Source organism: Homarus americanus, unplaced genomic scaffold (genome assembly GCF_018991925.1).
Source record: "Homarus americanus isolate GMGI-L3 unplaced genomic scaffold, GMGI_Hamer_2.0 scaffold43152, whole genome shotgun sequence".
Classification (NCBI taxonomy): domain Eukaryota; kingdom Metazoa; phylum Arthropoda; class Malacostraca; order Decapoda; family Nephropidae; genus Homarus; species Homarus americanus.
The window spans coordinates 142,471-286,649 of NW_024720226.1; the positions used below are offsets into that span (position 1 = coordinate 142,471).

At 39.1% G+C, this 144,179-nt stretch overlaps 1 protein-coding gene across 1 annotated transcript; it reads right to left on the reverse strand.

The window, feature by feature from the left end:
• Positions 1 to 8,412: 8,412 nt before the first annotated feature.
• LOC121860457 lies at positions 8,413 to 98,203 on the reverse strand. Its single transcript, XM_042357613.1, has 3 exons — positions 97,963 to 98,203; positions 87,224 to 87,384; positions 8,413 to 8,605 (listed from the first exon to the last, which is right to left on the reverse strand). The coding sequence occupies exons 1-3, from the start codon at positions 98,179 to 98,181 to the stop codon at positions 8,413 to 8,415; spliced, it is 573 nt and encodes a 190-aa protein (XP_042213547.1). The 5' UTR covers positions 98,182 to 98,203.
• Between the last annotated feature and the right edge of the window lie 45,976 nt (positions 98,204 to 144,179).

Genomic DNA, 144,179 nt, shown 5'->3' on the forward strand with positions numbered 1-144,179 from the left:
GGACGTGTCCACATGCCAGTGAGCCTATGCGCCGTCCCTCTGGGGCCCACTGCTACTCCGAGATCCTCTGCTGATCTAGCCTGGGCCCACGAGGCACCCAGTTACTGTGTGTTGCCGTCTTGATGGTGAGGAGGCTGTGTACTGGCAGGGGAAGACCTATGGAAGTTGCTTCTCTGTTCGCCACGAGAGCTAGCCAGTGGCGGCAGCTGAAAGCGAGAGGGAACATGCAGTGCTTGTACCATAACACTAATATGATGCTGCCACACTAGACGCATTTCTACCAAAGTTTAAACATCACACTAATTTTATCATCAAAACCACCAATCTCTTTCATTTAATAAAAGACATATATATTTTTTATTTCTGTACTCGCTTAAGAATAACGTCACATCTATAAGCTGAGTATTGTACAACAACAAGAGGCGCAGCTGATCAAGGAGGGAGAGAGAGACAAATAACTGTATTAAAATAAGAAACCTAGCGGCCAGTCCTACAGTCAGAGCAGATCATGGCAGGAGTTAATGGCAATGTTCAGCAGTTGCTGATAAATGGGACAACTGTGTCAAGTATATAAGTCCTTGAGATTTCCGGAGGACTGCAGTAGATCAGGTTGCTTGTGTAAGGTTCCTCCTGGCACATGGAGCAGAGCTATTTTTTCTTCTTCTCAAGGGACAGGGGGAGGGTAAGTCCATTGTATCTCTTTACTCCCAGGGGGATCTTTGCCTCAGTAGCATTCTGAGCGGCAGGTGTTTTGGGGGTATTGCCACGGGGCACAGAGATGAAAGGTCACCTTGGCAATCCAGCTGGGAGGGTCGAAGGAGACGGATTTGTTCTTGTTGGTCAAATTGGTTAAGTCTAATCTTGGTACGTAGTTGCTTGTGTAACTCGAGTAACCGGAACTCCCAGTGTTTTTCTGTGCACATAATTTCGCAAGCTTCAGCCAACTCGTTCCCCGAGATCTTCATATGGGCAGGTAGCCACATGAAAGCACTCCATAGAGAAGAATTAAGGCGCCTAGAATGGGAAAGGCGTATGTCCAAAACACCTGTTTTGATTAAATCGCATTTAAAGTTTTAAGTTTATGTACCATGAAAACTACTGCATGGATTTCAATGAAACTGTCCACAAAAGTTGGACCGTATAAGGGATGTTGTCTGTGGAAAATTGAGCCCCATATGCCACATACCAAAACCCTTAAAAATATAAAATAAAATCAATAAATATCATCAAATTTTCACGAAACTGGGTATATTAGTTACATGTTCTTCCAATGTAATTTTCGACCTTGCGGCGGCGAAAGCGACACTCAGTCAGGTTTGATCATTTAGAAGAAAGGCTAGTGAACACGCTATGGTAGAGGCATCTTTTATAGACTCAGAGATTTAATAGCAGTTTGTTTTGGTCGATACTCATAATGTAAATCTGTGGCACTCCAAGGAATAAATGACGCTGATATAATTTTAACAAGATGAGAGTAAACTATGGTGTCCACATAACAGCTCAGTGGTTCCTTCCTATTAAAATCAATCATAGTTCAGTGATAGCTTTAGTTAATTCGTCGAAGAGGCGGATAACACCACGAGTAATGATCAAATGTGGAAAACTTAATGAATGTATGTAAAATAAATCATAAAATCAAGTCAATGTCTGGTTTGTGGACACTCTCGACTCACAGTTTATTAAAAGCAATTGTAATTTTCAGTGAACGTTCTTGATTTTCTTCTTTAAGGTGAATGATCGTCTTAACGGTACCAATACAAGTGGTCCCGTCTTATTTCGTATTAATCTACCAATACCATGGACTGAACGCAACACCATTATAGTATCAATTTGTATATTTTAAAGTACAAACCTAGTGAACTATGCTAACCTAACCTAACCTAACCAGACGATGTTTTTTTGTTAATCCTTCGCTTCTTAATGTAAAGTTCTCGCCATTGAGGTAATTGTTAAGTCAAAAAAGAAATTAAGCTGGTTGTATGTTCATATTACTGTAGTCTATTGCCGTAACTCTCTCTCTCTCTCTCATCGACAGTCTCCAAAGCCTCTTACGCATTACCCTGACAATAAAGGCCGAAGGATAGGTCGCCTCCAAAGATATAGTTACTCGTAATCGACGATCAAGACAAAAAATTGTTTTTAGAAGTTGGGCGCCCTGATGTGTGTGTGTGTGTGTGTGTGTGTGTGTGTGTGTGTGTGTGTGTGTGTGTGTGTGTGTGTATGTATGTGTGTGTGTGTGTGTGTGTGTGTGTGTGTGTGTGTGTGTGTGTGTGTGTGTGTGTGTGTGTGTGTGTTTTCTCATGTACATTTCTGTCTCTTTGCACAGTACACTCGTCTTGCATTACTCTCCTAATATCACCCCACCTACTTTCGTTAAGGTTTCTGTGCCTCTTGATCCCCCCCGTACCAGAGTAAGATAGGAGTAACGTCTTCATATTCACCGTCTATGTAACACCCAGAAGGATCCGCATACGTAATAAGGGAGACGTTCTGACTTGCACCTGTACGTCTGTCAGTCCGTGTGCCCACTAGTAATGTCCTCGGTCTCATTCAAAATCATTTCGTAAGATGGCGCAAGAAAATTCTATTGAGGAGAAAAAAATAATAATTACTTTTTTGCTTAATCGGGGAGTGTCAGTATTTGATCTTTGCAAAATGTGTGTGTCAGTGTGTGTGTGTGTGTGTGTGTGTGTGTGTGTTACATAACTTCAAGAATAAGAATACAGTTTGAGGCGGAAGAGGAGTGAACGTTGCCCAATGTTAAGAGAAGAAGCTTAATGTGACCTTGTATCATTCATCCACCCCTTTGACCACAATCTGCATTTGGTTTTATTTTAAGACCTAATCCACACCTGTTCTCTCTCCTTAGTATTTCTTACAGTAAACAGAAGTAGGAAGTGTCAACCACCTGCGAAGAATGTGTTACTCCGCCGTTATAATCACGGCCTTATGTCAGACGTGAACACATATTAAAAGTTGATCAGGCAACTTGGTGCATCCCGTTATGACTTATTGTGTACCAGCGCTTAAAAGACGGCCGAAAAATTAAATGTGACAGTAGGTTCATAGGACTATTTCCAGTTGGTCCTCCTACACCTCCTCCCTCCACCACCACCAAGATGAAATTTCAGGTAAGATCTAATTAATTGGTTGATTGTTGTGACGTGTATCATCGAACACCTATAACCGTGTGAATACTGAAACTATCCTCAACAGTAACTACACAACTCAGTGATTCCAAGCCAAGATTATGGAAATTTAACGAAGGATCAAATAATTGATTGTTACCTACACCGCTAAAATCCACATTCGTTTTAAACTGAAACAGATCGGTAAGTCGTGTCTCAAATAGCACCTAAACTTACAAATCTCATAGCAAAATAATAATTTTTTCTGGAATCCTTGTATTTAACCACAAACTATTGCAATGATTTATGTGTAGATAAGAAGATTAATGTAAGGTTCATATAAGTGTTTAGTTACATAAATCATCAAGTTTACGTCACACTGTAATGTGTCATAATGGTGAACAAACACAACAACATAACAATAAACTGTCAACTTCGGATTTCCACCAAAACCAGAGAAAAATTAAGACACGATAACAAAAGAAAACCGTAAGGTATTTAGTTATTTATATCTAAGGTGATGGCAGAAGTATCTATAGGATGAGGTGATGCTGTCTCAACGTGATAGTTACTGCACCTTTATCACCATGCCATTCAGTAGCTTTAATGATATTCCTGAATAAACTTTCTGTGAGGATACAATAATCATGATACTGTGACCACGTGATAATTACAGCTCCTGAGTGATGAGTTGAGCTCATGTTTCTAAACAATTCTCTAATTATACTAAGTCGTCAAAGACTATCTACCTAAGGTAAAGTGTACAATACTCGCCTCTGTTCTTTATATATGACCAGAATGATTATGGTAAAATTCAACCACGTGTGTTTTGACCATATGATAAGACAGTGCATTACTAGCATTGAATGAATGAATCCTGACATGATTCTGGTGTCTATGGTGAGCCAAGATTGCAACAGTGTGTGTGTGGCATGTTGAGCCTAAACACTGTGATGTGTGTATTGTGTTGACAACGGTGTGGTGTGTTAAGCTCACAACAGTGGGGTATACAACACCGGCTGATGGTCGTGTCCGGTCATAAGAAGTTGCTTAACGTGTTAAGATATGAATTATTACATGAAATGAAGGAATCTTAATCGTTTTGTGTTGTGTGTGATGGCGTAAATTAAATTTCACGAGCACACACACACACACACACGAACACGTGATGCGTATACGCAGACACATGGTGCACACTCACACACACAAACACATGATGTGCACACACACAAACACAGGATGCGCTCACACACATATACATGATGTGCACGCATAAAAACACATGATACGCACACACAGAAACATGATACACACACAAAAAACACAATGATTCGCACACTCAAACGTGCACACATACAAAAACACACAAGCGGTGCTGCAATTGTTTAACGAGGATAACGTCTAACGACAACGTGATTACAACAGGTAGCACTAACTACAATGTCAACAGCACAGTTGTCTCAGAATAAAGAATACTAGACATGTGATCTAGGAGCAGTGATTAGATAAAATATAATGCAACAATTAATAACAGAAAGGTGGAATAATTATCTTCTGACCCTTCCTCACCTCTTCGTGTTTCCTACATCTTCACGACAAAAACAAAACTACACGAGTGAAATTACCGAAGAAACTTTTTTATATTTTGGGTAGGAATTTTCCTTAGAATAACTTAATCGGATAATTTTGTGAGTTATTGTTTTAGTGCTTTGTGAGATAAACTTTTGAGCGAGCATTTGATGACAGATCATTTTCAGGGCTTTTGTTGAGAAAGTTTTGGTTACATAATTTTCTGAAAGCGTTTTGAAGAGTACAACACTTTGTTAAATGATGTTTTGAGAAAATGTTTGTCTTTTTCTTGAATTTCTTATTTATTTTTTTTAGAAAGTTGTTTCTTTTAGAGGGAGAGAAAGTTTGGTTATATCATGAAATAGTTCCGAACTACTGTATATATAAACCGACTTCTATTGTTAGTAAGGAAGAGGAAAATGATGCATGTTCTATGGGTTTTTACAGTAAGAATTACTGACTGGTGGTGGTGAGTCGCAGATTTAGTTATTCTCTGAAAGGATAGAAGAAGGAACAAAGCAATATTAAAACAATTAATTTCCATCTACCTTTTTATCAATTGACATAAATGATTTAACAAGCACATCTTATTGCAGGTCCTGGCATGCGTCTTGAGCCTGGCGGGGTTGTCCATGGCTGGGGTGTTGTCTTTCGACCAGGTATCACCTCCTGGTGCTGGCTCTTTTGGTGAAAAAATAACCGCAGGAGCCACCCCCAGCGTACTACCTTCTCCTGCAGAAAGTTCAACCGCGGGCGTCGTCGGTATTATAGAAACGATCGAAAAATTCCTACCGTTCGTCAAGATGTTGGTGAAGATGCTGCCCAAGATTGACGTTCCGGTATACAATCCACAACAGCTTAACACCCCGACTTTCAACAATCCATTTATCCCCAACTACAAGAGTCCCAAAATCAATATTCAGTAGCGGGGCGAGTACAATCCGGACACACAAGATAATGACTGTGTGTTTATAAGAGAGCTTCTTGATCTGTGTGTCAACAAAGCAACAGGGATATATCATTATATAAACCTAATGAATCAAGATCCCAAACACGATTCTTCAGATATATAGGTCAGAGATGATTCCCACTATTACAGCTCCCACAGTTATCTCAACCAGGTCTGGTCTCTGGATGTGATTATGTCCGTCCGTCCGTCCGTCCTCCCGTCATTCTACCCATCCGTTTATCATTACAGATTTATTTTCTGCTCGATGACTCCCCATAAACTCACTGAGTGATTTTAATTTTAGTGTGAAAAAGTAACATGGAAGGTTTGGGTGCGCCTGTAGCTGAAGTAATTATAGTTACAGCCATTATGGGTCGGAGGGATGCGCCCCACCACCGCTCCCTCTCGTTACAGTGACGGACGTAAGCATTTGGTAAACTGTTCAGGTAATTTTGTTTAGGATGACAACAAATAACATTACAAAGTTATTAGACCATCACTGGAGACTGTATTGTATTTTTTTTTCTTTTCATATAAAAATTCTATAAAATAAAGTATAACAGTAAGTAATAGTAGCATCCTCATCCTAAATATACGGTATAGAATGACAAAGAATTATGAAAAGATTTAATCACACAAAACAACGACGTACAGTACAAAGGCTATCAGCTGCACCTCAGATCTACCCTCAGACAACAAGTACCACAAGCTAGATTTACAACAAATGTAAACTTATTGAATAACAGACTACTCGCGCTGTCTAAATATTACAAGAAAAAAATCAATGTAACTTTCTTGGACACATTCAACTCAGTGGTAGATAAAAAAAAAACATACATCAAGGTGTTACTTTCTTTACCGCACTGGACCACAACAGGCAACATATAGTTCACCGCTTCTAAAGTCAACTCAGCGAGTATGAAATGGTCTTCACCCTCCTGCACACACACACACACATTACCCTGTGGCCACGTTTAGTTCACCCGGTGTTGGTGAATAATTATATTATAATCATTTAATGAGATGTTTGTATCTTAAAGGAACCTAAAATGTTTAATGAAGTGTAACTTTAGACCCAAACAGTGGAACTATTTCTGACACAAAGAGTTAGACGGTGACGTGAGTAAGTGTACGTGTGGGCCTATATCGGCGTCACTAACACACCAACTAACTTAACATTGGCTCCTTCATTACATTTCAATACACGTTTGTTTCTTGACTGATTTATTCATTTAGTCATAATTTTCGGTTGTTATTACATAGTTGGTAGACCCTGCTGCCATATGGCATCACATATATTGTGACCAAGTCCCAGGTTGCTGATCTGAATTTCTGCCTCATTTAAACACAATTACAGGGTCTCAATTGTTTCTCTTACTTTGACAACACAACATACATATATTGTTTCTTACTCTTGATTGTTGTTATTTATGGCTTTTTATAAATGTTATTATTAATAATATTTTTTATTATACTGTAGTCATTATTATTATTATTATTATTATTATTATTGTTATTATTGTTATTATTATTATTATTATTATTATTATTATTATTATTATTATTATTATTATTATTATTATTATTATTATTTTATTACATTTTCGCCCCCTGGACCTTGATGTAGATCATCATAAAATGACCTGTGCCCGGGTGGGCTAATGCCCGTAAAAAATTTAATTTAAAAAAGTAACAGAGTGAAATTATGTATTCATATCTAACAATAAACACTTATCCGTCGATGTCTGTTAATTTAATTATTTTCCTCTACATTAGCCGTTAATACAAAGTCAGCCAATGTTTGTACGTGTAGTGTAGTGTATGTGTTTATACTGATAATTCACCTGTTATTGTATTATCTTTAGCACGAGTTACATAAGATTAAGGGTGACATGTAGTGTAGTGTGAGTGAGGATAAGACTTTCTATATCAAGTATTGACAGTATAATTTAATTTTTCCGATAATGTACGTTATAAACTATTACTGTTAACTGTGGCAGCTCTTGTGTAATACTCGGCAGATGTTAGTAATGACACCCATGAACCAGTGCGTTACCTTCACCACAAAACAACTAAAATAAAGTTATAAATTAGTACCGATCATCTTTACTGGACTAGCCTTGTCTTTTTATTGTTCTCTCGGTGTTAAAACAAGCCCATGATTACCGACAATATGCCTCTGTTGATCCCAGTAAATACAGTATATTTCAGTTACGTTAGAGATAAACTCTTTCTCTGTATTTAATCCGGTCACTGTAACATACACAACTGAATCGCTGTAGCGCTTATTATATCACTGTAACGTATGTATAGGTGAGACATTGTAACATATATTACGAACATATTATAACAAGGATAAATGCTAAAATTTGTCCAAATGAAACGCCTACACACACACACACAAACGCAGGCCTTTGTGTATTGTTTCAATAAATACCCTGAAAACTTGGCAAACGATGTGAATATTTATACAAGTCAATAACATAAAAATCACTAGATAAATAACAGACACGAAAACTCTCCAGGGATCGCAAAATTATCAATCTTAAAACGGAATCACAGACAAGACTACTAAATCATTAACTGTGGAGTTATTTTCCGAAAAACAAACACGGACGCAGTAAATCGGAACTAACCGAACTAATCTGCCTTTTGGTTCGCTAAACTCTGTTTGCTTGGCTTATATTGCCCGTATAATAAGTGGTAGATTTTCTCACCTTAACGCAATACAATAAGTGGAAAGTTCAACCAGGAGCAATAACTTAGTCACTTACCTAAGGCCCTCCACACTTCTTCCTCGTTTTCTTTGGTCCACTGGACGGCGGCGCCTCCTGGGTGGTCGTAGTGGGCACGCAGACGACGACCGGTCTTGGAGGTGGCGAGGATGATGAAGGTCCTCTGCTCCTCCAGGGGTGAGAGACAAGCCTCCCGGGGGCCAAAGTTGGTCACGTTGATGCGTCTGCAGGAGACAATGACCCAGTGTTACCAAGTTTGCTGACTATACTGCAGACATAAAGAGTTACTGAACAGTTTAGTAATTAAACCCTGGCAGCAGAAACTTCCAACACAAATCACAGCAACACGTAAATTAAAGAGGCGGGTCCAGAGAAGGGGGAGGGGGAGGCCTACCAAACTTCCAACATGAAATATCTTAAGTACACTTCTGTAAGAGGTTGGTTAAGAAATAAATTATCTTACATTATTACAATACGCGCGCGCGCGCGTGTGTGTGTGTGTGTGTGTGTGTGTGTGTGTGTGTGTGTGTGTGTGTGTGTGTGTGTGTGTGTGTCATCTGGGAACAGCGTTTGAAATCACTATAGAAAAAGGTAAGTTTAGATATTAATGTTTTTGATACATTTTGCGTTCATGTAATTTAAGCATTTTCACCTGTCACCTTACTAATATACACCAACAGACACAAAATACACGTAATTAATTATAATATGCAGGTGTAAGTGGGTTCCATAAGCATGGCTGCCCGTCACGGACAGTGATGATAACAGCACACTGTATACAGTCATCGGTACACAAGAAGGCAGCATGGTCGGTACTGCTCTACACCGTATTCACTTCCCTCAGTTGTAAACGTAGGTACCCATTTACAGCTGGGTGAACTGGGAGCACCCGGGAATCGAACCACCGCCCCCAGAACAGTCGGTGAGTGCGCCTAATATGTAGGTAACCACGTTGAGATGAAAACAAGGAAAACATATGTATACTGTAGATCTTTAGGTGTGTCTGGCTGCTAAAGTTTACCTACATACAACTTAACGGTATACTGTATGTGTCATCACAGCTTAAACTCTACGGCAGCTTAACTTATGTTTTCATGTAAGTTGGTTGTACAGAATTAACGGAAGACGAGAGCACAAGATATAAGCCTGGCTCTAACACGTACCAACAGCAGGGAGCTCACTGCGTAACCGTGAGAAAACTGCCCTAAAAAGACACATAATTTAAAACATAAAATCAAGTTGGCTGAGCAACACAGAAACACTTAAAATATAAATAAATAAATAAATAAATAAATAAAAAAATCAGGTGAGGGTTTGGTTCCCAGGTAGCATTAGTGTTTAGTCATCTGGGGAAGTAATTTCGGGTGTCTAATCTTCAGGTGATCCACAAACTCTTAAAATGAAAACGTGAAAGTAAAAAAGAGTAAAATTATAATTATAAAACAAAAATATAGATTAAACAGAATCATGAATGAATATAAACATCTGAAAAAAAAAGAACTGGAATTACTAGATGGAAAAACAAATATACAATAATAATAATAAAAAAAAACAGTATTGGACATCACTTCAATATCATACACCAAATATTTCTAGCGAGTGACAGTCTAAGAAATTCGCGGACTGACAGAAAAATAGTAAAAATGAAAGAAACTGTAATCACAACGAAGGACCGAACACTGGTAAGATTATTTAGTGTTCCTGTACAACTGACACACTCACCAAAGCCTCGCCTCCTATACTGAACATCCATTGATAAAAAAAACCCACTAAGAATGGTTTTCAAATTCCGTTTAGTTTGTGTGTTTCCTGTATTTCTTTCTCATGGTCAGGGTGTGTGTGTGTGTGTGATGCTCCTCTAACTCTTCCTCTTCCCTTCAGAGGAGAACAAATGCATAGCGTGAGAGGTAAGACTCAGGTGAAACGTGTGAGAATGAGAATCCGCTGCCTGTTACCTTGGTTCAGGTAAGGTCGTTCTCCTTATGATAATTTATCGTGTGTGTGTGTGTGTGTGTGTGTGTGTGTGTGTGTGTGTGTGTGTGTGTGTGTGTGTAAAGGAAAATACCATAAAACTCTTTAAACGAATAGCAAATGCATTAAAACAAAATTAGAGCCAATACTGAGACTCTTCCCCACCACCACCATATTACATCACAAACACCAGTCTCCCTCACACTAAGAATCAAGTACACTCACTCGCTAGGTCATGCACTCTCCAGCAGGTCTCCACTATTGTTAGCTTAATTGAGTTAATAAGATTACTTCTTTTCTTTACAATCTTAAAGTTTACTCTATCACAGCACTGCTACCTTATCCACCACTATGCACTGGTTGGCAACTTCTTGATGTCCTTGTTACGAGCAATACACAGCTCTACAAGACAACAACCACTGTTCACACCACTATATTCAATGTGTTTAGTCATATTATCAGTTCACGGTGGTTGGGTCACCTTGCTAGGTATAACATTTGATATCATCACCGTTGGCAGTGAATATCTGCCTAATTTTCACTTGATGTTGGTATATGCGACATGCACGCGTCCACTGAGATGCTATTTGGAGCACCACTCATTGGTTCCTAGTAGCAAAGTTTTACAGTTAAACACTGGAGATTTCTCACCAAGCAACAGGATCATGTCACACTACCAAACACAGCTGGGCCTCATGGTAACCATTCTTGGAGCAGCAAGGTCACAGATTAAAATACCTCTAAATTCCCCTCGTTGCTCCCATCACCAACTCTCTCCATCATTGGATAACAGCTTCACAAGATTCATACTGTTTATACCTCCAGCTATTATCCCAGTGATCTACACTTGTTTACACATAATATTCACCCTTCCCCCCGCAACTCAATCACATACCTGCTGAAATTACAGCGATAATTCCTAGGGAGTCGGATATGAACGACCGTGTGTTTACAGTAATTTTGCCGCTCTGCAGAACAGCCAGAGCTACCAACCTTTGCGATACGCACTATTTTTAGGATATTTACACACACGCCTAATTCAAATATTATTAAATCCTCCCCTATAATAATAATACTAACAACAACAACAACAATAATAATAATAATAATAATAATAATAATAATAATAATAATAATAATAATAATAATAAAGCCTTAACCTTAAACCTATCATTCATAAAGCCAATAACTTAACAAATAACAATACAACATAATCATCAGAATCTACCATTATTATATAAACAAACCCAGCCTGTGTAGCCTCACGCAGCAGCTTCTCTCACACAACTTCCAAACATCAAACTGCGTCGATAATGTGTCCCAGATTTGAGATAAATCGTCTAAGAGCTTCTGGTGATCACTGAACTCAAAAAGTGCGTAAATGCAATATAGCGTTGAAGCCTTTGATCAATCAGGTTGTAGTGAGAATCTACATAAGATCTCGCGAGTCGTAATAACAAGACTCTGAAGGAGGAGGTTTTTGATCTTCACAAATAACTGATATTAAAGTGAAAAGATTCTATCTAGTATTTAAAGATTATATATACCTTTAACAAAGACAAAATACAGGAACTTTGTGCTGAAGGACAGAGGTGTTTACCGGGCCCTGAATATATAAAAAAGAAAAATATTTAAAGAAAAACATTTACAAATCCCTAGAAAAATTTAGTGTATAGCAAAATAGTTATACTGGCACCTGAGAAATTTCGTCTAATATTAGTAAATAGAGAAAAAAAAAGTCAACTAGTAGAGAATTAAAAATAAATAAATTAATAATAAAAACAAAATATATATACCTGGATGTCAGACTAACCAAGAATATTTATGAACAAAATTAATATTACTCTCGATAAAACGTCAGGGAAATACTTAAGATTCGACGACTATAAACACATAATGATGCGACATCAAATGTGAATGTTGGCAAAATATGAACCAGTTAAAGGATGAGAGTAAAGAGTCACTACCAGCAGGGGGCAAAAATTGACATATTTAATTCAATCTATTTTTTTCTTTTAATTTACAAATATCAGTTTAGGGTAGATTTGCATATCAAGCAGAGGTTCATTTTATAAGTACATATACCAGTAGTAATACATATACAGCCTCAATACAGATACAAGTGTATGTACAAATCATGTGCAGGGATCAGGCAGATATATAACAACATTTACAGGTAGAATTTCGAGTGCGAGTTCAGGTGCACATACAAATACGAAGCAATTAACAAATACAAGCAGAGGTAAATTGACAAGTACATGTGTAGGTTACATATACAAATACTATTACAGGTACAGTACAAACATCAGTACAGACACACGTCAACTATCAGTAGGTACGAATAATTACAATGCATACACAGATACAAACTCAGGTAAAGATTCAGATACAGTAGACATACAAACAAGCACACACACACACACACACACACACACACACACACACACACACACACACACACACACACACACACACACACACACATCATTACCATAACAACAACACAAACAATAATAATAACAAATAAGAACAACAGCCAGAATAAAGCACCAACAGAGTCACAACACAGGGAGCAGAGCCAGCAGCAGCAGCAGCAGGTGGCCGCTAAATTAACAAACAAAAATGAAACATAATATCTGGTCGGAGGTAAATTAGATGAGCATAACACAAGTGTATCGGAGAGAGCCTCAAGGTCCATATTCCAAGAGCGAACTCAAACTACCCGGCGCAAATCAGGAGGCACCCAGTACGCACTCAGTCGTCATCTCGTGTCCTCAGCGATAATTATGATGATATAACATAAGTGTACTCGAGTTAATGTAGTGTGGGCTTGTCACAACTTTGTTTGTCTTTGGATTATCAAGGTTCGTTCTCAAGCTTCATCTTTCTCAAGTTACTTTACGTGAAGATTATCTTAAATTCTCAACAATAATCATATATTTTTTTTTTTTTTAATTCTGGAACTCTCTTATTTTTTACGAGGTTAAGCTTGTGCACTCTGTTGAAATCTGATTGGAAAAATCCACTTTATTTATAAACCACCTTATTTGTATCTGAATATCTCATACGTGATGATAAATTTACTGAATTAGCTTAAGTCTAGCTGGTCACCACTCGGCTTCACTGAGCCTTCAAGTATCTTAGGTCATCCCTGAAATCTCTTATTTTTTTATGATGATCAAGTTTATGTAATTATTTTTTACGCTGGCATGGAGTAATCGACGTCACGCCATTATACCAACGACATCCAATCAAAACTTTCCCTCTATTGTCTAAGTCTTTACCAACTTATTAAAACAAGGTGTTAAAGGCACCAGAATGACTATAAACGTGTTTCCTCCACACTATATCATTTACAATAAGTTAAAAACATTGTTAGTACACTTATAAGAGAGTAATAAAAGAGCTACTGTACTAATATAATAGATTTCAACACTACAAACAAACATAGGATTACATTTTCCTTTTTCATCAGCATTATTTAAAACCTTTATAAAACTCTACCAACTTCCCATAAGAAATAGTCGTGCCTTTGGGGATCTCCTCTTCTGAAAACAATATACTCTTCTCCCTCTTTTTTCTCCACCATTCAAAATACTGAACAAACATCAGTAGAGAAGTCACTTTTTTACCGAATATCTATTGTTATCATCATCTTTCCTGATCAAGTGATTTCAGCTAAAGTGACGTCAAAGTGTTGTGAATTAATGGTCAAAGTAACACAACACCAGACTCGAATTTTCAATATTTTGTAAGATAAAAGTTCCCCCAGGAGGATATATGTTGAGGCATCTACCGCCCGCCCTTAAGATGCAGTAGGACACAAATTGAACACACAATATGACGTCGATATTGCACTGAGGCAGCAAGTTTTATCTGCGTGCGTGTGTGTGTATGTGTGTATGTGTGTGTGTGTGTGTGTGTGTGTGTGTGTGTGTGTGTGTGTGTGTGTGTGCTCCGGATCAAGTGAACCCCAGTCCTATTTTGTTCCAACCTAGCCAAACCTAATCTTACTTTTGTAATAGGTGTCTATTAGGATTGAGTGCTAATCCTAACGGTGAAGATAAAATGGGGCCGATTAAGATCAGTGCCAAGTAAGACTGGAGCCCAATTAAACGAGTCTATTGTGAGTGGGACCCGGGTACGAACCTCTGAAGCAACGGCAGCTGGGTGAGAGCAGCAGGTGGGCCTTGTTATCACAGGTGGGATCTGGGGCAGTGTCTCAATGATAAAACCAGGGCCACACTTTCTACGTCAGCGAGTAACACTATCATATGTAAATACTGGGACCACACCTGATTGCAGACGCAGTTGAGATGTGGGGGTGGAGAAGGGCGAGTGAGGGAGAGAGAAGTTCTGTATGTATGTATATAAATATATATATATATATATATATATATATATATATATATATATATATATATATATATATATATATATATATATATATATATATATATATAGAGAGAGAGAGAGAGAGAGAGAGAGAGAGAGAGAGAGAGAGAGAGAGAGAGAGAGTTTTGTCACCCTCATCTACTAATGATGATAACAAATCTATAGTACTTAATAAGTGATGAAAGTCCTCACACTCACCAGACGACTACAAAGTTACCTGTCTGATGCCAACGAGAACCAAGCAGAGGTTCTAAATAATCCTGTGTATAGCCTGTAGAGAATGTGGACAACCCTGCTAGCATCTGGAGGAAAATTTTATAGAAATCCTCAAAATTACCAACACTGGATAAAAAAAATGACCAGGTAACACCAACTCGGTCCAGAAGCAGCACTAAACCCCAAGAAAAGCTTTAAAAGATTAGGGACAACCTTCGGGATATCTTTTGGGAAGAACTTTGGAAACCCCTAAAATTCGCTGCCACACCAAATACTATCACACACTCACCTCTACCTGAGAGATAACCGAATCAATCATTCCCGAAGCCAAGAAGTTTTATACCTTGGGTTTTAGAGCTGTATCACCCCCCCCCCCCCACTACTATGTATCATTGCCTACAGTACAGTATTAATTATACATGGTTTTTCCCACATATTGTATGGTCGTGTAATGTCAGGAGGATAAGGCCAGTGGAAACAACTCCAGGGTTCGTGCAGCACACGCAACATAACAGAGGGTGACTACGGTATAAATTCACTATAAGCTACACTACCTGGTTACTTCGGTGAATGAATAATTCAGGCAGCATCGGTGTTCAGAGAAATGAATGACTGACGCAGCTGCTAGATACATAACCACACAACACTCCAGGGAAAACACCACAAGAAATGGAAACTGCAACTTTGTGTAATTTTCATCAGGTGTGTAACCCACTGATACCTTCAGGAGCGTGTCAGTGTCGTATGCTGGCAAGTCTTCAGACACTGTCAACTTCACTACCCTCCACAAAACACTATAAAAACACTGCAGTTTCCCTCCCCTGCGTGAGTCACTGATCTAGACACTCAGATCACGACTCGCTCTAAACACATTAAAGTGAGATTATGGCCAGTGGTCAGGTGGGGTCAGGTGAAGACTGCCGCAGTGACGCTAAGTAAAGGATTTTATGATATACAATAAATAACTTTAGTAGACGCTAGCCACTAATAATGATTCATAGGAACATTATAAAATAATAATGAATAAAAAATAGATATTCTCTCTCTCTCTCTCTCTCTCTCTCTCTCTCTCTCTCTCTCTCTCTCTCTCTCTCATACCTAGACATATAGACATATAGATATGTTCGAATTAAAAGCTGATAATTTAGTTTCTGAAGTATACACTCGACCAGTTCTTCCTCCGTGATACAAGGTAAGGATCACAACACAGTACAGGGAGGCTCTTCATCACTCCAGTTACACCACGCCGCCCATGTTCCTGTTCACTGAATGTTACACTAGAGCCACAGGACATCTACCAGAGAGTTTAGTCAGATGTTGTGCTCTTGGTGAAGATGGCTAACTGGATTATACATTTATCAATACGTTAGAATGAGTAAATGAAATAAATATATTGAAATACGAGTAAAAAAGTTGCATAAGATATATCTAGAGTAAATGTGAATAAACAGTATATATATATAAAATAAAATAGCTAAAAACATAACTAGAATTAAAATGGATAGAAATATAAGTGTTTTCTAAGTAGCTTTGACAACATGGACGTTCATTTCCGTCGTACTGTACATTGAGTTGAGACGATGAAACTGAAACCATTACAAGCATATGACCCATTAAGGCCAATCGAATAAAACAATAATATATTTAAAGTCCGGACACAAAATACTGAAAGAGGTCCACGAAATAACTACTCAACTTCAATATCTTTATGGTTGTCGACTCTAATCCCCCCTCTTGGTTGCCCTGAGACACACCGACCTCACCAGCCGTCCGCATCAAAAAAATAGGAGAACCTTCGACCCCCGCTGGAGCCTGTCTTGTTCCGCCACCCCGACAACATTAAGTGTCGCCGCCACACACACACACACACTCACACACACACACACGCACTCACACACTCACACACACTCACACTAGCTGGAAATCGGGCAACAGTACTGAGGTGAAGAATGAAGACTACAGTACACATGGAAAAGGTGTAAATATTATATGGTGATTCAGGATGGTCTTAGTAATATACATTTTTAGTCCCTGCGTGTGTTCGTGTGATGTTTATCCGTTTATGTGGCACGAAATCTGTGAACACGAAAATTCAATTAGCAATTAATTTTAACTCTATTTGATATATATAAATATTACAATAAGGTTTCAGTGGAGAATAATATCACTTGGTGTTATAATGTATCAATCAATCAGAGTACCGTCCTCATATCTAAGGGTTGGCGACCACAGTCCTCCACTTATAAAAGTTCTCGGGCTGTATTTACTGAGTACAAAATTTCAGATTTGTGAACTCCAGCTTGTTTCCCAGACTTCCAAATAACAGGAGGAATAGTATGACAATATATTCTGGAAATCAACAAAAACACTGCACTGAATTTAAACAACATAGAACTTGCTAACGATAACAAATACTGTCAACACCAAATGATTATTAACTCAACTACAGCTATGTTCGTTGCTGACCACAGACTAACCTCCACCGATGGTACTGCCACAGAATAAGACAACACACACCATGGAAATCGACAATAACTCTGTCCTGAAACCAAGCAATGGAACTCGATGCAAATTACAAAGGTGTGCAAATCAAATGATTTTCCCCGCGTGCGTTTGTCCTGTACTGTGTGTAACATGAACAAAGGCTGAATCTGGCTTTGTTTAGGGTGTCACACGCTCATTAGATCAGTGTAGGAGTCCATCTACATAAAACCACTGTAGGTTATTGGCTTTGTTATGGACTATATATTTGAAAATATTTATACACAAAGGACATTAGATAAAAAAATACTACTACTACTACTAATAATAATGATAATAATGAATTGCTTAGAAACCCATCCCAATTTAATTTAAAAAACATAGGTGATTCATGGAAAATCCTGTAACAAGCTACTTAGTCTAAAAATTATTATATTAATGTATATAATAAAAACAATAATTGCCTTTAGAAATATAATATACCGGTATCTTTACAATCTCTCTCTCTCTCTCTCTCTCTCTCTCTCTCTCTCTCTCTCTCTCTCTCTCTGGATATATGACAAACCCTAATAAGATAAATTAAACTCATTTATCATCAAACAAACAGCTGCCACACACCTTTCATTACACAACAAACACACATCTTACCACACAACAACCAAACAAACCTGTCACTACACAACAACAACCAAACAAACCTGTCACTACACAACAATCACACACCTGTTACCACAAAACAACAACCACACACCTGCTACCAGACACCAGCTACCCCACAAAACCAACCTCACACCCTCGCACCACACCACAACAACAAGTGAACATTCCAACCTACCCATCCAATCATGGCACTCCCGCTAGCTATATATCTGAAGGGTGCCATCGTTACGTCAAACGTTTGTAAATTGTTTTGGTCAACATTTCCACATCAACAGACAGCTGGCCATCACTACTCACTCCCGCCCCCATCTCGACAGCTAGCTCATACCGGCTAACTAATTGAATGAATTGTCTGCACAGCCTCGTCAGGAGCAGCGGGAGTCGGAGGAGGAAAAGGTTGGGGGGGAGGGGTGGGGTCAGTGTACCTCCGTGTATGCCTATACAAGTATATAGGTTATATCTCCTCGAAAAATTGGAGGAGATACAATATATATAATTGGTATACAATATATGTCTTCGCTGTGACAAACTCTCCACCTCCCTCCCTCCCAGAAATGTTAATATCTGAGGTCATCAAAGTTCAAAGTTCACGGTCACAGCTTCTCAGTAAGTCTCCGGCAATATGACTGGAGAACGAATAGACCATCACTGCTCGTACTAGACATAGATACAATCACCATGACAACTGCTAAAAGTCAAAGGTCATAATTTTAACAGTGGCACTACACGGCGTGAGTTGACACTTCGCTGGAGTTCAGTTTTAGGCCTCTTTTGTCACGTTAAGATACTGGCACTGATGCTCCACGTCTGGTTAACTACATGAAGCTTTTGGTAAACTGAAGACAAACAAAACGCTTTTATTAATAGCAGAAGACTAAAAATCGCACAATCAATAATAATAATAATAATAATAATAATAATAATAATAATAATAATAATAATAATAATAATAATAATAATAATCAGTTTTCAGATTTTTGGCCACTTTTTACGGGTGACTATACTATACCTTTAGCTACCTTCTCGATTCTTTTTTAACATGTACTGTATATTAACTCCCAACCTCGTTACCCTAAACTATGGTGTCAGATTCAGTAACTTAGTAATACATTCAACTTTGGGTAGAATTTGCTCAGCGTGTCTTCCTCCATCTCCCAAAGGGTAAATAATTAGTTAGACAGAATATTGTGCCTCTGTTTGGTTAGTCTGTCAAAGTCTCATTTAATGCTATTGGAGACATGTACATACGATACTGTTGCCGTCAGGGCCGGATTTACCAATAGGTCAAGTAGGCCATTGGCATAGGGCCCACCGGTATCTGGGGGCCCACTGAAACTACTTTGTCGCGCAGTGTGCCAGCGTATAACCTTGTTTCAAGTGTACACCGAGTATTTCATTATATATATTCACAACAATAAGGGCCCCTGTACAATAAGTGTAGGGCCCACTGATGAGTTTGGCTGGGGCCCACAAGTAGGTAAATCCGGCCCTGGTTGCTGTGTATGAAGGATGGTGGTGACATCCTATACATAGGCTGGTGCTGACGAGTACTTAGTAAAGTGCTGACGTGTATGTAGGATGGTGCTGACGTGAACGTAAGATGGTGCTGACATGTACGTAGGATGGTGCTGACATGTACGTAGGATGGTGTTGACATGTACTATATATGTATCATAGTACTAAATTTGCTCCCATCTAACCACTCATTCGCAAATCTCAATCAACGTCATTTCATTAGTACTCTGTGATGAATTCTCGATAAACTCAATACCCCGTAGCAATCAACCCCAAACGCTGGCCACAACCACAGCCAACATCACCCGCAGGTATAAGACGCCCTGTACACACCTGGGATACACCAATAGGCTCTCACTTACTCTCATTAGATACCTGTACACACCTTACTCCTCATCACAGCAGTTCCCTACATCAATAATCTACGGAAACACTTACTGGTGAATGTCTTTGATGTTTGAAAATATGTACAAGTTTTTAATTAAATAAATATTGCGTTTTATTAACCAATGTATTGATTTTGGAGTTATGTTTGTATTTTCTGATGAATATTCTGTTTACAATTGTTAACAGCTTTTTTGAATTTCATATATGGTTTTATTTTTATTTGTACTGTGATAATAATAATAATAATAATAATAATAATAATAATAATTATAATAATAATAATAATAATAATAGTAATAATAATAATAATAATAATAATAATAATAATAATAATAATAATAATAATAATAATAATAATAATAATAATAATAATAATAATAATAATAATAATAATAATAATAATAATAATAATAATAATAATAATAATAATAATAATAATAATAATAATAATAATAATAATAATAATGACACATGCAAACATAGAGACAGACAGACAAAAACACACACACACACACACACACACACACACACACACACACACACACACACACACACACACACACACACACGCACCTTCCTTCAACATTTGCAGAAAAACAAACAAACAAACAGAACAACAGAAAGGTCCTAATCTACACATTTCTCGAGAACGACAAGTTTTATATAAGCAATCAAGATGTGTGAAGAAAAATGCACATGGCACATTTTTCCTGTTATGAGTGCTGTCCAGAATCTCTCTCTCTCTCTCTCTCTCTCTCTCTCTCTCTCTCTCTCTCTCTCACTTGCTTTCAACACTATACACGAACTAAAATATCATATACGAATCAAGCGCAACGGAATGACGATAGTAAAGAATTTTTTTAAACAGAGAGACAGACAGACAGACAGACAGACAGACAGAGACATACAATATAGAATGTAAAAGAGACAGAGAGAGAGAGAGTGGTAAAGACAGAATGAGGAAAACAAAAACTAGTAAATTGTGTGTGTGTGAGAGAGAGAGAGCTGGTTTGCATGACTCTGAGTAGCACCTGAGGACACTTGAGGCTACATGGTTGACTGAACTTTCGTGTGGGTGAGGAAAAACAACGTCCCTCTCCTTAGCCTGCCTGTTTGTGGTAATCCCTCCTACCACACCACAGCGCCACCAAGAGACGGGTGAATATTTTCGTCTGCTTAGAAGATAACGTCATATTCAATGCCTGCTTGCCTACCTACCTGTCTAAGCCCTTCCCTATCGCACACAGCGCAACACAAGGGAAAGTCAGTCAGATTTAGTTGATAATCAAGTACAGGTGTTGAGTGATTAAGATGACACACACACACACACACACACACACACAATAGAAAAGGATTATCTTGTGATTTTTTTTTTCGCATTATCAAACTTGCGAGTGACGGTGAATGAAGAGGAAGATTATGTGTTGATTGACTCAGGTCACCGTAGTGGGAAGTGACTTACAAATATTCGTCGATGAGTGTTAGGGAGGCGACAATAATTATAAGATGAGGTAAGTTTTATGACGCCTGATGACAAGTTAATGAATCACTGACGACTTAATGGATCAATGATAAAGGTTGACAGAAAGACAAAAGCAGACACAGAGACAGAAAGCGAGAAAGAAAAACACAGATGGAGAGAGAGAGAGAGAGAGAGAGAGAGAGAGAGAGAGAGAGAGAGAGACGAAGACAAGGAAAGCAGTCCTGGATATAATATCCCAGTGGTCATCGCCATGGTAACGCTTCATAACTCCGGTAATACATATATTCACAAATAGACCGGGAGGGTGTTTCACTCTGTGGCTGGACAAGAGCAGACTAACACACAGACACACGATATGGACTCATCAGCTGCAGGCCTTTGATGGTATTATAGCGGGGCCGTGGTGGTGGTAGGGGTATATAATGGGTATATAAGATGGACTCTTTATGAAAATACATATGTCGTGTCTTCATGTACCTGTGTGTGTACATTATGTTACTTTATATTTTAATATTTGGCAAAACCTCGAGTTCCTTATAGATTTGAAGAAATAATAAAAATATTGGTAAAACTATTGGTAAAAATATAAAAACATTGATTCTGTGAACTGCAAAAGATTTTCTGTTGACAAAAACAACATTACACCATTATGAATTTACATGAAGAGGTGTGAACACAGTCATCGTCTAAGTTAAAAAGTAAATATAAAATTTTCCCACTTTGATTCTCCCCCCCCCGAAAAAAGGCAGTGCCTAAACATTAGTCTTGTGATTTTTAAGAATAATACACTGAAATCATTAATCAACTTTCGAAATATTTATCTTGCGAGTTTATATTAGAATATAAACACATTGGTGTTCTGACTTCAACAAGGGAACAGTGTCAATACATTCCTCTTATGAAATTAAAAATACCGGGGAATAAACATGACTTATGTCACTCAACCACACGTACAGTCCACCACCTACCGCACCGTCAACTAAATACGAACAAAAACGTATAAAAATAATATAATTTTCCCCAAAGTACGTGATCGCTATTTTATTAATATTTCAACTTCCTGGTTCAGTGGGTGCACGAGACATCCCGGACAAGTAAGGAAGATGAACACAAACAAAAGGAAGAACCACTGTCCACTGAGCATCCCCCCATACGGGTTTTATACCCTCCAGGGCACCAAGCTTCGCGCACCACCTACTGTAGTGAGACTGGGGATGGGAGGCGGTGAACGATATAAACAAAGAGATAAACAAAGTCTTCTGACACGACAAACTGATCAATATAAAGATCTTGTGATATAAAATTGGTCTTCACTCATGAAAGAATCATTAAATTTACTTTTTTCTTCCTATTCAAAGCTGGTCAAGTGAATCAGCTGGTCCATTGATGTTTTTGTTTTTTGTTTGAGGTTTATTTCTTTAACCCTAAGACACGTTGTCCTCGGAGACTTTGGCATCAATAATGTTATGTTTGTGGTCGGTACTGCAGAGAGAGAGAGAGAGAGAGAGAGAGAGAGATACTCCTGACAACATCCAAACCACCAGGTGAGACTACGCGACACACACACACACACACACACACACAACCTAACCTAACCTATATGAAACTGACCAGCCACAACCTTTATCCTCGAATGTTGCGATGATAATAATTTATTGTAATTAAAGTATGTCATAAAAATTTGACTCTGTGTGTGTGTGTGTGTGTGTGTGTGTGTGTGTGTGTGTGTGTGTACAGAAGCACCACCGTAGTGTTAGCACAGCGCTCCACCCTCCTCTCGCTACCGACACCCCGCCATCAACACTCCTCCTGACCTCTCTCCTCTCACTTCCTTATTCCCTTTAAAAAAATTCTTTATACATGTACCCACCTGCCTCCTTCACCCACACTTCTTTAATATTAGATCTATTCTTTCTTTCGTATCTGTATATATATTTATCACAGGTCTTAGTTTGTTGACTGGTAACCTGGCCGATATATTAGGCACTTCTTGACCTTGGAAGCATTTGGATAGAATAGTGACCAAACACTTTGACGAAAACAGATTTAATTGTTGTTGCCATTTTTTTCATGTTATTGCTGTTGGACGTTGTACCCTGAACCACTACTTATTATCTGTAAAGTTAAGTTACATTTCGTTAGGTTATCTTAGGCGAGGTAGTTTAGGTCAAGTTACGTTAGGTTAGTACCGAAGCTTATCTAGGTTCGTATATTTATTTAACAGAAATATTGATGCAGTTTCCTTTTAGCTATTACCAAATCGTTTTCAACTTGTTATTCCACTGAACAGACATTTTTGTGTACATTCTTTGCAACTATCAATGTAACCGCTTCGCCGTGTTCGTGTGTGTGTGTGTGTGTGTGTGTGTGTGTGTGTGTGTGTGTGTGTGTGTGTGTGTGTGTGTGTGTCCTCTTAGTCCATTCCTTCGACCTTAGACCTCTCACAAAATATTAAACGACACACAACAAGATGACCTCAAAGACCTCCTTCTGACCTTTGACCTCAAAAATCAATACGTCATTTGAGGCGTGTTTGTCTCTGTTCCTCTTAATGAAAATTATTATTGTACACACACACACACACACACACACACACACACACACACACACACACACACACACACACACACACAGGTACCAAACAACAGTATCGCGCCAACCCCTAATATGACCTCATAACCAACGGATATTAAGTATTATCAATGCAATTACCAGTGAGCGATGTTTTCCAATAGAGGGAGACACGATTTGCATTACCTGTGACGCTAACAACGCAGGTGATGTAGACCTTTCGTGTACACAGGTGATGCTTAATAATTTGTAAATACGGTTCTCGCAATAACAATATCGGGATTGGAGAATTGAGTTGTGATTAAAGGAATTTATGATTAGAAATTACACAACGCTTTAGGTATATTTTATGTGTTATGCCAGAGTTTCCCGATATATTGGAACTCTGCTGTAAATGGGCAAATATGATTAAACTGTGTACTAGTGATTGTAGAACTCTGTGTGCTGTTATGGGGACGCACCAATACCAGAAGTTCACCTGCGTCCTTGACCAAACCTGACCTAACCTAACCTAACCTAACCTAACCTAACCTAACCTCCCTTATGAAATGCCAATTACTCCATATATATAAACCAAATGTTCTCTAGCAGTTCAAAATGTTCTACACAAAATCGAACAACACTTCACGCATGCTCTGAAATCCTGTATGTAAATTTAAAATGCTCATAATGATCTCTATCAGATTTAAAATGCTCCGGATCAAATAAAGAATGATCTACCTATATAAAATATCCCAAATGCTCTACAATAAATCTTAAATATTTTACACTCACTCGAAAAAATTTATATTTAATCCAAACTGTTTACTAAAAAATCCCAAAATACTCCAAATAAACCACAACATTGCTTATATATAATCCAAAGTCCCCAATAAGGGCTCCAAAACGCTATATATCAAACCCTAAATGCTCAATGCTCCACAGAAATTTATCTGTTTGAGGGTGACCATCGTCTGTTTGTAAATGCTCCGGGATGAACCAAACTGTCAAGAGTACAGTATATTCCAGCAGAGAGAGAGAGAGAGAGAGAGAGAGAGAGAGAGAGAGACATCAATCCCAATATTAGTGGCCATAATACCCAGCCGGTCTTTGTACTTTACACACAAAAATTCCCAACACGTTTTTCAATCCCTTTTTTTCCCCTTTTCTCTCATCACAATTATGAACATTTACACACTCAACAGCCCGGCATTATCATTGTGGAACACTAGTACCGGAAATTTGACAGAGGTTCGCTAATTTTGCAATCCTTTGAGTACATTTTCACTGTAAATTCTGTCGCAGCGAAAAAAAAAATTATGAACCGAGTATTTCAAATAAAAGATAAAAAAAAGAAGAAGATCGGAGGGTAATTATGGAGCGTTTGGGGATAATTTCCTTCAATGAACGAGTAATCTATTTTGTTGTTGTTGTTATCTGTGATTCTTTGAGTCGATAGCCCGGACAACAATTAATGAGAGAGGTTGGGAAAAAAATCGGCTTTGATGTCAGTACCATTCATTGCTGGGAAAATGAGAACAGCCCATGGCATTTCCTGAATAGAGCGTTGACCAGATTATATTAAACATGAGAGTTAATTCTTTTTCCATCCTAACTGTTTTATTTGAGAGATAAAGCTGTCGTGTTTATTCCATCCTTTATAAACGAGTTCTTCTTTAACTTCTATGATAATATTCTAGCATTTATATTAATAGTTATATATAATACCCTAACATATTTCAGTGGACGTCAGTATACTAGTAATTTTCATAATTAATTTAAATTGTCGCTTCGTCATGGAATATTGTATGATCAATTTTATGATTATATACTTGACAAAAAAAATAAAAAAACATTCTGGTATTTAAAGTAAGGAACGTTGTGTAATCTGCCAGTCAGTATAAAAACATCACATAAGAGACGAGGGCATCACCCAGTATCACAACCAACTACACACGACTGCAAGTTTAAGCGCTTCAGAATTACTGTGACGTGATATATTATTACTGTTTAAACAAGACTGTCACTGGGGGCTCTCTTACCATCATGCTCGCCCATTACTGCACCATGTTGGGAATGGGAAAACATATCTCTTGCAGCTATAAGAACTCGTATGTTATATATTACACGTATTCACTCGCCAACGTTCTGTGGATGGTGAGCTGTTACCTTTGACCTCCCGCATGTGACTATGACCTTTGACCTCTACTTGTGACTGTGACCTTTGACCTCCGCTTGTGACCTAAACATTCAATAACCATATCTTGCACCTGACAGCAGCAGTCCTCAACCTGTCCTGTTACGTCAAAATCCTTCTTTCTATTTATGAGAAAGTTTATTAAAGACAACAATCATGTATTTATAGCTCGACCTTTAACCTGTATCCTTCAAAACCTTAGCTGTAACATCGACCTTTAAGCTGTATCCTTCAAAACCTTAGCTGTAACCAAGGCCTTTAAGTACAGTATACCTCATGATAATCGGCCCTCTCAGACAAAAATACAAAGAAGACATACTGAACAGGTGTAATAATTATCGCTAGACAGAGGTGTATATTAACGTTAACAGTAAATGCGTAATATTTCTCCTAAGACAAAATGAATAGGGATATACTGGACAGATCATATGTATAATTTAGGTATATAGCTACTAGTAAATTACTTTGCATATGGTGAAGTATAATACCTGTTGCATTATATTACATAGGAAGAGAAATATACCAAGAACTACGTTACGCTGAAATATATCGAAAACTATGAATAACTATAAAAAAATACTTAAATATATATAAAAAACTATTAAATGCGGAAAAATATATGAAAAGTAATTATAAAAAACTACTGAAATTAAAAATACAGGGAAATTACTTAAGGTAATCACGTATGCATCCAGTAATGTTATCAAGTCTCGTCCTTTGACCTCAACAAGTCAGGGTAACCTTTGACCTTTCCTTCAAATGAAAGCAATTATACCAGAAATACCCCATCCTTTTTTCATTTATATTTCATTCACCCAAAGCGAAAGACACACACACACACACACACACACACACACACACACACAAACACACACACACACACTCACACACACACACACACACACACACACACACACACACACACACACACACACACACACACACACACACACACACACACACACACACCAATGACCCCTTTTCACCCGACGTGTTATGTTAATGCAAAGAAAATAAAAAAAGTAAATAAATATGAAAGACAAGTCAGAGGCACACAGAGAGAGAGAGAGAGAGAGAGAGAGAGAGAGAGAGAGAGAGAGAGAGAGAGAGAGAGAGAGAGAGAGAGAGAGAGATTATAATAACAATCAATAATACATTTCTCAGCTGGTCAGTCTCTCTGTCTACCTGCCAATTCTATCTAATTAAAGAATTTTCGGGGTTAGACCTGTGTGTGTGTGTGTGTGTGTGTGTGTGTGTGTGTGTGTGTGTGTGTGTGTGTGGTGCGCGATCACATACGTATTATACAAACCGAATGACAAACAATACACACAGTACTGGTGTTGGGTCAGAGGGATGGCGAGGGGCAGGGAGGAGGGTGCAAGGGGAGAGGGGTGCAGGGGGGTAGGGAGGGAGAGGCGGGTTAATGAAAACAAATGGGAAGCTTTCCATCCCTGGGCATACAAAAGTGCACCGCCGCTTTGGGAATTACACAACCTACTTTGTTCACTGGATCATAGACCATCACTGAAAATCCTCCCAATTTTTTTTCTTTTATTTTAATACAATATGATAAAATGGTGACCTATTTTATTATGACGTTTATAATTGTATGGTAATTAAGATGCATTGTTCTTCAGTAATAGGCATCTCTCTCTCTCTCTCTCTCTCTCTCTCTCTCTCTCTCTCTCTCTCTCTCTACTTGCGCACTGTATCCGCTATGCCCCTAATGGAAGCCACTTTTTTTCTTCTCATAAAACTTTCCTACTTATTTAATAATCTTTATTTGTAGAATTTTGAAGTGACTTATAAAATTATTTGCTATTCTTACTTATTACTTTCATTACTTATTGTATGACCTGTTTTAAGTATAACCAAAGAGTCAGCAGCTGTTCCTCGTTTAACCAAAGAGTCAGCAGCTGTTCCTCGTTTAATCAGAGAGTCAGCAGCTGTTCCTCGTTTAATCAGAGAGTCAGCAGCTGTTCCTCGTTTAACCAGAGAGTCAGCAGCTGTTCCTCGTTTAACTAGAAAGCCAGCAGCTGTTCCTAGTTTAACCAAAGAGTCAGCAGCTGTTCCTCGTTTAACCTGAGAGTCAGCAGCTGTTCCTCGTTTAACCAGAGAGTCAGCAGCTGTTCCTCGTTTAAGAGTCAGCAGCAGTTCCTCGTTTAATCAGAGAGTCAGCAGCTGTTCCTCGTTTAACAAAGAGTCAGCAGCTGTTTCGTTTAACCAGGAGTCAGCAGCTGTTCCTCGTTTAACCAGGGAGTCAGCAGCTGTTCCTCGTTTAATCAGAGAGTCAGCAGCTGTTCCTCGTTTAACCAGCAGCTGTTCCTCGTTTAACCAGAGGAGTCAGCAGCTGTTCCTCGTTTTAACCTGAGAGTCAGCAGCTGTTCCTCGTTTAACTAGAAAGCCAGCAGCTGTTCCTAGTTTAACCAAAGAGTCAGCAGCTGTTCCTCGTTTAACCAGAGAGTCAGCAGCTGTTCCTCGTTTAACCAGAGAGTCAGCAGCTGTTCCTCGTTTAAATTGACCTCCTATATTCAAAAGTCCGAAGGTTACCGAGGCTAGGTTATGGCAGATCTCCAAGGTAGGTAATTATTTAGCAGCCGTGACGCCAAGGTAAGAGAGGGAGAGAGGGAGAGAGGGAGAGAGGGAGAGGTGGGTAAGAGGCAAGACGGAGAGGTGAATGGAGCGAGAGTGGGAGGACGGAAAAGAGGGGAATAAGAGATGGAAAAGACGAGAGAGGGGAGAAAAGAGAGGATGGAGAAAGGAAAAGTAATGGAGGAGGATAGAGAAGAAGAGATGATAGAAGGGTAAGGAGAGATAGATAAAAAGAAAATAAAGAGATAAAAAGAGTAAAAGAGATAATGATGAAAGTGAGAGAGAGGGAAGTGAAGAGGGGAGAGGGAGGTGAGAGAGTAGAAAGGGAGAGGTGATGGAGGGAGGAAGATGGAATAAGGAGCAGGGAGAGAAAAAGAAGAGAGGAGATAATAAATGTTGATGAAGATAAGAGAGAGAAAATTAAGAGAAAATGAGAGATATCGAGAGACATACAATAAGAAACAGACATACATAGATAGAAGAATAAAGAAAGAGAGAAAAAGAGGTAAGGTAATAAAACAGACAATCAGAGGCTTGCGTTCCTCGTCACTTTGGTAACTAATGAAACTCTTTTATATGCAAATCAACATTCCGGAGACCTAACTTGCTCTTGGCTGATTAAGAGTATCAGCTGGTTCTCTGACTTACTTATACTTTATAATATTATGTGAGTTGACAAATTTCACCTCCTATATTTTTTTTTGTAATGTAATCTATAATCCTGTAGTAAATCTAACTATTTCTCGGGAATATGATAAGTTATTGTTATTATTATTAGTAGTATTATTACATATGCCGTTTAATATTCAATCATATTATAAACTCAGGATATTATGATAAAAAATGTACATTGCCATTGTCATTCACTAAGTCTGTGGACTGAAAATAAAGTAAAAGAAAATTATCAGGACATAAAATATGTCAACAGATATTGTTCACCGTCATTTGATCTCGAGAACTGATTAAAACCCCAAAGTGTTAATCATCCGTTTGTTTCCTGTAAAAAAATAAATAAAAATTCACGTTCACGTCTACTGCATTGTAAGTTTCGGGAGCTAAGTTACATTTTTTGACAGTACCACGTCTGTCTAATCACAAAATACTTCTGATTCTTTTACGACAGTTAAGAACAACTTTTTGGACCTGTCGTGTACGTGTCAACTACCAATAACAACCAGAAGTATGTTCATTCACGTTTCATTTTCCTGTCTTGTATAACACCTCATCTTGACCTATGACCTTAACTTAAATCAATGGTCCTCAGAATCCCCGCAAAATGTTTAAAGCAGCTATTTAGCCCAATAACTAAGTTTCATTGTAACTACACACGTTAAACAATGTGCCAGACACGGGACATATAAGAGCAGGAGAGACGACTACCACACTACCATAGGCTGTTAGTGATACATCCTTCAGACCCCCAAGACTGACGCAGTGGGTTAACTATCCTAACCTGCGTGAAATATGTAATGTCAGGTCCTCGTGATTGACGCTGTTGACCGAGTAGTAAACCATCTCCGAGACCAGTAGGTAAAATGCCTTCAACACGGACTAAATGTTTATTTTTTTATTTATTTTTTTATTTTTTATTATTTTTTATTTTTTTTTTTATACTATAGTCCTCACTAACCTACCATGACAACTACCTTTCTCGACCACACAAAAATAATGATAATGCATTAACGATACTACTACTACTACTATTACTACTACTACTATCAAAACTACTACTATCACTACTACTACTACTACTACTACTACTACTACCACTAATAATAATAATAATAATAAAAACAAAATGAGTTAACAAGACATTAAATAAATATTCAAATACAACAACACAACCTCCAGCTCTCGATATCCAACTCAGACGAAATATTTGTTTTTCCATATTTCTCTCTCTCTCTCTCTTTCTCTCTTTCTCTCCAGTTTCATTATGCATGCTGTCCCTCAAACTCCTCCAGGTGTTCTAAACTTCATGACCACTCAACTCGTGACCCAGAGCAACAACGGCGACAAGAATTTTAGATGAATTGAAAAAAAAAAATTGACAATGACAGAACGATGAAATATTTTGTGATACGTTTGGTTTTAATAGTTCAAGGGCAGTGAGTAGTGTCGTTGTTGTTATTGTTGTTATTAATGTTGTTGCTGTTGTTGTACCCTGTGAAATGACGGTCATAGGCATTCTTGACCTGGATTATATATAAATTTAGGATCAATTTATTAGGGATTTGGCCTTAAGTCTGCCCATTGTTTGTCCAGTTGTATCTTCGCGACTAGCCCACCTCCCTCCCTCCCTCTCAAAAGTGTGTTGAAATTGGTTACCTGAAAAACACCAATTTGAACAATTATTGTTTCTCCTATTACTGTCATTATCCTTTATGTATATTTACTCTACTTAGTTATTCATTTATTTGTCAGCATTTACATCTTTACTTATATTTTATTTTTAGAGAAGAAGCAAAATATTGAGAAAATCAGGATAGATGAAGTAAATAAAACCAGAGAAAAAATGAAAAGAGAAGAAAAGAGATAAAGATAAATGACAAAAAAAAGTAAATGAGAAAACAGGAAATGAAGAATTGAGAAAAAGAAAAGAAAACGGAAATGAAAAGAAAACGAGAAAATAGTCCCTGGAAGGCGAATATAAAAATTAAAAAAAAAACATAGAAAGAAATAAAAGAAGTGAAACTGTAAGTAAACCACAAGTGAAAAAAAAACACGATTATAAATGAGAAGAGGAAATAAGAACGAAAAAGAAAAAAAAAGAATTGAAAATAAATTATGCAAAAATGCCCCCCCCCCCCAAAAAAAAATCAGAATGAAATGCCGTAAAAGAACAAGAACAAGAACAAGAACAACAACAACAACAACAACAAAATATACACTGGGAGGTCAATGAGCCAATAGTAACAATAGCAATTAAGAGAAAACGAAAACTCTCCAACCGATCAACTCACACACAACAACAATAGCAAATAACAACAAAACACATGATATTTATTTACCAATTTTACTTCATTCTTTTATAATATTTCTCCTACCACATATATTATTCCTCTCTTTAATTTTGTTTCCATTTCAGTTTTATCAAATTTTTTATCGATGTATTTATTATTATTTATTGATATATTGAATAGGTTTAGTTAATTGTAGTCGCTTGTATTATTTTTTAAATATTTGTGAAAGTAATTGTTTCATTTTATTGACTATATAATTCATTTTTTTTAATTAGAAAATATATTAATTCGTATACACACAAAAATATACATACATACATACATACATACATACATACATACATACATACATACATACATACACACATACACACACGAAAAAACATATCTGATTCACCTAAGATATTGTTTCCTACCATAACCTACCCAACTATACCAAAATTAAGGTTAAAGAAAGTTAGGTTCACTCAGGGAGGTTAGGTTAGGTTAGGTTAGGTTAGGGAAGTTAAAGACAAAAGGTTAAAGGTCGTGCTGTTACTGCTAGATATGAGTATTAAACAGTAAAGACCACAGGTTAATTAAAAGATACGAGTTCAAAGGTGAAAGGTTAAAGCAGAAGAGAGAGAGAGAGAGAGAGAGAGAGAGAGGAGAGAGAGAGAGAGAGAGAGAGAGAGAGAGAGAGAGAGAGAGAGGGGGGGGGAAGGACAAGGTGAGGGTAGGTCATAAACACGAATAATAGAAGGTGAGAGGCGAGATCTCCTCACCCATGCTAACTAGGCTGAGGGAGGGGGAGAAATTATAACCTCAGGGGGACAAAGAGGGGGAGAGGGGGAGGGGAAGTTAAGCCAGGTAGAGTAGGGGGTTAAACCAGGTACAGTACATTAGAGGGTTAAGATGGGTACAGTAGGGGGTTGTCTGGTACAGAAGGGGGTTAAACCAGATACAACAAGGGATTAAGCCAGGTACAATAGGGGATTAAGCCAGGTAGAGTATGGGGATAAGCCAGGTATAGTAAGGGGATAAGCCAGGTATAGTAAGGGATTAACCAATACAAGAACTGAAGACATAAAAAACACAATGAAGAACATTTATTATTCACTAAAAAATCAACCCCTTCGAATTATTTGGGTGACAGGAGAAAATATATGAAATTTGTCTCTTTTCTTCTACTAAAATAACTGAACGATGTTGTTGAGTAAAAAAAATCATGAAGTATCTGTTTATTATTGCTATTTTGAAATCTCTGTACCTGTAATTTCAATATACTGTACCTGTACTTGTAATTATACCTGTGTTGTATTTTATGAATCAATAAAATCAAATGGAATGTAATGATACCTGTATATTCAACTGAAATCAAGGAGTACACTTCTCAGTTAGCACAATATGGGGCGTATCAAGGCCATTTACACTACAAGATGAAAAAACACACTTACAGTATGTATGTATGTATGTATGTATGTATGTATGTATGTATGTATGTATGTATGTATGTGTGTATGTATGTGTGTGTGTGTGTATGTATGTATGTATGTATGTATGTGTGTATGTATGTGTGTATGTATGTATGTATGTATGTATGTGTGTATGTATGTATGTATGTATGTATGTATGTCTCTTCCACAACATACTTCAGGTTTTGTCTTTGTTTAAGTTCAGGGGTTTAGTTTAGCGTGACATAATACCTTAGGCCGATAAACACCCTCTAATAGTCTTCATTTCTCACACACACGCACACACACACACACACACACACACACACACACACACGTTCCAGAAACAGTATCGCGTCCACTTTGAACCTTTGGTATATTCTCTTGAAAATACCTGTAAAGCAACTTGGGTTTAGAAATTAAGTCAAACGAACTAGAGAGGGCGAAGGAACCTTTACATCAACAAAACTCAACATTAAAAAAAAAACTATACAGTCAAATAAGTTATCAAAGTTATTAGGAAACTGATGTGGAATGAAACAAAACAAAAAAGACAATGAAAAAATCTTAAAAATGAAAACCGTGATCCAGGCAGCGTACACCCCACCCCCCCTCACTAGATGCTGATTAATCGTCTTAAGTCGGACGAAAATCTCTCTTCTTTCCTCGTTTTTTTTATCTGCGTCATGTCATTTCTTTTCTTTATGTAACGAAAATTAAAATCTTGGGCGTTATAATTATATTACCTCGCCATAGGTTAAACTTACACCTAAGGAGAATCGAGACAGACAGACAAACACATAGACAGACGAAAACGAAAAAGATTGACAAATAAATACAGACATCAATAGAAGGTCGATTCGTAATAATGTGTCAGTGGGTGATGGCGAGACGAACCACTGGCCTTCCACATGGTAACTGAGTCTGACTAACAGTGGCCGTACAGTCAGTCCATCATAACCAGGGAGAAGGAGAACAAAATATTATTGAAATAGATACAAACATCTTTAAGGGTGAAAAAATCAAAGTTAGATAAAATCGTAACTTAAATAAAAGTATCTGAAGAAATTGTTACTAAAACATGTTGAGGCGGCTGGTACCTTGAGTAGAAGTATTAATTGCAGTCGCCAGAGCTGCTTGTCACAATGTGTTTTGTATAAGTACATTAATTATGAATTTTCTGCCGTTATTCAGCAATTCTATTTCACTGGCACAATATCAGCCAACATAAATTTACTTTTTGACCCGCAACTCTGCTCCGCTCCAAAACAAAATCAGCATTCCGCAGTGCCACGATATATTCAGTAGAAAAACACACACACACACACAACACACACACACACACACACACACACACACACACACACACACACACACACACACACACACACACACACACACACACACACACACATACACACACACACATACACACATTAATTAACAGTATATATCAGGATGCCGTTTATAAAGTGGGTTATTTTTGTCGGTGTCTTTAAAATACAATATACATAATAATACCACATGACAATAATATACTATCTTACAAACACATGTGATGGAAATGTTGGGATGTTCTCTGAAGATACATCATGTTTACTAAATATAAGTAATTCAACCTATTACAGTACACATATAAGACGGCCTGGATTCACCGAACATCGTCAGCAATCGTAACAACCATCGGAGAGGAGAGGGATCCGGTGGCTGTAAGAGCGTCGTAAATTTGATAACAATTCTTATGGTCACCGGAAGTTGGCTACGACGTCGTATGGTAGTTTGCCACCGTGGTCTACTGACAGCTCTAGTAAGTTCGGTCAGTCAGTCAGTGCGCAGCTAACATACAGTCATAGAGAAAATTGATGGAACGCAAGTAAACACGTTACAGGTGTCGCGGCGTCTGTAGAGTTAAAATAACCATTGGAAGTCTCCATCAAACACAAAGAAAAAGATGACAAATTTTTCGAACGATGTTTAGTTATTATTCAAGAAATGGGAAAAGGGGAAAGTATCATTTGGGGAAAATTAAACTGTAGTCACGGTAGTCACGAAGAGGAATGTGTGGGAAGCAGTCGCACGTGCAGTTAATGCTTCAGTTTCTTTATGAAGATTTACTTAAAAGTTTCTGTTACAGGGATGTATGTGGACGGTACAGTACATAAAATTGTAGGACCAGTAATTATAAACTACATTTTGTATTTTTTCACAATTTTTTCAATAAAATAAAAAGCAAAAATTTGTAAAATTCACAAATACCTGAAAAAAATAATTAAAAAAAAAGAGATTGGATATCGCACCAGCTGCTTGGTTATTAAAAAACAAAACAATTATAATATTAACTTAAGCAAACATGCAATTATATTTAACAATTTGTGTGCCAATGGTGCTTACACGATCATATATATATATATATATGTATATATATATATATATATATATATATATATATATATATTGAAAGATAACTACTAGGTTAATGGATACTGTAAGTTCAGCTGTTAAACCCCATCAACACACACACACACACACACACACACACACACACACACACACACAGGCAGTGAGGTATCAGGGCTCGGTCTCCACATTCCAACACCTTACTTGTGGTGTTCCCCAGGGGACCAAGATGGGACCACTGTGCTTCCTCATCCTGATCAACGACGCTCTATAGGACACTCCTCACAGGTGGAAGTACGTGGATGACTGCACTGTGGGGGTTTTAGTGGACAACACCGCACCAGACTACTCATCGCTACAAGGCACCCTGGACAGGCTACAGGCATGGACTACAGAGAACAAGGTCACCATCAACCACACCAAAACCGTAGTCATGCACATCAATACCGCCACCACTCCAGTGCAAGCCCCAGCAGTCACAGTGGGTGCCCATCCTCTCCAGCTGGTGCAGTCGGCCAAACCCCTGGGTGTAACTATAGACAACAAACTTGACTGGAAGGCCCATGTAAATAACACAGCCAAGGCAGCCTCGTACCATCTCTACATGCTACGACGACTTAGGTCACTTGGGACACCCACGCCAGAGCTGAGGACCATCTACACTGCCTTTATTTTCCCCAAACTAACGTATGCGTCACCAGCCTGGTCCAGCCTGGTCGTCTTCTTTCAACTCCACCCAACAACGTCAGCTAGAGAAGGTACAGAAAAGGGCCTGCAGAATCATGCTCGGCGCAGAATACTCCGGCTACACCAACACTCTCTCCACCCTGGAAATGACATCCCTCAGTGACCTCCACCACCAAGCACTGGAAAGGTTTGGCAGCCAACTAATGCACCACCCTCGTCATTGCCACCTCCTGCCACCAGCAGCCCCCCACCCACCTCACGCAGTCCGCCACTACAACAAAATTCAGCCCATAAGAGCCCGCACCGATAGATATAAGAATAGCACCATCCCATCTATTGTTAAAATAATAAACAACTCCTGATTTATGTACTGTACAGCCCTGTAAATGTATTCAATGCATATTATATCATTATGTCTAAATCAAATGTAAGTCTGTATATTTTCAGCCACCGGCTGCAACTCTATTAATAAACCGTTTATTGTTATTATTATTATTATTATTATTATTATTATTATTATTATTATTATTATTACACACACACACACACACACACACACCATCCTTGAAATACTATAATTATTCTTGTTTACACCCAAATTTACAGTCCCTTTGTTCGATACTTTATCCATTTTTATATAAAAGAAAACATCAGAACACATTCATCGAATTTCTCAACTATATACTGTATGTCACTAGGACTTGTGTTTTGACGAGTTCTTCCATTTAAGGTGACGGAATAAATCAAATAGTCATGTATTTACAGTGGGATTTCCTGTAGTATGTGTGTTCTGTTGTGGAAGTTATGTTAAGACAGTATCCGTAAACCTCAGTTCTTTGACATTTCATATATACGAGTATATATATCCAAGTCTGGAGTGGCCAGGTTAACTTTCACCATTTACATATATAGAAAATATAACACATCCTAGCGGCATTTCTATTTAAGAAATACCACAAATAAAGAGGCGGTCATATAGTAAAAAGTTACCAAACAAAATAAATCACATCCGTAAAGTAATCTTTTAACTGTTGGTGATGGTGTGTCCAGATTCTATTGCATTAAATTTCATTATATAGTGATCACTGTCGCCGAGAACCTGAACAAGGAATGAATGGAACTGTTGTCGTTTAGGTACACATTTCCGGCCATATATGGAGCTTTGATCGGAATGTGTGTATAGTATATTGCTTCAATAACATTTGGAAATCGTTGGTACTTGCAAAAGTTTTGTTTAATATTCTAGATCCGCTTGACTGGCCAGTTAAATGAGCTACAACATTATAGAAAGTACAGCTTGCATAAAATCTGAGGGCTACTATAACTAAGGTGTGGATTAGAATGTCTTAGGATCTTCTCGTCACTCGACCAATATCACGGTTCAAATCATCAAACACCAACATAATTTCCCTTCGAGGAAATCGATAACACTCACGATCAAGCGAGCTAAGACAACTATTAACTCCATCTTCCTATGAGTTCGAGCACGCTACTGTGGTGGCACACCGGGGTCATGTATAGTGGAGAAAAACTCTCTTATTTGTACCTTACGTTATATCACAACTTGCATAAACATAGCGGCGTTGACGATGATCGTAAACCTTTAGCAAATCGCCATGGTAGGTGATACAGTCACCATTACCGAGTTTCGACGCCAGAAACTGCATACAACACGTTAGTAAATCAAGGCCCAGATCTCTCTCTCTCTCTCTCTGTCTCTCTCTCTATCTCTCTCTCTCTATCTCTCTTCTATTTTTTTCTGCCGTTTTCCCACTATAGTGCAGTGTCATCAGAACCAAGAGAAAACAAATAACGACTTTTTATCTCGATCGGTTGTCAATCATTCTCTCTAACTGCTATCACCTTCCCATTAACCGCTCACCGCCATGCTAGCCTCTCAGTCACATACTCCGCCGCTTCTTGGTTGTTTAATGAGTTAACTTTTATCTACTACCTACAAAACAAAGATGACTCCTAATACGCTTAACAATCAGAGAGATAATCAAGAGCTTTATTCAATAACTGTATACGCCCCTCACCAAAGCTGGCAAGGACTTTAAAATGCAGCACAGTAAAAGAGCAAAATACAAAGACCTGTGTGCGTGGAAAATTTATCATTATTCACGCCCAAGTGGCCACATGTGTAAACCTGCCTCACACACCTGCAACACATAGCCCAGACCACAAGAGGCGACACTTGAGATTCGTCGTCGAGATCATAATAGAGTCATTGTAGTCCTGTAACACGTCGCCAAGACTACGTGAGGATGCAGATAGATAGATAGATAGATAGATAGATAAGTAGCAAAAAGTACACCTGCAACACGTCAATTAGATTACCATAAAGGTACCAAGAATGAACGAAAGACACTACATCGCTACAGCATGTTGTGAAGGTCAGTAGGAAACAACTCAAAGACCGACGACCCAAAAGGAAAGTCGTCTGGCAAAGTCCCTCACGTCACTGGGGAGACCTCGACACCCTCAGCAGAGAGACAGGGAGGATGTTAAGGCCGGTGGACACGAGTGGTGGACAGACAGATACACTACACTCCTCATCTTCTCAATTCAGTTTTCATGTTTATTCGTCTCTAGATTTTCCTTTTTTTTTTTTTTTTAGCCGCGACTTACAGGGAGAGACAGAGCCTGAAATGACCGAAGAGAGAAACTGGAAAGACATAGAGGGTCACTCCTTCCATGTGCTTAGCCCCTTTGGTTTTACTTTGTCTCTATATATTTTACTGGCAATGTTTTAGTCCTCAGTTTATACAACGGGTTCTTCAATTCTCTTATTCGTTGGACTCTGCGGAGGAAGGAAGAGTACAGTATAGTGAAACACGGGACATTCCTTTCATCTTCTCAGCCCCTTTGACTCTCTCGCTCCTCCATCACTCTTTTTCTTGAGGATGCTTTCACCTTGAATTTATTCGGCGGATTCTGTGAATATTATATATTTCTGAACGAAAGAAGGAAGGGTGAGGTATTCAAGTCGGTCAATACAAATAACAGATGCAAAAACCACTCCCCTCAGTTCCAAGACCATCGTTCACTGTATTCGGCTCGTTAAATGCCTTTGAGCGCCTCCTTGTTTCGTTTACAATTTGATCACCGAGTTCGGAAGTTATCAATTTTTTTTTAAACGCTAAGGGGAGGAAGGGAAAGTGATTCAGCAACAAATAAAACTATACAAACAAAGAACAGATGGATGCTACTCTCGTCTTCAGAAACCATCTGTCTGTGTTACTTGCTCGGAGAATGTTTTCGTGTACAATTTATACAGCAGATTCTGTGATTAACATATTCTTTTGGACACAAGGAGAAAGGAGGAGTGGTTAGCTTGACGGAGATACGAGAGAGAGATGCACAAAACAGGCTTGTTATCCTCACTACACCCTGCCCAGGAGTACGTCTAGAGACAATCTCTTCTCCGTGTTGACGACAACAATAAATTCATAAATATTTTATATGTTTATCGGGTAGAGGGTTGGTGTCTGAACGCCAATGATAAAGTCACGTGTTATTTTTTCATTCTGTTGCGACTGAACTTGATGGCTGTATCTGGGTTTTCGATTACATTTAAAAGGGGGGAAATACTGCTACTCCATCACACTACACAATATATTTGGCACGGAAGAATTTTATTAAGTTGGTAAAGCATACTTAAAAAAACTACTCTTCGAAATTAGACACACACACACACACACACACACACACACACACACACACACACACACACACACACACACACACACACACACACACACACACACACACACACACACACATTTTTATTATTTGGTGGAAATTATTAAAGTTTATTGATATATATATATATATATATATATATATATATATATATATATATATATATATATATATATATATATATATATATATATATATATATACATATATATATACACAGTACAGTTGTCTCGCAGCCACATGACCTCTGTCCCAGTTTCTCTGACTGGAGAGATGGCGTCGTGGCTGACGATACTGATGCTCGACTGCAAATTAATAACCTGAAGTGTCCAACGATAACAACATTCTTCGTCCATCACTCATGCTTGGGTTCATATAAAACTGAAAAAAAAAATTATCATAGTCTCAAGCTGCCTATAATTGATCTATAACAAACATTAACGTTCTTGAACTTCCCCAATATATATATACAGTATATATATATATATATATATATATATATATATATATATATATATATATATATATATATATATATATATATATATATATATATATATATATATATATATATATATATATAATTGAGTAACTTTTGGGTACAGCAATAAATCCTAATACATTTGTAAAAAATTTTAGCAAGAAAGTTTGAGAATGGATACTTTCAGAGGAGTTTACAAGAGTAAGTTTACAATAAGTCTTGTTAACGGGGTCTAGGCACACGCTGCCCACCATAAGCTGCTAACTTGTGGCATAAAACAAACTTTGTTGACGTGCCCACATGCTAGTTTCCTCCCCTCCCACCCCTCCCTACCCTGGGTGTTGAAGAGAGAGGAGGCAGTCATCTCTGCCCTGTATTCAAGAGAGAGAAACAGACAGATAAACTAAAAACAAATCGACATACAGAAAGACACAGACGGAAATTGCATTTGTTTCCAACATATTCTTAGTTAAACAGGTAAGTCCTCTGGGGCTGTAATTACTCGTATAATTACATTAACAAGAACAACAACGAGAGATTATTACTGTATGTATAACCATACACCAAAGAGCATAAGCGATGGAACAATTTACTATACGTTGATACTCTCTCTAACCTGTAACACACTTCACATCCCTCACACTCACAGTACTACACCAAGATGACCCCAGCCAAGATTAAGATGCCACTCCCTGTAAATCTGGGAGAACAAATATGTCTCACTTTACTTTGAGGTATTTTTTTTTTTACCATTGAAGAGGAGTGAGAGGTTTGTACGCCATTGTGACTTACTGTCGGATTATCCCACATCACAATACGGTGAGTTAACACAGTGCATATTAGTAAAAGGATTAACACGTGCTTCAGAAAAGTCCCAGGTAGATATATACGCCTATGACACTGACTTTCCTAACATGTTTATTATCAAGGTTTCTATCATGTCTTCTCCACCTAGATAATGACGTGACTCAGGTAAAACCCTCAGCTTTGACAGATTTTACGTGAATTAAATACCAAAGAAAATATGAAGTAGGTGTTATAGCCAATGTTCACTTAGGTTGTCCAAGTAGAGTCTCGGTGTCGAATTTCACCACTATCATGTCTTGGTGGTGTTCCTATACCAGCTCATCCCTCGCTACACACTGTGATGTATCCACTGTTGACATTGTGAGAGCAAACCATTCCCGTTCGGGTGTGTAAAATTTGTTCTTCAGTAAATAAATCTATGGAAACACGTGATGCCATTATTATTGTTTGGTCTGCCCGGGCACATAGATTTTATAATACACTTCCACGTGGATACCCAAACACTCACACGTGAATGCAAGGTAAGCAGGAACATGTAGGAACACACAAGACCATTTCACAAGCACTTAAACACGAGTACTTGCTCTCCATATACACCTCTAAGCTCACACACACACACACACACACACACATGTACATACATACAAGTTCACTGCAAACATACAGCCTCCGACGAACATGTATACAAATCGTCCTTCATACCTCCTCCCAGTGCCTCCTTCAAACCCGCTTCCCAATATTACCATTGAGACATGAAGGTCCAATAACCTGGAGAATTGGGCTTTCGAGCTGACTAATCTGAGAACCGGCAGCACTGTGGCACGCTAGGGGGAGGGAGGGGGGGACCTTCACGTGAACTAATCAATTTAGGCTTCGCTTGTGATAATCTGCTTCGTAGCTTGTATGTACTACTACTAACTACACACACACACTAAATTACAACCAAGTTCTGTGTCTCCGCCTTCCTTCATCATTTTACTGAATACTCCATCAACCTCAGTCGCACGGGAGAGGATTATGGTTTAGTCTACGCTGCAGTTCTCGTATTAATTTATATATTTCTATAACATTTTCTCTCACAAAGAGTATTGGTCACCGGCCTGGGGGGGGGGGGCCTTGGAGGCGACTTACTAAACTGCTGAGTTCCTTAAGAAGTAACGCAGTTTTCTCAATTTAGTGAAATTATTTATCGGAACATTGAAACTAAAAAGAAGTAGAAACGTATTGAATTATCTGGTCTGGCATCGGGTGCGGCAGTACAGTATGTGAGACACCAATGCTCACTTACTCCCGCCTCCTGTATCATATTTACTCCAGCTTGTTTATTGTTTATCGTTTCTGTGAGATTTTGTTTAAGGAAGACAAGTACCGGGAAATAAAGAAAGATGTATTAGAGAGTAGTACAAGACAAGTGTCGTGACCAGTGAAAAAAGAAGAGCAGCAACAACAAGAAACCTCTACGATAAGTTCCTCGTATCCTTGACCTGCAGAGTATACAAAGGTAATATTTAATCTCTACATTGATTACAACAGTGGTGACTAACTTGAGTCATCACGGTACGAATATAGCCACAGGAAACTTGAAGGAGTTTGTGAACCATAAACTACATGATGGTAATTGGAGTAATTCTGTAACTGTCTGAGGCTTAGAGTTACTGAGCCTGATTGTCTTCCTCCGTTGGTACAGTATTGAACATCGATGACTAAAGCACCTCTGTTCCTCGTCGTCACCTTCTCTACTCTTTACTATGAACTACTGCCCACATACATGAACATGACAGCTTGGTTATGCAATAAAGAAGAAGGTTAAGTTCCAAATAATCTTACTCACAACATCCCCCCACCTGCACACTACACTAAAACATCTTACTCGTCTGGGCTAAAATTCTTTCGATTATATTAGTTATAATTTCCCCCTAAATGTTTACATAAGATTGGATCATTCCGGTGGGTCATTTAAGCAGCCACACAGAAGACGACAAGAAGACCATTTCCAGGTAGAGGAAATATTTTCAGGTGGGGAGACACTTAGACACGTAACCCCACATATGTGATAGATTACATGGCAGGTGGGATATGTCCTCGGCGCAAGAGTATACTGTATAGGGGCTGCCAGGTATCTATACAAGAGCAAGACAGAATGATCTTGTAGATATTCTGGCATAATATATGAGGGAAGGAACTCTCACAACAAATGGAAAAGAAGCAGAAAATGTTTTTGTGATAAGGTTTGAGAAGCTTCGAAACGATAAGGTGATGAAGGTGTGAGGCGGTAGAACACCCTGTAGGACGCTGTGGACGGAGATGATTGAGAAAAAGACCCGGGAAAGATCACGACGAAGATAGATGATGTGACATATGGCAGGAGACCCGAGAAGTGAGGACATCTGCGTCAGGAGGAGCGAGAGGTGGCATAGGACCACAATGAATGCCTGGAGACAGTTCCAGCCTGGTGCCAGTGAAAGCGATTCGCAGAGACGTCAGGTAACCAAGTAGAAAATAGCCAAACCCAGAGTTCTACAATAGTACGTAGGAGCTTTACTGTGGTACTAAATATTTTCACTCCATATGCTACACAGTTATGAAAGAGCGTCTAGATACTATAGTTACAAATACCTTTAACCCAATATTACTTCTACAGGTATGAAATAACATCTAGAAATGTCACTCGTAAACAGTTTCTCCGACACAAATTCCACATCCATAAAATTAAATTAGATGCTTCAAGTGTAAATGTTTTCACTCCTTAATTGTAAACATCTAAGGAAAGCATACAAGTCGTCAGATAAGATCCTTAAGTTGAGTTCTTGAACCCGTGACGCCAGAGACAGGTTCAAGAAGTCTTTGATGGTGGTGCTTGTCTTTACCGACGTTCTCAAAAGCTGGAATAACTGCTTGATGTCTTGTCTTTGTATTGTCTTGCCTCAGTACTTTCTTTTGTGCTGACTCGTCTCTGTACTGACTCGTCTCTGTACTGACTCGCCACTGAACTGACTCGATTCTGTACTGACTCGTCTCTGTACTGACTGGCCACTGAACTAGCTCACCTCCATTCTAATTCGCCTCTGTACCGACTCGTCTCTGTACTGACTGGCCTCTGTACTGACTCGTCTCTGTACTGACTCGCCTTTGAACTGACTCGTCTCTGTACTGACTCGTCTCTGTACTGACTCGCCTTTGAACTGACTCGTCTCTGTACTGACTCGCCTTTGAACTGACTCGCCCCTGTACTGACTCGCCTTTGAACTGACTCGCCTCTATTTTGTCTCACTACTAAACTGTATCATCTCTCTGTGAGCTGTCCCAACTCTGTCCTCACTTCCCTCATACATCTGTTCTCACTACCGTCTCTTCGCTCGTCTTGTGTTTATCTATTATCATCTTCTTTAGTAATCTTTTTGGCACCTATCTCCATTATTTCTCATTACACACTCTCTCTCTCTCCTCTATCTCATTCCTTGTCTCTCAATCTCAGTTTTCCTCGTGATAGTTCTTTTCCTTCACTTCCCGAGACAGTATGATCAAGTCACACTGTCTCAAGTCTTCACCAGGGTCTTTTCGTTGTAATACGGGCTTTGTATGTCACAGCCTTACGAATCGCATAAGCTCCTTTGTTCCTTCTCTGTGAGTTGAGTGTGAGCTCCTCCAGGAATACCCACAAGCCTCTGTGCCTCCCTCCCTCCTCCCCCTCAAAGGAGTTTTTATTTTTGATGTTCTTATTATACCACCAAGCTGTTTGGTTTCGAGTATATCAAACACACACACACACACACACACACACACACACACACACACACACACACACACACACCAATTCATTTTTATCTGCCCTACCCAAAAAAACTACCCTTACTCCACAATAACCTTGAGGGCATCATGGATCAAAAATTTCCTTTGAAGTATAAAATATGATGATTCCCCATAAGCAACAAAAGACGACACTCATCTCCCTCCAGCCGTAGACTCACCAACCCAGGAACCTCAAGGCTAGATGTAGGCTGAACGTATACGAGTTTATTTATCAGGTAGGGAGTGAAGGGGGAGCAGGGGCAGGTAAAGTTCTCCCCCCTCTCTAATAAGGATTTTTTTTACAGGGTGTCAAATGAGGTATGTGAGGGAGGGATATATGCGATTCTGAGGACAATAATAGAAAAAAAAGAATAACAGATAAGAATGGGATATATATATATATATTCTCCGCTAAAGATATACAGACAGAATACCAGATAGAGCTGAGTAACAATGTGGCAAAAGAAGCAAAGTCGACTCTTCCATGTAACAGTAAGATGACGAGCCAGTGGGGAAAATTAATTGGGTGTTAGAAAAATAGTAAAATACATTCAAACGAGGGACTATAGTTTAAGAGTTACAAAATACCACAATAGGTTACAAAAAATTAAACTGTAATATAGAAACAAGCGAAGATAAGTAATTTTCAGTTTGAGAATATTCACGTATTTTTTTTTTTTAGTTATTGTTATTTTTATTTCGTTGTCAATTATTAAAAATTCTCCCACAATCAAGTTTCTGAAGCGGGTTTTTTTTTTTAGTTTCATCTTTTATTTCAGTTTTAGGAAAATGTTTCAAACGAGGTAGAAATCTATGTCCTTAATGAGCTGTGTCAAGGAGAGGAGGAATTTATATGTCACTGGTCTAGTTAGTGGCGCTAATGAGGCTTTTGCGATGGGGGGAAAAAAATGAGGATATTTCGACCATTAAACAAAACGAAAAAATAATAAAAAATAATAATAAATAAATAAATATTAAACACGTAAAATAAAAATTATGTACTCAAAACCCTTCGAGTACGATGTCAACTCTTTCAGTACAATAAGTTAGTCCAATGAGCAAGATATCTTAATCATTTGAGTACGATGCCGACTTTTGAGTACAATGAATCGTTTAATTGACCAACAAGTTCAGCCTGATTTACCTAAGCCTTGACCAAGCACCAAACACCACCTTAAACCACCCCCCCAAACCACCCCAAAAAAAAACACATTTCAATCACAATAACGTAATGTATTAAAACTCCGGTAGTGGTGTGTGTGTCTCAAAAACAAACACCAAACTAATTACGATTACTCCCTCATGATAGCTTGCGGCTTGCGTGTGTCGTCATCCTATTAAAAAAAAAAAGTTTTGGTATGGAGAGTGAGTTGTACCTCCAATCAGGTATAATGGCGGCACGACTCCCTTAGCAACCAGCAGCCAATCAAATCCCATGAGCTGCTACCGTTGCTAAGGACGCTGAAAGAGGAGGAAGCTTGAGAAGGCAATTACTTGATGAAGGGAATTGTGTTTGAAATAATAATGGATGTGAATTGTGGTTGAAAATTGTCATAGGAAATTAGTGTGCCGAGAACAGGATACCACAAGGAATGAGAGAAAGAGAGAGAAAGGGGGAGAATATAGAAATGAGAGAAAATATATAAAGAAAAGGAAAATACAGAGACAAAAAAGAAAAGGATAGATAGATAGATAGATAGATATATTACTGATGTAACAAACTCTGACAATACGCGCAGAGAGATTTAGACGTAGAACACAGTTTATTTCTTATAACAATGTTGCAGCTTCCCTGACACTGTAATACTCTCTCTCTCTCTCTCTCTCTCTCTCTCTCTCTCTCTCTCTCAGCAGAACATTCTTACCTTTTTCCTTCTTCCCATAATATTCTTTCTTTCTTCAAATAATAATAATAATAATAATAATAATAATAATAATAATAATAATAATAATAATAATAATGATAATAATAATAATAATAATAATAATAATAATAATAATAATAATAATAATAATAATAATAATAATAATAATAACAATTATAACTTACACATTAAAAAGAGAAGAGATTGACCTCAGCCAGACAGTGTCAGAGGGAAGTAGTGACCTTTGACCTCTCGGTAAATCCTCTCTGGTAAAGAGATGATTAAATCAACAGTCCCACACTACTTCTCTCACACAGTCTCACACTACTGCCCTCACACACTAGCTGGAGCGTACCCTACCAATCACCTTACGCCATATGCGGAAACGCTCTCTTTGTGTCATAGCTTAAGTAACCTTACCTAACCTAACCTAACCTAACCCAACCTAACCTAATTTAACCTAACCTAACCTAACCAAACCTCATTATGAAATACTCTCACATCTTCAGTTAAGGGATGAACTGGTTTCCGGTTTTAGATCGAAGAACGGACTACAGTAGGCGTGACCTTCTGAGACCAGTGTTGAGACGGTCTAGTTGCCACGTAACAAAGACTTATGTTGTTCAGGTCTCTCTCTCTCTCTCTCTCTCTCTCTCTCGCTCTCTCTGTGACTTATAATATGGTATCCTGTCCTCTTTCATATGATCGTAATCCCGTTTCTCATGATTCCCTTTTCCATTTCCTACAATCCCATTCCATTTCTCTCGAACTCGCACCCTTTCCCATATTCCCTCCTTCTATTTCCCACAATTCGCTCCCATTTTCCTTGAACCATCTATTTTCCCCACGCCCAGTCCTGTTTCCCACACCCCAATTTCCATTTTCCCTCCCATTTCCTCACGATGTAACTCCTTTTCCCCATAATTTTGTCCCATTTCACCGATATAACCCACAAGATCATCACAGTTTTTTCCCCGTTTCCCACGATCCAGTCTTATTTCCCACGGTATTGTCTCGTTTCCCACGCCTCAGCAAATTATCTCACGGTGTCTTTCCCTTACGTGTATGATCTTGTCTCTCTGCTTCACCTCACCTGGGCAGATTTTATTACACGATGTTGAGCTCCACCTGACGATTATAATTTAAATACATCCTGGAGGTATCAACTTGTCCAATGTTTCACCAGTTATATATACAGTAATATATTTTGGGACCAGATTAGCCCACAGCTTATTTCATCTGATGATTAAATATCCAAACGCTGCCTGGGGAGTTAAATTAAGTTAGGTTAGCATTGCAGTTGTTAATTTTCATGTTCCATAAGCTTGGAGGGGTGGTCTGTAATTTTTTCTGATACTATATAATAAAGTGATACCTATCTTATATATCAAGTGTGTCTATATGATATGCTGCTTTCAGAGTCATAATTATCTAAGGTATTCCCAAAACCTGTTCATAACTCACTGGATGACACAGGCAAATATACATGTTCTCATAGCCTCCATAATACCATGCGACAGCTATCTGCTCTCAAAATAGACCTACAGTATTATCACAATCCTATTAACATCCTACAAAATTTGCACATGTCATTTATTATGTATTCTTGACATATCCAACAATACAGCCTTGGTATCCTTTCACTGCGTCATCTTTACAAATGAATCTCCTATTTCTCTAAACTAAGGGATTCCTGTTTATCATCAAGACCTTAGTTACCAACATTTGTACCTGATATTTTAGCAAAGATGAACTTCACAACACCTCTTAAGTGTCAATCCCAACAGAGTCTCGGTGCCGTAAGAGAGAACACTCAGGTAACACACAATTATGATCCTCAAGTATTGTAACTGATCGGTACGGGCGGGCGTATGACATGATTTTTAAGACCCCTTCTAAATGCAAAGTCCTTATAGTTAGCCCCTTTAACCCCCCCCCCGCCGTGCCACAGTTAACTACGGGAGACCCAGAGGTGAGAGAGTTCAAGTTACTGTAGATCCGAGAAGATGAACTAACAAAAAATTTCAAATGTTTAATGGTAAATCGTTAACGTATAATAAAATGCGTATTTATATGATTCTACAGTTTAACCTTCACCATAAGTTGATCAGTCATATCACGGTCTCTCTCTCTCTCTCTCTAATGAGCTTTAGACATAATCATCATAGTTTCAATAATCAGCTTTCTGACCTAATAATTTAGTCAACTTATTTCTGAATTTACATATATATATAATCAGCGTCTTTCATTTATTATGCAAGATGCTATCAACGTTAAATTTTGGCGCTGAAAAACATTAATGTAGGATTTCGAATACTGTGCTTTAAGAATTTGGCTATAAGATAAACAGAAGTGAAGGATTAACTATATTTTACCCTCGTTATTATTGCCTCCTCCTTCCTACTGCTTTCAGACCGCCCGTAGTGAAACCAATGACTCAAACCCAGAGCTGTGTGGATCTTTGACCAAACTCCATACACATATTGATCGCATAAAAGACATCAGGTAAGTTCGATGATCAGATTTGAACGTCATTATAGTTCAGTGTTATGGCTCTTGGCTTCATGTGTGACGTGTGTGGGGATGATGGAATAATTCGAGGAAACTTTACTAAAATAACTCGTTTATTTTCGAGTTATCATTATCACGAATTTGTACACAATGAGGACAATTAAATACGTTCTGCCACCATCATTTTGAAATTTGGATTATTTTTCGAGGCTTTCATTTACACCACAAAGAGAGATAAGAGCTAGTGAATCCGTCAGCTTGCGGCCAACACATTCCCTCAGTTGAGATTATTGACATCACGGGCTCTCGAGTGTCAGCCTGTGAGTCATTTAACTTGCAAATACAGAGACAACACAGTCCCTCCTCTCCACTCACGCCATTCTCTGTCAAAACTCCCGCCACGAGTTTCCTGATATATTACGAAACATCTTAAGATTTTCAGAGTTATGCAAGAATATCTAATATTATATATATATATTATTTTTTTCTCTCTTATGTAATACAGTAAGTGTAAATGGTTTTAGTGTCTGTGTGTTACTTTGGACTTAGACAATTAAAAACAAAAAAGTAATGATACTTTGATATATAATATAGGTTTCTTTAATAGTTCTAAATGGGTTATCAGTCACTAAAAGTTTGTACACTTCACTGACTGTATTTTCAGATAAGGTCTTTTGCTGCTGAAATGAACTGAACTCTCGCTTGAAACTATTATAGAAATTGAGCATTAATCGGATCACATGAAGATTCGTCCCCCCAGCTTATTCAACCTGAAGATTTTTTTTACCCTAACGCGAACCTAACTTAAAGCTACATTAACGTAAGCTAACCTAATTTAAAGCTCACCTAAAACTAACCTAACTTAAAGCTACATTAACGTAAGTGAACCTAATTTAAAGCTCACCTAAAACTAACCTAACCTAAAGCTACCCTAACCTTCATAATCTAACCTAACCTAACCTAACCAAACCCAATCTACTGTAATACAACCAAACCTAACCCCCCCCCCCCTCTCAGGTATCGTTAGGGTGGTTAATCTCAGGTGATACATCAGTCTCAGTGACCATATGACCCCAGTTCACATCACAAGGGCCAAAATACGACCAGTTCTTACCAACACTCATGGCTGCAGAACATATGTGATTATTGACCAGTTCTGAAAACAACACGACACATGACCAGTTCTACCCACTACTAAAGTTCTGATAAACGTCATAATACGAATAATTCTGAGTTAGGCCGTAATTTGTCCGACAGTTCCGTCTCAAAGAAAAAATACCCGGACAGATCTGACATAATCCGGTGAGGCAGTGTGAACGGCTCGCCCAGAATGTGAAGTAATGCAACCGGTTATTCCTTATCCGTTTCTTGTTTTTCTATTTTTTTTTTTAGACGGAACTGTTGGACAATTTACCTCAGTATATGTCCGAATCCGGCCTCAGTGTGAACAGATTTTAACCTATCAAAGTACAACACACAGTATCAGTCATCCCTGATACTGTTGTTCTTTTGAATGAGGCGGTGAATAGTCCTGATGGTACAGCACCGTGTAGTTGTACCAATGTCTCTCTCATGACACTAGATGACTTCTTAATACCCGGTTCTGATTTACGGTACAGGCCATCAGGGAATACTCTGCCTAGTCTTCCAATCATTATTAATAGTTTAAATGGATGTTATTCAAGACATAACTAGTAGCACAAAAAGTTTTTTTTTTCAATTCTAACAGTTAGTTTTTATAAACAGTAGATGTAGTTCTTTCAAAAAGTAAAAGTAGTTCCTTAAACCATTAATAGGAATTATTACAAAAACTTACGGGAGTTTTTCCAGCACTGACATCACGGCAGCTCTCTCAAGAACGTCAGTAATTTTGCATGCACTATAAATAATTTATCCAATCACTAAAATAAGTTCTGTCAAACATTAAAAGTAATTTTTTAAACTATTATTTTTTTTTATTTCCCACATTAATAGTAGCGATTTAGAACATTAAAAGTAGTACAATACTTGTAAACAATTGAAGTAGTTCTTTCAAACAATAAAAGTCGTTCCTTCAAGCAGTAAAGGTCAAACGCAGCTTCTCATTGAGAATGAATACCAGCAGCACTCCATCCCTGAACTACGTATTCATGTCAACCTTTTTATAAAAACACTTTACCACAAGTGTTTCATTTTTTCCCCCGTTACCAGGTTCTGCCAAAACGCCATTCACATTAAATGAGTTTTAAAGAGCATTCGCTGAATCAAGTCAATGAGACGCAACGATTTTACCAAATTTAACACACGAGTGTTTGTGGCGACACACACACACACACACACACACACACACACACACACACACACACACACACACACACACACACACACACAAAAACCCTCATGATTTTCAGGAATAACAAGAGGAAACAAGAGCCCCTGGCCTCGTTCAATGAATTCCAAAAGGACAAAGAACATCGGTATCGATGAAGGTCGAACTTAGCCCATGACATGAAGTGCTAACTCGACCTTATAGGCTGAAGTGGTATAGCATGTTCATGACTCCCACCATTCACGTGGTTAGTGACGGAGGGAGGGAGGGAGGGTTTCATCTGCTGTTCATTCATTAAATAGAAGGATTTGAAAGCGGTAATGGCCAGCTCATGATACCTCAACAAATGCGTCGTTAATTCTCAGGTTTTCCTCGGCTTGGTCGCGATTTAGAGAGAGAGAGAGAGAGAGAGATTAAAGACAAATTTAACATAGACTTGCACCCTTATTCAAAATTAGGGATACATTTTTAATAATAACTAAAAGGTGTGAACTATCAACCATCCTCAGAGCTTATCCCTAGGTCGATAAAATTTACACCAGGTAAGAAATATCAGCGTTGATTTTTGGATGCCTTTTAGTTAAGTATTTTCCCGACTTCCCTTCTGTATGTTTTCTTCACGTGAGGGATACTTTTTTATGAGTGGCTTAATACGGCTAATCCGTCATCAACCTTGTTTTAAGTAATGTCCACTGGTAATTCGTTTCTACAAGATAGTTTTTGAAAATTTATGAACAAAAAATGAGGAATTCTTTACATAACTCTTGTATCTGTTTATTTATTCATTTATTTATTTTCGTCTTCATATTATTATTATTATTATTATTACCTGTGGTGACGCAAACCTGCAGATGTATTTGTCAACTGCTGCTGGGAAGAGTAATGAGATAGTCAAGTGTCCCTCCTACCCTCCATCCCTCCTCCAAGAGTCCCTCCTACCCTCCCTCCCTCCTCCAAGAGTCCCTCCTACCCCCCTCCCTCCTCCAAGAGTCTCTTCTGCCCCGTCCCTCTCTCCTCCCATTGTCCTTTTCACGCTTTCCTCCCCGCCTTCAAATATCTTTCTCACCTCTCTCTTCAAAATTTGCTTTTCTCTCACTTCACTCCTTCCTTCCCTCAAGTGACTCTATCTCTCACCCCTTGCATGTAAATGCTCTCTCTCTCTCTCTCTCTCTCTCTCTCTCTCTTTCCTTTGCTCCTTCAAGTCTCTCACTCACTCCCTCATCCCCTCTTACACATGGCTCTCCGCTGTCAACCCTCTCCTCCTCTAAGTGCCTGTCTCTCTCACCCATCCCCTCCCCCCTCCTCCTCCTCACTCCTCCGGGTTCAGGGAAAGTTTGTTTAGCGGTGGACAACTCCCGCTGCTCCTGCTGGGGGAAATTGCCTTCACCACCATCTGCCCGAAGTTCTCCTTCCCGCGTCCAAACTTCACCCTCCATCCTTACTCGCTTCTGACGGTGGTGACGCCGTGCCCCCATGGACACGTCATGCAGTTGGCGCCACCCCCCATGGACACGTCATGCACGTCATGCAGTAGGCGCCGCCCCCCGCCCGTGGATAAGTTACGCAGTGGGTGCCACCCTCTCACCAACACGACATACAGTCGGCGCCCCTCACGGACACGTCATACAGTAGGCGCCGTCCCCCACGGACACGTCATACAGTCCCCCACGGACACGTCATACAGTAGGCGCCGTCCCCACGGACACGTCACACAGTAGGGCCCCCTCACGGACACGTCACACAGTCTCACGGACACGTCATACAGTGAGCGCCGTCCCCACAGACCACGTCACTGATGAGCGCCGTCCCCACGGACACGTCACGATAGGCGCCGTCCCCACGGACACGTCATACAGTAGGCGCCATCCCCACGGACACGTCATACAGTAGAGCGCCGTCCCCCACAGACACGTCTGATGAGCGCCGTCCCCACAGACCACACACGTCATACAGTAGGCGCCGTCCCCCACGGACGTCATACAGTAAGGCGCCGTCCCCCACGGACACGTCGCCTGATGGCGCCGTCCCCACGGACACGTCATACAGTAAGCGCCGTCCCCCACCCGGACGTCATACAGTAGGCGCCGTCCCCCACGGACACGTCATACAGTAGGCGCCGTCCCCCACGGACACGTCATACAGTAGGCGCCGTCCCTCACGGACACGTCACACAGTAGGCACTGCCCCCTCACGGACACGTCACACAGTAGACGCCGCCCCCTCACGGAGACGTCATACAGTTATCGGAGGTTGTACCGTCGGATCTTGTCATGGCGGGGGGAAGGGGTATCACTTAGGCGTCAGGGGGTCAGACTCGCGGGGTCATTCGTCATAAACCCTCGAGGAATAGTAACGCCGATGCTCATTTGTTTAAGTCTTTGTTTCTTTGGGTTTGTCGGTGTCGATTATTCTGAGCAATATATATCAATGTGTTTCAGTTGCTCATATGTTTCATAAAGCTTCATTAACTGATTGTATTCATAGTTGTTTATATTTTCTATTGGTACAAGTCAAGAAAGTGAGCGAGTGTATATTGGTGTGTTCTTAATTGTTCCTTCAGTCTTCTCCTGTTATTTGATACTCCTGTCTCGCATGTTTCCACTTTTATCATTTTATTTTCTTTCTTGAGGGTTTTGTTTTCCTTTGAACTGCCCCATGCACGTAAGATAAGTAGCGGGGGTAAGATACGTCACAGATAAGATAGATACTGACTTCATGAGAGATGTGTTGTTCTTGTTGTCGTTGTTGTTATTTTTGTTGTTGCTTCTGATTTGTATGCATGATTTATTCTTATATGTATATATGATTTACAGGGAGAAATAGTTGGTTGATTCCTTTTACTTCCACAATCCCGCAAAATAATCGTCATGGTGAAGGGGCAAATTTCTAGACCCGAATATCAAGAGGTTCAGGTATACAGACTCCACTAGTGATGGTGCTACGTCTCAGCTGTACTAGTAACCTTCTTAATTCGGTGATGAAAATAATTAGCTAAAGGTGTAACAGATGACTGGTAAAGGTATGTCCGAACAGTTTTTTAATGGCGTTAATGTGGCGGCGTTGAAAGGTTTACGAGAGGCTTTCTTGTGATGTAAAGGTGTATCACTACAGGTAAACGGTGAGTGAACGTTCGTCTTACAATGCTTCCATAAGTTAGTCATTGCTGGACGGAAGGGAACGCCAGGTTCTGTCGATAGCTGGTGGTGGTGCTGTTGTAAGTTATTATATCCATCTGTCCTTCTTAAAGAACTTGATGTAATAAACTGGGCCATGAGAAACAAAAATAAACGGGAAAGTATCTCGTTTTGGCTGAATCTTACTGTCGTTGGAGCCTGCAAGGATCTTTTTAACTGTAAAAGTTGAGCGGCAGCGATATCTTGAAAATATCCCCACACACACAAAAAAACTGCAACACATTCGCTCCCAGGCACTATCGTCTCTGAGTCGGACGTGGATGAAGACAAATGTTTGGACAAATTACATTTACTCAAACCTTCTCTTCCCGTCCTTATAGAGAGCTTTAAGTGGTTTAGTGTGTGTGTGGTTTTCTCAGCTGATGTTCATTAATAGTGTCTGTTTCTCATCTACACTTACATTTATCGACTACAGCATAAGGTTATATACAGACGCTTAAAGTGGAAGTGCTCTTTCATCATGATACTCGCGAGAGATCCAGACTGGGGAACAGTTAAAGCAGAGAAGCAATATGTAGTGTCTTGTCCTGCGTCGCTCTCACAGTAGTAGTAACTTTATCAAACAACTTCAGTTTCATCCTCAGGGAACAACAGACTTGAGACTTATATCAACAACTTCTAGAATATAAGACAAAAATGACACCACTAACACTCGTAAATATTTCTAGTTATGGATTAGAAAATTAGACGATTATTTTTGTCATGAAATTCTTATTCCTCTCAGTATGTTTTGTACACTCTCAAGGTTACGAGTGAGGGGAGTGAGGATAGTGAGGATAGTGAGGGTAGTGGGGGGGGGGGTGAGGGTAGTGAGAGGAGCAAGGGTAGTCAGTCCCAGGTGGTCATGTCAAGCAGCTTCCACTCCATTAACTTTCTTTTATGGAGGACGGAAGGGGAGAGACGGTCCACAGCCACTTGGAGCAGACAACTCACGGTGTCATCCACAAGCTGAATTTTACGTCAAACTGATGTAAATACAGTCATACTACCCAACACTAACTCACAACATATATCAATCACACACTCTGTTTTCTTCCCATTAGGAACCCGAGGTGTGAGAGGACTATACCCAATAGAATTTGCCATTTATTTACACGCGTCTTTTGAAGGATTTGGCAGAGGGAGGAAAGAGCTCAAGCCAGTTGTCGGGTTAGTTTGTTTGGGAAAAGTTAACTCGTATCGAAGGAGACGAGTAGAAGGAGATTCACAAAGTCTCTCTCTATTGTTTAGATTTTGGTGATTCAGTTTTCGTTAATTTCTTCTTTTCCTTTACTCTGTTGCTTTAGTTTGATGGTTCACTTTGTATATTGGTTCTGTGTTTGCTAATTCCGCCTTTTCTCTCATTTTATTTTCTTATCTTTATTTCAGTTTCACGTCTGCCATTATGTTTGTAAGTAATGTTCGTGGGTTATAAAGCTAGAGATTCTGAACCCTCTTGCCTGAGGACATAAGGGTCATGTTTACAACGCTTACACTCCTACGCAGATTTACAGTTTTCCCCAAGACTCTTCTGCATTAAGGGAATATTTAATTTCTGTCACAAGAATATGACTGAGGTTTTTTTTGTACTATGACGTGGGTTAATACTACTACTACCCCTACTACTATTAATAATTATAATAACACCAACAAAAACAATAATAATAATAATAATAATCTCTAGGTGTTAAAAAAAATGTCAGCCATAGGTATTATTTTTCAGTGTTACAATAGATGACACAGTGAGAAAATCATAGGGTTGTGAACCTTTAACAAATTCTGGTGTAGGTAATAAAACATTCACCCTCCTTTTGAACCGCCGTTGTTCCCATGGAGATGTAACCTAACCTGACCTAACTTAACCTAACCTAACCCTAACCTAACCTAACTTAACCTAACCTAACCGAACCCAACCTAACCTGTAATCTACCCTATCCTAACCTAGCATAGATGACAAAAGAGAAAAAGGATATATGTCTCTTACAAGGATGAACAAGTAAATATGTACATTAATGCTGTCAACAAATTGCACATTAACCAGATGGTCAGTCAGAGCCAGCTGCCGTTTAGAGTTCTCGCCTCACTATCTCACACCACTCTGCCTCGTTCCTCACTGCCTCATTCCTTACTACCTCACACCTTACTGCCTCATTCCTCACTACCTCACACCTCACTGCCTCATTCCTCACTGCCTCATTCCTCACTGCCTCATTCCTCACTGCCTCATTCCTCACTACCTCACACCTCACTGCCTCATTCCTCACTGCCTCATTCCTCACTGCCTCATTCCTTACTACCTCACACCTCACTGCCTCATTCCTCACTGCCTCATTCCTTACTACCTCACACCTCACTGCCTCATTCCTCACTGCCCATTCCTCACTACCTCCACCTCACTGCCTCATTCCTCACTACCTCACACCTCACTACCTCACACCTCACTGCCTCATTCCTCACTGCCTCATTCCTCACTGCCTCATTCCTCACTACCTCACACCTCACTGCCTCATTCCTCACTGCCTCATTCCTCACTACCTCAACTCATCACTGTCTCACTGAACATGCAATGAGCTGTCAGAAGGTTCCGAACATCAGCTACTCGTCAACAAACATCTTGATGCTGTTACAGATGAACAACACACACGCATGAGAGTTGGAAACCGACACTCACTTTGGTCAATAGATGATTAAGTTATGAAGGAGCAACTTGTGGGAGAGACGGTGCAGCTGATGACATTAATACTGTTGATGTAAATGAATCACATCAAGTGTTTTTAGGTGTGTTTGACAGCTCGACAGACTCCTCTCCTATAGTGAGTGACTGGATGACTGACCCACATATCCGATAAACAAAGTAAGTACACCACAGACAAAAAAAAATACCAGATAAAAGAGAGTTGAATAATACACGACTGAACAAATACCGTCTCTAAAGGTTGATTACGCTGGCTATTGGTAATGGGGAAAGCTTAATAGTGTCCTTAGAATCTGACTGTAAGTTATAGCTACCACAATAGTAAGATCTGAGAGCACCCTGACAGCGTTTAATAGTGTCACTCATCTCATAATGTGCTGGAGAGATATCAAAACACCCGAGAGACTGACTATTGTAAAAATCCTGATGCTGTTGAAATCTGAAACTCCCACAACACCATATTAAACGTGCTTCTCTCATCCACAGATTCATCACCCTTCCCCTTCCCCTTCCTTTCCTTCCCTCTCCCCTGTTCCTTCCTCTCCCTTACCAATTCCCCACACCTCCTCTTCATCTTCCTTCCCCTTCCTCTCCCCTCCCTTCCCTTTCTCTTTCTTCCCCTCCCTCTCCTCTCCCTTCCCCTTCCTTTCTCTGCTCTTCCTTCCCCTCCCATCCAGTAACAGAAGATAACGACGTAAATTAGGACCAGTAGATAAAGAATCACAAAAGAAATCAGATTCAGAAAATGAGGGAGTGATGAAAATCAGGAGTATAATATGGCGTGGAGGAAATCAGGAACTCATAAAAAAGACGTAGTGAAAATCAGGAATACACCATGAGGACGTGGTGGAAATCAGAAACAAAAGATGAGAACTTGGCGGAAATCAGGAACAAAGAAAGAGAGCGTAATGAAAATCAGAAGAATATAATGAAGACTCGGTGGAAATCAGGAACAAAGGATGAAAACGAGGTAGAAATAATAATAATAATAATAATAATAATAATAATAATAATAATAATAATAATAATAATAATAACAATAAAACAAAAACAGACCATAAAACGACTTAGTGGAGATCAGATACTTCGCTATTGCATCAACGAGCCTGAAGAGGAACTGCATTAAGAGAGAGTTGAGATTCTTTTCAGCACGGGTCAAAAGGTTCGATTCCACGTAAATGGGATCCTAAGTCATGCGTCTCGCCTATCTCACTCATACCAGGCAGCCGGGGAAGAGAGAGTTTCATGTTGTGTTTGATCTTCCAGAGCGTTGGAGCAGATAACATCAGTTTCTTTGTGAATGATAAGTTCTTTTTTTTTTAAGTTTAGGAAGGAAGTGTAATTATCATTTAATAGTGAGATGTCGAAGTTGATATAATGATTGGGGGAATTTTGTATATTTAGAAAAGAATATTGTGGGTGTTAATCTCTCTCTCTCTCTCCACCTGTTCGCCTTCTCACTTACTTCCACCATCCAGCCTCCCTTTACCCCCATCAACCTCACTTAAACTGTCCCTCGTCTCACTATATAGCTGCCCCGTCTACCACCTCCCTCCACCCCTCCCCATCCCTCTACCCCTCCCCGTACCTCTATTTCTTCCCTCTCCTCTTTCGACATCAACCATCTACTCCCCCTCCCTCCGGCCCCTGTTAACAATCCTCCTCCTCCTCCTCCTCCTCCGCGTACCCTCCTCTTCCTTCACCCACCACCTTCTCCCTCTTCTTTCTTTCCTTTCTCCACACGCCCCCCAACCCCAGACAGCCTGCCAGACACTCACGTCCACCTGTAGTTTAAGTGTGAAGGAAACAGTGGTGGTGGTGGTGACGCTGTGGTGGTGGTGGTGGTGGTGACGCTGGTGGTGGTGGTGGTGGCGGAAGTGGCTTTAGACTTATTGTGTTCATTCTCAGGGAAGCCAGTAATCACTGGACTTCTGGTAGTTGCTATCTGTGTGTGTGTGTGTGTATGTGTGTGTGTGTGTGTGTGTGTGTGTGGCGAACCGTGTACAAAATTAGCTTTTGTGGAACTAACGAATAATACATTTACATTTGTAATTTCTAAGGTCAAAATTTTCTTACCATTACAATAAAAAATGTTACAACCGGCAGTGACCTGAAGCCCCTGAGTAAAATACCATAACCTTGTGTTGAGAGTCAGTTTACATTAAGGTATAAGATGGTGTAAGATAAACAACTTTTAATCACATTGCTTCCTTGATCAAAAGACCCTAAATCCAATATCATCAAGAATTTAGTTACATTTTTTTTACGGCTGTTTTCACGAAAAGAAAGTTAAGGCTGAAAAATCTAATGCCGGGAAGTTTATAAGCTTTTAAAATTTCATGAAGTGAAGACGAATGGAAGAAGAGATGAGAGTAAATAGCTGGTGGTCACAGGCAGAGAGACACGAAATGAATTAAAGACATAAAAAGCGAAGTCTTATGATGAATGATAAAACATTCACCTGATAATACATTTTGCTTATTCCAGCGCGACAGTTTATCAACAGTTTATCTCCATCAACAGAGACACTATGATACAAAACAACATTGCGTAAGAGTTCAGTACAGTTGCCGCCGTAAGAGGTTCCAGGTTATACTATGGGAGGGACTTTACTTTTATACACATACTGTTCTATACTTGCCACGTGTGCATATATGACTGAAGAGAGCAACAAACTGAGGTGAAGGCTTCGGTCTCACTGAAGGTTGCAGAAAAAAACTTATAACATGCTTAACTGGTGTATAAATTTTGGCTTTACCGTCAGTTAAGGGAAAGAACACCAGATCATAGCAAAGGATATATGGCCTTGGTCCTCCCCTCACTAGCCTTCCTGATTTGTGTTATCGTGTGCACAAAGATGAAGGAGGGAAAAAGAACAACATAAAAAGAGCAACCGAGAACACCACAACTTTCCTCCTCAAAGAAAAATATAATATTTTTCCCAAAGTTTAGTTATAAGTAACAATTAACTTCAAAACACAGTCATAAAGTTCATGTCAAAAGGATGTAAAGGTTGAGGTACCCAGAGTGTGAAGGAATGATTTGCCATAGTAATAAAAATATAAAATAAATAAATAAATAAAAATAAAATAAAAAATACTAAATAGCCCTTGCATGGTCTTCAAGTTGCCTCCTGAAACGATATTAATACATACATTTACGTCAATACTTTACACTCAAGCATCATCAATATCAAAATAAGAACAACACCATCCACAGGGAAGGTGATCGTCCACACTGAGTCCACCTAATATAAACATCTCGTGTGGTTGTTACGACAGCACACACAAATTATAAAGTTAAAAAATAAACTGATGGTCTGCCGCCACTGATTCTTCATTCCTGTGGACGAGCGATACTGGAACACTTATTAATTTATTAAATAGACATAAATTACTCAAAAGGGAAAATAGAATCTTTTAAAAACCAAAATATGACTGGATAAGCACCCATGGTAGATATGACTGGACTGCCTAATCCCGAACCCAGAACCAAATCTAATGTAACCTAACCTAATCTAACATAACATAACTTAATCATGTGTAAACTAACCTAACCTAATGTACAATCAAATTGGCGTACTACGTCTAATTAATCCAATTTTAACGTAACCAAACCGGTGATTTTAGCATGAAAAATCGTTTCCTATTCCGGGACTAAGAAAAAGAAGGCAACAGCAGTATGAGGCACAAGAACTTCAATTCATTTAAAAAGATCAAAACAACGAAACCATACAAAGACGAAATTCAGTAACATTTAAGGTACAGAATCGACATAATAGTAAATAAAACTCCCGGCGCTTCAAAATGACCCAAGTTCTAAGACCTACCTTCAAAATATTAATCACAGTAAGTAAACAAGGTCGAACGTTCCGATAATCCAGCGTCGAGTCTTAACACACGTTAGAGTTCAAAATCACGTTTTTCCTGAGGTGTAAGACGGACTAACGCTATGGTACGTTGTGTGTACTATATTACACAGACCCCGACTCCTGACGGTAACCTTATCATGGAAACACAAGGAGAATTTCCATTTTACTTTCCCAACGTAATATATTTACGTAATTTCTGGCGGGTGAAAGTTGAAAAGGGATGAAAAAAAAGTCCGAGATTAAAGTAAAAAGTTCCATTGTCTGAAGAATATGATGAAAGGAATATTGATGTAGTGAAAGCTTTGAAGGGCTGCCACACGTGAGCTATAAGGAGCAATCCGGGAAGTCTTAAATTGAGTTATGGAGAGGCAAGCTGTTCCCTCAGGCAATGAGTAAGGGGGGGGGGAGATTCTTGGTGTTTATGTTATTATTTCGCTGCTAATTTGTGTTCATTGATTGAGTTATTAGTTGTGATTTTCTTCAGTAGATATTGGTAAGATATTGTCGTTGTTGTTGTTGTTATTATTATTATTAGTAGTAGTAGTAGTTGTATTGATATTATTATTTTCGTTCCTCGTGGTATTATTATTATTATTATTATTATTATTATTATTATTATTATTATTATTATTATTATTATTATTATTATTATTATTATTATTATTATAGTTCAAGGTGCTGTCATTATTATCATTATCATTACATTAGTTCTGTAAAATTCTTGTCCAATACTTGAGGAGAAATACTGCATGGGGTGTTAAGTCAAGCTTGTAACATCATACTCATTTCACACAGTTTCATGGAATATTCTCAATAGTAAATAATTTGCATAATATTTACGAGTTGCTAAAGCTGCAATGGCAACAAAAATCATTCCGGGAAATATTTTTGAAAATTAATCTCACGGAAACAATAAGTAGTTTTATATTTTTAGCTGGATAATTTTTTGAAGGGAACGAATGTCATTTTTCTGAACCAACTTATCTCTCTCTCTCTCTCTCTCTCTCTCTCTCTAAAGAAGAATCGAAGTTATCATACCATCCTCCTTGCTTGCTCCTCTTCCCTCCTTACTCCCATCATTCCTTCTTTCTCCTTACCCCTACTACTCTCTCTTTCATTTTATCTCTCCCCTATATATACCTTTCTCCTAACTCCCTTCCTCCTTCACCCCTTTCTCACTACCCTTCCCACTACCCTTCCTCTCCACGTCTCTCCCCTTCCCCTCCGACCTGATGTTCACACTCATCTTGTCGCCATGTGAGGCCCAAGGCAGTGATGGTAAGACAAGTGTGTTCAGTCCTTCACCTCAGTCTAATAAACGTCAGTGAGTGTTATTCCATTATTACGATTATTATTCACATTAACCCGCCTGATGACTGATCCCGCACAGGATGTAAGGGGGTGCCCAATAAACTAGCTCCCTCCGGGGCAATCTAAAAAAAAAAAGAAAAAAAAATCTTATGGGGAATATATTTTTGTCAAGTAGGAAAGTTTTTTTTTATATTTTCGGTTTATGCAGCAGACAGGGGAATTTGTCAAAGTTCTCACCTTGACCTTTGACCTTTTGGATTTTGACGCTGGATATGTATGCCAAGTATAAATAACTGCAGCTGGGTTTTTTCCTCGAGTTATGCTGCGGACACATTTTTTTTTTAGAATCGGGACACTGACCACCTCATTCACTTGACGGAAGTAACTACTGAAATCAGTAATTTGCTTCTCAGATGAGACAGATAGTTTAGTTTGTCAATGATGAAACAAAGATTTCGTAAGGTTTTAATATTTTATACCTCCTGTTTATGGTGATTCAGAATTTTTCGATTAAGATGCAAATTTGGCATAAATTTTTGAAATATTTGTTTGATGTTTATTACTTGCCGGTGTCTTACTGATAATATTTACATCATCTCCTGGGATACACTGCACTTGGTTCAGCATCGCTCCAGCTTGACTTTCCTCTTAGGATAAGGCTCTTTGTCACAGTGTTGGGGAAACTTTGTCACCAGCTGTCACCCAGATGTCACCTTCAACTCTCTCTACAAGTCTCAGGTTTTAGCTTAAGAAACTGAGAGAAGTCAACGATGCCTAACTCAGATACGTAAGAAGGGAGGTGAAGAAACACGGACCAGACCTTCAGTAACTTTTCCCACTAACCTGATATACTGTACACTATCTACACCAGACTCCAGCACGTAAACCTATCCTTGTCTCACCATCATTATAATGCCAGTTGGTCATCATCTCTTGTGTCGCTACTGAAAGAATCTCAGTTTTTCACGCGTTACATGGCGTACAAAACCTTTGAGACTCCTATCCATGGCCCTGAGTCTTACATACATATAAGAGATATCTTTAAGCGACCAAGCTCTGTCAAAATCACACTAACACTGTACCCTAACGAGCTATGCTTTATAACCCAGAGGGAAAAATAAGTACTGTATAAATAAACTCTTACAGGAGTGCGCCACTATGAAAATATTTTGTCTCTTACAAAGCCGCACACTGAGAAGCAAGCACAGCTAAATTGACTAAGTTTAGATGAATTCAGTTCAGTTTACTCTAAAGTTATACTAAGTCAATTGGGTAGACCATCACACAATATATATATAATTTCTGAGTGAGTCAGTTACCGAACTATGTATACAGTAGTGTTGACGTGGAACACACAACCAGTCGGGCCATTATCCTCAAGCAGCATCAACACCTCGTCCAAGCTTTCCTCGACGTGCATAATCTTGATGGCTTCTTTCAACTGACACGGCTCATTAGCTGGGTATTCTCCTCTTGTTTAGTCACGTGCGTGGTGATGGGAGGAGACCGATCATGATTAGCCCCTTGAGGGACCCTAAACACAGGCAGCTTCACTTCCCCAGCTGAAGCAACTGTCTGAGCTGCTTTTGAGGCGGAGAACCAGGACGCCTTCACTGTATGCTTTGCTCTCTCTCTCTCTCTCTCTTTCTCTCTCGCTCTCTCTCTCTCTCAGGGATCAAACTGGATTTATAAAACTTCAGTAATTATCTTCTCACCCCGTACCTTTTGACTTAAAACCGGGTTTTTGAAGGTCTGCAGGTTTATTTATATTACACAACACAGAATACAAGAACACGTACTGTACTGAATGTAAGACTCTAAGATACTAAGACTCTGACTAAAGTTGAGATGAAATCTTTTGTCTCTTTACATTTACTATAACTAGACAAGTTCTTTGGTTCCTCGCTGCAAGAAAAATAATCCACATAACCTTGGAGACTCAGAATAAAAGGCTAGTGACCTTCTCCTTCTTCTTCTTCTTCTTCGCCAGATACAACAATCTTCGTCACGTTTGCTGGATGTTGTAGACAGTGACTTGTAAGATCCTTGTAGATGTCCAGCCGTTGTCTTCTTCAGATCTAGAGTCAACATTTACGATATGCAACAAACGGACAACATTCTGGCATAAGATTCAGGCTGAAGATGTTGTGTTAATGTAAGGTTGGTGTTCATGTCCAGTGTCTTAAGTATTTGATGCATAGTAAAGGACATTACTCGGTCAGGATGTATTATAAAGTTCTCCAATATTGGTTCAAATAAAGTTTATATTCTATATCCCAGTAGATCATTTTATTTAGTGTCTTACGAGGGTGTCTTTATCCCCTTGGTTTAGTCACCTCGTCATTAAGCAAGTGAGTGTCAGCTTTGTCTTGGGGAAATATTTCACGATGGGAGAAAATCTTTTGTTGTCCATCCATGATAGTATTGTCACACATACACACACACACACACACACACACATACACACACACACACACACACACACACACACACACTGAGAGAGCGAGACACACAAACACGGGCAAAAATAAAAGATTAAAAATGTTCTGTACCTTAGATCAATAACAACTAAAAACAAAAGCAAATCTAATAACCGAACATCTCTGCCACAATTTACAGCTGTGTAAGACTCGAGGGACCAAATGAAAATACCCCTCCTACAGCGTGCACACCAACATGCATATGATACTGGTGCGGCTCCTGAAACGTCAAAACAGCAGCTTGGAAAACGTCACGATTCACTAGTAAACAAAATATATGATTCAAGATTCGTAAAAAGATAAATATGATACACATTCACAGGATATAAAAAAAAAATATTCGTCATTCACAAAGCAAAAATTATATGATTCACAAAGTAATCAACAAGATTCAGGATCAAAAGTGACAAAAAATCATTCACAATCTACATTTCTTGATTCATAAAGGTTTATGTATGATTTACAGACCAAGAAATTCTTCACCAAGTAGAAAAAATACAAGTTACAAGACGAAGAATTCCATTTGAAATTTAGCAGAAAATACGGGTTGGCAATCAAGGGGAGGTCAGAAATCAAGCAGACAACCCAGAGACAAGTAAGAAGGAAATCAAGCAAAGTGCATAATTTAACCTAACCTAAACCTATTATGTTTGATCTTTGTGTTCTCTTATAGTATTAGATTCGCGGGTGTTAGGTTTTGAATCGTCATAATGAGGATCGAACACAATCACACGAACATGAGAGTGAATATCCCATTAAAGTCTTTTGATCAGTAATTTCACTGTGTACATTTTGCTTTCATGTTGGAGACGTAAGAGAGAAAGAGAAAGAGAAAGATTAAATGTGTGTGTGTGTGTGTGTGTGTGTGTGTGTGTGTGTGTGTGTGTGTGTGTGTGTGTGTCCCTTTCTACCACTGCCTTGCATCACTTTCTTGAGATATCGTCTTCGCTTGATTTACCCTCCATGCTAAAATAAAAACTGTGAGCGAAGGAGATATGGTATTGAGATAGACAGACAATATTCCCTTTGATCAGGTAAATGGCTGGGGAGGGAGAGAGAGAAAGCAACAAACGACACGAAAGGAAAATTGTGAGAGACACTGAATTGATAGCGTCTATACCAGTGGACGAGATATCACACCCACGGCAAGTGTCAGTAACCACTTCTGTTATCTTACTTGGGCCTACGGGAGTCGTTTGATACAGAAGGTTATTAAGAGGATGTCAAGATGGTAGTAGAGGGAGCGTATGGCTACAGCTGTTGAGGAAGGTGAAGGGACATCACCCCAACCTTTGTTTTGTTTTTTCTTCTCCAAGGTTGAGTCCATCACTGTGGTGCTCAATATCGAAAAGGTGACACTCGTGGAGTCCATTGACCTGGCATTCAATAGAAGAACTTGAGAGAAAGAGAGAGACAGAGGAAGAGATGGTCAAGGGAGTGAAGAGAGCATTCTCACAAGAGAACCTTTGTGTGTGGAAGTGGAGGAGTAAATTGAAAATGGAAATTCCATTGATGAATCAACTCGGTGAACAAAGTGGTCACTGCATCACTCGGTCAAGTAGTGTTGGAGTCCTGATTCACTGCCTCCGTCGCTCAGAGTGCAAAATAAACTGATTGATTATAATTTTCTTCAGTCGTTTCTACTAAATTCCAACTGCATACTTCTTTTCGGGATTTTCCTTTATAGATAGAGAGAGAGAGAGAGAGAGAAACAATAAGATAGAAATTGAAAGAGAGAAAGTCAGTCAGACAGACAGGCAGAAACTTAGAAAGAAAATAAATAAGACAGCAAGAGAAAAGAAAATGAAACAGCAAGACAAACGAAACAAAATGTAGATACAAAGAAGACACAAAGATACAAAAACGAGAAAACGAGAGGAAGAAAGAGAGCAAGAGAGAGAATACAAGAAAGAATTCAAGACACATCACCACCCATTTACCCACAGACAGACAGACAGATACCGAGACTGACAGATACATAGAGAGAAAGAGAGAGAGACAGACAGACATACATTTAGAGAAAAGCTGATAGTGAGGTTAACAGATGCAGAGAGAGAAAGAGAAGGCGAGATAGATTAACACTGACAGAGAAAGTGAGAGAGAGAGAGAGAGAGAGAGAGAGAGAGAGAGAGAGAGAGAGAGACACCGTGTGGAATTTTGGTTAGGATGAATAATACTGAAGGTGAGGGAAAATGCAATGAAGTGATTCTCGTTACTTTTGAGATAGTGTGACGTGTTGTAAGATAGTGTGACGTGTTGTGAGGTAGTGTGACGTGTTGTAAGATAGTGTGACGCGTTGTGAGATAGTGTGACGAGTTGTGAGATAGTGTGACGTGTTGTGAGATAGTGTGACGTGTTGTAACATAGTGTGACGTGTGTAAGATAGTGTGACGTGTTGTGAGATAGTGTGACGTGTTGTAACATAGTGTGACGCGTTGTGAGAGAGTTTGACGTGTTGTAAGGTAGTATGACGTGTTGTGAGATAAGTGTGACGTGTTGTAAGATAGTGTGACGTGTTGTGAGATAAGTGTGACGCGTTGTGAGGTAGTGTGACGTCAAGATAGTAAGGACGTGTTGTGAGATAGTGCACGTCAGAGATAGTGTGATGCCAGGAGATAGTGACGTGTTGTAAGGTAGTATGACGTGTTGTGAGATAAGTGTGACGTGTTGTAAGATAGTGTGACGTGTTGTGAGATAAGTGTGACGCGTTGTGAGGTAGTGTGACGTGTTGTAACATAGTGTGACGTTGTGTTTTATATTACGGCAGTAGTAGGTATATAACACGCCACATTTCCCCTCATTATTATATACTGTCATGTCAACACACACAGCTGAGAAGACACTACCTACTCTCAGGGGATCTGTAGGTGGTAATGTGCTTAAGTGATCAGAGAAACGCTGGAAAAGCCATAGTTACCCAACAATATTAAGGGTGCGGTGGCTGAGTGGATACAGACCTCACCTGATGTCCTAATGGTCGTTGGTTCGAGCCCAGGAATATTACTTAATTTACCTGTGAATAGATAACTGATTTTATAGCTGGAGAAGTGAAGGTAATTAGTGCCGTGCCGCCCATACTGTTATAATACTCATGGGATTAACTTTTATTGTTTGGAATTTTAAAATATTTATGTACTTGAGTGACAAAACAAACGTAGGAAACATATGTATGACCTACTCTTGAGAGGCTTACAGGTGGTAATGCACTTAAGTGATTAAACAAAGCAGTTCATATTAGTTACAATCCACTATTACTGGTGTGCTACAGAGGCGGTGGTACAAACTATGTGGAACTTAAGTTGCATGATTGTTGCAAGTGTTGGCACTGTAAATTCAGTTTAGCCGTGTGTGTGTGTGTGTGTGTGTGTGTGTGTGTGTGTGTGTGTGTGTGTGTGTGTGTGACATGTGTGTTGGGAGGGTGGATAAGAGAAGGTGTGAGGGGAGGGCGTGTCAGAAGCGCGGCCTGAGGGCTTTACAACAACACTGGTGAAAGGCTAAGCGCGAGGTGTGTCGTTTTTTGTTGTTGACGTCTGGCTGTGTGAGGGGACACTGAGGAGGAATTCCTGTCTAAAGAGACTTTCGTATTTACTGAGTAATCTTATAAATCACTAGGACAGAAGGTTATTCCTCGATTTCCAAAAACAAGTTAATATTTTTTTTTTAAACTTAGTAAAGGTATTCCGTTATGTAAGATCACTGAATTACCTAAATGCTATATATAAGATAAAATACTGAGAAAGGCATAAATAATCAATAGAGAAAAACAGTAAATACCAGCACTGGTACTTGCCTGACACAACAGCACAGCACGTGTTGTCTGTTAACTTGTGACTACAGTAACAGAATACGTGGATTTATATTTATTTAGACTTGTGTGATCATACTCACAGATAGACCCATCACGAATATAACAACGGACAACGGAATGTAGTTAAACTTTGTGTGTATATCTAAGTCACAGTCATAACTACTCTATCTGTATGTGTGTGTGTAGACGGGTATGTGTATACTCTCGGTTTGTCATCACCAGATGTGTGTGTGTGTGTGTGTGTGTGATATCATCATCAACAATGAATAAAAGATCATTTTTGGGAAAATAATTATGCATCATATTCCATCACTTATAAAAACAAATATTTGTTTACGTATTTTGCTTTTATTATTATTATTATTATTATTATTATTATTATTATTATTATTATTATTATTATTATCATTATTATTATATGGGATCCAGCGACCATACCCTCCTAGCAGAAGACAGATGATAATTTGATCTGTGCAAAATATAATCAGTCTCACGTACAACCCCGAGAAAATCGTAAAAAAGAAAATATATATATATATATATATATATATATATATATATATATATATATATATATATATATATATATATATATATATATATATATATATAAATATATATATATATATATATATATATATATATATATATAAATATATATATATGTATATATATATATAAATATATATATATAAATATATATATATATATATATATATATATATATATATATATATATATATATATATATATATATATATGTATATATATATATATATATATATATATATATATATATATATATATATTTATATATATATATACATATATCCTCCCCAGCGTAAGAAAGAGAGAGCAGAAAAGGACCCAAGTAATGTCCAACCAAATTTACATGACGCTTCACTAACATATCCTAACCTTGGGAAAAATCACCAAAAACTAATACTCATAACCAAACACTCAAGATCAATAAAGCAACTGATGTGGTGTGGCAGCATATGAGAAACAATTACAATGACGTGGTCACCCCAAACAAGTCGAAGAGATAAACTCCCCCCACTGGTTCGAAGAGAAATCTAGGAATCCACCAAGGGGTTATTTTATCCCCCGTCGTGTTTGATATCTTCATCGAGGTTATCACGGTGTGAACTATGTAAGAAAGGTGATAGTAGTTGTGGTTTGGTGAATTGTCAGTATATAAATTAACCTTCGCCTTACTGGTGGAGACGACAGAGCAATATCAAAGAGTCAATAGAAGACAGAGCAAGATCAATAGTCACTAGCCAGAGTGCAGGAAGACAACAGATGGGTGTCTGATCCTCAATACACAAAAACAAAGACCCACAGACTCACCAGTGTTGCTTTCCATTAGAAGAATCCGGATCAAAATATTATCTAACAATTTGAATTATATTACATTTTAATTAGTGTTACAGTATCTTACGGTTAAATAAAATAAATCCAAAAATAACTGTAAAATTCAGAATAAATTACTGGCGTCTGAGCTGCCAATAAATTACTGAAAAAATATACAGGAAAGTTCTTACAGTGATTAGAATAACCAAAGTCACACAACAAAAGAACACGGACTCGACTATCACAAACTACCACAATACAACTGACTCAACTTTTTAAAAGCCACTTTGTGAAATAGGACGCCCAGATTCGTATCCTCTAACACCTACGAAACCTGGCTTAATACAGTGAAAGACCCAAATAGGTGACTGAGAGGGTCTGCAATAAACTGTTTAAGGTAGATATAAGTAAAAAACAGAAGAAATCTCCATGGATCACCTGAATACCCCCCCCCCCACTAGCTTATATCACCTGAAGATTAATCACCCTAACGCTACCTGGTGGAGTTAGGTTAGATCGGATTAAATTAATGTTAGGGTGGTTAATTTTCAGGTGATCTGATCGTATAAATAACAGTGAGATTTAACGAAGAAGGAGCTCTGAATCTTGTGTTAGTCAGGAGTAAAGAGGGAAGAAGACCAAATGTAAGAAGAACAGACGGAATGAGGGAGAAGGAGAAGAGGAGTAAGAGAGGTAGAGACTGTGAGCAAGGAGAAGAAGAAGGAGGAGGGGAAGGAGAAAATGAGTGAGAGAGATATCAGTGTTTTTATCATCGACGAAAACTCTTGAACATTTTCGGGAACTTTTGTCCTTATTTATCAAATGGGAAAGTTGGTACCATAACTTATTTTACTTCGAAGGCTTCTGGCGTGATGCGATGTGGGGGAGAGAGAGAGAAAGAGAGAGAGAGGCGAATGAAGAAACAGAAAATACGATAAATCTTGAAGGATGGAAGAGACAAGACTTACTCTTGTCTTTCAAAATATCTTACATCACGTCTACAAAGGACCATCTAGTTTGTAGTCTTAATAATTGTTGTAACAAACTTTAAGAGGAATCAACAGCTGATCACGTGTTGAAACTAATCAGGTAAATTAATTTTTTTTTATGGCCGTCAAAAGTTGGTCAGGTGTCAGGAATATAGTTTATGTTATTTCCCCTTTTCGATTTTAGTTTATTTTGTGTGTGTTAGTCAGCCACCGTCCGCCTCTCCTGACAAAGTGAATTGCTAGGTTTATTTTTTTTTCCTTTTGAGGGAATATTTTTTCAAATGCCTCAGTATATCAGTCACGGGTAGAAGGACCAGCCCTGCACTAACGCGTCTTTGATGATTTGTCGACATGCTTAAATATATTTAAGAGTGAATAATATTTTCAGCAAAACTTGAAAATGAAAGGAATTGCAGCAACTAAAAAAAAAGTGGAGTGACAGTTCGCGGAGTTAGAAAAAGGGCCAGCAGGTGTGATTCTTGGGAATATATTTTTCAAATTACAACTTTCAACACACTGGACACCTAATCTGAAATCTGACTTGTACTTCTAAAGCAAATATACCTCTGTGTAATCTTATACTATAAACCCAGCCCGAGGCAGTGTCAGGAACTTATTTCTATCCGAGATAATCGAATGACAGGATTTATTTAAGTGGATTTGTAAACACAATTGCGGGATACACTTTGTAATTTATAATTTCCTGAGGACAAACACACACAATCTCAGAACATTATATATATGCTGGTGAAGACTAACACTATGGCTGAAGTCACATGTGCAGGTTGCGATTTCACGTGCGGACAACTTTGCAATACGTCTGAGGACAGAATTCTAAAGCTGAAACTTAGTTTCTCGTGAGAATTTCTATAAAGAAGATCCTCGCGAGCGGAGTGTGAGGCGTGTCGTCAACATCCAGCAAGGAACACCACTTTTATTGGCTATCCGTGTGCAGCTCTCCTCAAAGACGACTTACATCACCATGCACGGACATCCCTTCCCTCCCTTCTCTCTCTCCCTCTCTCATTTCCTCACTAATCAATACTACAGTAGCGAGCAATGAACATTTGGATACACCTTTAACACCTCAAACGGTAGTCACCACATAGAGATTTGTGTACCTGTGTTATGCTATCTAAAGCACCTCCACCTAATACCTCATTCACCATTACTTTGGGCACAAACTGTAACTAGGAGAAATAGGTGTTGTGATCCTTTGTAATTATATTCAGGATAAAGTACAAACCTTAACCCCTTGAGTACGAAAGACCTAAGACTCAGTCATCGTACTCAGTGAATAGGTCCTCGTTTTTAAGGGTTAAGATATCGACAAAGGAGATTAAGTCAGTGTACTCATGGGATTAAGAATATCACACTGGGCAGATCGCATCGAACTTAAGAAAGTTAATGATATCTTACTCAATAGGCTAATACAATGTACAGAAGGGGGAGAGGCGGGGGCGGGGGGGCATAGCAATTTCCTAAGATTAACACACTGTCAACACAAGTTCCCCCCCCCCCTCCTCCTCCCGCGTACCTGTGCTCCAAATGTAATTCTGAATAACTCTATCGTCACCTTAAACTCTTATCACATTTTCTGTTTAACTTTTCGCCATTCACCAATATTAGAAAAATCATCCATCACGCGACAGAAAACTTTAAGGCACTAAAATTCTCCCTAAAACAATGATGGAAAACAGTAATTATCCTACTTGACGAAGACCTTAACACTCATCCTTCCTCGACCTACAGCAAATAGCAACACAGTCTTGGGTAAGCTCCTCTGCCTCCTCCATATCCTCTGCTCTTTACAATTCTCTCTCAAACTGTTCTTTTTCGCGGCTTCTTAATCCCTCCTCGCCTTCGTCTCCCTTTCAGTTTCCAGTGAACGTAATCTCTCTCCTCCGAAATTCTCAGAACATCTCGTAACATCTCCATCGTCTTCTCTTCACCGTGTGTTTTACTGCTGGTAGTTCACCCCTCTTTCTCTCTCTATTCCTCCTCGATTATCACCCTTTTCGTCATACCGTTCCTTCTCACTTTATTCTCATTCTCCTTCAGATATTTCTACGTCTCATAACCGTACAACAACGCCGAGATAACGAAACTTTTGAAGATAGATTAGGTTAGGTATTTTATGTACTGTATGTCTGAACGCTAGGTCCTTTATAACTACAAACTCAAAATTACCGCTATGTTGCAATCACACACACACACACACACATCCTTGACCACCGAAGGGTCAAGACGTACCTGGCGCTCCTCTCGGAGCAGCCAGGTCAACTGTTAAGTTGGCCCATACCAACCCCTTCCCCTGAACTCTCCTCCCCACCGGAATATCAACAAGTTCTCGCCAGAAGTTACAATTTCATTTAGGAAAGGAATAGAACCAGTGTTAAACAGAGGTGAACAGTGGTGAACAGTGCTTAAGTCAGTGAGAACAACTCAACAGTAACAGTCGTACCCAAGTTAACCTTCACACAGTGAGGTCCCAGGTACCCAGTGATAACGGCCCGTGATAACCAGCGATGTGTTAATCCGTCTACGATAGGAAGGCCTGGGACCAAACCTCACTCATATAACACCATCTGTGAGGGAATTACTACACCACATGTCCCTCATAACACCATCTGTGAGGGAAATACTACACCACGTCAAGTCCCTCATCACACCATCTGTGAGGGAATTACTACACCACTTGAGGCCCCCTCATAACACCATCTGTGACGGAATTACTACACCACGTCAAGTCCCTCATAATACCATCTGTGACGGAATTACTACACCACGTCAGGTCCCTCATAACACCATCTGTGAGGTAATTACACCACGTGAGGTCCCCCATAACGCCATCTGTGAGGGAATTACTACACCACGTGGTCCCTCATAACACCATCTGCGAGGGAATTACTACACCACGCCAGGTCCCTCATAACACCATCTGCGAGGGAATTACTACATCACGTGAGGTCCCTCCTAACACCATCTGGGAGGGAGTTACTACACTACGTGTTTGCTGTTCAACACGTACAATCCTACATTAATCTGTATGTTCACTGTATGTTCCTTTACCTTTCTCTAATGAAGGCTTTTGTTAAACCACCAATGTATGTAATAAGTCATTTATGTCCAATGTATATTTTCAGCCTTCGGGCTCCTGAACTTTTTCAATAAACCGTTAATTATTATTATTATTATTATTATTATTATTATTATTATTATTATTATTATTATTATTATTATTATTATTATTACACACCATCCTCTTGACCGTCAACTACTGCTACCCGAGATCCCCCGTCCTGAAAGCGCTGTTCAAGACCACAACCGCATCCAACCCTTACGACCTCGTATTGATTGCTACAAGAACACCCCTCACACTAATCATCAACAACTCGTAGATAACTTGTGATAATTTTTCTACCAACCCAACCTGATCCTCGTCAGTTATTCTTGTCACCATTCCTCGTTTACCAGGATCACCAACCCAACACACTACACTAACCCAGCCCAACACACCACACTAACCCAGCCCAACACACCACACTAACCCAGCCCAACACACTACACTAACCCAGCCCAACACACCACACTAACCCAGCCCAACACACCACACTAACCCAGCCCAACACACCACACTAACCCAGCCCAACACACCATAAGGTAGATAACTAAATTAAACACTTACAACCAACAAATAATATAAGTTAAAGGTATTTACGTTAAAGATGTAGATCACTGTAAGTCGTCATGCTCTTATTTCTTTCAAGGACAGGACGGTCTGTAGTAAACTCCTTCTTTAATACTAAGGTGATACTCCCTACTGGGCGGATCCCCCTCATGACGACGGAGATAAGCGCCACGTTTACTCATGGTGTAAACACTTAGCCAAGCAACAGATTATAACTCCAAGGATGAGCATCACGAATTTGCTTTAAGCGTTTCCTCCTCCACTCGTATTTAAGTCATAAGTGCTGAGATCCCAGACCCCTCGGGCACTGACTCTTAAACAGGTGACTTCCTTACAGATGAAATTAAAAGGTTTGGTTTTCATTTTACTTACAAGGTTGGTTGTTGATTGTTAGTTCAGTAAAGTATTCAGTGTTATGAACCACAAGGCATGTCTGCTCTCTCTCTCTCTCTCTCTCTCTCTCTCTCTCTGCATCACACGCTTCTGACAATTACAACACAGCGAACTATTCAAGATCTACTGAAATGTCTGCTTTAGTGCGAGTGTGTGGATATAAGTCATGATTTCCATATCAACTTTGGTCCAAAACTGAGTCATGACGAAATGTGCCTTTACATGAGGAAAAATATGCTACAACAATATACTATATACCATAGAATATTAATGGTGTAACTATATCTGTAATGATCAAAGATAATGTTGCTCCTGTCACATAAGTGAAGCACGCCATTAAAGGTCAACAGTAAAAAAGGAAAGACTTTCTGCCAGGTCAACAGAGAGAAGATAGAAGTTATTAGAGGTCAACAGGAAAGGGTTAGAGATTATTCAAGATCAAAACAAAGAAGTGTAAAGGTCATTCCGGATCAATTCGAGGAACTAACTAATGTTAAAAAAAGTTTTATGTAGTTCGCGTTAAACACAACCGAATACCATGTGTAACAATAACGATCAAATCCATGTTTAGTAACTTGCAATCAATCACAGACAAATAAATTCATTTCTAACATAGCTTCTAAATCTCTCTTTACAATGACTGTTTTTTTATCGCCTAAGGAAGTATATCAACAATATTCCAATGTAACATGACAGCACCTCAAATACACACAGGGTAAAGTGCCAAAGGGGGATAGTACCCATATTTTTGTCACACTTATAACCTTCGTGTTTATGATCTCTAGATACTACATCATACTAGTTCTAGGGGTTGGCATGATGAATATATTTACGACAAGTATGACCTCAGCAGCACTCTCCATTCTCACACTATGCTGTGGATTTACTGACTTACTTATATAGTTAAAGACATCACTCACGACCCTGTTTCATATCCACCGATTAATTGATCTTACTTATAACTCATATATTTATCAGTTTCCTAAATCCCAGTGGTACATATTTAATTCAATTTTACCTTCATAATAAGCACCTCTGAAGGGATGAAATTTCAATATATATTATTAGAAGCCGAAGGAAGTGTCCATACGAGTCTCTTTGACAGACTTATATACAAATATTTATAAACGCTCAGACTTGTGTAATTATTAAACGAGATATTATTAGAGACTTCAACAGTATTAGGAATTTAAGATGAAAAAAAAATCAAAGTCCTTATAATACTTTTTTCTAATCCGTCTTCACACACACACACACACACACACACACACACACACACACATACACACACACATACCTTTCTACGGGAACTACACATGACACAGTGTAGTGTTTCTCAAAGGTGTATATACTGAATATTCACCGTAACTGAATTAGTGAGAATACAGCTAACCGGCTGACTTAAGCTAAAACACACAAACGACGTCCAAATGATTGTGTCTGGTATTACCTGGTGAGTGAACGCCTCTGAGTGTGAACCTGTACGATAACCTGAACCACGAATATTATTTTGCCCCAACAGACAAACAGACAGACAGACAGATTAGTGAGTTAGACGCCTCTCACTATTCCCTCACTTAACAACAGGCAAACAGAACGAGACCAAGAGGATGTGAGATGAGTTTCCCATTGAAGGAGACAGGTGAACACATACACAGGTGCACAAAGAATACATACATACATACATACATACATACATACATACACACATACATACATACATAAATGCATACACACATACATACATACAGGCATACATACATACATACATACATACATACATACATACATAAATGCATACATACATACATACATACATACATACATACATAAATGCATACATACATACATACATACAGACATACATACATACATACATAAATGCATACATACATACATACATACATACATACATACATACATACATACATACATACATACAGGTGTTATATAAAAATTAAATATCAAACTAATTCCAGCCAGGTTACAAGAAGTCTTAGTCTACCTCAAAGACGCTAATGTTGAATATCTTGACACAGATTCTCAAAAGGGCTGAGAAGAGGAAAACTGGACAGACATACAAACACTAACGCGCACGTAAAGGAAATAAACATACAATTGTAAAGAATATGCAACAAGTCACCATAACTCTCTTGATACTTTAATATTAACATGACACACGACGTGCCTCAGGAGGGAGGTGTGTTGACCCAGCTCAACTTCTAAAGGGGCGAGCAGCTACGAAAAAAACAACTTATCTCGTAAATAAAATCTGACTTACGATTCATATTATGTGAGAGAGACAGAGTTCAAAACGCAATAGAAAAAAGGACATGTAAATTTTATGATATGGAATGGACATAAATGGACATACGTGTGTTGGTAGTAATGATTCGATGACAGGATTTGGCAGACCTCACACGCAAGTACCAGACGCAGGGCAAATGCCAGATAACAATGTACTATGGTTAGAAAAAGAGAGAGAGAGAGAGAGAGAGAGAGAGAGGCTGATTAGAAGCTAACATTATGATTCCAAACGAACAAAGGTGACATTTCCACACACACTCCATCTTATATCATCTTACAAAACACCTGTCTAGCTCATTAAATACTTCCCTGGAGCGGCAACATATCGCTAATTAGATCATTATAATAAAGTAATCCGCTCTAATTATATTAATTGATATTTCGCTGTCTCAAAAATTCTTAATCACATTTTTTCGGATTTTTCACGTTGACGTTATACCATTATTACTGCGCTCTACAACTATGGCCTAACCTTAACTTACCATACCAATAAACCTTTGTAACATTAATTAAAATCGCAAATCAAAACACACATCAAATCTTATCCAACTGAGTCTCATTTTAGGGAGAAGGAAAATACCTCAAGTCCAATATGGAAAATAGGAGGAATAATTTCAACTCATAAATCATCTCAACAATTTATAGCCAAAATCTCTGACACCACCTGCATAGAGACGTGAGATCGGACAGCAAATACACAGAGCTTAAGGCGGTAACATATTAAACAAAGTACCTATGTGATGTGGATTTCAGATTATAATAGAGAATGATTATGACCCAAGTTGAAGTACAGGAAATTAGTTATACAGTTTTATACACATGGCAATTACAGCTGTTTTTATTTAGTCTGTATTCCGAGAGTTCACGGTAAGTACGATCATTATCACCAGAATTTCCGACACACACAAAAAAGACATCTTGTGAGTCTAATTAAGTCAATACTCTTAATACGCCAGGCATCACTATTGTTCCGACTACAAGTACAATACGGTACACGGACTTAAAAAGAGAGGAAGTAAATATTTACCTGGCAGGGGGAGATAAAACTTCATTTAAGCCAGTACTAGGGAACTACGCGAAACAGGTGTATTATTCCTTTGTTCTAGAGCTCACCAGTTATTCATCCCCCCCTCCCCACCCCACCCCCAGATCGGGTTATCAATCTCCCCGCTCAAAATCCTGCAGTAAACGCTTGTAAACACACAGCCGTTCAGCGTTAATTACCAGCTCAACGACCAGGTTAATGTATTGTATTGGTGGTGTAACAATAGCGAAGGACAAGGCATGAAAGACGACTCGACTCCGGGACGCCAGATACTGTGGTGAGCGAAGAGGGACTTCCTGGAGCCAGCCAGTTGAACGTGCCAACTCCTCCTCCCCTCCCTGCCTCTCCCCTCCTACCTTCTGAATATAACCTCATCTGCGACAGGAACTGCGTGAGGTGGGGGTGGGGGGGGTGCTAGGGGGGGATGAGGGGTAGTGGGTTGGTAAGGTGGGGGGTGCCAAGAGGGGTGAGGAGTGGAAGAGGGATAATGTGGGATGGTGCTAGAAGGGTGAGAGGCATTGTTAGGAAAGCGAGGGGTGATGAGGGGTAAGGTTGGGGTGGTAAGGAAGGGGATTTTAAAGGCCACATCAACGAAATATATTGGGGAATGCGGTACAATAGAGATTATCAGTATATACGTAGGTGAAGTGAGACATACCCCCTGTAGCTTTAGGAATAAGACATAAGGTAGCTGGTATACCTCTGGGAATGAGACATACAGCAAGAGACACACCCCCCACCCCCCCCGAACATGTCTCGTGAATAGGCCATGATGCCGTAGGAAGAGGGTGTGGTGAGGAGTGAGATCGTCGGTAGTTAAATGCGTAGAAACAAGAATGAAAAAGTGACCAAAGAAAAACACAACCACATATTAACATAAACACTGTCTGATTGGTTTAAAAGTCACGAATGGTCAAGAATGAGACAAAGTTACGGGAATGATATACGAGTATGCAATGGTCAGGGTAAACCACACGGGGAATGAAAACTTGTTTGGGGAATTTTAGAAAGGAAGAGTTAAATGATTGGTCATCTTTAACACAACGAGGGCAATGAAACGTAGGAGCCCTTGAGAGACTGTGTGACGCACGTGATGGTGGTGGTGGTGATGGTAGTAGTGGTAGATGGTGGTGGTGGTGGTGGTGGTGGTGGTGGTGGTGGTGGTGGTAATGGTGAAGATGGTTGTGGTGTTGATATTGGTGTTATTGTTGTTGTTGGTGGTGGTGGTGGTGATGATGGTGAGGGTTGATGGTGGTGGAGGTAGTAGTAGTAGTCGTGGTGATAGTGTTAGTGATTATGGTGGTGGTGATGGTTATGATGTTAGTGATGATGATGTAAAAGAGAAGTACACTGGCACGAATCTCACCTTTTTTTTTCACCATAAGGAAATAAAAGTGCCGGGGAAGTTGTGTTACCATCTTCTCTCTGCCATGATACAAAGGCAGGAATTATTACTCTGTGTCCGGTCCCCCTCTAAACAAACACGATGAATGGGAGAAATTAAATAAAATACAATGTTGAAAAAAAAATACTCCTCGAGCTATTTAAAGAGATCAATACTAACATGACATTACTTATTGCAGCAAAATACAGAATTGCGTATGCAAATAAATCGTCTCCGCTGGTGGGAAAAATAAGTCAAACAGCTTAACACTTCTCGTCAGGTAAATTATTGATGCATGAACAAATAATAAAACTTCAAAATTTCATTCTTATTCGGGGGATAATTTTTACCGTCATTTATTAAAGACAGTCTTAGGAGAGTGGGTTGGGCACACAAGAACAGATCAGCCTATTCCTCTCTCCCTCTCCCCTCCCTATTCACGTCATTCTCTGTGTCTATCTCACCTCCGTCCCTTTCTTCCTACTACTTGAACTGACGATCAAAGTTCAAACCCACACGGATATAACCCAACATCCCTCACAAGTGTTAGAGGGAACACTTGTGGTCACTCTCGCCATGACACTGAGGCATATAACTCAACCTGATACGACTGATATATATATAGTACAGTATTGTGAAGGACCTGCTGCCTCGCTACACTCACGCCGGGGTAAAGGCTTTGTGCGACGGTGGTAAATCTTAAATAGAATGTGTTCTCTCTCGTTTGTCTTTTGTAAATGTCTCTGGTGAAAAATGTAATTGGTGTTTTATGTGAATTTCATTGTGAGATGCAAATTTGATTACATGTTTTGTTTTGTTTTTCATTAAGACACAATTAGTAAGGAAACATTGCATCAAATGTTTTATCCTGGATAACGACTTAAGTACTTACTGTATGTGGAAACAAGTTACCTGAAAACCATCTTGTCATTATGTGTGTGTGTGTGGTGCTGTGTAACTTCTTGTGTATATTTTCTTATCAGCTCACGTACTAATAAGATACAAGTCTTAAAATTTTACGGTTACATGACAATCTGCATCAATAAGGCTTCCCACTGGTCTACTGAAGCATGTGAAAGTGGTCCCCATAGGCGTGACTGCCGGTTAAGGAGTATGGTTATACCACACTGTATAATACAATGCATGGTCGGACCTACACTCTACGGTCTGCACGTTCCCAAATGTAAATAAGGTACCCATTTTCAGCTCAGTGGAAGGAAGTCCATCAGCTGTGAGCCGTAGGACATGAAGCGAATGCTGTATTCACTCGGCCGCCGCAGCACCCCATAATGTAATATGCAACTGATGATAAATATTCATCACTCTTGTGCTGACACAGTGAAAGCGTAATTTCCTTGGTATATTCTGACCCTGTTGAAAGTCAATTCCAGGGATCATTGGAGATCATCTACTTTACTTTCGGAAACATGAAATCAATTTTGCATGCTGAGTTGAGAGTAAATATGAGAGTCTGAGAGCAAACAATCTTTCCAATGTGAATTCATGCCTGATTTTTATTGGCAATATCAGACACACTCATGAGAGATAAGTTTTTCATTGTCTGTCAGAAAAATGAACGTTGACGAGCAGCATCTGTGGACGACAATGCCAAAAAAAATACGATTTCTTTTTAATGAAATAACGAAAAATATAAAGATTAAGTGTTCAAGGACTTATACAAGGTTTTAAATGTGTAATCTAGTTGATATAGTACAGACCATTTAACCTCAAATTTAATGAAGACTTTGCTACGTTCATTGCCTGTTAGATTTCTTCAAATAATTCGTGATGAATTAATTCTTTTGCTTCCCAGACTCAATGAGACGAGCACCTCTTTAATTTCTCTAAGACCTTATTAACGAATATTATCCTCCAATTCCCTCGTTTAAGTCATCAATTATGAACTTGAAATGACATTCTTATTTTTTATCACGTAAGGTTAACAAGTCTTCATATAACTATTCTGTGTCTTCATCTCAGTACTGTAGTGTGTCCCTCTTGGATAACTCAAGCACCTGCCAACACTACCCAGGCTGATATACTTTCATCATGTAAAGTGTTACTCCTAAGTCACCACTCCTCTCACAGTGAAAAAGATATGACCACCTCTAGGTTTACTTACTCTAACAATGTTTCATGTTATCCACCTGAGTTCTAGTTCTTGAAGTTCTGTTTCACCTTATAGATCAAAATCCATTAATAAGTGGAGGATATATACCGTATACATACAGAATCAATATAACGCTAAAAAGGAGTATTTACGAAAGAGATTTCTGTATGTTTTTTTTCCACAACAATATCCGTGTGTGTGTGTGTGTGTGTGTGTGTGTGTGTCTGTGTGTGTGTTAGTCCTCTCGGCATGACTAGATGAAGTGCAATATACTTGGTGGTCATTAGCTAAATTAGAATCTGCAACACTAAAATACACCACAACAACATTACGGAAACACAGCTTGGAGGTGTTTATATCATATACCTAATTCATGTTAGAATTTATAAAACAGAATTTGTAAGGGAATTTGAACAAAACTCTATCCCGGAATTAGCAGGAAATGGAAGCCTGTTTGAAGGGTGGAAGTTATTCAGAACTCTCTCACTCTCTCTCTCTCTCTCTCTCTCTCTCTCTCTCTCTCTCTCTCTCTCTCTCCCTTTATCACCCTCCCTTACTATTTATTCATTGTTCTCTCTTTGTACCTTTCTATATTGTTATCCCCTTCTCTCTTTTTATGCCTTCTCTCTCTCTTTATCCACCATTCTTTATCCTTCACTCATTTTCTCTCTCTCTCTCTCTCTCTCTCTCTCTCTCTCTCTCTCCGTGTACACTACCTCCCATCAACAACAGCACTATAAGAGCGTCCACCCACTTGCCATTTCAAAAGAAGAAGGAATTGAATTAAAGGAGTATTCGATTAAAACTACACCTCACCGTCCCCAGTTTACAGAGTGACAGGCTGAAAAATTCTCAAAATGTAAACAAATTTGGAAGATGTCACCGTAGAGTGTGGGGGGAGGAGGAGACGCACTCCACCACCGACCTCTTCCAGCGAAAGTAAAAAGAAAGAATGTGGAAAGTTAGCAGCTATAAAGATTGAATTTATTTAATCTCAGGACCCACCCCTCCCCCCACCCCCCACAAGGAAAAGGGGGGGGGGAGACGTGCGGAGTGGGGACTGTGTATGTAAGGTAAATGTGTTATATATATATTCTGATTTGTTTTAATTTTTTTATTTATCTTTAAAAAAAATGAAAAAAATATATCTCTTTAAAATATCTGCTACGTCTCTCTCTCTAAAAACTGTTACATTTCTCTCTAAAACAAAAGGAAAGTTACAAACTCACACGTCCCAAACTAAAAACAAAAATAGAGTTTTATTTCTCTAGTTTAAACTTATCCGAAAAAAAGAGTAAATTTATTGCAAAACTGAACATTAACTGAGCAGACACAAACCTTGCCCAGGAACCCTTACCATGACAGGGTAAATATCGAACTACTGAGGCTGTTACTGTATATTAATGTAGTCACCCCTGAAAACTGTCTCATTTCATCGTTTTCTTTAACCCTCAACATGACTTACCTGTTATCATTGCACGAACCGTTACCATGGCAACAATTTGTTAATTATAATGCAATTTATGCCAAAAGTTTATCGTATGAACCTTGTCAAATGTTGGTCAAACCTAACAAGTTTGGACCAAATCCACAAACATGTTCTCGAGTTATTTGAAGACACACACAAACACACACAAAGAACCCAAAGCAATTTTAGATTTTAAGATTCCCTCGTTATATGTTCCCCCCAAGATATGATTTAATTGTATCTCAGGATGAAAACTTCCCCCGAAAAAAGAGTAACTTTATAAAAAAAAAGTATATATATATATCATACATAAAGCATCGCATCAAAAGCTCACTCTAAAAAAAAAATATTGTTTAAAAATTCATTACAGGGGGAAAAAAATATTAACTTTTTAAAATATCAGGTTAAAGACGGCACTAAGAGCGTCCATTGGCTGAGCTTGATAGCCCCCAGACAGGGAGGATATTTCTTTAGCCATCATCATCACTTGACTCTAACACGTAATGTCCGGAGGGGCCGCCCACGAGGCCAGACTTACGATCACCAGGACTGCACACCATGTTGCTTCCTCTCCTTCTACATTTTATTTTTATCCTTTATATTTCTTCTTTTTTATTAGGAAGTGAGTCAATTATTCAGTAAGACAGTCAATCACTATAACAGTCAATCAGTCACTAAGACAGACAGAAAGACACTCAGTTAATTTATCAGTCTGTAAGTCATTTATTCGGTCAGACAATCAATCACAAAGTCAATGAGGACAGGCATTCATTGAGCTGTCGAACGCAGTTAATACATGGGCATGGCGTCCCAACTCGAGAATACAACCACTGAACTTGATGAAACTTTCGAAACTATAAACTGGATCTAAGTGATCAACCGTTAGCTTATATCAAAACATATTGTGCCATTTGTTTCCTAGTTTGACATTTGTGCCTTTTATTCGTGATAATTTTTTTCTGAGCACCAATGTCCCACTTAGCATTTTGAGTTCCCCTCCTCGGCCCCAGGGAGAACCCGGACACGCTATTTTTGGGTTACCACAATAAAAAATATACACGGCCTAAAGTACCATTAAGATTTTCTGTTTACCGTAAAACAACTACATTATTTAGGGTTTTTTAGAGCGTCTGTATTCGGCTCAGTAAAATCCCGTAACACAGGTTGGTGCTGCCAGCATTGAGAAGCACTACATTGAAGAGTTTCTTGGGGAGTTGGGACATCCTCAAGACAAGCGAAGCACGGGTGAACAGACTTAGATATGGTGGCGACAGTTGAATATTCTTATCCGGGTTCGATTGGGGCCGAATATTCAGATAAAATGTGCGTCGTACACCCGCCTGCATGTATCGATCAGCTGTCGCACGGGTTGAGTAAGGATCTTATCTGGGTGACGCCAGAGCTTTGTCCCAAACTGTCGAACAGTAATGAAAACCGGGCTGATGTTGACAGCGAGGAATATTAAAAATTTCCTGTGTTCTAAGAAGGGTACAAACTATAATAATAATAATAATAATAATAATAATAATAATAATAATAATAATAATAATAATAATAATAATAAATTATGATAATGATGATTACAAAAAGAGTAATCTAAGCAGATAATATCAACCAGCCGTAAACCTAAATATTTCCGATAATCATGAATAATTCTAAACCCTAATTAAAACCTAACTATAAATCTGAGCCAGCATACAGGTAATTATGAAAAAATATAAGAGCTCATTACACAGGAAATATAAGTACACCTCAGTATACTTATGAACGAATATCATAAAAGGTACTGGAGCAGTTATTATTCTTGTGAGACTTAGTGAATGGTGCTTCATATCTCTGGCGACTGAAGCACCTTGAAAAATAATAATAATAAGTATATAAAACTAAACCAAGTAACAAGAACAACAACAACAACAACAACAGCAATACCACCAACAACAACAACAACTCCAACAACAACAACACCAACAACAACCACCTACATTATGTAAATTAAAACAGAAGTCTATTGTGATAAGTTACAAAGTTATAAAATTAACTCAGGCAATTAATACAACTGTGGCACAAGTTAAGCCACCGCCTAGTTTTCTGTCCTCATTAAACAAAACATTGAACATTAATTACCTGCAATACGACACCTGGGATTTTCTCACTGGAAGGGCTGAGGAGGAGAGAGAGGGAGAGGGGGTGAGGTAAGGTACAGAAGGAAGAGGAGGTGAAGTGAAGTGAAAAAGGAGAGGAGGTGAGATGAATTGAGGGTGGAGGTGGAAGGTGAGGAAGAAAAGGTGAGAAGGTGAGGTGAAGTGAGGTGAGGTGAGGTGAGGAGAGGTTAGGGAGAGAGGGGAATGAAGTGAGATTAAGGGAAAGAGGGGGAGGAGATGTGGTGAGGGAAAGAGGGGGAGATGAGGTTAGGGAAAAAGGGGAAGGAGGTGAGGTGGGTAGAAGAGTGGGGTAGGTGAAGTGAGGGGAAGAGGGAAGAGGTGAGGTGAGGTGAGGGAGATAAGGGAGGAAGGGAGAGGAGTTGAGGTGAGGTGAGGTGGAGTGAGTGAAGTGAGGTGAGGGAACAGCTCCTTGTTGCGTTCGTAACTACATTAATGGGTCTGATAGCCAGCAGCTCTCAGTCATTACTCCAGGCGTTAATCAATTGTCCTCTCCTCGACTGTAGAGGCTTAGGAAGATAGACCAGTCGCAGTGTTGCACGTTCACCCGTCTGGCCGTCTACAGATAAATATTGTCCGCACCATAACTTGAGTTCTAACAGATGTATTACAACCATATTCCACACACAGGTTCTTGACACACAGATAAAGATCCCAATCAATCGTGGTCTCGTTTGGATGGATAAACCACACCACTCACGGCTTAACTATGAAATTACCATAAGTACGATAGTCAATTATGTAGAATATTTGATACGCTGTGAACTAGTTAGACGCTTATTATGACACAAGAGGATTATGGTTCTAACTCGGAGATTTAACCAGGATGTCCTCCCCGTCTCCTTACATAGATACGGACGGTCCATGCTGTCCTACTCACGTAATCCTTTTGGTATGAATAATTAAGGACGTGTAAGAGGAAATTATGGTCACTCACACGAAAAAAAAATATAAGGTCACTCACAGGATAATTTATGTCACTCGCTGGATACATAATAACACGACAGGAAAAACAAGTACATCTTACAGGAAATAAACATTTATCACACACACACAAAAAAAATGAACAAATATGGTTACTAACAAGAGAAAACTAATTAGGGTCACCCACGCTAAAAAAAACTCTAACACACGAGTAAATTACGGTCACTCACAGGTAAATTACGGTCACTCACAGGTAAAGAGAGGAAAAAAAATTCAGGTACTCACTTATCCCTCAGGTTGTAGACGCCGCCGTACCCACCGTCCACCTTGAGCAACCTGGCCATCAACTCGGCGCCCTTGAAGACGTTCACTATGAAGAACTCAGCCGGGTACGTCTGCTTTCCCTTCTTCTTGTACACTCGAGTCACAAACCCGTAGAACACCACCTGCAGTAGGACGAGAGAGAGAGAAGGATGATGAGGATGTTGTAATGTGGACGACAAAGAGAGAGATAAAGAGAAAAAAAGAGAGAGAGCGAGAGAGATAAGAGCTCACAAGGAGGACGAAGATGGGTGACGCTTGAAGTGGACAGTCCATCAGCGTGAAATAGCATCCGTCGGTAACACGATAACTCAGCGAGGAGGTATTTCAAGACCCGGGATTGCGAACGATGCCTCCACGTCATGATAACAAAAATTGGAAGACGAGATCGTAAAGTGAATAAGTGATAAAATGAGGTGTTGGCAAGACGTGTCGATAAACAGAAAGACACTGAAAACAACGAGGAAGATATACCGGTATGTAAGGCTTGTGTGTGTGTGTGTGTGTGTGTGTGTGTGTGTGCTGTTTAGAGAGGGTTAGATTAGCTTATAATTATTAAGTCAGATTAGGTTAAGCTCGGCTAGAATGATATATATATAAGGTTATGGTAAGTTAAGAGTATGAATATGTTATGATATGGTAAGGGAGGTTAGGTTAGGTTAAGGTTACCATAAAAGTATAAGGTTTAATTCCTTTTAGGTAAAAAATGATAAATCAGGTAAATTACCTTTTTAGAAGACCAACGAGTGAGAGAAAACGATATTGGAGGCAGAAATATCGTGAGGGAGAAACTGAAGGATGATGAAGCACAGGACGTCGTGGTGAGGGAGGCAGCGACACCTAGTGAGGAGGATGGAGGAGGCGAACGTGACGAGGTGGAAGCAGGAGAGTGAGAAGGTAGTGTGTGTGTGTGTGGACAAGACGGGAGGATACATGGAGTGTGATAGCGTGGTGGTGGTGGATGGAGGTGGGTGTGTTACGGATGTCCTCGTCTTGGTGTCAGTGAGCGAGGACTCTCCGTGTAGGTGAAATACACACCACTTTGGAGACTGTCTCCTTTATTCCATTTAGTTTCGTCGCGTTTTGGAATAAATTTTCTATCGGGGTGTGGTTTATTTCAAGACGTCCCGGCGCATCTTGGAATAAATTGATCTGCAAGTCGTGTTTGGTTTATCCGCTACTCACCCACAAATTCTTATCCTTTATACAAATAAATGAATATGCCATGTGATATACACTGATGCCCAAATATACATTATCTCTGAGACATACTGCAATACCCTCGCATACACACACACAAAACCTCTGTGGCGAGAAAATTATTATCAATATGTCTTGGTGATGGCTGTGTGAGCGTACTTCTTCGGGCCTGTCACCACCTAGCCGAAATAAGGACCGGACCCGGACAAGGAACCGTACCTGTATTTTTCTCACACTTCAACCACTGTTTAGGTGAGGTTAAGTTAGATTAGGTAGAGGGTCGAGGAAGAATTAAAATAGACGTCACCACACTGAATTGGAGTCGACCCGTGGTATCCTCTGATGTTTATCCGTTGTTCACTTGGTGTTAATCAAAGGAACAGAGCAAAGACCAATCTATTTTAGGGAGAGGGGAGAGAGACTTGTATTCAGGAATGAACATGAGAGAATACCACGGGTCGGAAAATAGCTATAACAGGAATCATATATTCTAAAAAAAAAAAATCCTAACCCAAATTTTCGGTATCAGGAAAACTGGGGAATATTAGGAAAACAACAACGTTTCCCCTCAACTGTTACAGGTAAACCCGCTGTGTGTATTTGATCTTTATTAACTGGATGATATTTGTAAACACGCAGTTGTTGACAAAATCCCCAGAGGCACATGAACAGGGACATAAACACACAAACAAACAGGACAAAAAAGGTTCGCTCTCCGTGTACACAGAAAATGGAATGTAAGGAATAAATTGTACAAAATATCTGTTGAGCATCTGTCTTGTGTGGGAGTGAATCAATCGTTATTATTTCTAGTATCATTTCTTACATCATCATCATCATTAATGTTAGTTGACGCTCTGCAACGTTTTCGCTAAAGATTTGTCATTTCTCCTCAAGTTAATTTATTCAAAAAGGTTAAAACTGAAGGTTGGAATCACACATGGTAAAGGAAACTCACTCGGACCCAAAACCACACTTAAACCAAGATACCTTTAAGTTAAAACCACCCCAAAACTAATCTAACCCACTCCTAAACTAACTTAACCCTAATTTAACCGCATTTCTAACCTAGTCTATCTTTAAACCTAACTGAACCTGGTATCTTTTTAAGCACCTACTTAAACCTACCTTCAAACTAAACTAAACTAAACTAAACTAAACTAAACTAAACTACTCTTACTTTATCTACCTGAATCTACGGTACCATGAACATAAAATAATCTACCTATAACCCCTAGCTTTAGTATGGAAAGTCATAGTCCTGTTTCAAGTCCGGGTCAGAGTTGTTTTGATTCAAGGCACACAGCCGAGTTGTCCAGCCAGCAGTGTGAGACAGTTCTCGAGTGCTTTAATATGCTGCCTTCAATAGTCTCTCCTGGATGGCAACACAAACTAACGTCCATGTTGGCAGAGAGCTGGAGAAGGTGCGTCTGTTATTACTGCCTTAAATGATACATAAGACCAGTGAATGAGAATATTGGTTATGGACAGTTTCCTCAATGGTGTTATTTATTATGGATGAAAATGTATTCATAGATGCCTCAGTCTTTATGTGCCTCAGGTCTAATGGAACCCAATCTTATGAGTTTCAATCCAAATGGTTACGTTACTTTATTTTAGGTGCCGATTAGAACATAGATGTATCTAGCCTGGGGCCACTCATCTCGCGTTTATGCTCTAAGGAGTGGAGATGGTATACCTTATGACCCACGTAAGGGACCGCTTAGTGCTTACAGCCATCTCTGAGTATTGGTTTGTTTGAGTATGTGACTCTAGCCCACACAGCACGGCCATCAATCACATCGTCCTGGAGGCCATCTGATCAATCAGGGTGTTTGTGTCTGCAATCTACATGCCTACCTGACCAGCGCTACCTGGCTGATTAATTGAAAGTTTGAAGGATCTCATCACGTTCTCTGTTTAAATATATTCCCTTAAAGGTATATCTTGATTCCCTTTAGGATATATGTTGATTTATTAAAGGACATATTTTGCCTCCTTTAAAGACATATCATGATTCCTTTAATGGTAAATTTTGACTATCGTGTGTAAATTGTAATGCGTCCCTCTTGTCTTTTCCCCCACCAACGTAGATGCTTAACGTAATCGGTATGAGCAGTGACGACCTTTGTCCGTAGTGTAGTGTAGCTGTTCCATCGACCATCGTGTATAAACGCCTAACAGCACAGTACACAGGTCGAGATAGTTCGAGTAAGGTGAACAACATCAACGTCAGCTGGGCATTTATAATTATGTGTGTAGTAGTTAAGTTTCTCCTCAAGGAACAGTTTCATGTTACCCCACCCCGGACCCATAACCTAACCAAATCTAACTTATTCTAACCATAAATTGAACTATACCAATCAAAATTAACCTGACCTAACCTAACCCAACCATAACCTAATGTAATCTACCTTTTACCCAAACCGAGTCTAAACTGCAACAAACCTTCCTAAAGCATAACCTAACCTTACAAAATCCATAGTTGAAAGAAGGAAAATATGTTCAAATCTGGGTCTGTGTCCAGAAATTTGTTATGCACTTTACCAACATGAGGCAAGGCAGCACTCGTCTTCTGACCTAAGAGTCCCTGGTTCGCGCGCCGGACACACTCAGTCAAACCAATGTGCAGTAAGGGATATGAAGGAGGTCGAGTGCAGTGCCGGACTCCTTGTGAACCGAAGGCTTGGTATGTTGAGGGTTGTATCCGTATTACCGCTAACAAAACTATTAAGCTCGTGGGACTCACTTTCTCCTTTTACATAAAAAACTGTAATGTTACACTCTTACATATCAAACTACAATATATAGCGTTCAAGAATATCTAATGTAGTTGCTCTATTGCCTGAACAATAACAACTCCTCGTAATAACTTGTTTTCCAACACAAAAATTGTGAGATTTAGAAACTCTTCCCGAGTAACATAGAGGAAAGTAAGCACAAAGGGAACACTTAAATACATGCTCAAAGGAGAACTGTTCATCATTCTTTTACTATCACGCATAAACCAAGATGTTGTGGAACTGCAGTAGAAAAAATTACAAGACAAAATACATTAGTATGATGAACCAAAGGAGTTGCAACGCAGTTTCGTTCATACTTCTCCAACTCTCTCGAGGAATGAATCAAACCCGAGCCTTTCAAAAGTTCGATCCACTGTGACTCCGAGTTCTCAGTGCCCCGAGATCAAGAAACATCACTTCAGAAATAGCACCAGCGAATGAGTCCAAAAAATGAGGGTCAGTGAGAGTCCTACACATTAGGACTCTCGCATCTCACCCTTCACTGATGTTGTGTGAGGCGACCAACCAGCTCAAGGGCTGCAGGGTAAGTCGACCTAATTCCAATAGTCTTTAATCTTACTAAGCCCCAAACTCACCTTACAAAATTAACTTAATCTATCCTAACGTAACTTAACCTAAGTTAAACTAAACTAACCTAACCTAACCTAACCATCACTCCTGTAACTGTCATCAAGGTCGTTCTCTTCATCTCCTATACCTTCATCTTTATCCTGTCTTATCAGCCCTCTCCTCCCGTTGTTCTCGTCCTCTCTCTCTACCTCCTCCATCTGTCATCTCACCTTGTTCGTTATTACTCCCATTCTCCTTTATCTTGTCCTACTCTCCACACCTTCCCTTGGAGTTTGTTTATAACCCTTTCACTCCCTTTGTGTCTTCGTCTCTTCCCCATTTTCCTTATTTCCTCAATCTTCCTTAACCGTGATTCCTTCTATGCCTCTCCCACTTCCCCTTTTCCCCTTCCTCTTTCTTCTTCGTCTAATCCAATCCTCCGTCACTCCTCATTATGATTTACGCGTCTCTCTCTCTCTCTCTCTCTCTCTCTCTCTCTCTCTCTCCAAACTTCAATCTAGCTCAACCCCTTTGACTGAGCTTCTTCTTTATCCATTGTTCCCTCCTCCTCCTCCTCCTCCTCGCCTGCTTCCTGGTTTTCCTCCTTATCTACCTCCCAACCTCTTCCCCTTTCTCCCAATCGCCTCCTTCTTCTCCTCCTCTGCTTCTTTCTCTCAATCTCCCCCTCTTTCTCCCAACCACTCCCCTCCACACACCCTCTACCCCCTCTACCTTTTCCTTCGAACCTATTCCTCCTCCTCCTCCTCCTCCCAACTTCTTCCTCTTCCACCTTTTCCTCCCAACCTCACCCTCTTTCCCTCTTCCCCCTAGCCTCCTCCTCCTCCTCCTCCTCCTCCTCCACCAGGTATGAGTATTAATGAACAGCTAGAGTGAGACTTTTAATAGAAAAAAGAAGTCATATCGTTCATGTTTACGGAGGCTTCTTCTTTATCCCGCCTCTGCTGTTTGAGTCCATCCACCACCGAGTCGGTAAAGCATAACATAACAACACTCTGATCAGGTGAAAGTTAGACACCCCAAATACCTCCAACCCTAACCTAACCTAAGGTAAAACTAACCTAACCTAACTAATCTAACCTAACGCTAACCTAACCTGATCTAAAATAACCTAGCCTAATTTAACCTTACCTAACTTAACCTACCCTAACCTAAAAAAAACAACAACAATATAACCTAGCCTAGCCTACCCTAACTTTAAGTCAACCCACATTAACCTGATGTTCTAAACTAACGCTAAGCAAAGCCAACCTAACCAATAATCAATTAACGCTAATATAACATAACTAAACACTAACCTAATCTAATGCGAACCTAACCGAACCTAACCGAACCTAACCGAACCTAAGGAGCCACTGATTACGGGAAAATTCTGTAAATGGTTCGAAACTTTTGGCTCGAATCAGGTGTCATTATCGACGTGGGTCCGATTATCTCTTGATTTAGTGGATATCTGATATAGTGAAGAACGTATTGTTGAATGAAGACGTTGAAGCTATTTAATAACTGTTGTCTATAAGGAATATTCTAAGCTACAAAGTTAAATATATTATAGATAGTTAATAAGACTTCAGTAAACATAGATGTTTTGGATAGTTAATGAGACTTCAGCTTGTTATAGATATTGTATATAGTTAATCAGACTTCAGTTACTAAGGATACCGTATATAGTTAATAAGACTTCAGTTACTATAGATGTTGTAGAAGAGGAATAAATAATAATAATAATAAAAACCTTATTTCCCCAGGGAGTTCTGACGATGAACGGGATAAATTTGGGGTTCAATGTGATGTCCAAATATGAAAACTGAATTGAAGTGACATTTGATTTAGGTGGCTCATGTTAGGTTAGGTTAGGTTAGGTTAGGTTTGGATGAATTAGTTTAGAGGTAGGTTAAGTTAGGTTAGGATTAATTAGTTAAGAGGTAGGTTAAGTTAGGTTAGGATTAATTAGTTAAGAGGTATGTTAAGTTAGGTTTGGATGAATTAGTTTAGAGGTATGTTAAGTTAGGTTAGGATTAATTAGTTAAGAGGTATGTTAAGTTAGGTTAGGATTAATTAGTTAAGAGGTATGTTAAGTTAGGTTAGGATGAATTAGTTTAGAGGTATGTTAAGTTAGGTTAGGATTAATTAGTTTAGAGGTAGGTTAAGTTAGGTTAGGATTAATTAGTTTAGAGGTAGGTTAAGTTAGGTTACATAAAGGTTAGATTCAATTGAATTACATTAGGTTAAGTTGGCTAAGGAGAGGTCACGTAAGTTTTGGTTTTATTATGTCCACGATCCGCATTCGAACCCGGTCCAAAACATGTCGTATACAGAGGTCGAGCCGCACATAGACGTATAAAGAACTCCTGAACAAGTATTAACCACGATGTAACTCTTCGATAAGGACGACGTAGAACAGGTAGTTGGGCCATTAATGAGGTGATTCAGGTTTTGGTGGGTCGTAAAAGCCAAGGAAATACAAGATTTATGTAAAGATAAGATAAGGTTTATAAGACTCTGTGTTGGAGTACTCTCGGCCACTGGGGAAAATATTTGGAAAAAATGAAAATAAAAAACAAGGGGGGGGGATATTACTAGAGGGGGCTCAGGGGTTGGGAATTATTGGGTTGCTCTCTCTCTCTCCAATAAGCCACAAATATTGCAACACTTCCTCACATTTCACACTACCACACCTACCCACATCACTACACCTCCCCACACCATCACACCCACCCACACCACCACACCTCCCACACTACCACACCTACCCACATCACTACACCTCCCCACACCATCACACCCACCCACACCACCACACCTCCCCACACCACTACACCTCCCCCATACCACCACATCTCCCCACACCATAACACCTCCCCACGCCGCCACCTCCCCACACCTCTACAACACGTAATAGACAAGACAAGGTCCGTAATCTCCGAAACTAGCTGTCCAGTACAGAACCTGACTTAGAGAACGATGCTTATGGACCTTGACAGTTCACGCGCCAGGACTCCTAAAGGAATGTAAAGCGCATGACTACAAGAAGAGAATTTTAGAATATTTCAAGAGTCTATTTTCCCATTTTGATGCCTAACCCTTGACATATGTTTTTAATCCATTTTTAGTAGAGCAAATGTCATAATTAGCTGTTGTTTATCTTATACCGCTGGACTTACTGGGGAATGGGAAGATATATATCTTCCTTTAGTATTATTATCGATGCTGGTACTATAATTTATAATATACGTATCTATCATTAACATCTTTATTATTGTCGTATTGCAATACTTATCATTAATATCACCGAGGAGTTCTCATTCCTGGTAGTGTTGCAAGCGGGTGTTCCCCTGTTATAGTGTCCGTGGGGCCGCTGGGAGCCTCTTATTGTTGTCCTCCCACATCAAAGGTGAGGACAAAGCCTCGTCACCACACCACGGAACAAAGGTGTGTATAATTAATATATATATATATATATATATATATATATATATATATATATATATATATATATATATATATATATATATATATACAATATATTTTATTTTCTACACCCTTTACGTTATCTTACTATCGAAGGTGAAGTACAGTATTTGGACAAGCTCTCAAATTAATAATTTCGTTAAGGACAAAATAACAGTAGGAAGTGTCCAGGAGGGTGTCACTCGTTCTGAAGTAAACGATGCAAGCAGATGGAAGTTGTCCTGTAAATGTAACTATAACTTCCTCGCTACAAATTCGGTACAGCCCAAGAACACCGAACATTTAAATAAAAATTTTACCGGTGAAAATTTAACGCGAGCGAGCAAGCTGTGGTAGCTGGCGCCTGAGTTAGCAAGCTGCGCTAGAGTTAGGGAGCGACACTAATGTTTATTAATGGAGGCAACACTCCGGTGAACGGCGGGCAGGCTGGGTGGGTGTATGAGAAATATATAAGGTTGATAAAAGAATGGCTAACCTCTTTATCTCTTATATAATTCTTTTATTCTTTCTTTAAGCTAACGATATTGACTAACCACAGCTAACCTGCCTCACACCTAACGATATAAAACTAACCATAGCTAACCTGCCTCACACCTAACAATATTTACTAACCATATCTAACCTGCCTCACACCTAACGATATAAAACTAACCACAGCTAACCTGCCTCACACCTAACGATATAAAACTAACCAAAGCTAACCTGCCTCACACCTAACAATATAAAACTAACCAAAGCTAACCTGCCTCACACCTAACAATATAAAACTAACCAAAGCTAACCTGCCTCACACCTAACCCCCAAAAACTACCCCAACAACGGTAGCTATAGTGGTTGGTTATACTAGCTTGGTTATACTAGGTTATACTCGGTTAAACTTGATTAGAATTGGTTGGTAGAAAAAATAATTAAAAACAAATGCAGGAAATAGACACCGAGTGAGAACAGAAAAAAACAATCATAAGTAAAGAAAGAAGGATAGAAAAATGTAAAAGAAAAACGAAATGGAGAAGAAAAAACAAACATAAAAAGAATAATTGGTAATGAAAAGGCAAAATTACATGATGGGAAGAAAAGAAGTTTGAGTACCAAGCAAAAGGAACGGAGAGAGAGAGAGAGAGAGAGAGAGAGAGAGAGAGAGAGAGAGAGAGAGAGAGAGGAAACAACAAAAAACAGCAAAAAATATTTACAGAAGATGAGAAACAGCCCCAAGGAAACACTATAGATAGAACAACAGGGAAAAGGGGGGGAGGGGGTAGAGGGAAATTGACGAAGGAAATGAACAAGAGAGATTACCAAAACGGATGATAAAGATGGATCAGAGTAGGGTGAAACACAAAGGCCTGATAAAGACGAATGCATAGAGAAAGAGAGGATATGAAGGGGGGTGAAGGGAGATGGGAGAATGGAAAAGTATGAGCAGTGAAGGGGACGTGGATAAATGTGGGTTGCGAACTTATTCAAGGATATAAACACACAAACTCTAATAATAATGAAATATCGACTAATAAAGTTTCTGTTACCAAAATCAATATAACGTTTTAACTTATTTTCCGTCATACCACAAATCTCAAGTGACCAACGTATGCAATTCTTTTCTTGGTCAATGGAAGCGAAGTAAAATCCACTGCTGTCTTATGTAGGTTCTCCTTCTCCTTTTGACTGAAAACTACAACGAAAATCTCGACTCTCATATATACAGAGCTGGTGACTGGAGGTGACATGACCCATAATTACCGAGGTTCATTCCACCATAATTGGCTTTTTGGTTTTTGACAATCATCATATCTTTATAATCAACATCATCTGTTCTCGGAGCTTTTTTTTTCTTTATAATGAGTCAGCCGTGACCGTGTACTGTACGTGGGTGTTAATTAATATACCCTCGCCTCAGGTGTGGCCCCAACACTCACCTGTGACTGGCATCTTGTTGCTGATGAATTTGAGGCTCCATAATTGGATGTTTAACTTTTTTCATTATTTTTTTATGCACTCTCATCAAGACTGGTGCCATGGATTATATCTCCCATCCGTTCGTTCGCCCGTCTAATTTACACGTCCATGTTTAATGAATGTCCGACACTGGATTGCTCACTTTGTTAAATAAACTAAAAGAACTCTTCACTGGGGATTCAGGAGCGCGGCATTAAGAGGTTGACAGATGTGTACAATACAATACAGGTCACGTCGGATGATTTATTTCAGCTACAGGCATGACCGTCGGTGGAATTTATCGGGGTGAGACAAGGTTATCAGACACCACTTTTTGTTTCCTTACGAGATCTGTGTATATCAATCTCTATGATGAATTAGACAATCTTCTAGCCAAATAATTTAATTTAAGAGCGCATAAATCCCCTTAACAGATTATTTAATCGTGATTCTTGTCTTTTTTCCGATTGAATTTAGCACATGAAGCTTCTTACCTAATATTGGTAGTTAAAGCAAAGAGGTAAGTTAGGTTATGTTAGGTTTGGTTAGGTTAGGTACGTAAAGTTAACTTCATCTCTTAGTTAGGGTTGGTTACCGTGAGTTAAGGTAGAATTTGATATATTAGGTAAGGTAACGGTAGGTCAGGTTTGGCTAGGTTGAAGACTGAGCTAGGTTAGGTTATGTATAATTGTATAGAAACAGGAAATGGGGAAAAATATTGTAGCTTACCTGTGCATGCTGGACGCGGGCGGTGAGAGAGAGGTGAGGTTGGTTGTCACCGTTCTTACACGCCCCACTGCCTGTTACAGTCACGTCTTCCTTTCCACCTCCATCGCCTACCTCGTTCTTTGGGTTCTTCACCTTCCGGCCCTCATTCTTCTCTGCAACGCCCCTGGCCGCCAACAACACCGTCAGGAGAACGAGCACCAGTACCACCCACACCTTCATGGCTCACACACAAAAGGCAGCAACCTGTGGAAGATAAAAATAACATTTATATGACCTGTAGCATAAAGCAGAACAAGTCATCAGCACCTGGCGTCTCATTTCATCCCGTAATGAAACGTCTGTGGAAGGTAAGACAGATGACCGTTCACCCAGGCTTCCTCCCGGAGTGAACGTTCCCTTACGTGTAACTGACTGATAAATGCGACTGTCTTCTTATGACAAAATAGACGATATAGAAATATATTTGGTAATACACAGAAGCCCGAAGAAGAGCGCGGGACAAGCTTGTACACAGCCGGAGAACTTTACAACAGCAGAACAAACAGTGTTCCCGAGGCAATGTTTCTGAGGACATAAAGTTTAGCCATGAATTGAGACATAGGCTAGCCAGGTGAGTTGTTGAGCTGGTGAACACAGTTATGTCTCTGATGTGACACCTGGAGTCCCTGCTCTCTGAATAATTTCCAAAGCCAAAGTCCTTCTCCTAAGGTCAAAGGTCAGGGGGTCACAAAAAACAACTCCTGACTAACTACGTCGTTTAATGAAAAGTGAGTGACAAAGCCCAGAAGAGAATGTCTTTTGTCAATCTCCAAAGATCAAGGGTCAAGAATTTAAAAAAAAAATCGAACTTACAGCACTAATTCGTCCGTGGGCGAACCCAAGACAAGAGACATTCTGAGGCTGGAAATTATTATACTCTGGCCTGTTGTTTGTATGAGTAAATTATTTAAAGGTCAGACGGAGTCAACGTCACAACTCGGCTTATCTTAAATAACTTACTAAATCTACTACACTAAATAATCTGTAAAACATAACAGAATAACAAATATAAGATAGGAGCACCGGAAGGTTGAGTAGAGAAGAAGCACAGTATATGTTAGCTGGTGTCAATGTTCGTATGTATGTGTATGATCAATCAAGAGTCCGACCAAACAGAAGTGCACACCCTTCCCACCATCCTAAGAGCGTTTCAGCTACCTAACACCAACACCCAGATCCTTAATATATAATTCTTTAAATTTTTCCGTACAGGTTTTTATGTAATGTTACAAGTTAGTAATGTAACACAATGTACCTTTAGTGTTTGTGATTACCGTGGATGTATATAGTTTGGAGGTGACACAGGTAACACAGGTAACACAGGTGACACATGTAACACGGGTAACACAGGTAACACATGTGACACATGTAACACAGGTAACACAGGTAACACAGGTGACACATGTAACACAGGTAACACAGGTGACACATGTAACACAGGTAACACAGGTAACACAGGTGACACAGGTGACACAGGTAACCTTCTTTCGTGGGATGGTTTATGGTTGCCTCCCAATGTTCATGTGGTCAGCCATGAATCACCAGAGACAGACGTCCTAAATTCCCCGCCTCTTGTGTACAATTCCGCGAGTATCTAGATAAATTATGACTTTTTTATTTTTTTTCGACTGTCTATGTTTACCATTTTGTTATATTTTGACGCCATGCCTCGTAAACACCACACTGTCCCTGGTAGGATGTAAACAAAGCCAGTAGCTGCGTGGTGTACAGAGGCTAGAGTTAAATGTACATGTATTAGTTCAACGTCCGAGGTGAATGAGGAAGCAAACACAGCGACGAGCAAGTATACACACAGCTACTTTAAGTCTCTAGGGTGACAACACGCGCTCACCCCGTGTGCGTTTTATGGCTGTCTCTCCTACACAAACTCTTTTACTGTCATGGAGTGATTTTATTACTAACTTTTATTAAAATAGCTTTGAATTTCTCATTATATCTTCAATAAATCATCATACTGTTTCTATTTACATCCCGCACTTGACCCGGACGAAAAATTAAGTCCCTCAAAACCTATAGCCTTTATAACATTTAACTCAAATCATGAAGGATGTAAATACTGGTTCTCTTATTGGGGAAAAACTTAAAAAAAATGTAAATTAAAAAGTTTCGGGTATACAATATTTCAAACAAGTGTAGCTACGGACCCTGCCAGAGCTACCCAGGAGGATCAGACACACTGAGTGACAAAGGGACAACGGCATCACCTAGATTCGTTTCTCAAATAACAGAAGCGTCGAAGAATTTTATTTTCCTTCTTCTTAAAGGAAGATAAAGTGATACATTTCTCGCGAGCACAAAACTTTTTTCAGAACGTTTTTTTTCTCAAAAGTTGAAGCATAGCGAAGTGTGAAAGACAAACTTTTTTTTCACATTCATCTTACATAAAATAATACTTTTTTTTACTCATAATTACACAATCTCATGCGTACAATGCCAACACCTTAAGTGCCATGAATTAACCCAGAGTATAAGATATCTCAACCCTTTGAGTACGATAACCCCGACCCCTTGAGTACAAAACTCATTCCCTGGAGTACGATTTCTTAACTCTTTAATGCGATGACAGTTCCCTTGTGTACTGCAAGATTATATGGTAAAGTCATCGTACTCAAGGGATAAAGAGAACCGCGTCAGTTGTATTCTGGGTTAGGTTAGGTTAGGTTAGGTTAGGTAAAATTAAAATCACGTTACAATAGGCCAGGTTAGGTTAGTACTTATATACACGTCACTAATTGGATCTTGGGCCACCACAAGGGACATAAAAGTGGATTCTGTTACTATGCCAACATTTCGGGTTACTCTCAGTTTATAGCTATACCTTTTACTGAAAGAGTTGGACTTCAGACACATCAACAGTATATAACGTTGGTGTGTAGTGTGTAAAAATTCGCTGGAAAAAGAAATAAAGAGAGTCACACACACACACACACACACACACACACACACACAAAGAAGAAGAATGAAACAGCTTAAAATAAAAACAAAAGCTTATAGAACAGAATCAGTGACAGAAAGATCGACAGAAAAAAACAGATAATACAAAAAAAACATACAAATAAAAAATCTAAAAAAAAGAAAAGGTAATAAAAAAAGAAAAACACTAAAACATAATAAAATAGTTGTAAAAAAAGAAAAAAGAAAGAAAACGGAAAACAGACAAAGGGCCAACACAAAGAAATACCACACCACTAGCACACACACACACACACACACACACACACACACACACACACACACACACACACACACACAGATTTAAGTAGGACTATACCTGAAAGTGTAAGAGAAACGCCCTATCCCTCGGTCACCACCACACAAGCTAAAGAAACCCTGTAGGCTCTCTCTCCCTCTTAAAAGCTTCCTCATACTTTACAAGGAAGTTTATTGAAGAGTTTGGAGAGCCTAAGGAACTGGAACAGAGTCTTGTATCTTAGGGTCGAAAGGTCACGTCAAATGTACACAGTGAAAAGGAAACTAAATAAAGGAAACTAGATAAAGGAAGAAGATTAAATGAAAATAAAACGAAGGATAAAAAGAATAGGGATTAATTAATTATTAAGAAAATGGACGACTATAATTAATTCTGCTTCTCCGATCAATAACAACAACGTAATAATAATAATAATAATAATAATAATAATAATAATAATAATAATAATAATAACTCCAACAATAATAACAACAACACTAATAATAATAACTACAACACCAATCATAAAAACAAAATTAACAACAAAAAATAACATTGATAAACACACTGAGAATTTATTAGCCGAAAACAATAATAGCTACAAGGTACAATTAAATGCCACTAACAATAAACCGATATTAAGAATTAGGTTGTTCATAACAGACCAGTGAGAGCGAATACTGTAGTCTAATGACGGGCTTATTAGGAATATTAATAGTATCCATTGTAATATTAATCCCACTGCAGGCTGTGCGAGAGCGTGTAGATAGATAGATAGATAGATAGATAGATAGATAGACAAAAAGAGAGAGAGAGAGAGAGAGAGAGAGAGAGAGAGAGAGAGACCAAAAACGATTAAAAAAAGAGAAAGAAAAAGAAGAAAGGGAGAGGGGGGAAGGGAGAGAAAACAGAGAGAAGAAAGGAAGAAAGGAAGGGAGAGAGAACAAAGAAAACAAAGAGAACGATATTAAATGACAGACAAAGAGAGAAAGAGAATGATTGAAAGACAGAAAGAGATTGAGGAAGAGATAAACAAAGACAGAAAAGAAAAACAAAAAAGATAAAGTGAGAGACATCGAAAATATAAAAAAATTATACTTTCAAATGTTTCTTTTAAAGTACCCGGTCCCGTACTTAAAGACGAGGAGGTGGAGAAGGTGAGGTACACACCACTCCAGCACGTGTAGGCCATCCTCCAACCCTCCTTCCTCACACCTTCCACCCTCACCTCATTACGCCCTCCAGTTTCTCTTCCACCCATTCTCCACCTGCCCTCCACCCATTCTCCACTTACGCTTCACCAATTCTCCACCTATCCTTAACCTACCCTCCACCCATCCTTAACCTCCACCCATCCTCAACCTATCCACCCATCCTTACCTACCCTCCACCTATCCTTTACCTACCCTCCAATCCTTACCTACCCTCCACCCATCCTTAACCTACCCTCCACCTATCCTTTACCTACCCTCCACCCATCCTTAACCTACCCTCCACCCATCCTTAACCTACCCTCCACCCATCCTTAACCTACCCTCCACCTATCCTTTACCTACCCTCCACCCATCCTTAACCTACCCTCCACCCATCCTTAACCTACCCTCCACCTATCCTTTACCTACCCTCCTCGAGACTGTAGGGCTACAATGTAAGTGACTGTGGACTGTGCTAGTAACTGGAGCCCCAACTGTAATGAGGATAAAGTGCTTGTTACTTAATAGGTTAATCTGTCAGGTAGTGTGAGAAATTCGTTGTTAATATGACCTCGGTTGGGCATTTCCTAATGAGAAAGAATAATGATGCGTCTTAAAACTGAGAAATCTTCGATATAATTTTTGTTAGAAGGCTCAAAGATCCGCCAAAGGTGACCTGACCTGACCTGACCTAACCTAACCTGACCTAACCTAAACTAACCTGACCTAGCCACACCTACACATGGCACAGCACTCTTATAGCTGTGTTCCCGATTCGCCTTTCACGTTCATAAAAGCCTCTTATCCTAGAAACGCTTTGATATTACACTCAGTAAAGGCTCGACCGAACTGATTTTATCAAGATTTATCTTATCCACACACTTAGCAAAAACGTTGACTGATTTTTGTGTTGCTGTCCCCCCAAAAATGAGTCTTTAATATGAGCCTTAAAAAAAATATCAAAAGTCGTTCAGTATCAGACTTAATATATCATTTCCTAGTTCTAATATTGTAGTCGTAACCATCCAATAAGTTTGAACCATCTAGTAAGGTTCAACCATTCAGCGTTGAACCATCCAGGAAACTCGAACCATTTAGCAAGTTGAGACACAGGGGTTTATTAAGCTGTTAAGGGGAACAGTAACAACGTCAGCAGGCAACAAGTGCGGCCAAATTACATTATGAACTTCCGTGTTGTAAGCTAATGGAGGTTGTTATGGTGTGTGTGTGTGCGTGTGTTATTAATCATTAAGTACCAATACGAAGCTATAACTGTGCTGTGTTAATATATACTGTTCAAATTTACTCAGAAACAAGACATTAGCCTAACATAAACCTTCGTTAAAACAAGTGTAGATATATTGTCGAGGGGTTGATCTGGCGACTAAGGATGTGACGCCTCCTGCCCGACATTCAGAGCTTATCATCTTCAATGTCTCTCTCTCTCTCTCTCTCTCTCCCTCTTTTACTCTCTTTCTCTCTCCTCTCTCATCATCGTACTCAAGGGGTAAATCATCGTTCGCAAGGAATAAAATTATTGCACTCAAGGGGTAAAATAAACGTACTCAAAAGGTAATATTATCGTACTCAATGGGTAAAAATCATCATACTCAAGGGTTAAAATCATCGTACTCAAGGGGTTTAAAAAAGATGAGACAAAAAAATACGAAAAACAGATACAACAAACAGCGGAAGATAAATTACTAAAAAAAAAAGGAACAGATAAATTGGTGAGTTATGTCAAGGAAATGAAAAACGAGAGAACCTTTCCACCATTAATCACACAACACAGTCTTCCTCTATAGCTATACCCTGCTAACCTAACCTAACCAAACCTAACCTAACCTAACCTAACCTAACCTAACCTAACCTAACCTAACCTAACCACATAATTGGATGATAAAGAGGTGAACCGAAATGTGAAGATAAACAGACGAAATACAGTATATTAAGAGAACGTAGGTATCTGTGATATATAACAATTAAAAAAAAGATACGTACCAAGGAAAATACATTATAAAGGTAGAGTGTCAAGTAGTCAGAAACCCAGATGAGGAGAGATCAAGTTTGATAAACAGACGGAAACACTAAACATCTCCAGTGATGATTACAGCCGCTTCTAAATGTCAGGAGGCACAGTGACCCCACACACCAGTTCACCTCCAGAACTAGGATCATTGTCACTTTTTGCCCGACTCAATACTCATATTTATTATTATTATTATTATTATTATTATTATTATTATTATTATTATTATTACATACACGTTTCATACGATAATGAAGCTTAATAAACAAATAGGTTGACAAGTAGTGCACCAAACTTCCTCGGCATTTCAACATAAAGACTGACTAATAATGTGACAAATACACTGTAGCGTTATAAGCCATGCATTAAGAGTGAGGAGAAGGAAGATGAGAGACATATGAGACAAGAAGGAGGACAAGTAGGAGGTAGCGGAACAGGAGGCGGATAAAGAGGAGGAGGAGGAGCTCACACTTCACCTAACTGACACCCTATTCGCCTTATGTCTTCACCTGCAGGATATTGAGGTTCCTGCCTCCTGAGGAATATTGTCACCCTGACCTAGTTAATTAGAAGGATTGGTTCCTATTGGATTTATGGAGCAGGGATAACCATTGTCCTATATAATATTTAAGGGGTAGGATATACGGTATTAAGAGTAGAGATATATTAAATTCATATCAGAGGCGCAAGTTGTTGATTCTCTTTGGGGGTTTTAAAGTTCTTCAGGGGGATTTAAAAGGATTTGGGGATTTACAGTGCTTGAGGGGGATTTAAAGAGCTTCAAGGGGATTTAATAGGCTTCAGGGGGATTTAAAGAGCTACAGGGGGATTTAAAGAGCTACAGGGGGATTTAAAGAGCTACAGGGGGATTTAAAAGGATTTGGGGATTTACAGTGCTTGAGGGGGATTTAAAGAGCTTCAGGGGGATTTAAAAGGATTTGTGGCTTTACAGTGCTTCAGGGGGGATTTAAAGAGTTTCAAGGGGATTTAAAAAAACTGGGTGATTTTAAAAGAGTAGGAGTAAAAAAAAAGATTTAAAGAGCTGAGTGGGGATTTAATGGACTAAGTGATAGGATTTAATAAAGAGCTCAAGAAGATTTAAAAGGCTAGCATTATCTAAAGAGCTGAGGGATGAAAGGGATTTTAAAATTAATAAATAATGTTGAAAGGAAAAGCGGATTCAAAAGATTGTGATGGATTAAATTAAATAACTGTAGGGATCTAAAAGTGATTAACTAAAAAGTGTGTGTGTGTGTGTGTGTGTGTGTTTGGGATTCTGCACTACGATTACATACTCGTCTTTTCGATAAACAATCAAACTACTGTACCGTGTTATTGACCCGCTTGTAATCCATCAACCGAGGATTACCTAAAGTGGTGTGTTCCCTGCGGCGATAAGTTACACTAGCAAATAGACGAATTGGCGCGCAAAAACATACACACAAAAACGAATAAAAACCACTACATGGCAAAAAGACTAACTACGACACACACACACACACACACACACACAAACAGAATATAATAACTCCCTTATATTATATTTCAGAGAACGGATTGTTTACCCCCTTTAAAGCCACGAAATTTTCACTTGCCACTTGCAGCGTCGGTATTGAAAAGCTCTTAAAAACATCCACACAGCAGGGAGTTTTAACCAACAGGCAGTGAGAGAGTGCCACCCTAAAACAAGGTTGGCACTGCTGGCATTTACGTCTCCCTAGAGCTCATCAACGATCTCCAATATTCTTTATTAACTCTGGATAATAATGACATAAAGGCTGATCACTAAGCTTGTTGTGACATATCTATATCAAGTTTGAATAAAAGTCCATAAATATTTGTTCGAATGGCGAGCATCCTTGACGCTGTCCAGGTATGCGAGAGCCACTCTAGTTTGTGACTTTTGACCAGGTGGCGCCAGCGTCTATGTTGGGCTTCCTGTAAGGTAACTTTATTTGTATCTCTATTTAACCAGTATTCATTGGGTGATTTATCTGTTTTTCAATGACGTTTAGGTTATATTATTAATAGTTTGATTTGAAATAACGTTTGTAATTTACTGAGTTAGGTAGAAGGGTTTTTTGTTATGTAAGATCTGGTGCTGGTGGAGGGTAGCCTTCTCTTTCGTCTGGTCAGTCATTAGTGTTATTGACTAAACAAGTTAAGTAAAGTTAGGTTAGTGCGGATATGTAGCGATATTCTATTAAGGATATATAAATATATACTAGCAAAAATATGTAAGTTTATATTAGTGAGGAAGTACTGTATGAGCATCTAGTAACAGTACACGGGATAAGGATAAATCAGGGAGGATATCGTTGGATACATTCGAGAGGATTATAAAACAAAGAATGTAAGGACATCTTCGTATGGACTACACCATGGTGGCTCAGTGCTGGTGAGGCCTTACAGTTTAATATATTCCTCACGTCATTAAAATTCAGGGAAATTTACATGATGTGGGGAATTCTGAGTACCTCATACTCACGCCCATTACCACGCACATTTCTTCGTTAAACGTGAATAGAGTTAAAACTGGGTCTTACAAACGACCAACAATGACCTGACCTGAAATTAGGAACGGTGAGGTCTTGGAGGATTACGTTCTGGCCTCGAGTTGCAGCACACTGTTCCTTGATCGCCAATTGGCCTCCCGACAAGTGTTAAGTCTAGCATTTGGAGAATTAACTCGTGGAGAGTAAGAGTAATAATTATCACAAACGCCACCAATAGAATGTAACTGCAGTGCGTTGAAAAAGGGTGAAAAATATAAATTTGGATAGATAGAAATGAAGTTCAATAATACCACAGCATAATAGTAATTTTGTGGGATTGGAGAGAGGTGGAAGAAATTGAGTTTCCCCGTCGGGTAGTGAACTGTTGGACCAGGTGAAGGGCAGCTTGGGAGAAACTATTCTACTGCGTGTGTATCATGGAGAGTTAAGTGTTTAAGGCTGAGAGCCATATTCTCGTGGAGTACAGCTATCAGAAATCTTTAGTAATGACTGACACATTTATAGATTCTTAACTATGTCTGAAGAGTCACCTGTGAATGAGGCTTAAGTTTTGTTTTACACGTGTTATGTTCCTGATTGGTCTCACAGGTAACGTTATGAAGGTCATCACTGACGTGAGTCTCCACGAGCCTGTCTGCCAATTACCACGTTTCTCGTTTATTAGCTCAGTAACCTGGAGTAACCTAACCTGAACTGTGTGGCAGCACAAACGACAAACAAGGTACAGTACATGAAACCCTAGCTGGGGTAGAGTTAACCTGGCAAGGATAAGGTTAACCTAACAGGAACAGAGTTAACATTGTTAGATTAGGATTAACCTAGAAGGGGCAGGGTGAACCTAGCAGGGGCGACCTTACCTAGGTTTGGTGAGATGGTTCCCTAGCAGCACTAAATGGATTCCGAATGTTGCTAAACTCAGCAATAAAGTGAAAAAGAAAGCTATAAAATGCTTCTTGTCATATCCTGCCTCGCCCCCACAGATTGCTGTGAGCCTGAAACTGCCTCTGAGTTCAGCTTGGAGGACGAGTGCCACGGATGATCTGTCTCAATGGGATGTTACAGTCCTCGCCCACAACCACGCTCGGCTTTTACAATCTTAATGTTCGCATCAGCTTATTCTACGAAGGAAGAATTGTACCAGCGGTAGTTCTCTCTCCACTTAATTAATAAATTAATATTAAGACCTGTTTGGGTAGTTATAGTAGAGTTACTTAACAGGGATTAAATTGTGACATGAAACAAATTATTTTTTCACATTCCAGTTGGATTTAACATTTGTAACTCATGTACAGCCAATGTTCAGTAAAAATTTGCAACAGTAATTCACTCGTATAAACGATTTATTACCATCTTTTGTTAATTTTGTATTAACTGATAATTTGTTTTATTTTGTTTGATCACCGAAAGAATATTTCTGATGTATAATAAAATCCAACCAGGCTCTTGGTCCTTCACCTTCAAATCTTCATTCATTATGAATCGGTTTCTGCAAACATCTGCATTGTGTTCACCCAAACAAACAGGGGGAGCCATGTAGCCTTAGTTACAGAAGCCATTCCAAAATTCAATAACTAACTAAACCCAAACAAACAAGTGAGCAGCACGAAACTAAAGCAGAGGGGAGTTTTGTTTTTTAAGAGTAGACGTAAAAAAAAATGACCTGTATGTGTTGTGTTAGGCTGTGTTATCCTCAGACACCGTGAACCATGATCAGTTAACAAGCTATTTAAAATTATATCCTAGGCAATATGTAGGGAAGCCGATTTCGTTTTTTTTTTCAGAAACAAAAAATAATCTTTCACTATAGAAGGTGCACTTTAAAAAAAAATCCGTCAGTGTATGAGCAAATACAAAAGGCTCCATTATAATCGTCCTATCGTACCGGCACCGCTAAAGAAAATAAGCACACACTGTCGGAGAAAGGTTAAGTCTTGCCGTCACCCATCAACATGGTTTGAGTTACGAGTGAAAGGAAGGCAGCCTTTCAGTTAACACAATGAAGCGAAGGATTGATTCTGTTTCATCAGATCTGGAGGTCTTTTGTTTTACGAACTTATGTGACTACAGTGGGTAAAAACGTTTTTTTTTTTTCATTCTGAGGTATATATGCGTGAAAGACCAAATTTGTTTTAGGATTTGTTAATTTGACAATTTCTCTTGGTATACGAATCAACCCACGAAATGTTTGATGTCCTTCATAGATTCTTACAGGAAAAACAAATCCACGGGAAATGCGATCGGATTCCTTACCGATGGAGCTGCATTTATGACTGGACACAAAGGCGGTGTGAGAGCATCAGTGAAGAATGCCGTCACGGTCACAGTATATGTCCTCACTGTTTAGATCCACCAGGAAGAGCAACTGGCCCAAGTTCTTAGCCCTGAGTTGAATAGTATTACAGACTGTTGCCACGGCAATGAACTACATTAAGAATCAGCCTGCCCACAGCCGCTGGCACGCCTAGGTCTATGGCGAGATGAGATCCTTGCACGAAGCTCCTCTCTACCACACCAGATAGGCTGGCAAACCGAAGGCAAAAGACCTCAGTATTTTTTATGGCGATCCACGACATGCAATTCTTTACGTTATAAAAAATGAAAAAAAAAGATTGTTGATTTTCTGAAAGACCTTCACAAATTGTTTCTTCAAACTTCTGTGATATATTCATGAAGCCAACTGAGCTAAAATAATCTATATATGGCAAAGGTAGACATCCTGAGGCAATATAACCATACAACTCCTACATTTTACTCCCTCGTACTTGTGTAAAGCTGGATTCAGGGCACAGGTGGACAAGTCCGGATGTTGTTCGTCTTTGGCTGTGGCCTCAGAACTGCGTTGTGTACTGTACACTCCCGACGAAGCTAAATATTAGTTTATGTTTATCGAGCAAGTATATACATGTTTCCAATCAGTAGTAAATGTAATGGAAGCCATCATAAATCAGGTATCAAATGTCTTGAAAATAATATGTTTTGTATGATTCACTGTCTAATTATCATCATTAAATACGTTCATCACCACTAAAAAGCATCAAACCCTGACGTCAGCCACGAATGCCTTACGTCAAGTATCATAAGATAGTTTGAATTAGGTTTTCTACAACTTCAAAACCATGAATTGATGACTGGCCGTTTATTTTCCTTAACCCAGAAGTCTAAAGTCTTTTTAAAGATTAGATATACTGGTACACGGAAAATTTGATTTGCGTAATTACAAATGTTTTACTTAATGAGAGTTGGGGTTTTCTGGTCAAGTAGGGAACAAGATTCACGTTTATGTCGCGGAGACAAATATAGTTTAAAAAAGAAAATTGAAGTACTGTATAGAAAGAAAAGGCAAACACGGAAGGAAGAAAACGATATAAAAATAAGAAAATTACAAGAAAAAGAGGAAAAAAGAATAAAGCAAAAAGAAAAAAGAAAGTAGAAAGAAGAATATGACTGAATACCAAAGTTTCGGAAGTGTCCTCATACGTCCACTCGACTTGCCGCTCTCGCGTCTGACGAGTTAAGTCTGGGCAGGTTACACCACACTCCTGGCGGCTAGAACCTCCACCCTTCTACAGTACACACACACACATACACACACACACACAGACACACACACACACACACACACACACACACACACACACACACATACACACACACGCAGCCATACGAACACTTTGATTAAGAGAGCTTTTTTAATCGTAAGTCAGATGGTGGATTGTATGGGTATGGATTAATGCCAGTATATCTATGACCAGTGTTAATGAACCCAGCAGAATTAAATACCATCTTCCTATGACTGAACTTCCAGCAAATATCCACTCTTAAGATCCGGTGGTTCGTTCTTCATTATGTACGATACTATTCTAACATGAGGTGCTAAGTCCGTTTGTCCACGGTTGGATATTGAATTTCTCTTTGTGTTTCTCTGCCTCTTGCAAGGTCGAGATACAGCAAACAAGTGGCATTTCTGATCCCGGTATGTGGCGAGCAGTTATGTAATAGCCTCGCAGCCAGTTCTTTCAGTGCAATCGGTAACGTTGAGGCCGTCCAGCACAACACGCCAGGGCGTGTCACCAACTCTGAAACTCCAGCTTTATTTAGACAGGTTTTCTCTTCCAGTTAACTCACTGCAGTAGGAACACGCACACCTGCAGGAGAAATAAAACTCCAGGGAACGTTTCAGCCACAAAACGATATACTCTCTACAACAGAAATTACTTTGTCATGTAAGAGAACACGATGGCCAGACAACAGCCACGCCAAAGATGCATTTACAAAGTACTGGCCACTCACACAGCCCCGCCAGAAAAATGTGTGAATCCATCCTTGCCTCTCTCACTAGCTCAGTGAGGGAATGTGACGCCAACAGAGAAAGCTACTACACTACTTCTCAGCCTCCACAGTTCCCTTGACATTATAATTAACCATTTGCGTCGTCGGAGTAGCTATGAATATTCAAGATGGCCGCTCAGGAGCCCCGCAGGAGATTTATCTTCGTTCCATGTTCTTGGGTTAGTGACCTCTCAGCACCACCGCCACCACACTTACCACAAACTGACTTAATAAGGATTTGCACATATGCCGTCTGAGGATGTCTGGGTCGCAGAAGCTTGCCACACTAACATCAAAGGAGATGCTGCAGTATATTCCTCTGGCTGTCATTAACTCAAGGGCTACACCTCGGTAACCACAGCTGAAGGTTCTTCAGCATCAAACAACCAACAGCCCTTCGTCTGTTCTCAATTTTTTTTCACTTTCAGGTAGCTCGTCCAATCTTAGCTCCTCTTCGTATGCAGATGAGAAACCTGCAAGTGAGATGAACTCCCGGCTTGTGAGATGATGCAAAATTACCAGACACCACCAGGCGTTACGTCACGGCAGGTACCATCTGCAAGCGCAACCCATTATGTAAAGCAAGCACTGAGGCATGAGCAAACACAGGCACTACAAGCACGCAAGTCCCCGAGTCCCCAAGATCAGGACAAGGGCGTTCCTCGCCACTACCAGCCCTGGTATCAAGGGCCGGCTCTATCAACTTTAATGATAATCCTTATTAGCTGCTGTCTCGTTTATGAAATGTTAAGTGTGGTGTAGAAGCTTAACCTGTCTGAATTTAACACACACACACACACACACACACACACACACACACACACACACACACGTACAACATATTATGACCTTTACAATAGAGTGAGGTACTTCAGGTATAGGATTGACAAATGAGATGTAACCACACTTGTTTTTAGACACAAATATAATGACAGATACCAGATACCCACATACAGTACAGTACATGCAGGTTAAGTAACATATTGTACCGTGAGCGTGAACCAGGAATTAACTATTGACAGCGTGAACCATGAACCAAGTCTTGACATCATGAACCAAGACTTGACATCGTGAACCAAGTCTTGACATCGTGAACCAAGTCTTGACATCGTGAACCATGAATCAAGTCTTGACAGGGTGAACCCCATGAACCAAGTCTTGACATCGTGAACCATGAACCAAGTCTTGACAACGTGAACCATGAACCAACTCTTGACATCGTGAACCAAATCTTGACATCGTGAACCATGAACCAACTCTTGACATCGTGAACCAAATACTAACGGTGTGAACCACGAATCAAAGAATGACAGCGTAAATATGATAAAATAAAATTATACACTTCAAGATACAAAAAAAAAAACACTATGATAAGGTAATATATGATTATGAGGAAAAATGCAGCAATATAAGATAGAAAAAAAAGGTTAAGGTTAGGTATATAATATTGCAGAAGGTAATAAAAGGTAACTAGCAATATATGTATAAGTTCATTATAAGAAATTGACCTTCTAGAAAGACTGGGCTAAAAATACCTGCATTAACATAACCTATACTGGAAAGTTTGTGGAAATGCATGTACTGTAAACTCATTTTTACGCAAATTCACTTTTTTTTTTAAATTTGGGTAATATTTCCCAGGCCTGTTGCATCATGTTGGTTGTCAAAGTCAATCAAAGTCGAGGGGGTTCTGATTCAGCCAATCAGCGGCTGTCTTTCCAAGTTTCCGGGTTTTTTCCAGTTATATTCGTCTCTTCTCTCCTGAAATATGGATTCGCTCTGACAACTGTGATTCTTCGCTCGTTTTGGAAATCCTCCCTAAATACACTAAAAGCAATATTTTGCCAGTTACCTGTTTCAAGCGGTACATAAGACCTCATCACGAGTTTGCACAGCTTCCTACACCAGGTCTCCCTTCTCTATCCTCACCCAGGAATTTATATTAAGGAAAGATATTAAAGGGTTAGGTTAGGTTAGGTTAGATTCGGGTATAAATTACATGTACCGTACATTAATTCCCTTACCAAACTGCACAGGTAAAAATACTTCTCATAAGGTAACAGATCATTAAAATCATCACCACATATACAGGTAGAGCTCTTTCCAGGCCGGTGACAGCATCAAGAGGGAAGTACCGTATACTGAAACCCCCACCAGCAACCAACACTTATTGTTTCTCTGTGCTAATCAGAGACTTTACCCAACACAGTCTTGTAACGGAAACATTGGCGTGTGTACCGTGTTAACAATGGGGCAGATTGCTTAGTACATGGGAGGTGAAAAAATATTACAGTACGTCTGCTTAAGGAGAAGTAAAAGAAATCAGGAACACGGAAATGTGGAGTGAATGAGATTTTTTTTTTCCCTGGCAAAATGGGAGCGAAGGAAAAATGGGAAGGAAAGTGGATGGGAGAGAAAGGGAACGGAAAATGGAAGGGAGACGAAAGGTGGGAGAGAAAGAGACGAAAGGTGGGAGGGAGAGAGAGGATAGGCAGGAGGGAGAGAAAGCAAGGAAAGGTAGAAGGGAGATAAAAAGGAGGGAGGGTTAGAGGGAGAAAAATAAAGGAGGAAGCACGAAGAAGTAAAGGTAAGTACATAAATACAAACAGAGATAAATAAATTTAAACCAAAAATAGGAGAGAGAGAGAGAGAGAGAGAGAGAGAGAGAGAGAGAGAGAGAGACAAAAACAAAACATGAACAACTCCAAATCAGAAAGAAATCGCCGAACAAAGCGGCCTTAGATGTAGTAGGAAATTGAAGTTTTCAGAGCAGGCTTTACCAGGCACCTCACACAGAAAACAATTGTGATGTTTATGATAAGACACAGAGACCGAAATACACCGACAAACTTACGACTATTAAGAGAATAAAAAAAATAAATAAACCCCAACGACAACTATCCTGAAGTACCGTAAATACTGAGAATTCCTAGTTCGACTTCTGACAGATTTATGTTTTATTATTATATTCTACTAAATACCCGATAATAATAAAATAAAGAAACGGTATTTAATTTCAATAGCTTCTGAGTGTAATTATTCTCGTAGTTATTTGGGCCTACGTCTTTGTAACTCAAATGATCCACTGAGACACCTCTACATTATAACCCTTGAGAATCCAGGCCCATGGCGACTGAAACTGAAATATACAGCAAACCTTTACACTACTTGGGTGAAAAGCAGCCCAAAGATAAAAGAGAATTCTGAATATTACACATTTGGGTGAGAGGCAAGGGAGCTTCGTGTTAAGGCGGAACGTTATGTAAACACTGGAGCAAGAACAACACTCCAGGTAACAAACCGTCGCTGGCTCATGACTGACGGTGGAATTTAATATCAGCAGCGGGTTTTCTCGCTCAATATATAAGATGAACCATAATATTCATGATCAAGTAAATAAAATATAATTCCTTAGTTAAATATCGAACTCTGGGTTATATAATGTATATTCTGGTGTGAAACTAAGAAGCATCGTGCAGGACCGGAGCTTAACGTAAATAAGGAACGCGAGACTACCCAACTCCATCTATTGACTGGAGGCGAAATTTAATAGGAGAATTGGATTATCTCTCCCATCAAGCTGCCTATTGATCCCCGATGGAACGTCGTTGCCTCCAGGTAATTGTTTATCAAGGCCTTTCACAACACCGTGTCGGGGATTTTATTACCTGCTGTGAATCGTTAAAACAGATGAGGGAGTTTGTCCAGAGCTTTTGACGTTATGTGCAATAATGAAACTTTGAGTATAGATTGTGCGATATAACGGATAATATTTTACTGGACGATATACTTTGAAGGTAAGGATATATATATATATATATATATATATATATATATATATATATATATATATATATATATATATATATATATATATATATATAAAATAGAGTACCATCTCTGCTTGCCTTTCTTAGGTGACCATTGTCTTAGAAAAGAGTGTAAGCATCGTTCACGGAAAATCGGGATCATTTTTCCTGAGCTGTGAGTAGATGTCTTCCCTGCCACCTCTTGAGATGCTTTATGAATTTATATAAATGTTTATACGTCGTAAACAGAGTTATTAGTTTATGGCGTTAAACCCAGAGCATTATTATTTTATGATTTCTTCGAATTTCGCAAATGAGGGATGAGAGCCAATGGTACAACAGCTTTCAACCCCCGTCTTTGGACCACTATGCTGTGATGCTGGAACATTATGATTGTACGAGTAAAAAAGATGCCCTGAAGTTCCCGTTCGTTTTAGTGAGACTGAAACCCAGCTCATTCAGAGACTCCAAGGCTTACGCACCCCAAGCTCCAGACTCTCTGACTCTACTGGGACAGTAAGATTCGTTGCTCAGGGTCCTGTACTTTGCCTTCTGTTCCACCTGTACTCTGGAAGAGGTAGAAAAGTGCCAAGGTGAAAACTCACGTGTATTTGAAGAATAATAAAATGTTACAGAATTACATCCATTGTTACTTTATTTAATTATTAAATTGTTTAACAAAAACAAAACAAAGGTGAATTTTTTACTCAAAATACAATGTATCTTTCATTAATCAACTCCGTGCTTTTTTTCCCATCACATGGTCAGCTATTTCTACTATCGTCATGTAGGGTAAAGAGTAAGACACTGGGCTTTGTCAACAACTCCCTGAGAAGATAAAATGGCCTCTCTCTCTCTCTCTCTCTCTCTCTCTCTCTCAAATAAGCATAGGCAATACGGAGGGCTACACAGCACTAAATCTCTGGTGGCCACGGGTTGAAAAATTAGAGCCAGCCGCCGACCATCACCGGGGGGGTTATGACTCGCGTTAGGTCTAATTGCTTTGTCATGACTGATGACCACAATAACGCGGTGAGGGTTGTTAGCTAAACGGCCACACGCTATGGCAGAGACACAAACCACTCTAAATGCCAGCCAACAAAGGGCTCAATGAACAAAATCCCAAAGGGCAAAAAAGGTCAACGGATAAAATTATACGAACAAATTTCCTCCTTGAAAATATAAAATTGAAAAGCAACATACACCGTTGGTCAAAATACCTCTGGACAAACTCTTACTGGGCAAAATACCAGCACAAAGTTGGTATATTGGACAAAAGCTTATGAATTCCTCTCTTTCTGAATACCACAGACATAAATATAAACACATATACCGTATCAATATATACGAACGCATTTAACAAATTGAATGTTACGAAACAAATGTAATATTTGACTTTTATTATGAAATTGGAATTATTAAAATTATTCAGGTGGAAATGTGAGACAAGTGCAGAGTAATGGGGGAAGTGAGGAGAGTAAAGTGAGGAGTGAGGAGAGTAAGGGAAGTTAGGAGGAATGATAGAAGTGAGGAGAAGTGAATAAAGTGAGGAACGAGGGAAGAGAGGAAGAATAAGAGAAATAGGAGTGAGGAAAGTGAGTAATGAGAAAAATAGGGAATGTGGGAAGTGAAGAGAAATGAGGAAATTGAGGAGTGAGGTAAGCAAGGAGGAATGAGGAAAATGGGGATGAGTGAAGTAAGCGAGGAGGAATGAGGAAAATTTTGCACCCCCACACAGCACCACGCCATCCACTGAATGATAACAGAGTCAGTGCTGTAACTCTTCTCTCTCCCTTCTCTCTGTCTGTCTGTCTTTCGCTCTCACAGGCCTTGTCTCTATATTTGTTTTCTCTCTCTCTCTCTCTCTCTCTCTCTCTCTCTCTCTCTCGTGTTGTTTTCAGTCACCCATTAATTATTTTTATATTGTTTCAACATTTTCTTCATTACATCCCAAAGTCCCAAGAAATTAAATCATCCACTCCATAATCCCCTGATGACACTATTAACTCACATTAAAAACCTTCCTTATGTCGTGAAGATAAAAAAGATTATCTCCAGGATATGAAAGGAAGTATGAAATCACCTAAAAATTAGCCCTAAGTTTATTTCACCTTATGATTAACCATCCTAATGCTAACTTAACCTAACCTGGCCTAATCTTATCTAACCTAACCCCCCGAGGGTGTTTATTGATGAGGTGAAATAAGCTAGGGGGTCTAATGTTCAGGTGATCCTAAGTATGCCAAGAGCACCTTACGATGAATGATTGTTTAGCTGACCCAGAGCGTGGCTTTCTGCTACAGTGATATTCAGTAATTAGAACCAGACGTGAAATAGTTCATTTATGTTATATAAAGAGTCGTACAGAGGGCGGAGAAGGGTAAAGTTGGGTGAATATAGACTATAGAGAGAAACTGTGAGGGACACACACACAGCCGATTTCACAGTCGCCAGTAAGTGTTCCGTTACTAACCAAGAAGTCTTCACTCTTCTCTTTCCAATTTCACAGTCGCCTTCCGTGGCGCTGTTGGTAAGCATCGCAACCAAATCCACATTATTGCAACGGTTTGGGAAACATTGGACGGAGACCAGTGGCTCCCAATGGATAAATTTTATCAAATAATACCATAAAATGTACACGAACTGGTTTTAATTATCCTATAGTATACTGAAAAATAAATAATTTACAGATAGATCGTCAGGAAATAATAATTTACGCTGGTAAAATATTTTGGAAGAACATGGATAAACGGAGAGTTCATGCCAATGGCGCGTCGTCTGCTGGGAGATGCGCGTCCTCCTCAGACATTGACATTGGTATTCTTCTGATCCTTTTACGCCCATTCTATTATAGTTATGTATAAAACTCATTTTATACTGGCAGAACTTCATATAGGTACATAAAATACACAGGTATTAGAGTAGTAGTGTGAACTAGCATTACCCAAGCTGGTACAGGCGTACAGCTTGTGTTCCGTGTTATTAGAAATACTGTACTGTACTGTGGCTTCTCCCCTCCAGTTTAGATTTATAACTTAGGTTTGGTAGGGTTTAGGAATGCAGAGAAAAACCCCAAACTGGGTTTATAGTTAAAAACTAAAAATAATATGCTATTTTCTTGGGAGATTCAATAATGTTTTAGAAATGAAATAAAATCATTTACTGTACAAGGCTAAGTAAATGAAGTGATATGCATCACCGATTTAGTAAACATAAATTTTGCAATATTTTATTTATTTATTTATTTATTAATATATATTAACTATAATTTAGTTACCATTTTTTTTAAACATGTAGATTAGATATTTTGACATACCACATAAGTAAATAGTAAATTAAGTTCCATTCTTGTAATTTTGCACTGGATATTTGTTTGTTTGATTAATTTGTTCACATTTTGTGCCAAAATACACTAATTAAACCCATTCACTTTGCTATTGATTTTTCCCATCAACACCATTATGTGAAATTCTCAGTCAGAGATTAAAGCTATTTTAATGGCATCGAAAGTTTGGATAAACAAAGTTATATGAACTTATTGAAAATATAATTAGGCTTTCACACAGTGTTATGAATGGGCAGTGATTTCAAGGTCTGTATATTAATATGGCCATAAGCCCTTACACAAATGTTCACATTTGTCACAGGATGCAGCAAACCCTTGTACCTGCAGCTGCTGGTCTTGCTGAATTAGCTACATGGCTTCTGGAAGCTTCCAGCTCAGTGTGGTTGACACTGCACAGATGTCTTTATCCACAACCAGAAGAAGCACATCACCAAGCACACAATATCAGGCATGCTCCCTACATCCTTGTGTAGGGTGAAGCGCAGAAGCGTTTACAGTGCCCAACAGGGAAGCATGCTAAGTTCATGCTTGCCTCTATGTTGTCATGATCGTAATGACGGCTAACCTGTTAAAATAATGATCCATATTATGCTTACACGTGACACGTCCACAAAACCTTCTGAGCCTCGCAGTGGAAATGTCCTCCGTTTTCTCTGTTTTTTTGATGACGTCATTGAGATGTCGTATGTTTGTTGACGGAGTTGTAAACTCTTTTGCAGCTACCGAGCCCATGTAAACCTTTATTTTTTCACCTATGAATATCACTCTTATAATCATAGTGAAATTGTGGTAGGGAGGTTAACTGAGGAATTAGTTGATATTCTGAAGGGAACCTTTTGAATCTGCTCCTCGGGTGTTGTAGCAAGGCAGTGCGTGTTGGGACCTGTTGCCATCCAACCTTTTGTGATCAATTTGATTCTTGCTTTTGATAGCTCAGTCAGAGCATTGTTTGTGAAGATAATAGTAGGGAATGAAAGTGTGTTCGTAGTCTCAGTTTCAAACGTCAGAGTGTTACAGTAACGTAATTCAGTGAAATGGTTGAGTAGGTGGAATCTGTGACCTAAGCGTGGGTGGAAGGCGGCGGGCAGCTCACCGTCAGTGAGCCGCCACGCTTTCCCCCACAGGTAGGTCATTCCACCTTCTCCGTGTTGTAATTCGCCATTTTTAAGTGATTTGACTTAATTAATAGTTGATTGTGCAAGTGTTAAAGTAACATAGTTAATGTGCTTTGAGTGAAGTATTTTATGTCCTTAATGTCCCTTTGAAACGTTGAGGTTCGTTATAAACCGTGAGTGAGCCGCCACGCTTTCCTCCCACAGGTCCCTATCGCACCTAGGCCGTGTCTGTAGCGTGGATGACGCATCCACTAGTCTGGGGAGATGTCTGAGGTCCAGTGGAGTCGGGTGTCCCCGTGAACCCCGACCGTCAGAAGCTCCTACCACCTAGGGGCCCCAGAGAGGGCCAGTATTCCCCAAACGCCCTGCCCCTGTGGTGAACCCGGATCGTCAAGCCCCCAAACAACTGCCAGCTCCACCATTGGTGGATGAGTACAGTACATAACTCGGTGGGGCTGTAGGTGTGGTGGTGTTAGTCCACCGGAATTATCGGAGTTTGTTGGAAGGTGTCACTTGGTGATGAGACTCCCCTGGCGGCCGCTGGAGTATTGCCCCTGGGGTATTGAGTGTTGTACTGGCAGGTGCCACTGGTTTATTGGTACTAAGGTGCTGTAAGAGTTATGTGTGTTTTGGTGTGGGTACAGCCAGTAGTGGTGCAAGTAAATTGAGCCTGAGGGCAGGGTACCAGGAGTTCCTATTTTTGGATGCTTACAGCATCTTTTCTGTAACCATTTTTGTGTTTCAATAAACAGTGTATTTGTATGTGGGTCTATGATTCACCTATAGTATTCACCGTTGTTCTTTCCCTAATACTCGATACTATATTTACATGTACCCATGGGACTTCCTCTCACGTCACGCTACCAGGTCAGAGTATTACTAAGTTGTTGTAAGAGTGCCAAGCCCTTACAGGGTGGCAGCTTGTGGTGCGCGCTCTTACAACTGGTGGCCTCGGTGGCTCAGCAGTAAGTAGTAGCAGCCCCTGCTCTTACAAATGGTGGCAGCTAGCTTGTTGTTCCTACCCCCCGTTACAATGTCTCATGAGTTAAGGGCGTAGAAGCCTGAAGAGTCGAGGGCGTAGAAGCCTGAAGAGTCAATGATTTATGTCTAAGCAACTTATTGGAAGTTCCAACAATTTGTCCATGAATACTAATTCGCAACTTTCGACTTACAGCAGGTACCTACTTTGCTGCTAGGTGAACAGGGACCAAGGGGACTAGGAAGAGTGTCCAAACAACTTCCGCTGGCCCGGGAATCTAACCCATGACATCTCACTTTCAATGTTCAGGGCTTTTGTGATTCTGATATTCTGGAGTTTTTCCCTAGCTTACTAGCCTTTTCCGTGTTAACGAGTAACATTAGATAAATTTCCAATTGAGAAAACTTCTTCCTACTTTTCAAGAACTTATATATATTAATAATGCTCGCTATGTTTGTTTATTACTGCCCTGTGCTCTGTAATTACAGCTACGACAATCCTCTTTGTGAGTGGGGCAAACTTCTCACAAGCTGAGTTATGCCACGTTCTTGGCTCTCCTTCCTTGTTTACATTTTGCTTGTTCAGTGACACCAACCCTCACATTTCGGCAGTCGCGGGTATGTTAGCGTACGTATCAATGCTTACCATGTCGGGGATTCATTTGGTTACGAGGCTTACAGATCGACAGTGAAATATGCCCACAAACACAGACAACAAAAAATACACATTAATTAGTAAGGTTAGGTAAGCCCTGTTGGGTAAAGGACTGTCGACAGAGCTATAACCACATTCATTTTAGAAATAGATGAATGAAAAATCATTTATGTATCACATAAAATAACAGAAAGGGAAAGTAAAAAAAAACATTTGCTAGACATACAATGAGAACATGTTTCACGCGAGGTAAAGTGTTCTTGACACTGGGAACTGATTACGAGCTCAGGCGAGAGTATTTTATTATTATTCTTTATCATCCATCATTATTATTCTTTATCATCCATCATTTGTTGCCTCGCCTTCAACGTTAGTGTATATATATATATATATATATATATATATATATATATATATATATATATATATATATATATATATATATATATAACCAGTCGACAAGTACCGGCCGCAGATCACCCAAGTCCAAAAGGTTCGAGGAAAATAATAGATTTTTTTTTTTTACATTTTTCACCTACATTCAAGCAAAGCAAATGTGGGAACAGTGGGAGCTACAGCATTTCACTGTTCTACACTGGTAAACTGTTTTGACGTATTGGTGGAGGTACTGGTACATTCTCTTACCACCATTGAGAGCATGAAAATAATACTGGTATATCCCTTTACATTACTGCCACACTGGGTGGTGCACAAAACTTAAAAGTTTACAGCTACAAGAACAAAAGGTTTACCCAGCACTGCACACCATAATTCTACATCACACTCTCAGCCCGTATAGTTACTGCTTTTTGATCCTGTCAATCAGATTTTTATAGAACCTATAAAATTGTAAGCATGGAACATTGTTAAAAACTTTAAATTGTGGGATAGGAGATAACACTATAGCCAGAACGGGGAATAGCCCACCCGGGTACAGGTCATCGACCCACAACGGGGCCTAGGGGGCGAAAAAATAAGAGTAAAAAGAAATTAAAAATAGAAAAGAAAAAGATTATATTATTCTACACCAAGAAGATGCCTAAATATCCTATGTCAGTTTTATGATTGCAGACGACACGAGCCAACAAAGCCTCACCCAACATACTGAAACTTACGTTATGTAACTAAGAAATATGAGAGGGTTGTTGAGCTAAACCAGGTAGATAAGGCAGGATGGGTTTGATTAAGTTAGGTTACGTTCGATTGTTAGTTTAGGGTTAGGTTGGTTCGTCTTAACGATTTTTTGTGCAGAACATTTTCATGTGGCCGAAAACTTGTGCTCAATATTTGTTGAGTAGCAAGGAACAAATACTTAATTAAACTATCTCCACTATCAGGGCAGAAAACTACTCACTTCTGTTTTGTTTGAGCAACTGTGCAGTCCGTCCGCGCTGGCAGACGTACGAAGAAGTAGACTATCATCTGTACTCACTAGTCTTGCGTTATTCCGTCTTCTATTGTTTTTCGTGCTTTCATTATACAAATATAAAGTCACTTAAAATTTTTGGACCGCTTGACTGATCTTATTCACTCATCTGTCTAACAGCAATTAACATTAACGATACACATAAACACCACACACACACACTGCATTTATGGTGCTTGGTTTCACAATCGATTAACGCAAAACATAGATGTTGTGTGAGATCCGGACGCTGTTTATTTAATTTGTCATAATACTTCTATACAATTTAAGTCCAGAAATTCATAGCCAAAAGACACACTTAAAATATGATCTAATTCCTTTAAATCTCCATCACTGTCACTTTCTTCTCGTTATTTTTTTTCGAATATGACCGATCACTATCATCACAATGCTCACTTAAGTTATCCGAATCACTTTGCGTCAATAATTCCAATAATTCAATAATATTACGGGATCTAGTTTTGATATCTCCGAGACGCCGCGTTACCTTCTAGAAACTTCGATCAAAACAGACAGGGAGGGGGAATGTAAAAGAGGTTGGCTATTTAAATCTCATTTTTCTTTTCATAATTTTTTTTTATTTAAGCGTATATTTATTGTTATAATTTCGCCACTGCATTTGGTTGGAATAAAAGACTAAAAACGACTCTACAATTACACGAAGAAGTTGTTGAATTCATACGAGAAGTTTTTTCCTCGAAGATGTACTTTAGTTCTACTGTATAAACTTGCTGAAAAAAAAGACAAAGGAAAGAGAGAATGTAACAGAAAGGAAAATATTGCTTTAAAAAATGTCACACATGCCACTTTTTGTCGTGAAAATACGCTATGATTTGAATTTATTAAAAGGTGTGTGTAGGTGTGTGTAGTTGACACTTCAGTGAGGATTTAAATTTGGCTTGCCATCAATTGGTGAATTTTATTTACAAATATTAATGTTTAATTAAGTACAGTAGAGGAGCCGAAAAAAATCTCCTTTTATATTCCTCTTTCAAATAAGGGAAAGAAATGCCAGTGAGTGAATTAGTTAGTGATCTATGTAGTATTTTTAGATATATAAATTATCAAGCGGTGGCAACTTGTAACAAAACTGGTCACCTGTTGCGTCAGCCGACTGATGACACCAGTGAAGTTAACTTAGTCGAAGTGTTAAGTCGTTCCTTCGTATTTTGACTTTGTTAGTGTTCTTAATGTGTTTACGTTGACTACGGCTTGTGATTGGCCAAACAAATCAGAGTTACTTGAGGACTGTAACTTCTGGTTGTTTGTGGTGAACTGATAAACTGCGTTCCTACTCTGATGAACTATTTTGCCAGATACAAACAATTCCTAGAAACATGCACTACTGAAAATTGATACAAATTTCATACAGCGAACAGAAAGGTGACCAACACGGGTGGAACTGGAGAAAGAGGTAAGTACTGTTTGGACCAATTTCCTTACTAGGGCGGTGAATGAATACTTCTAGATATAAATCCCAGTACATTTCTATGGCGCAGATTAACGTCACATTCGGTGTGTGTACAGACGCTGCTGCACTCGTGATCAAAACAATACTGATGGTAGTTACTGGAGTTGGTTATTATATTGTAGGAACTGAATTATTGACGGCTGTGTATCAAGGACATTAGGTTACAGACCAGTTGATATAATGTATTCTGGCAAAGAAAATAAACCAGAAGGCGACAACAGCTATAGCTGTGGTTACCGACTCGATCTGATTCTCATTTCATTTTGGCAGTGGATATTTTGCCGTGACCGGCTAAGTTCCAACTAACGCTATTTTACCGTAATTCAAATTAACCAAAGATCACTACGATGACGTCAGATTAGGTGTAGTTAAGGTAGGTCTCGTTGATTCGTGTTTACTTTCACAATGGTTATGTTATCGCACATCTACGAGTATCCGACTCGAGCCAGAATATAACCGGACATGGGTAGGTGTTCTCGGTCAGTTTTTTGTTACCCTGGTTTGTTATTACAGACTGACATGTGTAGAGTACACTCTGACCAAACTGTCGTAAGGTAGACAACAGTTCATTCTCCCCAGTTAAAGGCGTTTTAGTGGCTTGTCAACATTGTATGCATTCTAGAATCAATAGGCTTTGATGGATCTGTACGATATACAGTATATTCTACCGTGTACACGCCTCAAAATCGAAAAGCTGCTCTGTGGCTGTAAATGTTTGGTGTAGTTCCGCACCGTTAATTCTATTGTTCGTTGGGTTCTACACCAGCATGTTTGTTTTGATGCACAGAATGCAAATCTGTGGGGGAGCGAGGGGAAAAACTACTTTGAATTTTACTGAAGTTACTAACGGACTAGTAGGAGACTACCCCCAACTCCCAGGCTTCAACGAAAGAAAAAAATCACTGAATTAGTTTTCATTTTTAACAGGAACCAGCCAGTTTGACAATACTCAATTATCCGTTCTTGATAAAATCAGGCTGTAAGAGCAGGGGCTGCTACTACTTACTGCTGAGCCACCGAGGCCACCAGTTGTAAGAGCGCGCACCACAAGCTGCCACCCTGTAAGGGCTTGGCACTCTTACAACAACTTAGTAATACTCTGACCTGGTAGCGTGAAGTGAGAGAAGTCCCATGGGTACATGTAATTATAGTATCGAGTATTAGGGAAAGAACAACGGTGAATACTATAGGTGAATCATAGACCCACATACAAATACAATGTTTATTAAACACAAAAATGGTTACAGAAAAGATGTTGTATGCACCCAAAATAGGAACTCCTGGTACCATGTCCTCAGGCTCAATTTACTTGCACCACTACTGGCTGTACACACACCAAAACACACATGAACTCTTACAGCACCTGAGTACCAATAAAACCAGTGGCACCTGCCAGTACAACACTCAATACTCCAGGGGCAATAGTCCAGCGGCAGCCAAGGGAGTCTCATCACCAAGTGACACCTTCCAACTAACTCCAATAATTCCGGTGGACTAACACCACCACACCAACAGCCCCACCGAGTTATGTACTGTACTCATCCACCAATGGTGGAGCTGGCAGTTGTTTGGGGGCTTGACGATCCGGGTTCACCACAGGGGCAGGGCGTTAGGGGAATACTACACCCTATGGGGCCCATGGGTGGTGGTGGAGCTTCTGACGGTCGGGATTCAAGGGGACACCCGACTCCACTGGACCTCAGACGACATCTCCCAAGACTAGTGGATGCCTCTCCAACACAGCTTCCATGATTCGTTGATTGTCCTCGGGAGGTACAATTCGTAGACGACCGCTTCTAGTGCAGGTAACGAGGGTGCCGCACCTCCCCCTCCCACCGCCGTATTCACTTCACAATTTTAATGTTTACTCCTTTTTCCCGGGCGATGGCTTTCAAAGACATGCCAGTGTCCCTCATACATATGATGGTTCCACGTTTACATATCAGCACGTCCCGTAGCCCTGTGTGCTTTTTGTTAGAGTCCTCCTCTAGGTTGATTCATCCTGCAACAAATATCGGACAAGTATTTTGCTGCTCTCCGACATATATGTGACTTTGGATGAGTCGTTCGTACTGATATCTCGGACACCATTAGGGTTATACAAACTTTATACGACTACACAAGTTTATAATGTGTCTGAACTTACGTGAATAACATATAGGGTATCCTTACCTCACGATGTTTGAGACCATACTGCCCCTGCTTGGACATTTCTGCCCTCCTCAACGACTAGGAAAGGACTCTCCCTGGCACACCCATTCAAACCATGGTCGAGTAAGTACTGTGTAGGATTGAACTTCTTTTTGAAGAATAATTTTAACGTGGATATACTTGCAGGTCTTTATTTCACTTAGTACAATAATTTAACCTTTTATTTGGGAATGGTATTTTTCACGATTATAAAGATGCAAATCTATTCTCTTATTAATCATTGGTAAAAATAAACTTTGGGTTCAGGGTTCGTAAAATACCTACCGTTGGGAGTGGTATTAATTCTTATCGGTCATTAAGTTCTTTCCTTTTGGTTTTACGTGATCGAAGCTGAATACCATTTTGCGATGTAGAACTCTTTTTTTTTTTAAGGAGACTTGGGCTAATATGGCTAACATATATAATTATTTGGTATTATGTTCTTCCCTGGGTTCATTTAGGCTTACGGTCCACTTTTTATATTTTACCCAACATTCATCAGGACGGGCGGGAGGGCGTATGTCCGTTTCATTTCCGCTCCATAATTAGAGTCTGAAAGCATGAGAGTGAACAATACAATATTCTGCATAAAAATACCTTTCGAAGCAAGGAAGCTCACTATTGTTTTTAGTGTGAAAAGGTGAGAGGACAGTTATATACAGCACTAGTATTGTTCTAATTTTTTCCAATGTCAGAGTTCTTTATACGTTCGAGTAAATGTATATTGAAAGTCTGTTTAATCTGACATTTTACTTTCGTTCTTGTGGAAAAAAATAATCTACAACCGAGAACTTCCACGTGGACGATACCTCTTCATATATTTACCCCAACTCACTCTTCTTCTCCTGCTCCTGGCTCATAGTTATTCATTTATACAATATGTATGTTTGTGTGTTGTCAACGGCTTTGTTTTTTTGGCGTCTACGTTGTCTAGCACAGTTGTTTGTGTTTAGTTGATCAATGGCATCAGTACTACAGAGTGAGGAATAAAGAGTTCCGTACCAAAATGATGAATTTGTGTAGTGATGTTAGTAAAGGGTGGATGGATCTCTGTTGAACTTTCAGGTAAAGTGGGAGAAAAATCCCTTCAAACCGTTCCATTCAGCTGCCCCTTAATGCCAGATAGTGTGTGGCTGGGATTTCGACTTCATAACTGTCTTGAGTCTATCTGGAGAGAGTGAGTGCTGCAAGATATATTGTGTAGCTATATTTGAAATCACAAACTGAGGTGAATTAGAGAACTGTTCAATACAAATTATGTTCAATTTAACCTTCATAGAAATAGGGTCTTCTTACGAGGTTTCATTAATTTTCACGAGACAAAATTATCACTCGCCTGACGGGTTTGTGATTTTTTAATCTGTCTTGCCATAAGGACGAGCGGGCGAGTACGACTGGGCAGCCGTGTGTGATGACGAGATGAAAATGAAAAGATTTTGTGGTGGTGTGAATGGTCCAGATATTACATAACTAACAGCGGGGTTGAAGGTGGTTGAGAGATTCAGCTGGGTGGTCGAGGATGATTGTTATCTATGAGGTTTTCTTCTATTTTCGGTGACTGATGTGATTCAAACTAGATTGATGGGTGAAAATAGAGTGCATGAGGCAGTGGTCTCGGGGACTCCCCTCGGAGATAACGGTATAAATCCCGTTGGGAATTGGCATTACTGCTGTAATATACAAGAATATTCCCTGCTGAGCGGATAGCCTCCTTATACAATACTGTTAACGTTCGGGTTCATTTGCAGTCGGCCAAAAAAAAAAAATCGCGACATCTAAAGCTTGAACTGTATATAAATTAAATACGAACCAATCTGAAACATCAAGCATATGTTGTTATTATGCTGGTAACCGTGAGTTTTGTTTTTAACTAAATGATATAATAACGTGTGTATAGCATGCACAGCTCAGGAAGTCGTACAGTATATATAACGTTCTCGTATTCCAAAACTAATTATACTGTGGAGGAAATAATTAATGTCGGTATGTAGCACCTGCTTACTGTATACATTAATACACACAGCGTGGACTAGAGTGCAGACCTTATGATGCCGCCATGAGCACGGCTACAGTACACTTGTTAATTTCGTTTTGTTTTCATGTATTATGTTGACACTCCATTCTAGTGTAGTGTCATGACGGCTCCTCTTACTCCTTCAGCTAGTGTGATGATCCGCTGTGCCTCTCTTCTTCCCTACAAGTTATATTCTGCTCTGCCACACGAGGAAAACTCCCACATACTGTATATACAACTCGCGACTCACAGTGTTGATAACGATACACAAACCTGGAGTGATTGCGTTATTAGTTGTCCTTCTATTGGTAGATATTGTAAAGAGTATTGTATTTCATGATCATATTAATTAACAAATGTTGAACACAATTCGCAAACAAAGCGTCAGGAATAACAGCTATTTCAGGGTTCTCCATTGTTCATCGAAATGACACGGTCGGCTCAGATGTTGGAACACTTTTTTGGTCGACTGTCATCAGCCGGGGAAGACACAGAGCCACATCTACTTTTTAAGCGCAGAGAACTCAACGTACTGGTGAACTGGAGAAAATAAAATAACACAAACATTGTGTGTGTGTGTAAAATAATAATAAACGGTTTATTAATAGAGTTGCAGCATGTGGCTGAACATATACAAACTTACATGTGATTTAGACATAATAATATACGTTCAATACATTTACAGGGCTGTACAGTACATAAATCAGGAGCTGTTTATTATTTTAACAATGGATGGGATGGTGCTGTTCTTATATCTATCGGTGCGAGCTCTTATGGGCTGGATTTTGTTGTAGTGGCGGACTGCACGAGGTGGGCGGGGAACTTCCGGTGGCAGAAGGTGGCTATGACGAGGATGGTGCAGTAGTCCACTGCCAAACCCTGCTAGTGCGTGGTGGTGGAGGTCATTGAGGGATGGCATTTCCAGGGTGGAGAGAGCGTTGTTGTAGCCGGAGTAGTCTGCGCCGAGCATGATTCTGCAGCCCCTCTTCTGTACCTTCTCTAGCTGACGTTGTTGGGTAGAGTTGGGAGAAGACGACCAGGCTGATGTGTGTGTGTGTTTATATGTGCGTGTGTGTGTGTGTGTGTTTTTATGTGCATGTGTATAGACAGTATATATGTGTGTGTATGCTTGTTTATGTGTGTGTGCGTGTTTGTGTGTATATATGTGTGTGCGTGCGTGTGTGTGTGTGTGTTCCTGTAATATCACACATGAATAAATTTTAATACAGACAGATGGACAGCTAACACTGCCTGGGTGTACATGTTCGCCTCCTCTCTGATGAGTCAAGCCGCCCACCAGGTCGACCCACACACCTGGATTATTAAAGTGCACAGGTCTTGTCATCTGTCTGTCATTAAGATTCACCTGATCAGAGTATTCATTAACCTGTTCATATTCATGTGTTGACCATACTATGCCCGTTGTCTATTAACTACTGCATATAAATTATCTGTTATTTATATAAACTTGTCTATCAATCAAATTTATACGTTCGTCATATATATTCCTCAGTTTACTACATTATTTCATTAGTTATCATAAAAAATATATTATAAATTTACCTTTCCTTCATATAAGTTTCAATGTTTATCACATCAGATCCAAAGTATACTCAGGGTAAAACTGAATTAACTGAATAATGTGATATTAATTCCCAAACTCGATTAATTACAATACTTGAAATTGCACCGGTCAGTTGGTAGATACGAAGTTATTATCACCATATAACAGGAAGTTGAACACCTCACCTCCGGGCTGGTGGTCCGGACGATATTAAGACTGGTGAGGAATTAATTAATCCTGGGGACAAATTTGCTAACGGCATGTACTGAATATGTGCATGAAAATATATTACATTTTGTTTTCATATTTTTTTTCGTTTAACCAATAAATATTATATTGACTAACTCAGAATAACAAAATACCATATACCTACTTATTATTTTTCTTAACGAGTATAAATTACTAACAAGACCTAGGTTGACCACAAGGGTGCAGGGTCCCCCGTCGTCATAAAGACAAACCAGGCCATAACTATCCAAGCTACAGAGGAAGGATACCTAAGTTATTAACGACCTCGTTCGAGATAATGTTAGACCAACTCCATAAAACAATTTTAATCGAAATCAACATCACTTTGTATTAGTCATCACGTTCATAAGATACACGACGAGAGACAAACACGGCTGGACAAGGGTACGGTAGACCCCACGATCAATACACTAGTTTAATCAAGAGTAGGCCTAGACAATTTCCAGGTCCTCCGCAGCTCAGCCTTGGCGCTGCGGGAGACGTCGAAGGACTCTGAAAATTATCTGTAACTTCGGCGGTGAGGTCAACAGACTCCTGCAGGGCCAGAAAATCAGAGAGAGAGAGAGAGAGAATAAAAGGCCCTCGTTTGAATTTTCCCGCACTGGTGACCAACGTCATCTATTGAGTGATAACCGAGTTTAACGGCGGCGTTTGAATTATCCCGGTCCATAACACCCGCCCAGTGATACGTGGCGACCCCCATCAGATTTGTTGTTGACCTACACATTCATAATAATGTAGGCGATACTAATTTATATTTTCTGTTTACTCAGTTATTTTATTATTATTGTTATTATTATTATTATTATTATTATTATTATTATTATTATTATTAGGTGTTGCTATTATTATTAGTTGTTTCTGTTAGTGTTGTTGCTATTGATTGTTGCTGTTGTTGTTGCTATTATTGTTGTTGCTGTTGTTGTTGTTGTTGCTGTGATTTATTTTTGTGTAAACCGATTTGTATGGCTGTCACCCCCATCAACATGCAAATGATGCTTCATTACATCACCAGGTATGGTAAAACATAGCCTATGACACCTGTACCCATCACATTACAGCAAGTAATTGAAATCTCAGTTAATGAAAACTGGTGAATACAATGTTATTTTATTATCTAAACACACACACACACACACACACACACACACACACACACACACACACACACACACACACACACACACACACACACACACACACACACACACACACACACACACACACACACACACACACACACACATACACACACACACACACACACACACACATACATACACACATACACACACACAGACACATACACACACACACACACATACATACATACATACATACATACATACATACATACATACATACACACACACACACATACATACATACATACATACATACTCTCTCTCTTCATTCATTTATCTATCTAACTAAGACTTTTCTTCCATTATTCTAGTCAATTCGTCAACCACCTGGATATCTAAAGCAATCTATACTCTTGCCTTCATTCTATCTCTATTCAGTCTAACATTTATTTCTCGTATTATTATTCTCCTGACTTGTACTTCTTTATACATCACTATTGCTTTTACTCTCTCCCACTACCCGACTCATTAGGATGTTAAAAAAATGAAATAAAAACATTATATTCTTAACATAATCCTACTTCTATATGGAATCAATATCCATTCTTCTTTACAGTTGGATAGCATCTAACACTTTCTTATTCACCCGATATATTTTTTTATGCTTTCCACATCCACTCTCTCCTATATTTTTGTTTTTATTATATTTATAAATACTACAAATAGATGTTTACACTTGATCTATATTTCCTCTCCGTTTTCTGAATCAACACTGATATTTTCCTTTATAAAACCATCACTTTTTTTTTTTTTGCTACGGAGATAAGAGACATTATGACAGGCGGAGAGAGAGACACGAAATGACAGAGCGAGATACGGTGTCATTATGATAAAAAGGATAGAGGGAGGGAAAATATGACACAGGGTGAGACAGTATGATGGAGTGTGAGATGAAGTTAGAAGTTTATCTCAGTAATCTAGTTATCAGGAGTGGTTCACCTAGTAGTTCTGAGACAACACCTGGGAAGATATGGGAAAATGGAAGGTGATATAGTTTTGGATTTGTGAGTCTCCATGCGTAAAAACAAACAAACAATAATTCACGTAGATTATCTTTTTGATGCCATTCTGTGATCAGGTGTAATATTGGGTGTATTACAAGTATACTGTGGACTTAACTCATGCAACACTGTCATGACGAGCTGGAGAAATAATTTGATTACTGCACTGTCATCAACAATATACTGTTACCATCACACTGTCCACACACACACACTTTTTTTTATACCTTTGACGTATTCCCCCACACCTTACCAAGTGATTATATATGAAATTGGTGTGATTAACTTTTTAGATTAAATTTCATGAATAAATGAATGATAAACATATAAGGTTTTTTTTACGACTGATACTTCTGCATTTGTTTTTCATGATTTCACTCTTCATAAATCATATAGAAATTATACCGGAAAAAAAACCAGGCGTATAATACCTTTGAATTCTTAATATATTACATTAAGTGAACCAGACAGGAAACATATTACAGAAAAATACCTTAATTATTTCCCTTACCCAAAACTTCACAATATAATGGCGTGAAACAATCTTTATTTTTCTGTGGCAAGTTATTTTGGTATTGTAAATATTGTAGCCATTACTATTATCTTCGTTGCTATTAATGTTAGTGTTTTAATCATCACGGTCAGTACAGCCTCGATAAATCGTATTACTTTGGAATAAAGTTGTTCAAAAGACGATTTTCCTACAATTTAAGAGTATTGTTCACCATGAAACAATAGCATAGAGAATTTATTAACATTTTATATGCTAATGATGTACAATTAACGCTTTTTAGTTATATATTAATCATTTGAGATATTAAAAAGAATATTAAATCAGACTTAATGATGAAATAGCTGGAAAACTATTAGTGGAAATACAAACACAATGTAATAAACTTGATATTTCTTTGTTGGTAATATAGACTAACCCATTGTTTTGCTCTTCATCTTCCCCACAAAGGTATCACTACATACCTGTCCTTTAATCAACGTTATTGGCTTTTATTCTTGATAATACCGCGGTGTACAGGTATGTTGTTCACCAGGTCGTATTATGTGTTACGTTTAGTTTCTCATCTTTGCTCTGAACTTCAAATGATTCCAAGTTTTTTTTTCAGCACTGGTTCGTTCTGTATGTTGTGTGTAAGATAAACTGTGTAGGTTGATGTTTATACTTTACACTTGCCTCTTTCTTTGTCCTGTACCACTTATCTCCTTCCTTGTCATATACCACTTACACTTCCCTTGCTATATACCACTTACACTTTCCTTACCATATACCACTTACACTTTCCTTACCATATACCACTTACACTTTCCTTAACATATACCACTTACACTTTCCTTAACATATACCACCTACACTTTCCTTACCATATACCACTTACACTTTCCTTAACATATACCACCTACACTTTCCTTACCATATACCACTTACACTTTCCTTACCATATACCACTTACACTTTCCTTACCATATACCACTTACACTTTCCTTACCATATACCATTACACTTCCCTTAGCATATACCACTTACACTTTCCTTGCCTCTTTCTTTATATACCACTTACACTTTCCTTGTCATATACCACTCACTTCCCTTACCATATACCACTTACACTTTCCTTACCATATACCACTTACACTTTCCTTAACATATACCACCTACACTTTCCTTACCATATACCACTTACACTTTCCTTAACATATACCACTTACACTTTCCTTAACATATACTACCTACACTTTCCTTACCATATACCACTTACACTTTCCTTACCATATACCACTTACACTTTCCTTGTCATATACCACTCACTTCCCTTACCATATACCACTTACACTTTCCTTACCATATACCACTTACCTCCTTCCTTCCTATATACCACTTACCTCTTTCCTTGTCATGTACCACTTACCGCCTCTGTTTTCTCCCCTCCATCACTTAGGTTTTTTCCCATTTTCTTCGTGTTATTTATGGCCCTTGATCCAACCCTATATAAAAGAGGAAGACGAGTCGATGAGAGAGAGAGAGAGAGAAGTGGGGAGGGATAGATAGATAGATAGATAGATAGATAGATAGATAGATAGATAGATAGATAGATAGATAGATAGAAACCTTAATCTCCTCATAGAGACATGTACACAAGCCGACACCAGCGAAAGGATAACATTTTCACAGGCTGGACAATATTGTGGCAGCATTTAATTGAAGCACTTAACTTGGGGAGTGAGTAATTTAAGAGGTAAGAGATGGGTAATTATGAGTGGTAATGAGTTTTGAGGCAGCCTAGAACAACCATGGCGGTATATCTGGTAGCTCAGGAGTCTGCCTGCCGGAGTTGTGTCTCTCTCTCTCTCTCTCTCTCTCTCTCTCTCTTTCTGTGTTTCTTTTTTCTCTGTGTTTTATTCTTTTTTGTTTTTTATTTTTATTTTTATTTTGTTTTATTCCCTTTTTTGTGGTTGTGATGTGTGATTGTGTTTATGCTCTCTCTCTCTCTCTCTCTCTGTACAACCTTCATGACACCAAACAGGATATATGCCATTGACACATTTTATATAGGTAAAAATTATCGTTGTTGGTGCAGTCAAAAGTTAGACCAACCAATTCTGCCTAAATAGACAACCTGAGACAGCCTCACGAACTACAGACACACACGCATGTTCTTGTCTCAAGCAAAACACATGCAAATGAAGGCTAATTATCTATGCCAGACCAGGACGCGAAAACACAGGGTCCGTACCGCAAAAAAACACCGCCAGCACGAACAATCATCAGCGTCTGGCGTTCCTCTCCACCCCGCAATAACACGTTTATGGATGCTAAAACAAGAAGTAAACGTCCGCCTGCCCTCTGTGGCCGCACTGATCCTCTTTTATGGCGCGGCAAGTGTGTTCACTCGGGACAAACGTGACTCACTCCAAAAGTCCCGGTTGAAGTTCTTGGACAAAATTTCCTGAGCTCTGTTGATGCATGAGCTGATGACCACACGAAGACAGTCGATAACACACACACACACACACACACACACCTAATACTATCTGTCCCTGTTCTATTTTGGTGGGCAGTAAATCGTGTTTTTTTTTTTTTTTCATGGGATCCACTTGAGGACCTCTTTGGTGCGTATAATTAATCCTCCCTCCCCCCCCGCCCTTCAAGATGGTCGGTCCACTGTGATTGTTTAGGTTATTTTATGTTTTGTTTTGAGATTTTGTTTTTGTTAGTAGGTGTTCTGGTTCCCAATTATCTTTTCATACTTCTTTGAGTAATAACTAGGAGCTTCTGCATGTTTTCTGAATTCAGTTGTCGTGTTTCACATCTGTACAGTATAGTATATCACCACTAGCAGCTCGTGTTGGTTATATACTTCTGTTGTTTTTTGTAATTGTCACATTATGTTTTCAAGTCATCTCGATCAGGTTTGTTTCGTCTTTTGAATTCTCCCGATTTTTTTTTTCATTGGCTGATGTCGGTTGATCCAGATTTATACACATTCAATGATTTCTTTTATTTTTCAAGTTTGTTAGTTTCATGAAAGTTATATTCGTTTTTGTTATGTTCGTTATTAATTCCGTTTTTGTTTACTTCACAATAATAGCGCTTTTATTTTTATATGTAGATCTCGCGGGTTTAATGGCCTTTTTATAACATCATCTGGGAAACACTGGTGATTAAGGTCGACTCCACGAATATTCAGACGATTTCTATCTAAACTTAGTGACTTAAAACCATCTTCCACTACGTGAGTTAATAATAGCTTTGGAGATATAGCGGCACTTAACTTTACTTTCCTTTCGATTTTAACTTTGTCACTCTCTTTGTGAAGCTTGGTTATACAAGTTTCATTCTCGTATTCCAATGTAGCCCAAAAAAATAAGGTTCTTTAATTCCTTGTGTTCTTAATACATTTTTAACAGCATTGGTTTTCCTGAATCAAAAGCCTCTTCATAGTCAATTAATCCAAGATGTTATGGATATTCATATTCATTGTATACCTGAAACTCTTCCAATTCAATTTGTATATGATTCATATTTGTGTAATTACTTCTGAGCTTTATATGTTATCTTAGTGAACTGAAATTGACATTTATTTAAAATCTCTTCGTAAATATATTTGTAAAAGATATATTTTTGTTAGTAAAAGGTAATTAGTCTGTAGCTTTTAAGTCTTTTATTGTGATTGAAGACAATTTACAGTGCAGCAGGATTACAACTTTGAGATTGTATTTATTTTGTGTATGTTGTAAACAATTCTTTTTACTTTTATTATTGTTAATCTTTCTAGTGCTTTTCAAAAACACTTGTGGAGTAACAGTTAGCATGAGTGGTTCCGGGTCTGATTCCTGGTCAGGGTGAAACTATGGTCAAAATTATTTACGCCATTTGCTTCTGTCTACCCAGCAGTAATTGGGAACCTTGATTTTAATCGATTTGCGGACCGTATTCTAGGGGTAATGGTTAGCCAGTACAGTTGGTGAGTTGCCCGGTCTACTTAGATTATTCCTTGGCACTGGGTCATATAGCTCGTCGACTTAGGGTGTGGTTGCTGTGTTGACAACGGCCTCTTCACCTTAAACAAATTCACGCCTAGGTGGCCCTCGGGCCGACCAGCCTTGGACACATGGGGCAACCATTACTCTTCTTCCTCATTCTCTCGCATACACAACTGACGATTTGACCAAATAGGAATAACTTTTTGTTTTTATTTCAACAGTTTAAAATAGGTTGTTCTATGATACGGTTTGCTCTCTATCATTTACGGTTAGGTTAGGTTATATCAGTTTAATCAACTTAGTACTGATGCTGTTATTTTATAGTCTGCCTTTGTGATCATTTATATGATGATCCCTTTACATAAAACAGCGTGAACCTTCGAGGAAAAAAATACATATATTACAGTATACAGTACAGGTATAATCGCTGTATCGAATTTCTCCCTACTTGACAACTCTCTTTTTTCTCTCTCTGAGTCGTCCACTAGCACACTGTGACGGGCTGCTGACTCACCTACAATTGGGCTTTTGTCTCACCAATAACTAATCTTGCTCCCCTATTCGTTACTCATACTATATACTCCATTACTGAACCAACATGACGATAGGAACACTTGTCTTTCAATGAGAGTCGCCGCGTTGTTTTCTCCCAATACATTCCGACACGTGCGTCATTCTCTCCTTAAATAAAACTCTGGTCAGTGTACAGCGATTTGCCATTTACTTCATAACATGTTCAATACATCCTACGTGACCTTTTATATCCAGATAAATAAATTCCACAAATATTTTCACTTTGTCCAGATAGTTTTGACTCCACATAGACTCTTTGCTGTATGAAGCTAAACTCCTCATCCTTTAATAAAGCTACTAAATTTATAATGATCCTGTTAAAAGTTACTATCCTAAACTGGTTCTGGTATAATGCACAGATTTCGTCTTTTCTAAAATTGTTGCATTCGCGTCTTTTATCATCTTGTACTTCAAATTAGGAACCTATGCATATTCTCTTCCATTCCCTCTCTACCCTTCCCTGTTTCATGCATGACTTATACACACCTCTCATCTATTCCATCACTTTCCCACTTCATATCCTTAATAGGTTACCAGAGCTTCCATCCACCTCTGGCGTCCCATCACTCTCATAGTTGCTTACACACTGTCTCACCTCCCTCCCTCCCTCCCTCCTCCTCACACTTGTTTTTTGTTTGTTTTTAAGTTTTTATTCCTCCAGGTCCCAGACAGGATAACTCCACCTCTTTCATCTCAGGCACTTAGCACTTGTTCACAATAATTTCCACCCCGTCTCACTTTTATTTTCTATCTTCTTTTTAAAATATATATTTCCCTTCACTCCTGACTACCTTTTCAATTTGTTCTCTTGACATTTTCACCCTATTTAGTTGCCTCTGGGACACACACACACACACACATCACACACACACACACACACACACACACACACACATATATATATATATATATATATATATATATATATATATATATATATATATATATATATATATATATATATATATATATATATATATATATATATATTCCACCTTTTTCGTACCTGAGTTCTTATAAACAATTCCATTTTGTTTATAGCGTAATATAAAAGTTAATTAGCAATGCGGATTCAGGTGGGAGCCATTTGTTGGCGTGACGCGCTGGTAAATGACTCCAGGATTGGATTCCTGTGAACGACTACTTGAAACCTGGAGTGCGTCCCCTTAATTCCTGCCTCCTCTCTCACCTGATCCCCCTCGACATGCCTTGAGATCTTGCCATGCCTTGAGATCTTGCCATGCCTTGAGATCTTGCCATGCCTTGAGATCTTGCCATGCCTTGAGATCTTGCCATGCCTTGAGATCTTGCCATGCCTTGAGATCTTGCCATGCCTTGAGATCTTGCTTTGCCTTCACTCAAAAGCTCGTCAAGCCTTCACTCATGAGCTCACCATTAATTCTCGCGGCAGGTTCTATTTGCGCTATGTCAAGGACGTTTAGTGTTTAAAAAGATACAGCAAATTGTTTATCCAGTCTACGAGAGAGAGAGAGAGAGAGAGAGAGATGAATTTAAATATAAATATAAACTTATCTTGTAGAATTAGGTTGAATCTATTTAACCTATTTAAATTAGTTTATTAATATAGACAAATTCTACCATGATGTCACCTTTAAACACCTTGAGTACATTGATTTAACCCTTTGAATAAGATACCTGAACCCATTGGGTACGATGTTTTAATTACTTGAGTACGATGTTATAAACCTTTAAATAAGATACCTTAACCGCCTGAGTACGATATTCTAATCACATAAGTACACTGTTTAAATCCATTGAGTACGGTGCCTCTACCCCTTGAGTACGGTGCCTCTACCCCTTGAGTACGATAACGATAAACTAGTCTTTCCCTTCTTCTTATTTTTTGAAGGAGTATAAATCTATATTTCTTTTATTTCTTTTTCTATGTATTTACTATTATTTACTTTTGTATCTTATTCAGTACTTTATTATATATTATTACTTATTCATTTCTTTATTGGTTTATCTGTATTAACGTATCTATTTTTTATTTATTTATTAGTAATTATTATTTTTTCATTAAGTTATTGTTATTAATATATTATGTTCTTTAAATTATCTGAGTATATAAAGGTGATGAGAAATATCAGGTTAATTCTTAACTTGATAAAGATGCATCTTGTGTGTGTCTGTGTGTGTGTGTGTGTGTGTGTGTGTGTGTTGATTAGGTGAGAGAGCTCAGCTAATGTGATTGCAAGGCAGCAGCAAGTTGAGGACTCTCTCTATTTCTGAGAATTTCTGAACTTTCTTTCATGCTGTGAAAACATATGGTGCAGCATTGTCTCTACACGTTTTAAGAAGCATTTCGCTTTTGTTTTACGCACACACACACACACACACACACACACACACACACACACACACAGGGTATGAGGCCACATGAAGTTTATGTTTGTACGATTTTGTCCAACTTGGTATTTTTAGGAGATTTCTGCCCAGTGAAAAATCCTCTCGTACAATTTTGTTCAGGTAGGGATTACCTGGACGGATTTCTCTCCAGTGAAACGTTACCTGGTGGGATTTTATCCAGTTGGAAAATATCTGGACGACTTTTACCCCTAGTTTTTTTTCTTTTTTTTCGTTAATGGGATTTTGTCTGGTGGGAAATTATCCGAATCTTTTTACCCTGTGTAGAATTGCTTAGAGGGATTTTTTTTCCACTGGAATTTTTTATTGTGATTTTGTTCCATAAGATTTAGTCCTCTGGGATTTTGTTTTTCAGCGGGGTTGTGTCGGTACGCCAATCAGGTATTGCAGACCACAAATAATCACTTGAAAAAAAATAAACTTTTACCAAATAGTTTTGCTGAAACATCGTCCGTTTCGCCCAGTAATTTGAGTTTTTTCTTCTAAATTGCAGAATCGTCCTAATGGTCCAGGGTGAACTTTTTTTTTTTTTTTGAGGACGGAGGGATGGCATGAAATTGGCTGAGGTAGCGTTCAGTGAGAAATTCTTTGGTATGGAATTGTCCCCGTTCGGTATTTATTGCGACAACTGAACTCAGAGAATTATCTAGCGGGGAATTGAGGAATTTTTCCGGTTGCAGATTAATGAGTGGAAGAGTTGCCTGCTGCGAGCGACAAGGGCCTTATGACGGTCTGTTGTTGGACAGGTCATTGAAGGTCCCCTTAATTAAGAGTCCCACGGTCTGTATTACCATCTTTAGAACGACCGATTATAAACGCTGATTCTGTTACCCAATTGTTAATGCTGATATTAGAAAATTAATACAACTGTTAATAATAATAATAGTAATATAATAATAATGTTATTCTCACTGTCCGTAGTACTAGTTCACTAAATAGCATACATTGTGGGTTTTTTCTCCAAATAATTCAGTTCTTAATCGAACTGAATATAACGAAATATAACTTAATCAAACCAAGTTTAACCAAACTTAGCCCAAGCTTAGTTTATCACACCTTACCTAATCAAACAATTCCTAACCTATCGAAATTTATTCTAACCAACTTCTGTGTTTTTTCGTGTTTTACTGAACCAAAAATACACCTGGCAAGATCCTCAAGTCTCTACAATATTATTTTACCATTTCTCGTTGGTAGAGTGGCGTTCAAAAGCTCTTCCTGGGGCTCACTTGAGAGATCACCAAGGGTCTTTAAAGTATAAATTCGCTCAAGAAATCTGAAACTTCTCTACAATCGCTCACGCTCTAAAGGGCTTTACAAGTTGGAAAATAAACTCCTTCAGAAGGTTAAAAATATTTCTCCGACTTCCGGCGTGTTTGGAGGACCCTGGCGTATATATCTTCACTTGAGGGGGCATGAAAACATCCTAGTTTATACACAAAGATGAAGAATCTCGCCAGTTTCCAGGGAAATATACCTCCCCCCTCCGCCTCCCCCTTCCCTCTCTTTCCTACCCACCCCACCCCTCCTCCCCCCCCCTCCCTCCCTCTCTTTCCTACCCCACCCCCACCCCTCCTCCTCCACCCGCCTCCCTCCCCTCTTTCCTACCCCACCCCACCCTCCTCCTCCACCCGCCTCCCTCCCTCTTTTTCCTACCCCACCCCACCCCTCCTCCACCCGCCTTCCCCTCCTCTCTTTCCTACCCCACCCCACCCCTCCTCCTCCACCCGCCTTCCCCTCCCCTCTCTTTCCTACCCCACCCCACCCCTCCTCCTCCACACCTCACCCTCTCCAACCATCGGGATCGTATGCAACTTTTACTTAATGTGAGGGAAGAGGGGAAGGAGGGGAAGGGAGATGAGAGGGAGAGATCTTTGAGAACTACAAATGTTGTCTTGATGAAATGGCTCGGATTTGACGTGAAGTACTGTATATTATTACCATTAGTGTTACTCTCATGATTCTGTAAGTATTATGTTGGTGAATATTTATAAAAAAAAGTTTGGATGTTTTATTTCAGTTACTTTGTAGATTAAGAGTTGGTGGTTATGCCTTACGTCGACACACATAGATAGACATCTTTATCATTAGTCCTGTTTTATACTACTCACACTCGTTCCTCTCACCCACTCGCTCTCTCTCACTATCTTTGTATAACACACACACACACACACACACACACACACACACACACTCACTCACTCACTCACTCACTCACTCACTCACTCACTCTATCCTCCCAACTTTTTTCCGGTTTCCTTTTGTCCTTCCTCCCTTTCACCTTACTTCTATACAATATGACTATCATTTTTTTTTTTTACACTTGGTCTCTCTACGTGTTCAGTCTGCCATTGAACTCCCTCCCTCCTTCCTTTCTTAGTGATTTTCTAGCTTGTTTCACGTGTTTTCACTGTGTCTGTTCTTCCTGGCTGTTTTCCTTCTTTCTGTGTACGAGTCTTAGTCCATCATAGAAAACTAGCATGTAATCAGACTTCAAAACTTAATTCCTCTTTACTCCAGATTAATGAAGAGAATATAATATTGTTCTTTTTATTATCAAAGGTTTTAATTCTTCTGTGTAGGATCATCTTGTTTTATAATCACAACTCGACAGTGTTAAAGTTCGCATCAGAAGTTCAAAGTTGGCATAATTTTTGTCAGAGGAACCTGGGTGTGTGCTAATGTGTGTATAGTATTGGTGTATAGTGTGTCTATGAGCCTTAAAATCATTACCATTCCTGCTTTGATCCTATGAGCTTTATATATAAAAAAAAAATTCAAGCTGGGGAGATAGACAGCTCCCAAACACAATGACATAGTATCGAGAATTATACCTACAAACACAGCGTGGATATTATTTTTACCCACATACGTCCACATACACCCACATGGTCCAATAAAAACAGTATTGTACTAACTTTAAGACCCCTGGCAAGACGTCTTTCCTATTTACTGTAAAAATGTAAAACGCGTTGTGCATCCCAGTAGATAAAGTCATTTACATTTCAAAACATTCACTTATTTACAATGACTTGGTCTCGATATTAGTCTTTGTTGTGTTCGAAGTAATGGGTCTGCTGGCTACACGTCCTCAAACACTTAGGTGAAATGTTTTAATTGGGGATAAGAAAGCTTTTTAGTTATGATATAGTCTCAAGGTAAATTTAACGAGATTTGGACTGTTATTTTCATTGTTTTTTTTTTGTTTTTTTAGCTTAAGTGAGCCAATTAGCTGCGTCCTCACATCTCTAGTTGAGCCACTCGGGGGAGGAGGGATCTAAAGCAGGAACCTTTGAGAAATTAGACTCGGATGATATATCTTTTATCTACAGCACCTGGACCTCTCTATGGAAATGACAGTTATTGGTCAAATGGAACCCATCTCTAGCAGGCTCCAAGTCTAGTAAGCCCCAGTCCTAGTCGGCCCAGTCCTAATAGGCTTTAGCGTTAAGTGGATACAACCCAACCTAACCTAACCACTTGAATTAAGGCTAAATCCTTATAGATTCCAACCCCAAAGGGCCCCCAGTCATAATGATTAGATTCTGGCACCTTTTGACCTGCTAACAATGTACCACGTGTTCATAAGACTTATATCTGCTTACATGATAGACACCATTGTTCTCAATCTTAGAACAAGAGGTTGTTTATGTAACCCAGGACCGGGTCGGTAATTATATGCAGAGTGGATGGGCAACATTATTGTATTAAGGTTCAAGGTAAGAGCATTATATCGTGTGCCTGGCCTCTGCACGTCATCCCCGCCGCGTTAACCTACTTTGCAATGCTTATGCAACACAGAGACAAGCATCATCATCCATGGTTTCCCTTCACCACAAGACCATAGTGACCACCCACCAGCTTGCCACCTTTACTCATAAAAAATTTCATATGAAACTTTTTGTTCTATATAAAGTTTGGCCTTTTTCCTTTTTTATTCTATATTTCACCACCATTGTCGGGAACCAAGTCGTGTCTAGGGACCTTCCGCTTCCTTAGGTCCGTCATAGAATAGAATGGAATGTGCTATAACTAACCTTCATAAACTCTGATCCTTAGATATGCTTGACCAAGGTTTATGCCAGCAGCAACAGCAAAGTTCACATTCCAAACCTATGAATGCTTCTGTGCATTTATGTTCGTGCCATAAAAAGAACGCCACTACAAGCAAAAGTCTGGCATAGCTTCCACAAAAAATACCATTTCATTGTGGAAGAGTTTACACCAGGCGCTGCGAATTGCCCGTGTTGGTAAACTTCTTATGATTCAAACCTGAGATCCGACGCAGGTTTGATGATTAAAGTTTGGTAATGACTTGTGTGAATAATCTCAGAAAGGTGACAAGAGGAAAATTTTGGACATTTTTACACTTCAAGACGAGACTGGGGAAGCACACAGGACTGCCCAGGGTACATGAAGGGAAAGAGGGAGGGAGAGGCGAGGCATGCAGGATAGTTTACATTGGCAAAGTATAAAAGAAAA

Excerpts from the sequence above, each read along its gene's own strand:
- LOC121860457 (XM_042357613.1), bottom strand. The coding sequence starts at position 98,181 with ATGAAGGTGTGGGTGGTACTGGTGCTCGTTCTCCTGACGGTGTTGTTG. Across the intron at positions 87,385-97,962 it reads CCCGCGTCCAGCATGCACAG|GTGGTGTTCTACGGGTTTGT; the intron begins GTAAGCTACAAT and ends GTCCTACTGCAG. Across the intron at positions 8,606-87,223 it reads GTCTACAACCTGAGGGATAA|ACGCATCAACGTGACCAACT; the intron begins GTGAGTACCTGA and ends TGTCTCCTGCAG.